We start from the raw sequence: 113403 nt of genomic DNA, 5'->3' as shown, positions 1-113403 counted from the left end.
ATCTATAACCGTCAGATTTGATCGGCCTTGTAGTGTAAGTCTATTAAAGATGCGCCTCGTACACTGAAACGGCAGGAGCGCCCAATGTGAAAATCTAGACAAATGTCTCGTAACCCAGCGTATTTACTAAATAAATGAAGGGACACCAACACTAATGAAGGTTAGAGTTGAACGAACTGTAATAAAGGCTTGGCATCACCAAAACCCTCCTCTCCGACTAAGGGGTCGGACAGCAGGATTTTGAGGGGCTATTGTGGGGCCCGAGAAATTGTGGCCCTGGCCTATTTTTACATTGGGGCCCAAGGCCCGAGCCGAGGAGGGGTATAGCCGAGGACGTGTAATAAAAGTCCAAGTAGTCTTGAGACATAGCCGAGGATAATTTTATCCTCGGCATATCCAAGGTCTCCCTGAAAGAAAGGGCAAGAGCGGTATAGGAACAGTTTTGGGAAAAACCTAAAATATCTATGTTGATAAAGAAAGGGACGCTGGATAGTATAACGACCAAGGACAAAGGGAAAACTGCCATTACTGCCATTGAATGCTCTGCACCTGACAAAGCCATGCTCTTCAACTTTTACAACCACTCCCAACCACTTTGGGTATGGGCTGATGGGACAAGTATCAGTCCTGGAAAGTTGAACCTACATGTGGACGTAAGATAAGAGATACAGGCTAATATAAAAGGGGAAGCAAGCAATTCGGGAAAGGGGGCTGGGAAAAAAGGCCAAGAACCAGAGTCTCCCAGACTGCCTCAAGGAGAAAGACTCCTTGAGCGAACACGGCTTAATTCTGTATGAACACCACGGCTAACCACCGTCCGGTAATCAAGACCTAGCCTTTCAAACCCACGCTCTACAAATGATATTGTTTGGGCCTTTTTTACGTGCGAACCTAGTATCATTTTGGGTTGTTACAAATTGAGTCCTTACAACTATCAATAGTATTCAAATTATATATAAGAATTATATTATGCATCTTATTATATATTTTTAAGTGTATCCATGTATATGCATAGGGTTACAAGTTAGTGGTCATAATAGTAGTCAATCCTAAAGCTATTATATAGTTTTAATAGACATTAGACAGTTTAATTCAAAAGAAGAAGAAGAAGACATTAGACAATTTACACTTAAATTATGCCATTAAAATAAATTTGTCATCTCTATTCTCTAATAATGTATCTTCATGGTTAATAAATAAATAAAAGATAAAAGATAAATGAGATAAGTAGCGGTGAGATTGTTAAAAGAGAGAAAACAAGTATTTTAGAAATGATAAAAAATAAGTTATAAAAATAATCTAATTAGGATACATATAAAAAGTATATAATTTTTACTCCACTTTATTACATGGCAACTTATGAAACTTTTCACATAAGTGAATTGTCTCTTTAACTACCATATATTGAGTTAAAGGAAGTTTCCTTTAACAATGTTCGGAGAATTTTTTTTTACATAGTTTAAATTTATTTTTATTAAAGAAAAACAAAAATAAAATAGAAGAAATAGTATTTTATGGAATTGGCCAATAGCAAAACGACGACGGTTCGCACAAATGCTACTTCAACTCCAACAACCCACCCTCTTCTTTACCAAGTTCCCCAAACCCCAAATCTGCTCCTTCACCACCATGGCCACCATGCCAAACTCAAGCGGCGAAGCTGACTCAACCACAAATCCCAATTCCCAAAACGACCTTCAAAACCTACAGAATTACCCAGTGCCACTCTCTCCTCGACCTCCTCTTATCTCCAAGGACATAGAGCTCAGCAGAGCAATGTCTGCCAAGTCCAACTCCTTCTTTGCGTTGCCAAGACCTGATGTGATATACCAGGACCAGTGGTTCGTTGTTGTGAACAAGCCTCAGGGTTGGTACTGTGAACGAGTCTTCGAATCGGTGCCTATGGCTCTGTGTGAGTGTGACTCGGCCGAGTCAGGTACGTCTTTTTAACTCAGTGAAGCTGTTTTTGAATTGTTCTCGGTTTTTTGTTTTGTGGGTATTCGGTGGAATGTGAGGACTCGGACGGCTGAGTTTGACTCGGTCACTGGGTCCGAGTTTGACTCGGTCTGAGTCAGGAGACTCGATGAAGGTCTCCATTGGCTTGTTCTCGGTTTTTTATTTTGTGGGTATTTGGTGAAATTTGAGAACTCGGACGGCTGGTTTTATATGAATTATGTTTAGCTCATATAAAGCTACAATGGAGAAGCTGAAATGCTTATATAAAAATGATAACTTTGCTGAGGACGTATAGGAAAAGAAAAGAAGATAATATATATTTTTGGATGCAATGCTGTTGATTAGCCTATAGAACTATTGAGTTCATTTGTGTTTTCTTTTAAACTAGAGCAAGATAGAGCATGAATTCAATATTTGTGAATGGTTTTATAATCCGTATGGTGGTTTCCTTGGCGAGCACTTGGAGGGAAGAGGTTGGGAAATGTTGAACTTAGATGAAGTTTGTTGGATTGAATGAAACAATATATTCTAGATAACTAAGAGTGAAGAATTACTAGGGTGATGAACTGCTAGAGTATATTCATGTAAAACTAAATGATTGCTTGATGGAGTTTTATAAAATGTGCATCCAAGTAAATTGAATTTGGTTTTCAAGGTATTGTACTCCACAAGAAGCTAACTGATTGCTGGACTTGAGTTGTAGTTTTGTTCATTCATCTTTGTCTGTTTGATAAAACGGCTGTTGTCAAATCAGCATCTTATTAAATACAAGTTGATAATAGGAAATATTGTGGTGCTTGATAGAGTTAAGTTGACTGTTATAGTGTTGCTGTAATTCCTGGACTGCAATTTGAAATTGCTTCTCAATAAAATGAGCTTCCATCACGTATACCGGCTTGTTCATTAGTGAATAAACTTGAAATGCATCTTATATGAGGTGCTTATGAATATAGATATTTCAAGTTATTCAGCAACAACTTATGTGAATTCTAACAGCATCCGATTCCCTTAACTAGATCCTGTAAGCTGCAAGCCATACAATTGATTGGATTTGTGAATGCTAAATATGTACTCTATAATGAACAGGAACTATTAGTGGTGCTTTCTGACATATTAAGCTTCTAGAGATAGTTGTGTAAAGTTTATTTGATTGCTAAATGGAGTTTTATAAAATGTGCATCCTCATAAATTCAATTTGTTTTTCAAAGGAATTGTATTCCACAAGAAGTTTACTGATTGCTAGATTTGAGTTGGAATTTTGTTCATACATCTTTGTCTGTTTAATATGAGGTCGTTATCAAATCAGTGCCATATAGCACTACAAGCTGACAATAAAAATTATTTCGGTGCTTGATAGAGTTAGTTGACTAAGAGTTTCTTAAATTGCCAGGATGTGCTTTGAATTTGCTTCTTAATATTGCTTCCTTTACATATACAGGGCTTGATGGTTAGTGAATAAATTTGAAATGCATCTTACACTAGATTATTATGAATATAGATATTTCAAGTCACTTTGCAACAAAGTATGTGAAATCTAACACCATCTGATGTCCATAACTAGATTCCGTAAGCAGCAAACCATACATTTGATTGGATTTGTGAATGCTAAATATGTGCTCTTAAATGAACAGGAACTATTAATGGTGCTTTCTGACAGATTAAGTCATAGCTCTTTCTTGAATATGGAACTGAGTTAAAACTGTTTCAATGTAGGGAGCCCTCCAGAGCTTCATCTAGCTAATAGACTTGATCGCGACACCAGTGGTGTTATGCTAATAACAAAGTCCCACAAAGTAGCCTCTAAGATGGTTAAGGAATTCACTGATCACAAGGTTACCAAAACATACATTGCCCTCTGCGTTGGTCCAGCTCCAAAATGGGAAAAAATAACCATTAAATCAGGTCATGGACGGTCAAAATTTGGGGCTTATCGTGTGTATGCTGCATCAGATGTGGGCCGGGTACTACCAGGTGGGTCAATGGTCAAAGACATGGAAACATCATTTGAAGTATTATCAATAAATGGACAAGGGTCCTTCAAAGAGAGATCTGAATTTAGGAAAGATGAAGAAAATACTGTAGTAGTTGAAGAGAAAGCTTTAATAGACAGTGATGTGAAGAAGGATGAGGTAGTGGTAAGAGCTTATCCTCGGAATGGAAGAACACATCAAATCCGCTTGCATTGCCAGTATCTTGGAATTCCTATTATAGGGGATGTGAAATATGAGGGTGTCAAAGATTGGAAAGGGAGAAGTTATGATGGGCATGAACTTCATGCAGAGAGCTTGTCTTTTGAGCACCCTGTTACTGGTCTTCCAGTAACATTTTGTGCACCTCTGCCTTCATGGGCCAGCCAGGCATTGCAACAATAATATCAAAAGGGCCTACTTTGCTTCCTGTTGGATGTATCGGGCTGAGGAAGATTCTCTTGGCATTATTAGACTTTTCGCTTTTGTGAGGTGCAAACTGGAATTTTGTGCGTGGACATGATGATGCTATAGATTTCTGGTGGGCATCAGTATAGCCAATTCATATTTCATGGGGCTGGTATCTCACCCTTTCAATTGCCAGGTGCTCTATACAAAGGTCTGTTGCTAAAAGCAAAACATGAGGGTTCCAAGTAAAAGAACAGTTTTCCTTTAAATTGGATTGAAGAAATGTCCTCCAACCAATTACATGGCATTTAGATGATTAAACACATGTACTTTAATCACATGACATGTTAAGCCATATTTAATCAAGTAACTTGACTATTAAATTGATCACGTGTGGATGATCAGTTGAATGCCATATAGTGAGTTGGAGGGAAAATTCTGTTCCAAGAAAAATCCCTTTTTGATGGAATCATTGTGTTTTCCTCACCATCACTATGCCTTTCTCAGCTGTCACAAAAAAAATGCTGAACATCTTCATCTAGGCATCAATTGTCCTAAAATGGCTTTATAGCGGTTGTGACAAGTGTTTTAGGACTCCATATGCATGAAGAGTACAAGATGAAGTTATCATCATGCAAGATGAAATTATCAACATGACAAACTCACTATTCTCACATGAAAATTAGTCTATAGGAAACCATTGGATCAATTTCCTGTAGAAATGTTATTTCTTTTTTCTGATTTTTGGTGGCATGAGCTCTCAGTTACCAAGTAGCTAGGAAATGCTGAGTTTAAATATGTACTTTTCCCAGTTTTGTCACATTATTTATTTATGTAATTGCTAACCTTATTTCCTTGTTAAATGACTGCCTAGTTGGACAATTGTATGAGGCAGCTTGATGTCATATGATTGCTTTATTGGTCAGATGAATTGTTGAAATTGCATAATCTGAGACAAAGGTTTCTTCATTCTATTATTTGGAAAGTGGAAGGCCACTGATCTATCTATAAAAGTAGCCAGGGATAAAAGCAATATTGTCCTGCACCACTAACTGTAACATATTCCTTGGAATTAACCACATATCAAATTTGATCATTGGTGCCTTGTTTGTGGTTAATTCAATGGTGGATGTTACTTGTTGCAGCCCCATGCATACTTTTAAAGATGAGGACCTGATTTCTAATTAAGTAGGGTAATGAGATAAACAGAAAGTCATTTAGATGAGATTGCTATATTTCTATTACAGAAGAAAGTAAGCAACCAGGTTCATCCAATATGTCAATGTTTTGTATTGAGTTACTATGTCTTTCCCCGCATATTTGTTAACTTACATCAGAGGTTCTTTAAGTTGTAAGCATAGTCCTCGGCCGCACATATGTATTAGTAGTACTAAAAATTTGAAGATTTGTTTTTTTGTTAAGTGAAAAATGAAATAGTAAGTGACTTACAAGTGTGAGTCCCTAACCCATCTACCAAGATTACCCTAAGTATGTGACATAACTGTCAATGATGGAGCTCCCAAAGCATTACCAAAGTGGACTGAGACTGGATGGACCAAAGTAAATCAAAATGAACTAGACCCCAATAGACCGAGTGGATCAAAATAGATTAAAGTGAACTAAAATGTTACGCTAATGTGGTTCAATAGAAACATAGCAACAATAAATGTTATACTTCAACTTTTGGGTGTTATATAGATTCTATGAGGAAAAAAATGTCGGTAATTTAACACTCAATTTGTTTTGATGGAAACGTTTTTTGGAAAACTAACTTGTTTTCTTGTGTTTGATTGTTATCCTGAAAATGGGTCTGAAAACATATTCTATTATTATGTGATTTGTACAGAAAATCATTAATATTTCTTTTAATTCCAAATAATCATATAAACAAAAACTTCTATTCATGGATACAAACTCCAAATAGAATTTTTTTTTTTTGACCATCTAAGAGCCTCAAATTGGAAAATAGATCTCACATTGAAATCTATTCAAAAAATTAAGTGGGAAAACAACTGATTTAAGAAAAAATAATAATTTACAAAAATAATTTTTTTTTTTTTTTTTTTTAATATCAATGCCAATCAACGTTTAGACTCAGAAGAGTGAGAGAAGCGAAGATAGAGACATTAATATTGGGAGAGATACTTGTTGTGTGGAGTTTATTCGAGATGGTTTGGCAAGTTTGTTGAGTATGTAACATTTCAGAAAATGTCCACCACTCTCTATTCTCTAAGGGCACGTTTATGAATTTCTTAAAAAAAAACAATGGAGAATGTAATGTTTCAAAAGTGGTAAGCATTTTCCATTTCTATTGGATTTATTTTCCATTAAACATAGAAAACCATCACACCAATTTACCAAAGATTAGAAAATACGAAAAACATTGTCCACCACCTAAGCAAGTGGAGTCTAGTTCAGCATGTGAAATTTTCAGAAGGTGTCTTGACGTGTAAATGAGAAAGAAGCTGTGGCAAGCTCATCTAGTGTGTGTATATATATATATATATATATATATATGTATGTATATATATTCTTTGAGAAAAAGATAAGAAAGGGGACGAGAACATTAATGTGGTTTGTTGAGTCAGATTTAAAATGCTGTAAACATGGTGGTTTTTAATATTCATTGAACATTTTATGTATCAAATACATAATCTTTAATGTTAGTTTGGGAATAGTTTATTTAGGTTTTTGTAGAAATTTTTTTGCTGAAAGTGTGTTAAAGTATACTTGTACTTTGAAAAAATTTAAAAGAGTGAGAAAATGCGGAAAAAATTAAGATTTTAAAAAGCTATACATAAAAACTAAAAACTAATGCCAAACTTACCATAGAGCTAGTGCACTATAACCCATAGGTACTCTTACCATAATCCTTGCAAAAACTTGATCTAAGACTATTTAAAATTGTGTATTGAAAAAAGGTATGGTCTTTGCATTATTAGATGCATGGAACTAGCTGGGCTTCATTTTAGACATATACTAATACTTGCAATATTTAATAGAGATTCCTTTTTCACTTCTTTGACTAATGTAGAAGTTAATAAAATCCTTTAATCGTGTCAAATCTTTTTTTTTTGAGAACAATCGTGTCAAATCTTCATTGCTACGAAAAGAAGAGTTAGCAAACAAAATCATGTTGACCATTATTATTATTATTTTTTTCTGGGAGGTGAGAGATTGGTAAGAATTATGGTTATTATCAATATTTTGAGAATAGGAAGATTGTAAATTAATCTTTCTTCAGCGCAAATCCATTTCATGTGAACTCAAGCTTGAATACCCATCATTAAATGATAAATGACACTTCCATGTCAAACCAAATTATGGTCTTCATTTATCAAGAGTTTCGTGACTTGGTGACATTGTCTGATTCTTCTATTAAGAAAACTAGTGTGTAATTTTGTGTATATGTACAAATACAATTAAAAACAATCACAATTATATAGTCCAAATTATATATGGTATTAGCTTACACTGTTTTTAAACCATATATTTTTAAAATATGTAATGGTTTCTCATTATATATATATGATTTAGAATTTAATTGGTTTTACATTCTTTGGTTTTTGCATCCAATAATTCACTTGCCACAAAAATTAAAAATTTAGATGGACACGTGGCAGAATATTAGAATCCAATTAAAATCTAATTTAGAATCTAATTGGATTTGGACTCTTCAGTTTTTACGCATAATAATTCACTTGGCACAAAATTAAAAATTAAATGGGACATGTGACACAAAATTGAGAATTCAATTAAAATCTCATTGGATTTTTTCTAAGTTTTGGCTATATAAATATACTAGTGTATAATCTATACATATGTACGGTACAATTAAAAACAACACAATTACACATGTATAGATTCAAATTATATTTTATTTAAGTCATAGATATATACATGAGTTTTACTCTTTCTTTCTTCTTTATTTTTTTTTTAAATTTTATTTTTGGATATGCACATGAGTTTACTCTTTTTATTGGATTTTTTATGGTTTATTTATATTAGACTCTTTGTCTTTTACACAACATTAATTCACCTAAATTAAAAATATATACAGATAGGACATGTGGCACAATATTAGACAGCAATTAAAATTCAATATACAATTTTATTGGATTTTCTCTCAGTTTTACCTATTAATATACACTTAAAAATATACAATAAGATGCATAATATAATTCCTATATATATAATTTAAATATTATTGATAGTCATTGTAGGGGCACGATTTCTAGACGGCCCAATAATGATGTTGGGCTCGTACATGAAAGATCCCTCGCAATACGATTTATAGAGAGTGGGTTTAAAAGGCTATCGTTTTGGTCACGGGGCGTTGGTCCAGGCCGGATCTTAGGGGAACTCAGGTAAGAAAGGGCTTCAGTATGGATATCCAAGCCCTACAACTTCATAACCTGAAGGATTGGACTCCTCGGATCCTGTCCGAGGAGCACTAATGCCTTTCCCCGGTTACCCGGCAGTGGGGTTTTTTGTGGTGGTGTACATATATTATCCGGGCATTCTCATCCCTGGAGTTTTTCCTCCCAGGCGAGATGGGATCCCCCCCCCCCCTCCTCTTCTCCAGATTACTTACTTTCTCTTTTATACTAGCCTACGTTTGCTATCCTTCGTCCATGTGTAGGGTCAACTTTTACGAGACTGATATTTGTCCCGTCAGTCTAATCCCAGAATTGTTGGGGATGGTTGATAAAGCCGAAGAATCCGGCTCTGCTGGATGTAGAGTCTTATCTGGGAAGGGTAATGAGGGCAGCTGTCCCAAGATATTTTAGATCTCCTTTCCAGTCTGGTCCTATACTGTTTTTGCCCCTCTTCTTCGGTGGAATTTTGGGTCTGCTGAGGACTGAACTGTCCTCAGCAACATCTCCGGGCCGTTTGGGCTTTATGTTATTGAGCTTGGGCCGTAGCTTTCTTTGGCTTGGGCCTTTGGACTTCCCACGAGCAAATGGACATGACCCATAAATTATTGGGCCCCACAATAGCCCCTCAAAACCCTGCTGTCCGACTTCCTGGTTGGAGAGGGGGGTTTTGGTAATACCGAGCCTTTATTATGGCCCATTTAATTCAGCCCTTGACTGACGCTGGCGACTCTTCACCTGCCCAGGGAATGTACCGGTCTACAAGATATTCCTCTTAAATTGCGCATGATGCGTTTATGCCGTTTGGTTATACGAAGCGCGTCTTTAATGTCCTCCCTTTACGAGACTTCCCAGATTCAACGGTTTTTGATGACGTGGGGGGACGAAACGGGCATATTCATGTTTGCAGATTTCCTAGGAGATCTGAACACATTAAGTACTCTCCTCTTCGTCCCCTATATAAAGGGAAGAAATAAGAGTTGTTCCCCCCACAAATGAATCCCTTTAATCCCACCAAAATTTGAAATCCTTAGATTCTTTCCGGAGTTTACTTTTACTCTCCGGCTATACCTTAGCCTGAAATACACTTACCGTAGTAATAAGCAATGAAAAAACCATTCCCCTCCCAGAAACACTATGTTCTAGCGAAGCTCGAAATGGCTTGGTCAGGGCAAGGATGGCAGAGACTCAAGATTTGTCTCGCCTTCCTTTTAGCCAAAATTCGAAGCAGGGACTCGTCACGTCACACTTTCGGCGTGACTGAGCCGAGGAAGCACATCATCAGTACCACCCGCTCTCTCACGAGCATATCTAACATGGCGCCAGCGTGTTAGGAGTCAGGACTGGGGCAGGGACTAAGTGCCCCTGCTTCTTCCTCTCTTCGTTCACTGGCGCCCCCCTTCGCCTCTCTTTCTTCTTCTTTCCACCACCAGATCCATCCTGGTGCTTTTCCTTCTCCCTCTTTTGCTCCTTTCTCTTTCTTTTCATCTCTTCTCTCTTCTTCTCCTCCTTCTTTTACTCATGTCCTCCATCTTCCTCATTCATCTCCTCCATCTTCCTCATTCATCTCCTCCATCCTCTTCTTCCTTGTCCTTCATCTTCTTCTTCCTTCTCCTTCAACTTTTTCTAAAGAAGGTTCTTCTCTCAATACGAGCAACACTGAGGCAGAGATTGGAGACTTTGAAGACGAATTCACAAGACATCTGACTGTGAATAACGATACTTATCTGTATTACTAATGTTATATGTATAGGCTTGTTTAAGCCCCTCTTTGTACGTTGTAATAATTTTTCATATTAATAAAAATTGTCGTTATTTTACTTTGCATGTTCTGTCTCTATGTTTTTATAAATTTGCAAGCGTTGCTCGGCACAATAACATAGCATTTGAATCAATGACAACTAAGGCCAAAATACTTGCTAATAAAAAGATGCCACCCTAACTTTAATAGAATTATTTGACATAGCAATGCCGACCAGTGAGGGACGACACTTACCTCAAAATTATCCGAGATGAGGACTGAGTGTTCGATACAATGTAAGACGTAACTATCAGAGGACATGTCGCCCGCAAAATGAACAGTTTCCTTAGGCTACTGAATAGGGGGTCATTTTGCCATCTTAACACACTGGCCTTAACATTTTACAGTATTTGAGCCGAGGACTTTCCCATCCGAGTAGTTGGCGTTCCAATAGGCTTGAGTCCGAGAACCATGCAGGGCTTGGGTTCTGTCCAAAACTTATGCTTTTTCTTTTGTGTACTTGGTTTCCCCATAAGCTTGAGTCCGAGGACCATGCAAGGTCTTGGTTCTGTCCAAAACTTATGTTTTTTCTTTTGTGTACTTGGTTTCCCCATAGGCTTGAGTCCGAGGACCATGCAAGGCCTTGGTTCTGTCCAAAACTTATGCTTTTTCTTTTGTGTTTCCCCATAGGCTTGAGTCCGAGGACCATGCAAGGCCTTGGTTCTGTCCAAAACTTATGCTTTTTCTTTTGTGTGCTTGGTTTCCCCATAGGCTTGAGTCCGAGGACCATGCAAGGCCTTGGTTCTGTCCAAAACTTATGCTTTTTCTTTTGTGTACTTGGTTTCCCCATAGGCTTGAGTCCGAGGACCATGCAAGGCCTTGGTTCTGTCCAAAACTTATGCTTTTTCTTTTGTGTACTTGGTTTCCCCATAGGCTTGAGTCCGAGGACCATGCAAGGCCTTAGTTCTGTCCAAAACTTATGCTTTTTCTTTTGTGTGCTTGGTTTTCCCATAGGCTTGAGTCCGAGGACCATGCAAGGCCTTGGTTCTGTCCAAAACTTATGTTTTTTTTTTTGTGTACTTGGTTTCCCCATAGGCTTGAGTCCGAGGACCATGCAAGGCCTTGGTTCTGTCCAAAACTTTTGCTTTTTCTTTTGTGTACTTGGTTTCCCCATAGGCTTGAGTCCGAGGACCATGCAAGGCCTTGGTTCTGTCCAAAACTTATGCTTTTTCTTTTGTGTTTCCCCATAGGCTTGAGTCCGAGGACCATGCAAGGCCTTGGTTCTGTCCAAAACTTATGCTTTTTCTTTTGTGTGCTTGGTTTCCCCATAGGCTTGAGTCCGAGGACCATGCAAGGCCTTGGTTCTGTCCAAAACTTATGCTTTTTCTTTTGTGTACTTGGTTTCCCCATAGGCTTGAGTCCGAGGACCATGCAAGGCCTTGGTTCTGTCCAAAACTTATGCTTTTTCTTTTGTGTACTTGGTTTTCCCATAGGCTTGAGTCCGAGGATCATGCAAGGCCTTGGTTCTGTCCAAAACTTATGCTTTTTCTTTTGTGTGCTTGGTTTCCCCATAGGCTTGAGTCCGAGGACCATGCAAGGCCTTGGTTCTGTCCAAAACTTAAACTTATGTTTTTTCTTTTGTGTACTTGGTTTCCCCACAGGCTTGAGTCCGAGGACCATGCAAGGCCTTGGTTCTGTCCAAAACTTTTGCTTTTTCTTTTGTGTGCTTGGTTTCCCCATAGGCTTGAGTCCGAGGACCATGCAAGGCCTTGGTTCTGTCCAAAACTTATGTTTTTTCTTTTGTGTACTTGGTTTCCCCATAGGCTTGAGTCCGAGGACCATGCAAGGCCTTGGTTCTGTCCAAAACTTTTGCTTTTTCTTTTGTGTACTTGGTTTCCCCATAGGCTTGAGTCCGAGGATCATGCAAGGTCTTGGTTCTGTCCAAAACTTTTTGAGTTCAGTTTCTCCCTTTTCCTAGGTATTTCACGAGGCGCCGAGCAGGACGTTATCCTCGGCAATGGTTATTCCTCGGCGTGGGCCATAATCCCGGGGCCCTCATGCAGAACGGGCCTGGGCCGCGAATTCACTAGGCCCACAAGTTAAGAGGTATTTCTGTTGTCTTTGGCCACACGGTACTCCTTTGCGTCCCAGTGTTCGAGGTGCGCCTTTACGAGGCTCCTTTAATCTTGTGGTTGCAGTTGGCGTCGGAAATTGAGCCAGAGCCATTTTGTCTGTAGCGTCCCTTGGGATGCTGCGTGAATTAAATGCCACCACCTTATTCTCTTAAATAAATGGGAGAGACAGTTGCTTTACCTACACATAACTCCTTCAGCTTCCTCCCAAATCACAGCTCCTATATTCAGTGCTGTCCTCCCTTAGCATAACATGTTTGAGGCGAGGGTTGGGAAGAAGGAACTCTCTCCGCCACAGAAGCGCCGTGTCCTCCTGAGACTCAAAATAGTGAGGTATGGGCACAGGAAGCATAAGTTCAAGAGAATACTCCATTTCGACCGAGGGGAAAGGGTGTCTCTCCCTCTTTTAGTCAAAATCCGAAGCAGGTTCTGTTCATGCCAGAATTTTGGTGTGTCAGAAGAAAGATTCTCCGCCATCAGCGCCTCTGCCTTGTCGCAGGCAAATATTTGGAGAAAGCTCCTCAACTTCCAGCTCCCTGCACCTTTCCTTCAGCGGTGTCAGGCTCAAGTTGGGTTCTCTTGCTGCCTGAGTTATGGGCATGTAAAAGCACTGAGGAAGAACGAGGTCTTGAAGTAGTAGCCAACCTCTCTTCTGTGCCACCTCCTCGGCTTTGTTTTATTCTCTTGTATCTTTTTTTTTGATTATGTGGTTAGCTTCAGAAGCCAACCTCTCGTCTGTACTGCTCCTCGGCTTTATCTTTTTTTTTTTTTGTATCTTCTTACTCAATTATGTAGTGAGCTCTGACATAAGCTGATTCCAGCTTTTCATTGTACGCTGTACTACTTCTTTGTTTTAGTAAAAATAGAAATTTATTTACATGTTTTAAGTACTGATCTTTTGGCAACACTACTTTGTGAATGGGTGTGCTCCATGTGTGTGTTTCTTCAAGGATATATAGAGCAGGATACCTTGAAACATAATCTAACTAATTCTAATTTACCAATACTACCAGGTATTATGACGATAATTCATAGTAAATCAAACTTAGGAAACTAACCGGGGTAACAGTTGAATATTCTGTGATAAGCGCGTGAATACCGTCCGAGACTGATAATCTCTAAATAATCAATCCGAGCAGTTGACTGGGAAGTAGGGAACTCCGATTGTGCTTTTGTGTACTTGGTTTCCCCATAGGCTTGAGTCCGAGGACCATGCAAGGCCTTGGTTCTGTCCAAAACTTATGTTTTTTCTTTTGTGTACTTGGTTTCCCCATAGGCTTGAGTCCGAGGACCATGCAAGGCCTTGGTTCTGTCCAAAACTTTTTTGAGTATTTATTTGCTTTTTTCGCAGGTCAGCCCCTTGACCATGACGGGGAGAGCTGACTTGAGGTCGGAAGCCCCTAGAGCTGCCCGTGCCGTTGGCACTACAGGATGTAAGCCCTGGCACAAGTTTATATCAGAGCGACAACTGCAGGTCACCGGAGATGAGGAAAAACTCGCGAATCTCTGCTTGCTAGAGAGTTGACTCATGCGCCACCTGTGCCAACGCGCAAGCCTTTCCCACAGACGGCGCCAATTGTAGGGGCACGATTTCTAGACGGCCCAATAATGATGTTGGGCTCGTACATGAAAGATCCCTCACAATACGATTTATAGAGAGTGGGTTTAAAAGGCTATCGTTTTGGTCACGGGGCGTTGGTCCAGGCCAGATCTTAGGGGAACTCAGGTAAGAAAGGGCTTCAGTATGGATATCCAAGCCCTACAACTTCATAACCTGAAGGATTGGACTCCTCGGATCCTGTCCGAGGAGCACTAATGCCTTTCCCCGGTTACCCGGCGGTGGGGTTTTTTGTGGTGGTGTACATATATTATCCGGGCATTCTCATCCCTGGAGTTTTTCCTCCCAGGCGAGATGGGATCCCCCCCCCCCTCCTCTTCTCCAGATTACTTACTTTCTCTTTTATACTAGCCTACGTTTGCTATCCTTCGTCCACGTGTAGGGTCAACTTTTACGAGACTGATATTTGTCCCGTCAGTCTAATCCCAGAATTGTTGGGGATGGTTGATAAAGCCGAAGAATCCGGCTCTGCTGGATGTAGAGTCTTATCTGGGAAGGGTAATAAGGGCAGCTGTCCCGAGATATTTTAGATCTCCTTTCCAGTCTGGTCCTAGACCGTTTTTGCCCCTCTTCTTCGGTGGAATTTTGGGTCTGCCGAGGACTGAACTGTCCTCGGCAACATCTCCGGACCGTTTGGGCTTTATGTTATTGAGCTTGGGCCGTAGCTTTCTTCGGCTTGGGCCTTTGGACTTCCCACGAGCAAATGGACCTGACCCATAAATTATTGGGCCCCACAGTCATTTTTATATTTTGTTAACTTTTTAAAAAATTTCGTAAGGATATTATTAGGTATAAAATGTAAATTATCCATGTTTATTTATTTATTTATTATTGTGAAGCACTTTTTATTATTATTTTTTTTACGATTCATTTATTCTAGACTCTTTGGTTTTTGTACTTAATAACTTATTTGAATGAATATTTATGATGTAGTACCACATTTGATTCTAAAATTAAGAAATAAAACTCTTTAAGAATAAATAATTTAGAACACATGGTGCAAAATTGAAATTCTAATTTTGAACTCTAATTTGAGTTTCTCTCACCCTCACCTATTATTATATATATAAACTAGCTTGTAACCCCATGCATATACATGAATACACCTAAAGATATACAATAAGATGCATAATATAATTCCTATATATATAATTTAAATACTATTGATAGTAATTTTTATATTTTGTTAACTCTTTAAAAAAAATTGTAAGGATATTATTACGTATAAAATGTAAATTGTTCATTTTTTTTTTTTTTTTAATTGTGGGGGCCAACTATCTAGAAGGTAATATTAAAGCTGTATGAATTGGGCCTGTGGCTCAATCCGAGGATGGTTTAATAAGGTTATAATGGGAATGGTATAAAAAGAAGAAGTAAAGATTGTATGTGATAGTCCAAAATACATCCAAGGAGAAAATTCATCTCGGAAACGGAGATCCGAGGTCAATAAGAATGTCTTATCATCCCAGGCATCTTTCAAGGTTGCATCACAACTAAGAGTCGAGCATTGGATAAGGGATGAGCAAAAGGTGGCAACAAATATCTTCAAAAGCTGCTACCTTCGCATTAAATACTTTTCAACCAACTCTCTGGCCGCATTAATGTGGAGGTGATACCTGAACAGTGATCAAGCAACCTTACAGTTACTAGTTGATGGTTCTGGGAGGTGTTGGATGGGATAAGAAAGAGTTCCTAGAATCCAGTCTACATGTGTATGGTAGGGATGATATCAAGATTGTAATATATAGCATGGGAAGGTGACCTAAAAAAGGAGGATCACGAGAAAAAAAAAAAAAAAAGAAATCTTTGTAATAACATTGTGAACTCTTGGGACTTTATTCATCAACAAAATATTATAACATAAGCTCCTCAGGCAGTGCCGAGAACAGATTTTCTCATTTTACTTATGTTCAACAACCTTAATTCACCAACTTTTATTGTCTTTCTTCTGGAGTAGATATAGTTCTTTCATCCATACTCTACAAATTCATTGTTTGGGCTTATTGGGCTGAAACTCAATCTTATACTAGGTCCAATCCAAATTCAGTCCCTATATAAATTATTGTGAAACACTTTTTTTTTTTAATGATTGATTTATTTTAGACTATTTGGTTTTTGTACTTAATAACTCATTTGGATGAATATTTATTATGTGGTCTCACATTTAATTCTAAAATTAAAAAATCAAACTCTTTAAGAATAAGTAATTTAAGACACATGGCGTAAAATTGAAACTCTAATTTGGAATTCTAATTTGAGTTTCTCTCAATTTCACCTATTATTATTACTAGTTTGTAACTCCATGTGTAGGGTCTTGATTTACAGTCTAAGCTCAATACGTATGGGATATTGGCCTAATAAGCTCAATATAATAAATTTGTAGAGAGTGGGTCGAAGAACTAGGCCCTAATGAATTGAACAATGGATAGTTTTGATTCGAATGACAGTCAAACACAAATAAGAGATTTTGATCTGAATATCCTTTCAGTCTGAGGAGATCCCTCTTGTATAAATTAACCACAGATGGATACAAAGATAATTTAGATTGCTACAGTGTTTTATCTCTATTTTTTCGATCCCTTCTCCATGAAGGGTTTTTCACATTATATATCCTCCTTTGGACCATCTTCATCCTACATTTGTTGATCATCTGAACCTTTACTTGAGTACCTGTCCCATCAGACACTCTCTCTGGGTTTCTGTGAGTTGTGGTAGCTAATGTAATACTGTTCAAAGGTCTTCTCCATATAAATATGACCAGAAAAGTAGCTGCAGTGCATTTAATGCGGTGATGACAGCTTTCCCTTAGATATTTTTAGGTTTCCTTCCTTCTCTTATGTTCATGAGGCATATCCCTATCATTGGAGTTTCTTGGAGGATCACTCTAATTGTTGGAGTACGTACCTTGAACTATATTCATCATATCCGAGGAGGAGTTCCTCCTCGGACCACCTTTCATTCGTTCCCTATATATGAGACTTTAACTAGGAACATCTAACAACTATTTGTTCCTCCTCAGACTTATCAATGTCCTTGGACAAAGCTCAAGGCCCAACACATGGTTTTGGGCCTTTTATCCCTACACCATGCATGTGCATTGATATACTTAAAGATATACAATAAGATGTATAATATAATTCTTATATATACTGTGCACGCTGGAAGTGAGATTGTTGGGCCTGACCTCACTTGGGCTCACAACTTACTTGTAAGGTGGGTTTAGGATTTCCTACTTTGGTCGTTCTCGACACAAAGACTCAACGTAGATACTCCTCTCTCTTTTTGAATCACTGTTTCTCTCTACTCTCAATTTTTTGTTAACCTTTCAACAACCTTTTCCCTTTCCATCTTCTCATATTTATAGCTTTGGATTAGTGGACCATGATTACAACTATAGTTAGTGCAATTGGGGGTCCAATATCATCAATTGTAAGTGGGTGGTTAGGTGGGTGTGGGATGTGGCGAATGTGGCCTTGGAACTTGGTTCCAACTCAAGTAGGAATGCTCGGTAGTGATGTTTCCTAGGAACTGCTAAGCATTCTCTGGTGTGTTCGGGCGTTAGTCTTTCTTTATTATTTGGGAACGTTTTGCCGAGCAATTGTCGGGTGATGAAACTTGGGCTTGTAGTTTGTGAGGGTTGAGTAGAAAAAGGTTAGAGATGTGGGCCGTGCTGCTGGGCCTGAATCCAAGGCCCAATTGGATCTGGGTACCTCGGTGCCGTACATATATACAATTTAAATACTATTGATAATCATTTATATTTAAAATTATTTGGAAGCATTTTTTTTTTTTTTTTTACAATTCATTTATTCTAGACTCTTTGGTTTTTGTACTTAATAACTCACTTGGATGAATATTTATTATGTGGTCTCACATTTGATTCTAAAATTAAGAAATAAATTTAAAAATAAATAATTTAAGACACATGGCGTAAAATTTGAACTCTAATTTGGAATTCTAATTTGAGTTTCTCTAAATTTCATCTATTATTGTATATATATAGATATAGACTAGTGTTTTAATCCCGTGCACATGCATGAATACATTTAAAAACAATCACAATTACCTACATATACATACATACATACATACATATATATATATATATATATATAAAATTTAGAATCTAATTAGATCTAGACTCTCTTTTTTTTTTTTTTTTGGCACCCTATAATTCACATGTCACAAAAATTAAAAAATTAGATGGGATACATGGCGTAAAATTGAACTTCAATTTAGAATCTAATTGAATTTAGACTCTTTGATTTTAATTTGTACCTAATAATTCACTTGACACACAAATTTAAAAATTAGATAAGACACGTGACGCAAAATTAAACTCCAATTTAGAATTTAATTGGAGATATATATATATATATATATATATATATATTGAATTGGAATTTCACTCTCTCTCAATGTGTTGTAAAACAAAAAGGAATTACATTTTTTTTTTAACAAAAATTTGAGTTTGGTTGTATACATTTTGAAAAATTAATGCATTTGAACCTTTTCTATATTCAGTCCACATTTTGTCAAAAATCTAAACAAAATGAGAAAGGGAAAGGGAGAGGAGAAAGGAGGGATTTCAAATTCTGGAGATAAATACTCCTAAACAGAAGACAGTATACATTAAAAATGGTACAATATATCGTTGTTTTTTCAGGGTCATTTTCAAGGAAAAAGAAAACACATTTACATTAAATACGAAGTTGCGAGTTATGACATATCAAAGTAATGGACTTTTGACCTAATTTTTATTTATTTATTTATTTTTTTGGGGGTGGGAGGAGGAAGATAGTTGCCCTTATAGCTACACCTGCCAAATAGATACCATGCAAAACATTATTATTATTATTATTAAATGATGGTACACCAATAGTGACCTAGACAACATTCAAAAATTTTGATGTTTATAATCTTCTATATAGGAGGCAATTTTATAAATTTTTATTTTAAAATACCTATATGCCTATTAGCATAAAATATTAAAATGATCATTGTTCATTAATTTTCCCATAAAATAAACCTCATTTCCTAAAGATAAATACCATTAAATTTTTTTTTTTTTTCTGAAATTACATTATGTGCTCGTTTGCTCTTAGTTATCTCTTATCTATATTACGTTTGGAAAAAAAAATGTAAAGAATTTCATTTTAATTCAGCAAAAAAAGAATTGTTTGTTTTTTTTAATGAAATACGAGTCTAATTCATTATTGTGGAATTATCTAATTGGTACATTCAGAAGTGCCTGCAAATGGGGCATGATTGCTGTGTCAAGCTAATCTATTACACATTAATTACTTTGACAGTTTTTGTTTTTTGGAAAGTTTGAAAGAAAGATATATATAAATATATTTTTTTTAAAAGGCAATGACTTTAATGTGGTTAGTTGAGTTGGATAACTTAGAATAAACTGCGATAAACGTGGTGGGTTTTTTGGATTTGCATTTCCTTGACTATGAAGAAGCTACAATAATAATCTTTACGCGTGTGAAATATTCATTGCTAAAATTAAAAAAGAAAGAGAAATAAAAAAGAAAAGTAAACAAAATCATGTGGACATATTAATTTAATGGTAGGTGGGGTTGGTGGGAGGGATTTCTTGATTGACCTTTCTTTAGTGCAATTTGATTTCATATTTGCTAAATAAATTTGTATGTGAATTGAAAACATATAATGACATATCATTTAGTCTAATGATACCTAAACTTGATGAACTTCTCAAAGTTTCATATAGTTTGGAATTCAACAGTGGATTTTGATGAAATATGAAACCAATTTAAAAAAAAAAAAAATTGAATGGTATTCACTATTTAGTTGACAAAATGTTTTGAAGTTTGAACACATGCATATATTATTAAAGAAACTTTGAACTTTGCAGTAATAATTTAAGAAGATGGGAAAGTTTATTCAAATTTGTGTACTTATTAATTTCAATTAAAAATTTCCACATCTCGCCTGGATTTGAACTAGGCAACATAATTAAGGGCTAAGCAAAGTGAGATAAACGTAATGAACACTCAAACCCTGACATTGCCACATTTAAAAAAAAAAAAAAATTATGAGTTGGAATAAAGAAGAGACTAGTAGCTTAATTTGTAATTCTCCTCAAGAGGCAGCGATAGTTTTAGCCAGCTCTCTGAATTTTAGAGAGGTCACCACATCAACCGGTAAGTTTTAATTTCTTAAATAACTATCGTCTTAATCTTGCATATTAAAAAGAATTTAAATGTTTCATTTTGATATGATATCAGAAAATGAAAAAGGAAATCGTGTTAGTTAGGACTATTGACTGACATGACATACTTTCCTAAAAAATAAATTGGCAAGACAATTTTTTTTTTAAAATTATTATAAAAAATTGAAAAAAAAAAATATATATACATATATATACACACACATACACGGGGCTGCTAAGAGCATGTTAACATGCCCAAAGGAGGTTATTTGGACATGCCCACGTGCACGTTGCATCGCCTCCCGCCTGCACACCAGCCAAATTGGCTTGCTCCTTTTTCCCAAATTGTGTTCCTAGATATACTACATTTACATCCAACACTTTTCAATAACAACAATTATAGTGACACAAAATTTATCTTTCTTCACACTATTGTTAAGGTAAAAATGTTGTTAGCAATGGGCTTATGTAAAAATGATTTTGCGCTATTCACACGAGTAAATTAAATAAGTCGTGAATTTAAAGAACAATGATGAATGTAAATATTAAAAGGCATGCCTTGATAATGAAAGATAATGAATTATCAAAAGAGAGAATAATGTAGTATGACAAAGTGCTTGATTTTTCCTCCAAACTTCGTTGATATAAAAAATAAAAAGTACTACTTGATTGTTTCAACAAATCGACAGCATTTCTGGTTGACATGTGAAGCCTTAATTGAGAAGTAATTATTAGCTTTGTCTTTATCACATATATCTAATGCTGACTTGTCTATCTATATGAGTAGCAAATTATTGGCCCAGTGGATAAAGATTGCAGTGACAGAACTCCTAACTGTTAATCAAAACAACCAGTTTACTAAATCCAAGTTTGTGTAGAATCTTTCCATGAGTCCCCAACTGCCATTCAAAGCCATATAGTGCCATACATAATACATTCCAAAGGCCAGGGAAGGGCCATAGAGATAAAATTTAGGATAATGCAGTTTCCAAGTTTGTAGGTTTCTGCTCAGAGACTGTACTTCAAAACCCAGCATTGGTTTTTGCCATTTTTGCTAAGACAACTCAAGAAATCATTTGAGCTTTGATTTTTGAAAATGGGTGTGCTGAGTGAGGGACTTACACAGATTCTGATACCTGTGGCTGCCTTCATTGGACTTGGGTTTGCTTTGTTTCAGTGGTTCTTGGTCTCCAAGGTCAAGGTCTCAGGTGGCTATGGTGATTATAGTGGGTATAAAGACAGGTTGATTAATGAAGGAGAGACTGAAGAAGGTGTTGACACTCTTGAGGTTTCCATCAAGTGTGCTGAAATTCAGAATGCCATATCTGTTGGTGAGCTTGCTCTCTCTTGCGTGTGAATTTGTTTTACTTTGTTATTTGCCCACTTATTAGTACATGTGTGATACTATGATGTTTTGGTGGAGCTTTTGATGATTGAGATTTCTAGTTTTTATTTGCTTTTCCATTCTGTGTTGTATCTTATGGGCCAAAGATATCCTTGTGTTATATTTTTTAGTGTGTAATTTTGTTATTTTATTCAGGATGATGAGTAGTTTCATACGTGAACATCTATTTTTTTAAAGTATTAATTTGTTTATTTTTTTCTCTTCTTGTCTGGTTTATCTGCTAGGAATGCTTACTGTGCTCATGAATTTGTTACTATTCACTTATTTGCAATTTTCTTTTGTTTTATTGTTGCTTTTAGTGACTGACATATTAAGTTTTAAATTTCTGACCTTCTGACCTTCTGTCTCTCTTATCCTCTCTTTTTTCTTTCTCTTTATTAGATGACTATTTGAATTGTCTATATATAAATAGATCTTGTGTTTTTTTTATCCACAAAAGGAGTTCTTGCTGTAAATAACCTCTGGGACTGAGTGATTCATTCAAGTTTTAAGAACTAACTAATAGTATCAACTAATTTTATCCCTTTCATCACATATATGTCACTTTTGTTGGACTGATGATTGAGACTAAGCAACATTTAACAACCACATGCAAAGATCAAAAGTCAAAACCCACAACAAACAATTTAAAAGAAAATTTGGAAACAAGAATTAAAAGGGGATCTATAATCATCAAGTTACTTCTATCAAAGAAAATCCCAATTATGAAAATATTGTTCAGTGGCAGCTTTTTCAAAATTCTTCTTCCCTGTTTTTGGTTGAATTCGAAAATTAATCAAAGTGTGTTGAACTCAATGCTTTTCAATATTTTAGATTGGTTTACCATTAGCAGGCAAATTTATTTGTCACTGTTGTATGCGATTAAATCCATCATTTTGAACCTGTAGATTTTGTGTGTAAGTTTTGCACTATCCAGTATTGCTGTGTGTATTCTACGTAGTAATTCATGCCCTTCCTCTTATGGGTGCTTTGCTAGGCTAGCTGAATGGTTGGCCTTTACACATGTTAGTTGTCTAACCACCTAATGTGACGATAATCATAGACCATTCATATCAATGGTCTGTTAAAACCTTATATTTTCTCCCTATGATATACTCCAGCTCCTATGGTCTTGAAAATGCTATTGCAACACTATGCTTAAATAATCTTTTTTGTCTTTGCTTGAAATGCATATTGCCAAGAATGACTAGATTTCAACAGGACACACTTTCATTAGGATGATATATCTGAGATGGCCCCAGAAACTTCTTAGAAATGGTAGACATTCCTTTTAAGAGGAAATTTCCTAATTTGTCTTCTTTTTTATGTCAGTGTTCAAAAGATGATGACGGTACAGTGTTGTCTTCTCCCAAGTTTTAAAATTTTTTGGGGTTCTCTCTCCTTCTCTAAAATTCAAGTTTCAAATGACATGATGTTCTTATATAGGCAGAAAAACACAACTAATGCATATAACAGAGGCACAAAGCCATGCACACAACTAGATGCAAGTGAGAGGCATTTGTGAATAAAACTAAAAAGAAAAAACGCACATGAAAGATCTGTAATTTTATGATATGAGATATGTTGATTCGCTATTGTAATTTTCTCTTTAGCATTATGCTTTACTCTGGAGTTTGGACCCTTCTTATGTTAATGCATTCAAGTAACATGCAGATGTAATTGATAGATGCAGAATAAAGTATGAAAAGTGAATTTCAAGTTATTGTAACTTGTAAGAGTATAAAATTGGTGTTCAGTTTTGCTTGGCATAGATAATGTCACTATATCCTGTGGTATTTAATCTAACTTTTATCTGTCTCTTGTTCCCAGGGGCAACCTCATTTCTGTTTACTGAGTATAGATACCTTGGTATCTTCACCGCTGTATTTGGCATTGTCATCTTCCTCTTCCTTGGTTCAGTTAAAGGCTTCAGCACCGAAAGTGAACCTTGCACTTACAACACCGGGAATATATGTAAACCAGCATTGGCAAATGCCTTGTTTACCACCATTGCATTCTTTCTTGGTGCTCTTACATCAGTCCTTTCTGGTTTTCTTGGCATGAAGATTGCCACCTATGCCAATGCTAGAACCACTCTAGAAGCGAGGAAGGGTGTTGGGAAGGCATTCATCACAGCTTTTCGCTCTGGTGCTGTGATGGGTTTCCTTCTTGCTGCCAATGGCCTTTTGGTGCTGTGGGTATCCATCAATTTATTTAAGCTGTATTATGGGGATGACTGGGAAGGGCTTTATGAATCTATTACTGGTTATGGACTTGGAGGTTCTTCAATGGCACTTTTTGGAAGAGTTGGGGGAGGTATTTACACAAAAGCAGCTGATGTTGGTGCTGACCTTGTTGGAAAAGTTGAGAGGAATATCCCTGAAGATGATCCACGTAACCCAGCTGTAATTTTCTATTTTTCTCCTCTCTTTATTACCGGGTTTGCATTATGTGATTTTAACATGCATAGTTTTTGGTTATAAACTTATTTTGAAACTCAGACAAATTCATCAAATATTAGTGTAAAAGTGAAGAGTAAACATGCTTTTTTTCTTGATTCCTAACACATTTGATTTCTCCTCTCATTTCCATTTTTGATACTTTCCTTAAGCAATAATTTCGAAAGTTCTAGAGGCATATGTTTTCCAGAATCCTTACCCGGTATAGTCGTTATTAGTCAGTTTGAATAAATGTTATGTTATTTCTTTTAGGTTATTGCAGACAATGTGGGTGACAATGTTGGAGACATTGCTGGGATGGGTTCTGACCTCTTTGGGTCTTATGCTGAATCATCCTGTGCAGCACTTTTTGTTGCCTCAATATCTTCCTTTGGTACCAGTCATGACTTCACAGCCATGTCCTATCCTCTGATTGTAAGCTCAATGGGGATTGTAGTTTGCTTAATAACAACACTTTTTGCAACTGATCTTTTTGAGATTAAGCGTGTGAGTGAGATTGAACCAACCTTGAAGAGGCAACTTGTAATCTCAACTGTCTTGATGACTGCCGGTATTGCCATGGTCACCTTCTTTGCTTTGCCATCTGAGTTTACTCTCTTTAATTTTGGGACTGAGATGTCTGTAAAGAACTGGTATGCCTCTCCCTCTAAAGACATCCTTTCTCCCATCTTTTGGCAGAGTTGGTTTATTCCTCAAGAGATTTTTGTCTCATTCATTAAATGATATATGACTGCAGGCACCTTTTCTTCTGTGTTGCAATCGGCTTGTGGGCTGGACTTGCTATTGGATACACTACAGAGTATTATACTAGCAGTGCTTACAGGTGAGCTATCTTCTTCAGGTTACTAATGCATAGACTTTCTTCTGGTCTTCTGTTCTGCTGCAAATGATCTTAGTACTGATACATTGCCATGTAGTACTAATTGGATCAGTCTTCCTGCCTTTGCTGCAGGCATGTGATACTTGCACTTGCCAGTCAAAACTATTCATACTGGGAACCTTTTATAATTGGTTCCAGAAAAGATACAATTTTGAAACTGAATCACTCCAAATTTAGTCCTTAGATTTGGACATGGCTAGAGGCCAACCCATAGTGGCTCAGAATCATGTTGAAATACCAAAATTGTTAGATTTTTAATGAAACTTTCTTCTTAAAAAATAAATAACATGTAGATTCCTTGTGGACTGTTATTACTTCATCACATTGTGACATGTTCCTTCAATTTATGACTCTCAAAGAGGCTTCAACAATCCTAATGAAATTTCAATTTGAGGAATTTTTCGTTGTGCATTGTGCAAGTGCAACAATGTCTCATAGAAGAAATGCTTTTGTGTATATTTGCATGTATTGTACCCATCAACTTATAATTGTGATGCTTATTACCATGTTCACATATTGCAGTCCAGTGAAGGATGTGGCAGATTCTTGTAGGACTGGTGCTGCAACAAATGTTATTTTTGGATTGGCTCTGGGATACAAATCTGTCATCATTCCCATATTTGCCATTGCCATTGCCATTTATGTGAGCTTTAGCTTAGCTGCTATGTATGGAATTTCTGTCTCTGCTTTGGGAATGCTCAGCACCATTGCCACTGGTCTTGCAATTGATGCTTATGGCCCCATAAGTGACAATGCTGGTGGAATTGCAGAAATGGCTGGTATGAGCCATGAGATTCGAGAAAGAACAGATGCCTTAGATGCTGCTGGAAACACTACTGCTGCCATTGGCAAGGTGATCTTTTTTCGGTTCTACACTTTTTGATTTAGACTTGGAGCAAATTTGTTTGAGGTCATCATGAGCTTGCAAACCCTTAAATAACAATGGCAGAGTTGTTGAGTAAAATAACCCTTGTATCTTTCCATCAGTCATATACTTTTCATAATCAGTGAGTTAATGAGATTGTATTGGCATTTAGTTCAACCTGTTCAAAATCTTTAAAAGAAAAACAAATTAGGGAAAAGTGAACGGTAAGTTGTATATCCAATGTAAACAATGATGGTCATTATGACATATGTCCTAATGCCATTGCTTAAATAAGTGTTGCCTTGTAACTTTGACTCTTTAGTTTACCTATTAGACCTGCCACCATTTTAAGATCCTAAATCAACTTGCATGAAATTTTGACATGTTCTGCCATCATTTTTCAGGGCTTTGCTATTGGATCAGCTGCTCTTGTTTCCCTTGCTTTGTTTGGTGCCTTTGTGAGCAGGGCAGGCATCTACACTGTTGATGTGTTGACTCCAAAGGTCTTCATCGGGTTGCTTGTGGGAGCCATGCTTCCATACTGGTTTTCAGCCATGACAATGAAGAGTGTGGGAAGTGCAGCTCTCAAAATGGTTGAAGAGGTTCGTCGACAGTTCAATACTATTCCCGGCCTTATGGAAGGAAGAGCAAAACCAGACTATGCAACCTGTGTCAAAATCTCTACTGATGCTTCACTAAGGGAAATGATCCCACCTGGTGCTTTGGTCATGCTTACACCACTTATTGCTGGAACCTTCTTTGGTGTGGAGACTCTTGCTGGGGTTCTTGCTGGTTCACTTGTTTCTGGTGTGCAGGTATGCGGCAATACTTGATCCTTTTGCTAGAGTGCATCTTTGTCTCAATCCACCTACCTTACCATTATTCTTATAAAATGAAACAAAAAAAAAAAAAAAAAAAAAAAAAAATTGCTTTCACTTGTTGATCAATATGTTTTCATATTTAGACATAGTTGTGCAACTGCTCCTGCTTTGATTACTTCACAAATTTTTCAGGATATTCATCCCTAATAATCTCTAATGAATCTTTAGTATATAACAAGTTTTCTATTTTATGTTTTTCTTCCTAGGTTGCCATCTCAGCTTCAAACACGGGTGGTGCGTGGGATAATGCAAAGAAATACATAGAGGCAAGTACTTTGCTCTTCCAACTTTTGATTTGATAATGTTTTCTATTATATTTCAGAGTAAGACCTCATTGTGTTCTCAAGTTTGAGAGGTGCTTTCTTTGTATCAATCTTTGAGTTCGCCGTTTGATTTTTACACTTTAATATGTCACTTTCAGGCCGGTGGTAATGAACATGCAAAATCACTAGGTCCTAAAGGGTCAGATGCTCACAAGGCCGCTGTCATAGGTGACACAATTGGAGATCCTCTCAAGGATACTTCTGGTCCTTCTCTCAATATTCTCATCAAGCTCATGGCAGTCGAGTCCTTGGTGTTTGCTCCATTCTTTGCTGCTCACGGGGGCTTACTCTTCAAACTATTTTAAAATGGAGGTTCTATGTAGCAGGTTTAATTCCGGTGTATCTTCACTTGTGAAGAAGTGAAGTTGATGCAGGGGCGGAGCCAGAAATTTTGGTTTGGGGGGGCCAAGTTGTAATGCTAATATATTAGTTAAGACAAACTTCTACACACACATGTATATAAATTAATTTACTAAGAAAATTTATCATTTTCTAAATTTTAATGAGTATATAAAAGTCATGTATTTTTTCTATTAGACAAGTACAAAAATTTATCATTTTCTACATAATTTAATTTGTTAAACCTCTTAAATTATTTGATTTTAATACAATTCCTTTTTCTTTTAAGAGCACCATTGAAATAACTCAAAATTTGGGGGGGCCAACTTCAATTTTTACATGCTACATTTTTAAAAATGTAAATAATATACATACTATAAAATAATTTTTTTAAATTTTGGGGGGGCCTTGGCCCCCCCACCTTTGTATGTGGCTCCGCCACTGAGTTGATGAAGATTTATGTAATTAGTAGCTTCAAGTTGTAAAGAAAAAGCTATGCGGCTTTACTTAATAGACAGTTTACCATTAATAACCATGAAATACATATGTATATCTCATTATCTTGTACTGAATTTTGTTTCAGTTTCAGACTTTCGGTCTTGTAGAAGAGGAAGACATCCTTACACACACACACATTCCAAGAAAATATGGACATCCTTACAAGGAATAGTGTTCTATCTATTTATTTATTTAAAATTTCTAAAACATGGTTTAAAATTTGAAAACCGTGGTTTAAGTAAAGGCCTTCTTTTCTATGTTTCTTGAGTGGTTTTCATAATAGTTCTTTTCCTAAAATTTTAATAATTATTTCATTTCTCAAAGAAAAAAATATTTAAACAAAAAAAAAAAAAAAAGAAAAGAAAGGAGAGAAGAACGCGGCTGAATGTGTCAACTGTCAAGAACCTTGCTAGATATGAATGAAGAATGAACTCCCTCACAAGTTAGAGGTTTTACTGTAACTTGAACGAAACCTATATGTATGAAATTGTAATCTTTTAATACTTTAAATTGGTTTAGACATTAATTTTAAGTTTTAACTGGTCTTTCTACTTCCTCTTTAAGATTTGATCCTTTCTAAGTATTTTTTTCTCTCTAAATTTGGATTAACTTATTGTTGGTTTGTGGACTTGTTGAAACTTGAAAGTGACTGAGACACTGATTTTAAATAAATAAAAATTTATATATAATTCTGTAATTACAACGGGAAAGATAGATTTAAAGTTAAATGTCTCCATGAAAAATACCAAGAGGTGATCCCTTAAAATCATGTTTTCAAAACAAAATTTTCAAGGAGGTGATTTTCCCAAATAATTTTACCACAATGTTATTTTTGATAATTAATATCCAAAAAAAATTATTTTCTCAAAAAACCCCTTGTTACTAAGAATTGCTTTCCTCTTCTCATTGTAGCTCATAGTTAGTACGTGAATTTGACCTAAGTTAAAGGACATAAATTTGACCATATGATTTTGATGGCTCACATTATTCAATGTTTCTTAGGTACCAAAAAAAAGTAATTCATTTTTTTTTTTTTTTTTTGAAGTCAATTGATTCATTATTTTTGTTAGTATAATCTATTACTTTTAGAAACACTATATTTGAAAATACCTATTTTATCCTTAGTTTTTATAATTTTAAGGATACAATAATAGAAGAGGGGGATTTGATTGTAGAATTAAGTTACAAGGCTTTTAACCAATTCATTTCTATTTGACTACATTCCAATCATTACATTTTTATTTATTTTCATTATATTCTTTCAATAAATCTTAAAATAGTTTTAAAATTGAAATCGTGATTAAAAAGCTTGGTTTTCATAATCATTTTTTTTTTCATAATCGTTTTTGATGGTGTCACAAAAAACATCCAACTCCATAACTCGTCCATATGTCTTGTCCAACGAAAGACAAGCTACGACAAATCAAACAGGCGGAGTGATTGTTCCAAGCGTTCTGGCTAACCTCGTCCGTCTTTGGACGGACGAGACCTCATGGGAATCTTACTCATTATCATTCAGGTAAGGGCAAGCCGTCCAAGATGGTTTCGTCCGTCTTTAATAAAAGATGGATGAGTTCACCTTGGAACGGCCCGCCCAACCTAGGTAACTTCCATAGCGGTTATGGAAGTTACCCCCAATTCTCCGGACTCCTCGACATTGGGAATGGTTACTAAACAGATAACCGTTCCACACATACTATATAAGGATTCTTCGATGAAGGGTAAGATATTCAAACAATTTTATTTAAGAAAATACTCCTTCCTTACAGAGAGTTCGAAGGTAACTAACTTCATCATCGGAGGACTTTTGGCCGGTCCCCACCGGTATCCTCTGATTCAGTGTTCTTTGTGTTACAGGATATAGCCCAAAGATCATCGTTCGAGTCTCGTCAACCTACTGATATCCAAGGAACTATCAGTTGGCGCCGTCTGTGGAGAGAGATTGTTTCACAGTTTACTTCTCTGTGACAAAGGGTTAATGGTTCGGACTAGATCGAGGGCTACTATCCTAGGCCATCAGGGAAGCAGCAACCCACATCGCGATCGCCAGTCTGCACCGGTCATGCAGGCATCATCTGTCCAACATGCGCAATCTATAGCGGACGCTATGGCAGAGTTGATTCGCCAAAACCAAGAGTTAAGAATGGAGATTAATATGAGGAGACAGACACGTGAAGAACGTGAAGAAGTATGACAAACACAGAGTCATGGCGGTAGAGAGAATACTGAAATTGGAAGTCAGTTCAGAGGCACCACTTCACGAACAGTACCACACTTGAAGGAAGAAATGGACCAAATGAAGAGAGTTATGGAGGAAATGAAAGAGAATATGAGAAGGGCGAATCCGATAGAAGATTTGGTTCACAGAACTGATTCCCCCTTTACGGCTTCCATCAACGGTCATCCTCTACCATTAAAGTTCAAGTTGCCTTCTCTAGATTCATATGATGGAACACGTGACCCGTTTGATCACATAGCCACTTTCAAGACCACCATGCATCTTCAAGGGGTGCCTGACGAGATAATGTGTAGAGCCTTTCCTACCACCCTTAAGGGTTCGGCGTGGGTTTGGTTCAGCAAAATACCCCCAAATTCGGTGAGTTCTTTTGAAGAGTTGAGCAAGTTGTTTGTTAACAATTTCATTGGGGGACAAAGGCATAAGCGTTCCTCGTCCAGTCTGTTGACAATAGAGCAGGGGGAGAACGAGAGCCTTCGGTCATTCATCACCCGTTTCAACAGAGAAGCCCTGAGTGTGGATGAAGCAGATGATAAGCTCCTATTGGCGGCCTTCCATAATGGGGTGAATTCGGATCTGTTTATACATAAACTCTATGAAAAAGAGCCCCAGTCCATGGCCGAACTCGTCCATTCGGCTTAAAATTTTATGAATGCAGAAGACACGATTATTGTTAAGAAAAGGAAGAGGTCTGAAAGAATGGACGCAAATCCCAGTCGCCATCACGAGCAAGGTACTCGTCTAAAGAAGGGACGGACGGAAGAAAGGAGAGACCGAGATAGTAAGAAACCAGGCCCTTCAGTACGGAACCAGCAATATACCCCTTTGAACGCCCCACTTGAGCAAGTCCTTATGCAAATTAAGGATGATCCTTCCCTGAAATGGCCGGAGAAAATGAAGTGGGATCCCAACAAGCGCAATAGGAACAAGTATTGTCGCTTCCATAGGGATCATGGTCATGATACAGACGAGTGTTTCAATTTAAAGCAACAAATTGAAAATCTTATAAGGCAAGGGAAGTTGAGGAGTTTCCTTGGACGAGACCACAGGGACGAGAAACAGAAAGGGAAGATGGAAGAATCATCATGACCACCACTAGGAGAAATAAGAGTCATTATAGGAGGAAGTTCAACTGGCCAGTCGTCCAAGTCCAAGAAAGCATACTTGAAGGTAGTACAGAACGTCCAACTTTCTGGACGATCACCGAGAGCAAGGTCCACGGACGAGCAGACAATCACTTTCACGGACGAAGACACTGAGAGAATTCATCACCCCCATGATGATGCTCTCGCCATCTCCTTATTAATTGCAGACTACACAACTAGAATAGTGCTTGTGGACAACGAAAGCTCGGCAGATATTTTATATTATCCAGCTTTTCAGCAAATGAGATTAGGACGAGACTAGCTCCGTCCAGTAAACTCTCCCCTAGTAGGCTTTGGTGGGATGAAGGTGCAACCAGTGGGTACTATTTCCTTATCCGTGGTAGTGGGGGCATACCTACAACAAATCACTAAGGATGTGAACTTCCTTGTGGTAGATTGTCCATCCTCCTACAACGCTATAATTGGAAGACCAACTTTGAATAGTTGGAAAGCTGTTACCTCTACTTACCACTTATCAGTCAAGTTTCCAACAGAACACGGAGTAGGGCAGGTACAAGGGGACCAACTGGCAGCAAGAGAATGTTACCTGGCCATGTTGGCCATGGATGAACAAGTTCAAGCCATGAATATTGAAGAAAAGAAGGTTGTAGCAGAGCCTATCGAAGCGTTGGAAGACATTTCCTTGGATGAAGATAACCTTGAGAGGTGTACCAGGGTTGGAGCAGATTTAGAAGAGAATATTAAAAAGGACCTCGTCCAGTTTTTGAAGAAAAACATTGATGTGTTTGCGTGGAGTCACGAGGATATGTCGGGTATAGACCCTAGTGTCATTACCCACCGTTTGAATGTATGTCCTTCCTCCAAGCCTGTGCGGCAAAAGAAGAGGGTGTTTGCCCCTGAGAGAGATGGTGCAATCAAAGACGAGGTTCAAAAGCTGATGGTAGTGAAGTTCATTCGGGAAGTGTACTACCCAGATTGGTTGGCCAATGTAGTAATGGTCAAAAAGGCAAATGGCAAGTGGAGAATGTGCGTAGATTTCACTGATCTGAACAAGGCTTGCCCCAAGGATAGTTATCCGCTGCCACGTATTGACTAGTTAGTAGACTCAACTGCAGGCCACAAATTGCTTAGCTTTATGGATGCCTTTTCGGGATACAATCAGATAAGGATGGACGAGGCTGACCAAGAGAAGACATCCTTTGTCACCAGTCAAGGCTTATTCTGTTATAAGGTAATGCCATTTGGTTTAAAGAACGCGGGGGCAACATATCAGAGGTTGGTCAACCACATGTTTCGTCCGTAGATTGGGCGGAATGTGGAAGTCTATGTAGATGACATGCTGGTGAAAAGTCAGGACGAGGGAAGGCATCTAGATGACCTGCAGGAGACATTTAACACACTAAGACAGTATCACATGAAGCTGAATCCTAGCAAATGTGCTTTTGGAGTATCGTCAGGGAAATTCCTTGGCTTTATGGTCTCCCACAGGGGAATTGAAGCAAATCAAGATAAAATTCAAGCAATATTGGACATGAAACCACTGCAAAATACCAAGGAAATCCAATCCCTTACTGGACGAGTTGCCGCACTTACCAAGTTTGTCTCTAAAGCTACTGATAAATGTTTGCCATTTTTTAAGGTTCTCAAAAAAGCATTCGAATGGACCGACGAGTGTCAGAGAGCCTTCGAAAATTTGAAGGCATACCTTACCATGGTACCGCTACTGAGTCCATCAGTGGTGGGAGAGGAGTTATACTTATACCTAGCGGTAACCCCGCATGCCGTGAGCTCAGCATTGATAAGAGAGGAAGATAAAGTGCAAAGATCTGTGTACTATACATGTAAGACATTGAAGGGAGCGGAAGGACGGTATCCACAAATGGAGAAATTAGCCTTCACACTGATCAACTCTTCTAGGAAGCTGAGGCATTATTTCCAAGCACATGTCATTAATGTCATGACAGATCATCCGCTCAAGAAGGCAATGAATAGACTGGAAGCGGCAGGACGATTAATCCAGTGGGCTGTAGAGCTCAGTGAGTTTGACATCAGGTATCAACCAAGGCATGCCATAAAAGCTCAAGCACTAGCAGATTTCATTGCGGAGTTTACCCCAAGTTATAATAAGGTAGAAGACGGTAAGAGATGGGTCGTTCACGTGGATGGTTCGTCTACACGGCATGCAAGAGGAATTGGTGTGGTCCTACAATCCCCAGAAGGAGATGAACTGAAACATAAAGTCCGTCTACAGTACCAAGCAACTAACAATGAAGTCGAATATGAAGCCCTTCTCAAAGGGCTAGAATTGGCTAAGTCTGTGGAAGCCAAGTCCATACGTGTCCTGGGAGATTCTCAACTGATCATGGGGCAAGAAAATGGGATGTATGAAGCGAAGGAAGAACGGATGAAGAAATACCTTAGTAGGGTGATGCGCCTTGTGAAAAGATTTAAAAAAGCTGACTTTGTTCAAATCCCAAGGGAGGAGAACGTGGAAGCTGATACTATAGCAAAAGAAGCCTCAGCAAATGAATCAATGGATGAATCAGATGAAGTTCAGTATATGCCAAGTATAGATGTCCCGGAAGTACAACAGGTGGATAGTAGAGAAAACTGGATGACCCCCATTATATCATACTTGAAAGACGGACGACTACCAAAAGAGAAAGATGAAGCTAGGAAGTTGAGGGTGAGATCAGCTAGATACGTCCTTATGAATGAAGTGCTATACAAGAGAGGCTTTTCTCAACCTTACCTTAGGTGCTTAGCTCCGGACGAAGCAAACTATGTACTGAGAGAAGTTCATGAAGGGGCATGTGGCAATCACTCAGGAGCCAGATCACTTGTCCACAAGGTCGTCTGTGCAGGGTATTAATGGCCAAACATGCAAGCTGATGCTAAAGCATACGTTAACATCTGCGACCAGTGCCAGCGGTTTAGTAACGTCCCCAGGCAACCATCGGAATACCTCATCCCGATGGTGGCACCGTGGCCCTTCGCACAATGGGGACTAGACAGTTTGGGTCCCTTCCCTCTGGGCACAAGGCAGATGAAGTTTCTAGTGGTGGGCATCGATTATTTCACCAAATGGGTGGAAGCTGAACCTGAAAAATTTCGTGTGGAAGAATATTGTATGCAGATTTGGAGTGCCAAAGGTATTAGTGTCTGACAACGGACGACAATTTGACAATGCACTCTTCAAGGACTTTTGCTTACACTTTGGAATTCAGAACCATTATTCCTCGCCTGCATATCCCCAAGCCAACGGCCAAGCTGAAGTTGCAAACTGATCCTTGTTGAAAATCATCAAGACTCGGCTTGAGGGGGCAAAGGGAGTATGGCCGGATGAATTACCAGGAGTTTTATGGGTGTACAGGACCACAGTGAGAACCCCTACAGGGGAGACTCCTTTCAAGCTAGCCTATGGAAGCGACGCAGTCATACCTGCAGAAGTACATATGGCTAATCACAGGGTGATGATGTATCAAGACAAGGATAATGAGGACCAACTCCGTCTGAACCTCGATCTAATAGACGAGGTAAGGGCAAACGCAGAACACAGGGCAGCAAAGTATAAGAACCTCATGGCTAGGCAGTATGATGCGATGGTGAAGCCAAGGCGTTTCAACATAGGAGATCTCGTCCTGAGAAAGGTTTCTTTGTCAACCAAAAACCCAGCACATGGGAAGTTGGGCCCAAACTGGGAAGGACCCTACAGAGTTATCAATTGTAAAAGGCAAGGATCCTACTACCTGGAGGCCTTGGACGGGGGAAAGTTGGAACATCCTTGGAATGTGGAGCACCTGAGGAGGTACTATCAGTAAAAGTGAACCCATGGACGAGCCTGGATCTTGTTTGTCTACTTACGTTCTACTTATGTTTGATGCTGTTTGTGTTTGATACTACTTATGTTTGATGCTATTTGTGTTTGAAGTTTGAAACTACTACCTTATTACTTATTATGGTTGTGTCATGGTTATGGCCAAAGTTATGAAGTATGTACTTATTAAATAAAAAGGCATCAGTGTGCATGTGCCTTATCTGTAAACAATATCTATGTTATGTACAAAATGTTGTGTGAATTTTACATCTCCATGATATTTTCGTCCAAGCCAATTCTCAAGAGGATTGAAAGATCCAAGACGAATAAAATCTCTGGACGCAGAGATGTGACGTCTAAATTTTCTTGAATAAAGCAAGGAAAAAACCGTAAATATACTCGTCCAACTCATGGATGAGGCAAAGTCAACATTTTCGTCCAACTTAAGGGTGAGAATCAAAAGCAAACTGAAACAATCCAAACTCTGGACGAGAAAAAAGTTAGGCAAAATAAGTAGGATGGTATGTAAAATCAGCTTGTAAGTCTTAAGACGAATCAAGCTGGATAAAAATACTACTTGCAAAGACGAGTTAGACTAACATAATATGAAGAATATGTATTTTCGCCATGGACGAGCTAAAGCTGGGGATGAATTAAAATAGCATAACAGCATTCGTCCATGCAAAGAAAATGAGATCACTCGCCCATGCAAAGAAAATAAAACTTCATTCATTCAAAGGGTGGATGTCCTACGTCCAAAAACCCTCGATTAGTTCAAAAAACTGAAATGGTTGTTTAAAAGCCCGTCCTAAAACCATGGACGAGGCTAGTGTATTCTTGTTACATAAAGAAGGTCCTAAAACAAAGGACCAAACAAAAACCAAACAAAAAAGAAAAACAAACAAAGACTGCTCTAGTGTAAAGGTCTGGTCCTTAAGTAGGGGGAGCATTGACATTGGGCTCGTCCTGGGGTGGCTGAGTGTTGGCATCGTCTTCCACATTGACGTCATCAGAGCCGGTTTGAAGAAGAGAGCTTGTGGCAGCAGTAAGGTTAAGTTTGATTGAGCTAAAGTAAACTTCAGGGAAGTTCTCAATAGCATCCATTCTGAAATCCTCAAAACCAGCTGCATAATTGCGATTTAGAGTGTCCGTATACACTTTGGACGACTTGAATTCAGCCACAGCGTCCTCTTTTGCCTTGGAGAGACGAGCATTCAGCTCGTCGTTCATCTTTTGCAAATGATTAATGCGGGTATCCTTCTCCAATGCATCAGTCCTTAGCTCCTCGATTAGCTTGTTATGCTCATTGACCTCCTCCTTAGCTTTTGCAGCAGCCCCAGCCCATTTCTTGCAGTCAGCATTCACCTGTTGAATCCTCGTCTCCAACAAGAGCCTCGTCTTGTCCAGTTTTGTTGCCTGTCTGGACGCTGCTATAAACTTTGACATGGCCTATGAATAGATAAAACAACATAGGATGGTTAAATGAAGAAAGGTTGTTAACTGAACAAGGACGAGAAATATTAACATACCTTAAAGAGGTCATGGACGCCAGAATGCTCAAACTCCTTCAAGCCCATATTATAACACATGTTTATGTCCTCGTCCAGGACCGCCAAATGAAAACGTTCCCAAGCTAGATCCTCATTTTCAATGATGTTCGTAGAAGGCTAGGACGAGCCAGGCGCAGTTGGCTTGGACAAAGGAGTTTTGGGCGGAGGAGTCTTGGACGGAGTGGACTCAACCGGAGTGGACGAGTCCACATCAACTACCTGAATGGAAGGCTGAGACTGTGAAGGTTTGGACTTAACCACCTTGGATGAGCCCTGCTTAACTCTTTTGTCTCGACGACTGGGGAGCCCTTCCGAATCAATGTTCTTTGGCAAGAACTTCCTTTTGTCCCCAGCCGTTGGACGTACCTGAACCTCAGGACGATCCTGGGCTTGAGCCTCAGGACGTTTCCCCTCACCTACAACTTCTTTCCCTTTGTTTTCTTTCATTGTTGACATTCCTAAAACGAGATAACAAACGAATCAGGAATGTATACTTAAAAAAAAAAAAAAAAAAAACTTAGCTGAAAACTTACTTTTGCGCACAGTAACCTCATGTGCAATAGCTTCGTTTGACGGCTCAGGACCTAAACCCCACTTGGCTAGACGTCTAAGAGTGACAAGAGAACGAAAGCTCCTGTCTGTATGAAGACGAGCCCTGTGGACGCGGTCACGATGGAATTTGCTCAAAGACGGACGTTTAGCAGCTACAACACAATGAGTAAATAAAGGTTAGAAATTGTAAACGGATCAAATAGAAGGATAAAAATAAACAAGGGGAAGGGACGTACCTTCTGGACGAAGGTTCCCTAAGTCCCCAGTGTAAGGAAGAAAGGGATCCCTGCCAATGTCCACAGGGTTCCCTGCCCAGAAGCCTGAGACAAAGATGAATTCCGTCTTCCACTTCCTATCAGACGAAGCTAGGGACTTGATTAACCTACAATCATTCCCCCTAGCAGTGAACAGGTAAAAACCCTCAGATTGACTTATTGCAGAAAGTTTATAACAATAAAGAAACTCGTCCACAATAAGAGGACAGTCCCCACCAAAAACTTCCCTCCACAAAATTTGCATGGAGATAACGAATCTCCATGCATTAGGATTAAATTGATAGACACCTAAACCTAACTTGACTAATAACTCTCTAGCGAAGGCATTTAAAGGAAACCTAAGGCCACCTAGGAAATAAGATTCATAGACGCCTATTCCAAAACGTGGGTCACAACACCACTCTCCACGGACGGGCAGCCTAGGGTTAAACTCGTCCGGAATTTGATACCAAGATTTAAGGCCATTTAATCTTTGTTCATCCGTCTTAGAATGGACGCCTACTGCGCAACTAAAGACGGTCTCTTCCTCGTCTGTTGGATTGGACGGAGGCACGCTGGACAGAGAGCCAGCTTGAGAGCCAGAAGCTCTCCTAAGTTGTTCTTGGACGACCTCAATAGGGAACCCAGGGGCCCTAGAAGAGTAATTCTCGTCTGTGCTTCCTCCACTATCATCACTAGCACTGCTAGAACTAGATCTATCACTACTGTCCTTATAATACTCGTCTATAGCCTTATTAAGGCTATCAGTGGACGAAGAAGCAACAGACATTTTTGACAAGAAACTTAGAACCTAAAGACGGAGAGAAGAAGAATACCTGGCTCTAGACGGAAGAAGACTCTAGATGCAGAGGAACTCCTAGACGAGGCTTTAGACGATGGATGTCAAGGAAGAAAATCTCTGAAATGAGAAGGGTTAAGGGAGGCATTCCACTATTTATAGGATGTTGACCTGAGCATTTGAAACAACTCTACCAATACGAAAATGACACGTGGCATCTACTTTGGAAAACTAAATCGACAGGATCAGTCGCCAGTAAAAAAATGACACGTGGTGCATTGATTTGTTAACTGATTATATTCGTCCAAGGACGTGTCGGCAGTTCACCCAACTCATTGGACGACCCACATGGACGAGGGGGCAACTGATGGTGTCACAAAAAACATCCAACTCCATAACTCGTCCATATGTCTCGTCCAACGAAAGACAAGCTACTACAAATCAAACAGGCAGAGTGATTGTTCCAAGCATTCTGGCTAACCTCGTCCGTCTTTGGACGGACGAGACCTCATGGGAATCTTACTCATCATCATTCAGGCAAGGGCAAGCCGTCCAAGATGGTCTCGTCCGTCATTAATAAAAGATGGACGAGTTCACCTTGGAACGGCCCGTCTAACCTAGGTAACTTCCATAGCAGTTATGGAAGTTACCCCCAATTCTCCGGACTCCTCGACATTGGGAACGGTTACTAAACAGATAACCGTTCCACACATACTATATAAGGATTCTTCGATGAAGGGTAAGATATTCAGACAATTTTATTTAAGAAAATACTCCTTCCTTACAGAGAGTTCGAAAGTAACTAACTTCATCATCGGAGGACTTTTGGCCGGTCCCCACCGGTCTCCTCTGATTCAGTGTTCTTTGTGTTATAGGATATAGCCCAAAGATCATCGTTCGAGTCTCGTCAACCTACTGATATCCAAGGAACTATCAGTTTTTATAATAGTTGTTTCAGAGGGGGAAAAAATATACAATAGTTAATAATTATAGTTTTCTTTAAGAAAAAAATTGAAAAAGAGAAAAGAGAAAAGGAAAAAAAAAAATCCACTTTGTATCAAATATAACCAATCTTACTTGGGAAATTTTGGCTGATTAGCCATTTTTAGCAAAATGGCACCCTTTTTGAAATATTTTAGGACTCACCCTAATAATAAAATCTAGTTCTAATTAAATCTTGCTGAGGTGACAGTAATGTGGCTTTTTTCTAATAAAAAATGTTAGGTGGAACTAAAATTTTTAAGTTCTTAGTATCACAAACAAATTCAGAACTTTTGTCACATTTTTCTCATGTAGTAAATGGTGGTTGGTGCCTGTGGATTCATTTTTTTTTTCACAACTCATAATCAACCACGTAAAAGAGTTGTAGTAAAAGTCGTGCATTTTGTTTCTAGTGTTATATTTTTTGGAAACTAAATTTTTTATAAATAAGTCTTTTTTTTGAAACATTTTAGGAAAAAAGGGGAAAAAATTGATTTTATTACAATTTTTATTAATTATATTTTTCATAAAAGTAGTATTAAAATTTTGGACAAAACTTACGTACAGTATCTTAGGTGCTGTTCCTTAGGTTCCTCTTTTAAGATTCAGTCATGTGGCTACTTAACTAAAAAATATAATTCTATCCTATAAGAAAAAATTCACATGACAAAATCTTAAAAAGTAAACTTAAAGAATAGTACTTAAATACTGTACTTAAGTCTTGCTCGTAAATTTTCATATAACCATAAACTAACAAATGTCCTAAAACCCTAAAGACACCGGTTGAATAGAACATTTTTTTTAACAAACAATTATAGCTTGGTGAAATTGACGAATTAACAAATACCCTAAATTAATTGACGAACTTTTCAATAACTTTTTAAAATTTACAGATTAAAAAACAAAACTCTTTAAAAAAAAAAAAAAAAAAAGTATTTTAACCCTTTCACCTTTCCTCAATCAATCTAACTCTAACTGTCATTTCTCACACTCTCGGTCTCTTGTCTGTGACTGTCTGTCTCTCTCTGGTCTTCGCTACTCCATTGTCTCACTCTCTCGTTCTCTCAAACTTAGCGTCTCTTCCATCTGCTGCTTCTTCTTCTTCTTTTGCAGGAAAATGGGTACGCGTGTTGCTAATAAATCAAGAAACCCACTTGCTTTTATTACTATTAGTATATTCAAAAATCATTATTGCTGCTTTCATGTTAGACTTAGAGTTAGTGTAGGGCAGCTAAAACCATTTCACGCTCTTTATTCTACTCACACTGATAGAGAAAACTTGGAAAGCCAATCTCAGAATCAGATTCAGTTCTTGAAATCTGTGAGAGATCAGTGCAAATCTCGAAGCTTAAGGAACGTTGATCATGCCTTAGACATGTTTGATAAAATGCTTCACATGCGCCCTTTGCCTTCCATTGACGATTATAATCACATGTTGGGTGCCATTGCAAGATTGAAGCATTACCCGGAGGTAATTTCGCTATATAAACAAATGAAATCATTAGGAATCTCTCCAAATGTTTGTACTTTGAATACTTTGATTAATTGTTTCTGTCATTTGAACCATCTAGATTTTGGATTCTCTGTCTTAGCAACAATTTTGAAACTTGGTTATCAACCAAACCATATAACTCTTAACACCCTTAAAAAAGGGCTGTGTCTTCGAGGTCACATTGCTGGAGCTGTGAGATTGGTAGATGAAATGGAGAGAAAAGGGTATCAACCTGATGCATTTACTTGTGGAACCATGGTGAACGGTTTGTGTAAGATTGGTGAAACTGATATGGCTATTAGGTTGCTTAGGAATATGGAAGAAAGGAATTTTGAGCTTGATATGACAACATTTAACACAATCATTGATAGTTTATGTAAGGACAGATTGGTAACTGAGGCTTTGAACCTTTTATCTAAAATGAAGAGTAAAGGCATTCAGCCAAACCTTGTCACTTACAATTCCTTATTTCAAAATCTCGACTAGTGGAGGGAGGCTACTACTCTGTTGAATGAGATGGTGCAAAGGAAGGTGATGCCAAATGTGCTAACCTTTAGCATATTGGTGGACGCACATTGTAAAGAGGGGATGCTGATGAAGGCAAAAGAAGTTTTTGGTGTGATGATTCGAAGAGGCATTGAACCTAACACCGTCACTTGTAGCTGTTTGATTGATGGTTACTGTTTGCAAAACAAAATGGATGATGCTGTGAAAACATTTAATATGATGATTGAGAGAGGTTGTTTGCCTAATCTGTTTAGTTATAACATATTGATCAATGGATATTGCAAAAATAAAAGAATTAATGAGGCAATGCGTCTCTTTCGTGAAATGTCCAACAAGGGAATGATTCCTGACGTTGTGACATACAACACTCTTATAAGGGGGTTTTGCCTAGTGGAGAGACTTGAGGTTGTGCTAGAGCTATTCCATAAGATGCAAGATTGTGGTGAATGTCCAAGTCCCCAAACCTATGCTATCTTGTTGGATGGCCTTTGTAAGAACAAAAAAATTGGTGAGGTGATGGCATTGTTTCAAGAGATGGAAGACGAAAAGTTGGACCACAATATTGTGATCTACAACATCTTGATTGACGGTTTGTGTAATATTAAGAAACTTACAGCTGCAAGAGAACTCTTTAATAGTTTGCCATTGAAGGGATTGCAACCTAATGTTTGGACATATACCATAATGATCAAAGGGCTTTGCAAAGAGGGACTAATAGATGAAGCATGTGAGCTCCTTGAGAAATGGATGGGAATGGTTATTCACCTAATGATCGTACATATAACACGCTCATCCAAGGTTTATTGCAAGGGAATGAGACATCAAAGGCTATAGAATTTGTTAAGATAATGGTTGGCAAGGGTTTTTCAGCAAATGCGGCTACTGCATCCATGTTGATTGACTTATTATCTGCAGATCCAGGAGATAAAGTACTTAAAGAATTACTTCAATAATTTGTATGAAGACTTTAGTTTTTCAATTTCATGAACAACTTTCATAATTTAACACTTCGCTAGTCAATCTATAAGAAGTATGTATATTTGTTGGAAGTTGTTATTTACTTTTTATGAAATGATTCTATACTCCAAACTTGTGATCATATAGCTTGCTGAATAATAATTCTCTTTGTTGGTGATATACTACTTTCGTGGACTTTTCAAAATCTAACAGAACCAAATATAACTTCTCAAATGTTGCTTCCAATCTTCATTCACTTGTTTTCTCCTTTTACTATTTATCTAACTGACAAAGTCCTGTAGAGTGGAGACTGAATATGCAAAATATCAGAGGCTTCTACTTGTATGTTTGCTTTTCATTATTGAGGTCAACATCCTCTGGTTGATTAGGATGTAATCTGTGGACACTTGACTTGCTGCATCATTGCCACGTTGGATTTGGCAAGCTGTGTAGTTAACTGACCTTTTTTTTTTCTTCACCGTTTAGACCACACATTTACTCACCCCCAAGTCCTCATTGGTGAAGAATAACCTTCAGATTTAAGTCACGTTTACTGTCCATGTTATTTGTTTATTGTCTACATTTAGAGGACCCTGTTTTAATGTAAATCTACAATTTTCACTCGCATAAATCTGTGTTGCTGCTGTGTTTAAAAATTTTTGGTGTTCAGTTTTCAAGATAGAATAGTAGGCTGATTTTGCAGCTTTGCAGTTAGTTATGGATTTTGTATTCTTTCTTTGTCAAGTAAGTCTGCCATTAGTTGTGTTTTAAATTTTGGATTTTGCTATTTGTTTTCTTATTTGACACAGTATGTTCATGTTTATGTAAGCTAGCTCTCTCATAGCCGTTTTGTTGTTTTGTCGCATTGCATATGTTTGTGAAAATGCCTATTAGAATTAATGTGGATTACTTTTGCTATAATGGTCCTTATTCTGATGCAACATAGTAATTGTGGCTGTCAATGGTTATTGATGTTTATTTATACATAAATTTGATTAACAAAGATGGAGCTTGGGTATTGGTTACTTAGAAGTAGGAGATCATGGCATGTTAGGCTTAAAATTGAAAAATTAGAGATTTCCTATTTTAGGAATGGTCATTAACTATGTCAATAGGTTAATTTGATGGGTTTTTCCTCAGCCACAAAGTTGTGAAATATTTAAGACGAAATGATGAGTCATGTATGACAAATGTTTTAAGACAAAATGAATGGAGCATTAGGCATGGACTCTTTCTTACTATTTTTGAGATTTGAGAGTGATTACTCTGGTGCCAGTATCATAGATATTAGAATCTGTGCTCCAAATGACCATCATTAGGGTCTCACTAGCTGAAAATCGAGGAATGAAAGAACATTCTCTTGACATGTAGAGTCCATTGATGGGCTGACGGAAAGTTAATGCTACAAACCAAGTGGTGCTCTGTCATGTCATAGATGCTAATTGCTCTAACCTGAATAGTTATCTTTGTGCTAAGAGAAATGGAACAGGAATTTACAAATTCATCAACATAGGGACGTGGACATTAGAACGTACAGATTTGAAGCCCAAGCAAAACAATAAAAAAAGACTTTCCTATGAAACTTGTGTCAAAATCTCTACTGATGCTTCAGTAAGGGAAATGTTCCCACCTGGTGCTTTGATTATGCTTGCCCCTACTTATTTCTGGAACCTTCTTTGGAGAAAAGACATTTGCTAGTTCACTTGCTCCTGGTGTGCAGGTATGTTGCAATACTTGAGCCTCCTGTTTGAATGTCGTATTGCCTCAATCCACCTACCATCAAATTACCCTTAAAAAATGAAATAGGACTTGCTTTCACTTGTAGATCAATGTGTTTTCATATTTAGCCTTAGTTTTTGCAATTGTTCCTACTTTGATTACTTAAATTTGTTAGGATAGCAATTTCATCACTAATAATCCCTTTTATATGTTGTTCTTTTCCGTTGAATGAATGTATATTATTTAACAAGCTTAATATTTTATGTATTTCTTCCTAGGTTGCCATCTCAGCTTCCAACACAGGTGGCGAATGGGATAATGAAAAGAAATACAGTACTTTGCTTTTACAACATTTAATTTATTAATGCTTTCTAGTTTCTACTCGCCTACTATATTTCAAAGTAAGACTTCCTTGTGTGCTCAAGTTTTAGAGGTGCTTTCTTTATGTAGTTTGAGTTTTACCTTTTGATTTATTTAGTTTAATATGTACTTCCAGGCTGTTGGTATTGAACATGCAAAAGCACTTCTCCTAAAGGGTCAGATGCTTACAAGGTGACTGTCATAGGTGACACAATTGGAGATCCTCTCAAGGACACTTTTGGTCCTTTACTCAATATTCTTATCAAGCTCATGGCAGTCGAGTCCTTGGTGATTGGTCCATTTTTTTGCAATGCACGGGGCCTTAATCTTCAAATTGTTATGTAGTAGGTTTGATTCCAGTATATATTTTCACTAGTGGAGCAGTAAAGTTGGAGTGTTAATGTAATTTGTAGCTTCAAGTTGTAAAGGAAAAACTAAGTAGCTTTACTTAGTCAACAATTTACGATTAATAATTCATAAAATACATATTTATATTTTGTACTGAAATTTATATTCATGAACCGAGCTGTTTACAAACAATTTGAGCTCGGCTTGGGAAAAGACATATTTTTATTCGTTTGTTTTAGCAAACAAGCTAAGCATAAGCCGGAGTTTAAGCTCGATTATTAAACAAGCAAAGCTCAATAAAATAACATGTTCATGAATAAGCTCGTGAACACAAGGACTTGATTTAACTATATATATAATATTATACTTTTATATTTAAACCAATGTAGTCGATACCGTATCGGTACCGACCAGTATGTACCGTACTGGTACATATACCGGTACCAAAACGCCAATGTTTTATATTGGTTTAAATACTGGCCGTACTGGCCATACCGGCCAATTTCGGGTAATACTGGTCAGTACAGAAAAAGTTTTTTATTTTTATTTTTAAAGTTTTGTAATTTTTGAATTTTTGTAAGGGCAGAATGGTAACTTATTTGCATTAACTTATTAGTATTATTTGTTTTCTTAGTATGCAATGAACAATTAAGCTTTCTATTTTATGTGTATATATATATATATATATATATTTTCTTTTAATTGATGCTAAAGTCTAAAATTATGAATAATTTGTTTTGAATTGAGGTAATATTTTATGGTAAACTTTTATATTCATTATAATACACACACACACACACACACACACACACACACACATATATATATATATATTTATAAATATAAAAAATAACAGTAAACCTGTAACGGTACATCGATATTGATCGGTACCGAAATATTTCGTTACACTGGTCAAACTGGTACAGCCTCCGGTACGAGATTAACTCCCTTGATTTAAATATGTTTAAAAATATATTTGTATAAGTTTGTAAATAAATTCATTGGATATTAAACTATTATTTGTAGTTTATTGATAATATTAACAGTCAATTTGTAGTACAAATTGATAAATTTGTGCAAGAATAAAATATTTTATTAATGATTTTACTATATATATAAGAAAAGAATAAATTAATCAAGTAACTTGTAAACAAGCTCGACAAAAAAATGAATTAAGCTTGAACATATATTCATATATGGTGATGAACTTAAACTTAACTAGTGTTCAAAACAAAATCAAATGAACTTTTAATATTCCACTCTACTCGACTCGGCCTAGCTAGTTTACCATCCCACAAACACACACCCAACAATGCAAACTATCCTGAAAGTCCTATAACAGCAAAGTTTAAGTAAATGAGTTTAAAATTTGGGGGTGGTGTATTTTAATTTTTAACCCAGACACAGACATAGTGGCTGCCTAGTTTCCTTCTCTCTCTCTCTCTGATTCTCAAAGACACTAAAACTCAGCGCTTCATTCTCTTTAGTCTTAACAATCTTCAGGAAAATGGGTACGCTGCTTCGTGCCTCTAAATTAACCAACTCTCTTCTTTTTATATCCAAATCCAATCCTTCTTTCAGTATTGCTATTACACTTAAAACCCTTCCATTTCTATTTCCATTTCATGCTTCTTCTTCTTCTTCTTCTTCTTCTTCTTCTTCTTCTTATTATTATTATTATTATTATTATTATTGTTATTCTACTCTTACTACTACTAGTAGAAAAAACCCAAATCAAAATCAGAATCAGTTCTTGAAATCTGTGAGAGATGAGTGCAAAGCTGGAAGCTTTAGGAATGTTGATCATGCCTAAGACTTGTTTGATACAATGCTTCACATGTGCCCTTTGCCTTCCATTCTGGATTTTACTCAATTGTTGAATGCCATTGCAAGAATGAAGCATTACTCTCTAGTCATTACTCTAATTAAACATATCGAATCATTTGGTATCTCTCCTGATCTTTATACTCTTTACTATTTTGATTGACTGCTTCTGCCATGTGAACCGCGTAGATTTCAAGTTCTCTGTCTTAGCAACAATTTTCAAACTTGGTTTTCAACCAAATCATATAACTCTAACCACTCTTGTCAAGGGCCTTTGTCTTCAAGGTGACACTGCTGGAGCTGTGAGTTTGGTAGAAGATATGGAGAAGAATGGGTATAAACCGGATGCAATTACTTGTGGAACGATACTAAATGCTCTGTGTAAGATTGGTAAGACTGATATGGCTATTGGGTTGCTCAGGAAGATAGAAAAAAAGTATTTTGAGCCTAATGTTAATAATGAAGTAACTCTTGAAGTGCTTTATCTCCTGGATTTGTAGATAGCAGGTCGACCAACATGGATGCAGTGGCTGCATTTACTGAAAAACCCTTGCCAACCATTCTCTTAATAAGTTCCATAGCCTTTGTTGTCTCATTCTGTTGCAGCAACCCTTGGATGATTGTGTTATATGTGTGATCATTAGGAGATAAATGGTTCCCATCCATTTTCTCTAGTAGCTCACTTGCTTCATCAATTAGCCCTTCTTCGCAAAACCCTTTTGTCATTATAGTGTAAGTCCGAACATCAGGTTGCAATCCTTTTGCAAGAAGACTATTAAAGATTTCTCTTGCAATTGTAAGTTCCCCGGCATTGCACATACTGTCAATCAAGATGTTGTAAAACACAATATTGTGGTCCAACTTTTTGTTTTCCATCTCTTGAAACAATGCCAATGCCTCCCCAATTTTTTTGTTCTTACATAGGCCATCCAACAAGATAGCATAGGTTTGGAGATCTGGAAGTTGGCCACATGCTTGCATCGTATGAAATAGGTCTAGTGCAGCCTGGGGTCTCTCCACTCAACAAAACCCACCTATAAGAGTGCTATAAGTCACAACGCTGGGAGCCACTCCCTTGTTGGACATTTCATCAAAGAGACTCCTTGCTTCATCAATTCTTTTATTTTTGCAATATCCATTGATTAATATGTTGTAGCTAAACACATCAAGTGGACAACCTCTCTCAACCATCATATTAAATGTTTTGATAGCATCATCCATTTTGTTTTGTAAACAATAACCATCAATCAAAGAGCTATATGTGACTCTTTGAATCATCACGGTAAAAACTTCATTTGCCTCGGTCAACATCCCTTCCTTGTAAAGTCTGTCCACCAATATGCTAAAGGTTTGCACATTTGGCATGATCTTCCTTTGTGTCATCTCATTCAACAAAGTAGTAGCCTCCCTCCACTGGCCAAAATTGCATAGACCTTGAATTAAGCACGTGTAAGTGACAAGATTTGGCTGAATGCCTTTACCCTGCATTTCAGATAAAAGGTCCAAACTTCAGTTACCAATCTATCCTTACATAAACTGTCAATGATTGTGTTGTAGAACACTATGGCTGCGTTTGTTTTGGCGTAAAAGCATTTTAGGAAATGATTTTACATCTCACTGTGTTTGGTTGCGCATGGAAAATAAAATTTTCCAGAAAAGCATTTCATTTGACCGTGTGTTTTATGGCTTTGACCTGGAAATTGGTTTACATTTTTATTTTCACTTCAAACCATTTCTGGACTCATCAGATGTGCAGAGAGAGAGAGAGAGAGAGAGAGAGAGAGAGAGAGAGAGAGAGAAGAGGTCACCGAGCTCACTCACAGTCACACCGATCCACCCGATCCACCCACACCGAGTCACTCACACCGATTCACCCACAGTCCGAGCTCCACCCACAGTCACTCCGAGCTCCACCCACATTGAGTCACTCACACCGATCCACCCACACCGAGTCACTCACACCAATCCACCCACAGTCTGAGCTCCACCCATAGTCACTCCAAGCTCCACCCACACCGAGTCACTCACACCGATCCACCCACAGTCACTCCGAGCTCCACCCACGATCCACCCACAGTTCGACGAGCGCTAAACACAGACCCATGGTGAGTTTCCTTTTCCAGTTGATTCATTTCTCAGTCCGACAAGCTAACCTCCGGTCCACACACTCCGAGCTCACCTCCATCCTTCGACCCACCTCTCGGATCTGATCTATATATAAATATATATTTATTTGTTTATTTGTTTATTTATTTACTTTTTTTAATTATCCATTTTTTTATTTAAACTGTGTATTATTCATGAATTCTTCATAGATTCTGTATTGAGCATATACTGAATTGGTGAACAACATATGGCTCTGGTCAGGACAGGGTTTCTAGCTTGCTTTTTTACAATAACCTAAGCTACTCTATATCCAATTTTTTAATAGCAAGCAAATATTGATTTGTTGGTGTTACAATTATACAAAAATAGAATGCAATGTGATTTGTTGGTGTAAATATTGATTGTGATGGTATTATATTGTGTACGTTGTTGATGTTACAGTTATACAGAAATAGAATGCAATGTGATTTGTTGGTGTAAATATTGATTGTGATGGTATTTGTTGTGTACGTTGTTGATGTTACAATTATATAGAAATATATGTGCATAAATATTTTGGTACTCATTATCAATGTGGTTTGGATGTTTTCTGTTTGTGGCTGTTTTTATATACTGTGTAATCAATAGCATGCTTGTTTACATATCTCTTAGACCACAGTGTTTGTGATTTTTTAGATGAAGAAAAAAACCAAAGCCGCAATTCTTGCCTTAGTAGCATCTGTCCTCCTTGTGGGGGTTGCATTGTTAAGGAAATTGCGGCGTAGATAATTGCCTAGGGCGCCTTATGTTAATCATGCAGTCGAGAGAGAGTATTACATAAATAGTGTTCTGCATGGAAGTGAGAGACATTGTGTGAATCAAATTAGGATGAAGCCTATAGCTTTCCACCACTTATGTCACATCCTCACTGAGGGGGAGCATGTATGCCCGACTATTCACATGTCTGTTACGGAGCAAGTGCTAATTTTCTGTCACATTATTGGTCATATTGTGAGATTTTGTGTAATTGGTAGTCGGTTCCATAGATCGACTAAGATTGTTCATAGATACTTCAAGGTCGTCCTGGGGGGGGGGGGTCTTAAAATTATATAGAGCTCTAATAAGACTGCCTAGCGAAGACACACCCCCAGAGATAAGGAATAGTAGAAGGTTCTACCCATATTTTAAGGTAAATATTGCGACTTGTGTATTTTTGTAAATTGTGAAGATTTGTGTAATTTTAAACCATTATGTCTGTCAAAAATTAGGATTGTGTTGGAGCAATTGATGGTACACATGTTCGCGCATCTGTGCCACCTGAAATACAAGGAAGGTTTCATGGTTGCAAAGATGGAACCACGCAAAATGTGTTAGTTGCCATTAGTTTTGACTTAAAGTTCACTTATGTATTGGCTAGATGGGAAGGCAGTGCACATGATTCACGTGTGTTAAATGATGCATTTGCTAGGCTAGGGGGATTTTCAATTCTCGAAGGTATTATAGGATTACTTTACCTTTTTGGTTTATTAGTTTAATAAATATTGAGCGTTTTCCTAAGCATAGTAGTGATTTGGTTTTATTTTTGAATATATGTAGGTAAATATTATATTGGTGATGCTGGGTATGGTAATAAAAATGGAATTTTGTCACCTTATCGGAGTGTGCGATATCACTTGAAAGAGTTTAGTGATCGTCCTCCTGAGAATGAGCAAGAATTGTATAACCTTCGACACTCTTCATTGAGAACTACCATTGAGCGAGGGTTTGGAGTGTTGAAGAAATGTTTTCGAGTGTTGGATGCAGAACCATTTTGGTCTTTTGAAACCCAAGTGAAAGTAGTGTTAGCATGTTGTGTGATTCATAATCACATTATGGGGGTTGAACCAAATGACCATATTATGGCGACTGCAATGAACCAAGTAGAGTCTAGTGGCCCCCAACAAGAAACACAGTCACGTCGGGATTCCATTGAAGACAGTAGAGTGTGGAATGCTAAGAGAGATCAGATATGCCAAGCTATGTGGTTTGATTATACTAGGAGTGGAGAGTAGTACTTTATTTAGATTTCTATGATTGTAATATGTGTCGTATTTTTTTTTTTTCTGTAAGGACAATGTATTTACTATAGACTTCTGGTGGTGTAAGGAAAAAGTATTTTCAACAATACATTGTTATTTCCAGCATTACATTTTTATTTCCAGTATTAGCATGTTTCGTTATGTTATGCACATCTATAAGCATGGTTGGTTGTGTGTTTGATTTGTTGTTCATATTCCGAGTGTAATTACTAAATGCTCCTCTCATTTTTAAATGCTACTCTCACTATACAATTTTCATATGTAGTAATGTCGAAGGGAATAGAGAAAGTGGGTGGCACTAAGCAGTTCAGGTGGCTACCCCCCATGCACACGACTCTACTTAGGCTACTTGCCGAGGAGGCTGCGAAGGGCAACAAACCTTCTAACACTTTCAAGGCCGGCTCCTTTGCTTTTGTAGCGAAGGAGATATCTGCTCAATTTGGGGTTGAGTGCCACCCTTCTTATGTAGAGAATCGGCTGCGGACTTTGAGGACCATGTGGACCACTATTCAAACTATTAGGAAGAAGAGTGGTTTCGGGTGGGATGATAACTTAAAAATGATAACGTGCAATGCGAAAACATATCAAGAAGAAGTCATGGTATGGCTTCCAACTATATTTTCTTAATATAAATGATAATATATGTTTTTGGCTTTTATAATCTATGAATTGAGAACAAGACAAGGCTGCTCAAGTATCCTCTTTATATGAAATTTATAGTGTCATTCTTTTTAGGATTCCATTGCTTTTACAAATTTTCAAATATAACTTTCATGTGTGGATCTATTGTAAAATTTGGTCTTAGAAATTGTGATGGTATTTTCTGTTGTATTTATCTTCAAAATCATGGGTTATGTCTCCTATTCCCTAAAAGATTTTTTTGTTTATCATTGACCTAAATCATCTAATGGCATCTATATTGAATATTGAATATTGAATTTATGTCTCTTGTTCCTTAACAGGCGCATCGTAAGTATGCAGAGTATCTAAACAAAAAGATTGAGATGTATGATGAATTGGCTATTGTAGTGGGGAAGGATACAGCCACGGGTAGCTTTTCTAAGTCGTATGTGGATATTGAGAATGAGCCAGACAATGGGGATAGTACTGAGTTTGTGGTGGACAATGGGGAGGAAGGTGTGGTGGACAAAGGGAAGAATGCGGTAGAGTCATCCACCACTGGGTCGAGAATTTCCAAGTCCTGCAAAAGAGGGCGTGCACCTCCCTTTGATGATAGTGTGCTGACTGATCTGTCTGATCAGCTGAAGGAAATTGCTGTGCCTTTGAAAGAAATCAATTGGGGGCCTGTTGATTACACAACTCTTTACTCTGAGGTCATGGCTATGGTGGCGGATGGGTATAGTGAAGACATGCTTGCAACTGCCTTTGACCATCTCTGTGAAAATAAGAAGGCAGCACGAGGATTTCTAGCCAAGAATGCTAAGCTGAGAAAGCTGTGGATGGATAGTTTTTTGTTCACACACCTTTGACTTGTCTGTTTCATGTTGATTGTGACAGTAGCTTTAGGGATTAACTTTTGTTGTAATACTAGTATTCACCTACCATTATATTATATATGTTGTATTTTCTATTATTGGGATGAAACAATTGCCCAAATTATGTATTTGTACTGTTCAAATACCACGTGTAGGTATCATTTTTGTATACCATGGAGGTGTAATGCCAATGGTGAAAGATTGATGTGGTTGTTTTGATATAAATATTATGGGTATATTTGAATGATTATTTTTGATGTTGAAGTGGATGATTATTTTTGTATTGTTACAAGTTTGTCTAGGCAATACAGGTGCTGAATTTGTAAGGCATTTCATATTTTTCATAAAATGATCTACAAACCAAACATGGGAATTGATTTTCCGTAAAACGAATTTCATTTTCCATAAAATGTTTGAACGAACCAAACACCGGAATTGATTTTCCATAAACGAATTCCGAGGCAGCCAAACAGCCTGAATACATTTTCCTTTACGAGAAAACAATTTCCCCTGAAATGATTTTACGCTTGGAAAAGCATTTTCGTTGAACCAAATGCAGCCTAAGACTTTGCCAGTCAATCTATAAGGTGTATGTATATTTTCTGGAAGTGGCTATTTACTTTTTATGAAGTGATGTTTATTTTCATATCATTGATGTTTTTCCCTCTCAAATTTTTTTATCTTTTTTATTTTTATTTTTATTTTTATTTTGTATTTAAATCTGTAATTATATAGGTTTTATTTGAAATGAAGATTTGGTTGAACCTCATAAGGAGTTATTGGATGGGAGAACTTTACTCTCTATGGAGTTGTTGTGATAGATGCAGAATAGGTCTTGGGAACCATATCACACATGACCAATGCAACCAACTCTCCTAAAATGAGAAATGATACGTCCACAACACTTTCATAACAAATCATAAGTGGTAAGTTGTTATTGATGTATTACCACTGCCTATTGTATATGGTGCAACAAATTATTTATGCATGTTTTCTTATAAGCTTTATGGAGCGATGTGTACAGTGGACTGCGAATGCAATTTTATTAGTGTAGCTTGGTTTGTTTATCAACTCAAGGAGGTATGTGCTTCTTAGTGTTGTCGAAGTGAGAAGGTGTAATGCCAATAGTGAAAGATTGATGTGGTTGTTTTGATATAAATATTATGGGTATATTTGGATGATTATTTTTGATGTTGAAGTGGATGATTATTTTTGTACTGTTACAGGTTTGTCTAGGCAATTCAGGTGCTGAATTTGTAAGGCATTTCATATTTTTCATAAAATGATCTACAAACCAAACATGGGAATTGATTTTCCGTAAAACGAATTTCATTTTCCGTAAAATGTTTGAACGAACCAAATACCGGAATTGATTTTCCATAAACGAATTCCGAGGCAGCCAAACAGCCTGAATACATTTCCCTTTACGGGAAAACAATTTCCCCTGAAATGATTTTATGCTCGGAAAAGCATTTCCGTTGAACCAAATGCAGCCTAAGACTTTGCCAGTCAATCTATAAGGTGTATGTATATTTTCTGGAAGTGGCGATTTACTTTTTATGAAGTGATGTTTATTTTCATATCATTGATGTTTTTCCCTCTCAAATTTTTTTATCTTTTTTATTTTTATTTTTATTTTGTATTTAAATCTGTAATTATATAGGTTTTATTTGAAACGAAGATTTGGTTGAACCTCATAAGGAGTTATTGGATGGGAGAACTTTACTCTCTATGGAGTTGTTGTGATAGATGCAGAATAGGTCTTGGGAACCATATCACACATGAACAATGCGACCAACTCTCCTAAAATGAGAAATGATACGTCCACAACACCTTCACAACAAATCATAAGTGGTAAGTTGTTATTGATGTATTACCACTGCCTATTGTATATGGTGCAGCAAATTATTTATGCATGTTTTCTTATTTTTCTTATAAGCTTTATGGAGCGATGTGTACAGTGGACTTCGAATGCAATTTTATTAGTGTAGCTTGGTTTGTTTATCAACTCAGGAAGGTATGTGCTTCTTAGTGTTGTCGAAGTGAGAAGCAACTTAGAACAGGTAATTTTATTGGCAAAACGCAGAAGTATGACCGCTCAGAGGTCACAAATGTCTAAGTGGGGTAGTGTTTCTAGCTGTGACCTCTTCCCCAGTTTAAAAATGGCAAAACATTGCAGAAATGGCTGATACAAGCCGTGAGATTTGTGAAATAACTGATGCCTTGGATGCTGCTAGAATCACTACTGTTGTCATTGGAAAGGTGTTCTTTTTTCAGTTCTACTTTTTGATTAAGTTGGAGCAGTTTGTCATATCTAGCACTTTGTCACAAATCGAAGATGCTAGTATACATAATTAGTTAACAAATCTGTATGAGATCAGCATGACATTGCTATGGATTAGTAAAATGGGCCTTAGCTGCAACCTTTTTTTTTTTTTTTTGAGAGGGAGTAACTTCAATCATATTATACCAGATACTTGCTAATTTTGACAAAAGTTTTGTCAACTTATAGAATACCAATTGAAATTGAGTAAACGAATTGCGAAAACTAAATGCAAAGTTCAATCTTGAGGAACATTTTGGCCTAGAACTGTCTAAAATCCTATATCGATAAAAAAATTGGGGAAAAGTAACAAGTAAGGTTTATTTTCAATGCAAAGAATAATGATCACGATGACAAGTGTCCGAATGCTCTAGTTTCCTTTGCTTTGTTTGGTGCCTACGTGAGCAGGGCAGGCATCAAGACTGTTGATGTGTTGCATTCCAAGGTCTTCATCGGGTTGATCCAGGGAGCCATATTTCCATACCGGTTTTAAGCCATGAAAATGATGAGTGTGTGAACTGTGAAGTGCATCTCTCAAAATGGTTAAGGAGGTTGGCAATAGTTCAATACTATATTCCCGGCCTTATCATTATTATTATTCACAATTGTGTATTTAATGGTACTTTAATTCATTTAGCAAGGACATGAGCTATCCTGTTGGCATATCTATTGGAAAAATTTAGACTAGATCTTAACTAGATGAATATTTGGGATTATAGTTTGTATATTTAATGGTCCCTTGACCACGTACTCCAATATTTGCATCTGGCAGGTGATGATGCATTAAATAATATTAGCTTTAATTAAAAAAAAAAAAACTATTAACTTTCCCTATATTTAGTTGTAGTTTCAACTTTCAAGTAATGGGAAATCCACTGTGAAAACATCATTGAGACATATAAAAGAAGAAACACACCATGACTAAGTACAGGAAGATCATCCAATTTTCACAGGAGAGAATGGGCTTTTGCCCTTATTTTTTTAAAAATCTAGCAATATGTCCCTGTTTTGAAACTCGATTGGTTTAAAATCGAGTTATGCCAAATGAAACTTAAAAAAAAAAAAAAATTGTGGAACTTGAGTTCCTTTAATGGAACTTGAGTTTCATGAACTTGAGTTCCACAAATTATTTATTTATTTTTTATTTTTTTAAAGTTTCATTTGGCATAACTCGATTTTAAACCAATCGAGTTTTACATTGAAACTCGATTTTAAGAAAATCGAGTTTCAAAACGGGGACACGGACCTAAATAGTTTCAAAACAGGGACATATTGCTAGAATTTTTTTTTTTTAAAAAAATAAAGGCAAAAGCCTAGAATTCCCCCATTTTTTATGATACCAAATACATTGAAACCCAGATTGACAACAAGGTGCCAAACATTGAATGCCCTATATTTATTTATGATGCAAATATATTTATGGTGCATGAATTGCATGTTTAAATAAGAATTTATAAATAAAACTTAATATTATATATATATATATATATTTATATATTTTATATCTATATTTGCTACCTCATTTTGAAGGCTTTACAATGTCATTATTTTATTTATTTGATTTTTAAACCAAATTTCACCACTACGAACGTGTTTCTCTTATATTCAGTCCTATTCGGTTCATATAGTGCTATTCGGTCCACATTGGTCCATTTTGTCTACTTCAGTCCCCTTTTGGCTCTATTCGGTCCAATTTGTCCACTTTGGTCCTATTCGATACATTTGGTCTTATTCAGTCCACTTTGGTCTTATTTGGTCCATTGTGTCCACTTCGGTCCTATTCAGTCTTATTTAGTCTACTTTGGTCTTATTTGGTTGATTCGGTCTTATTCAGTCCACTTTGGTCCTATTTGGTCCACTTCGGTCTACATTGGTCCTATTCGGTCCACTCGGGCCATTGTAACTGCTTTGGTCCTATTTGGTCCATTCGGTCTAATTTAGTCCTACTCTGTCCACTTTTGTTCTGTTCGGTCTATATTGGTCCTATTCGGTACATTTTATCTATTTCGGTCCTATTTGGTCGACTTTGGTTTATTTGCTCCATTTTGTCCGCTTTAGTCCTATTTAGTCCATTCAATCCATTTTGATTCTATTCGATCCAATTTAGTCCTTTCCAGTCCACATTGGTTCTATTCGGTCCACTGTATCTACTTCGGTCTTATTTGGTTCATTTTGTCTATTTCGGTCTTTTTCGGTCCACTTTGATCCTATTTAGTCAACTGCGGTCCATTTTGTCCACTTCAATCCTATTTGGTCTACTTTGGTCCTTTGGAACTAGAATTATTGATTTTCATTTTTTTTTTAACTCATTGTAGCATTGAACAAATTGAAGATATTTAACCCTTGCTATCTATCTGGAGCGTCGCACGAGTCAGTGATTAGTTCATATAGCATCTCGCCCTTTGTAACCCTTAAAATTCTTTTCTTAAACTTTTCAAATTAGTTATTAATTTAAAGTTTTAAATATAATTTTTTAATAGGTAGATAGCATTGGAGGTGAAGTTCAAATCATAGATATAAAATACTATCACAAAGAATATTATTGCCACTGGGATATCACTTCCCTATCACCATGAACCTAAGCTATTTTATTGGTAGATCTATTAAAAATTATTATGAATTTACTACAAATAATTGTGCCAAGTGGTTACACTAAATTTCATCAAGTTTTTAGGACCTAGAAACCATGGTTAAGCCAAGTGGCTGCTCCAAATTTCAGAAAGTTTTTAGATAAGAACAACTTATTTGTTCTCATCAAATAAGTTTTGTTCATATCAACATATTAGTCCAACTAACAATAATCAGAAAAAATTTAAGTATAACTCATCCAAGTTCAAACTTATCTAGAGTCCTTATCCTTTCACTTTGCTCTAAATATACTGTTCACGTAGCTTGCTCTCTCTAAGCAACATAGCTTCTAAAAATATGGTTGCTCTGCTGTTAACCTACTAATGTTTAATTGTTAGATCTAAAAATTCTAAAATAACGAAAATTTAAGTCATTAACTTAATCTCTTTTTGGATATGCTCTGGTGCATGTTGGAGTAAATGCAAATGCAATGCACATGTTTGAATTGGATATGCTCTTGAAAATAAGGTAAAGAATTGTAAGCCTTTGTTCTTTGTATGAGAAAATTTCATCATTATTGACCCTAAAAAGTTCTTACAGGTGCAAAGACTATTGGAATAAGAGCCTAACTGCAGAACACGCTAAAATATAGAAGCAAATTAAGGTGTATTGGTTTGCAAAGGCCAAGTATATGCAATTAAGTATTGACAGTGTGGATGTTTGATAAAACAATAAAATTCAATTAGTGCTAAACAACTGTGGTGGATTTGGTGCTGGCTTGGAGCCTAGCAGCATCTTCTATCAAAAAGCTTATACTTTAACATATACATCTACATTTTCAGAACACACACACATATATCTTATAGGAAGTTTGAGTAACATTAAAGATTCAAATTTGTTGAACCACAGGGTTTATTTTTTTCTTTTTACAACATGTTTGATTTTGGCCACCACAGAAAAATTATTGAATGAGATTAAAGACACCCATAATTCATATTTGCCATACGTGAAAAAGATAAACTGAGGGAGCCAGAGCTCATTTGTGCGTAGTTGCTCTATGTGAAAAAGATTGGGAAACAAGCCAAAGCATTATTCGTGAAGAAGCAAAAATGGTTTTCAACATAATTGGAGGAAGCAATATTCGTGAATCATAATTAACCACCCAAGAAAGTATTCTTTGCACACTGCAAATCATGGGAGTTTATACTTTATATTGCTTTAAAGTATAAGTTTCACTATTATGTATGATATATCTTACAGGAATTTATGAATTGTGCCTTTTGAATTAATTTTTAGACTTTCTAACTCTAAACATGATGAATTGTTTACAAATAGTATGCAATCACAACTTTTCTCTTTTATACAGTGGAAGTAATACTTCAATTTCTTCACTTTACTAGTCGCTAACCCGTGCAATGCACGGGAAAGTTCTTAGAAATGCTAAATATTTTTTTAAATCAAATTAAATGCATTTTTGTTGGGTTGAGAGAAATATAACTTAAATGGATGTTTTCACTTTGGATTTTAAGGAATAACTCACACAAAAAGGAATATACAAATTTCATTAGGATTTGAGCTGGTCAACCAAGGTAGGTGTGTGTGTATATATAAATGGACCTTTCGCTTTGGATTTTAAGGAATAATTCACACAAAAAGGAATATACAAATTTTATTAGGATTTGAGCTGGTCAACCATGGTAGGTGTGTGTGTGTGTGTGTGTGTGTGTGTGTGTGTGTGTGTATAGTGACCAAGATTACATATCACATTTAAAAGAAACACTAACAGAAAGTAAAATATATGACATGCACTAATAACAAATGATCATAATATTCAAAGAGTTTTGTAAATCAACAACAAAATCTTATTAAATTGCTAGGGGCAGCTTCACTAACTATATTTTATCAATAAAAATAACCTTCTTCATAAGACTTGTTTAAGTTGTCATATTAAATATGAGAAAATAGGTGAAGGCATATTGTTGTGGACTCTACACTGTATCACAAAGAGTCTCTCTTGGATTGCTTCATTCTTCTCTCTGCTCTACAACTAAAGCTCCCCCATCATAAGCAACCTGCCTTGCAAAACTATGCAGACAAAAGCAAAATTCTAGAATTTTCATTTCCTACTTTTGCAACCCTCAACAAAAGTTAAGATTCATGATTTTATCAAAATCTTACATGCCATTATTATTAAAATTCTCAATATATACACCATTAGCACAAATACAGATTGATTCAAAAGTAGCCTTGTATTAAAAACACCATAATGCAGAAATATCACCAGCAAATAATCATAATATTTGAAGAGAGAAGAATGAAGCAAAATAAAAATAATTAAAATTCACAAAATGAAGAACCAAATATCAAGAACATAGAGGGAGATTGTTGGAAGCAGAATTAACAAACCTATCATAAATTGTTAAGATTTTAGACTCGATTGGAAAGGAAGTAACTCTAAAAGTTTTAGCTCGCCAAGCTTTCTTGCGTTGTTTTATACCTCGTGGAGCAGGGATATCAAGGGAGTTACAGGATGAGCGGATAACAGACCAAACATAAATATTTGCATAGGTATGTATTTCCAATTAAAGCAATCCAACATATTTTTATTAAAGCACCCATCTACCAGCAGAGAATCAAACAATCAGGTAACAAAAATCCACACATCAGTAATCAAACCTAGTCTTCAAAAATACAATCAAGTCAGTTCACCCCATCATCACACCCCATTTTTCATATAGCAAAAATATACACCCATGAATATAAGTTATAAAACAGAAATACATGACTTAATGACACATTGAACAGCAAGATGCAGCTTAGTGACCATGGGTCATCATCAAATAGTTTATGCCAGTTCATTTATTATTCCAATACATGTACAACAGTTCTCTTGTAGGCCCTTTGTCAAATACCTAACAGATATAGCCAAGAAATAGAACTTGATTGATGTACAGGTGCTAAAATAGAGGAACTTTAAAAAAAAATTGAATAATGTAATCTAGAAATTAAAAACTTATTGACATATTAGGATAAAAGATATAAAAAAAATAAAAATAAAAAGAAAGAAAGAAAACAAAGAACGAAAAAAATTACATATATTTATTTTGATTGATGGTATAATGACTTAAAAAATGAATGAAAATATGTAATTTAATTCAAAGCAAAATTGAATCGATCATTCCCCTAATTATGTTGTGCAAACCTAATCCCTAAATCTAATATATGCTTAAGCCAAAAAATCCAATTTATATTCAATTTATATAAATATTCCTGATTCACAACACAACCCTAAATACATGTGAAGAAGAAAAAAAAAAAAAAACAAAAATAAGATAATACTTCAGAGTTATACTTTTGGTTAGAAAACTTTTTTAAGCTCATTTTCAAGGTCAATACCAAACACAGAAAAATGATATGGTTTTCTTGAAAATCACCAATTTTCTAAAAAAAACATTTATAATTAAACAAACAGGGCATTATATTCATATGTTGTTCGAGGTTGGACTCCCTCATAGTAGTCCATTATCAAATTTGAATAGATTGGTTCTGTTCCCTTAAAGCATTGATAAATTTTTTGTACTTAATATTATAACGTATGATATGTAGCTCACAATATATGAATTTGTGCGTAAAAGTTATCTACAAGTCAATTAGAAACTGATAAACAATAAAGGACACACACATGTATAGAACCAAAATGATTTTACCACCTGACAAACAGATGCGCTCAAGGACACATTGCTTTTGTAACTCAAACAATCAGAGAACCTTCATTAATATCTGCATAAAAAATTTGGCTGGAAAAGCTAGATCCGTTTGATGCAGTTTGAATTGTGTTAGTACTTTTTGTAACAATCTACCGTTTGAGATTTGTTATGAAAATATTATGGATATACCGATATAGCATTTCTTAGAGAGTATTTGCCACAGCATGATGGTATTATGGGTTCCTATATATAATTTGTATGGATATAGTCTTTTAGAAGAAAAGAATGTAAGCAAAATAATGCAACTGCGGCCCATGCGTGCATTCTTACAGTCATAACAAACAAATGATAGCTAGGTATATAACTGAGAAAGGCAACCTCTCTCAGCTATTGCTTCAACGCTTCCACAATATTCAGTGTCTAAGAGCGTTTGGATGTCAATGATTGGAAGAATATAGTAATACAGTTGATATTATGGTGATGGTTAAACACTTGTTTTTGGGAATGACACTATTTACTGTAATTATTAAAATTATATAGTAATATTTCTTAATGAAGAAAGAAAATTGTTAGATGCAAAATATGGAGTATAAATGGATTGTACCATTTACATTATTGGCATTTATATTAGCGCTAGTGAATTGTGACAAACCTTCGTTTGATGGAAAAAACCTTCCTTATGGTTTCCGACGTCCATATGTTCGGAATTCCTGTCCTAGCTGCAACACAAAGAAAAGTCGATGCTGTATATTGATGAAGGAAGGCGAACGAATATGCTGCAACGGGAATGTTAGTTAGAACATCCAGAATACCCAGTTTGGCCGTATGAGTCCGTATGACCGTGCTAGGAAAACTTATATATAAGCCGTCGTCTTGGTCAAAAGAGCTTGGGACAGAAACTGCAGATAAATTTTGATGAGAGAAATATGTGTTTTTATCACCAATTGAATAAAAAGACTGCTTTGTCATCCAAGAATGTTATTTGTTCAAGGATCACAGCTCTGAAAACTTTTTTTCACTCTTCAATGGTTGATTTATAAGTTTTCTGGGTCTCATTGGAGATAGAGATAGATAGAGATTGGAGTGAGAGAGAAGGACGGAGTAGTTGAAGGTTTCACTGTGTGTTTTTTTAGGTTTTTCAGAAACTTGGAGTCGACCGTGTGTTTTTTTAGGTTTTTTAGAAATTTGGAGTCGGCTTGAAGGTTTGTATTATTGGGTTTTATCACTTTATGTATTATCAGGTTTTAGAGAAAATTATAAATTAGAATTTTTTTTTTAAATGATGCTGATGTGGAAAATTGTGGTGCCAGCAGAGGTTTTGGTTTTATGTATATATATATATATATAGATTATGATAATATGCTATTTTTTTTTACTATATAGCCTAATTGTAGATTTAATAACATCATTATGATTACTGAAACTAATATATATTACAAAAAAGGTAACCCCCCATGGTGTGCGTAGAGCCTTGCAAAATTTTTTTTCCCAAATTTACATAATGTTCCTCTTACAATTCAAATGCAAACACTTTGTTACAAACAATTACAAATGTTATTATGAGAAAGTCGATATTTTAGATGAGAATTCGAAAATTATGCAATAATAACTATTCATTTATTTATTGTTTCTCAAATAAATTAATTATATATTATATAAGTTTATGATCAAAATTGTGCAAGGCATAGACTTCAACTGATTTCCATTAAAGTTAGACTATCAAGTACTAACACAAAAACACCCACACCAATTTTTACACTAATATCATCAATCCGACAAATTCATTCCAGCATCAACACCCTAACTATGCGGCTTAATTAAGATAGCAGGATTTATGGACCAAGGTTTAGGTCATGGTCAATGGAGTTGTAGGAGATTGAGAAGAAAGGGCTCGAGAACAATTGCACAAAAGCTCTCTCATTGACCATTTTTCATTTTAATTTTTTCCCCTTAAAGAAAGAATTAATATTTTTTTCCACTATAAAAATGAAGTGTGGCAACTGTAATCATGGATTTATAATTTTTTTTCCCGATGGAATCATGGAATCATGATTTTGTGGGGTGGTAGTTTTTTATTTGTGAATGTTTGAACAAATGCTACTAATTCGAATAGTCATCTCTTAGAAGTTGTGATTGAGATAATTGGGAATTGACTTGCCGATCAGAAAAAAAACTAAGGATATGTCATATGTGGAATGCCTAAATTTAAGGAATATGGATGAGAAGTTGTAGTAATGGTTTTATAGTAGGAGTGTTTTTTTTCTTCTTCTTCAATTTCAAAATAAAGAAAATTAGATTTGAGAAGGAAAATAATAATAATAATAATAAACGTGAGAATAGGGATCAAGGAAAATGAAAAAAAAAAGGAAAAAGAAAGAAATAAAAAACCGGTAAATCTTGTTGATAAAGTAAAAAAAGAAAAAAAAAAAAAAAAGAGGTGAAATATGTTGACATTTTTTTTTAGTAAAAAATAGAATTGTTTTAAAGACGTGGGTTAGCGGGAAAGTGGTCATCTTTTGTAGGCAAAGTTCTAAGTGGAGTTAGAAATGTATTTTTACCATGTTGTCTTCAAGTTTTGTCATGCTTAAACTTTGGATGTAGGAGTATTTTCGAAACACATAAAAGGAAAGAGGATTTTATGGAGAATTTTTTGATGTTATTAACCCTATTCCTAAAACATTTGTAAGAGAAATAATTGGTTATTGAAATGAATATTTTTGACCTTCATAAAAGTCCAATTCAAATAGGAGAATCTTGTTATATATATAGGTTAGGTTCAAGTTACACTTGGTGTAATTTTAAGCAATATTACACCACTTAATATTTTTTAATTAGATGCGAATTTTGAAAAATTCACCATTAGATTACATTATCTTCGTATATTCTTTGTGCTTGCCAAAATTCAAGGTGATCAAAGATTAATAGTCATATCATCAATCAATTGTTTAAATTCAAGTTTTTGTAGTTTAAAATAATACATAAAAGATGATTTTATGAATCAAATGGTAACATCCAATTGACATGAAAATTGGCATGAATGTTAAGAACATATAAAACATATGATTCAATGGTGAGATTTTCAAAATATGAATTTTATAACAAGTTATTGGATGGTGTAACATTGCTTAAAGTTATATGAAATCAATGAAGGATCAAAAACCAAAAACAATGTCTATACATATCTATACTATATATAATAATGGAAGTTTTGAAATAAACTTTCTTTCTTCTCTTAAAGTTCCTTAGAAATGTTTTTGGCCACTTAAGAAACCTTCATTGTCAAACTCTCATGTATCTAAGTCAGTGATCCTAAACCCCACAAGAACCAAATTCTACATTTAGCATTATCAAAATCAGATAAAAAGTAAACCCCCAATCATATTTTGAGATTTTCTATTTCCTCGTGACCAAACTTCTGAGGTAGATTTTTTATTGTCTATTGGACTGTAAGATCAAATTATTATGTGCTGCACATAATAAGAAAAAGTTTGCTAAACATAATATTTTTCAGAGTCAAACAGAAATTGAGAAAGGTCCCACAACAAAAAAGAACCATTGAGTCAAAAAATATGAAAGCATTAATTGGAGTATAATTACAACGTATATTCTAGCTATTATTGTTTCAAAACTATAAGAGGCAAATACATTAAACCTTGGTTTTCTTTTCTTCTTTTTATTTTACATAGAGTTAAACAAATGTCAAATGTAAGAAAACTAAAATGTCAAAGATAAACAAATTAAATGGGTAAAACAAAAATATAAAATAAAAATTGTACAACATGAATATGAAGTAAGAAGTTGCTGTAGAGATTTCTCATTTTTAAAAACCCTTCTCATAACCGACAAACCAATCCTAGCCACCCATAACCCCAAAGTGATCATATTGTCCACAACCCACAAAAAAAGCATATCATCCACAAACTTTAAAAATCCAATGGAAAAACCAAAGTTGGGGGAAAAGAAAAAATAAGATGGGAAAGAACACACCTTAAATGGACTTTCCAAATTTGATGCCACTTTTGCAACTTTTGCGGAGGTAAAAAGAGCAATTGAAAATTTATAGTGTTAAAAATAACATAGTTAATCACATGAGTGGCAATTGAAGGATTTGAACTTCAAAAGAGCAAAACGGTTTTGAAGGGGAAAATGAAGAGTTGAGAATTGGAAGAAGGCTAAATTAATGGTGAGTTGGATTTAATGAGTTAAAGAATGTGGAAGGTTGTTCATAGTGAGTTGGATTTAATAAGTTAGAAAATGTGTAAAGTGGCAATATTTATTTATATATTAATATTGTTTAAAAAATGAAGGAAAAAAAAGAAAGATGATATGACCGATGATGTGGTTCAGCTGAAGCGTAGCAACAATAAATGCTATGCATTAATTTTTAGATATATATAGATATATACATATAAAAAGACATTATATTTCTATAGTTTTACTACTAGATCCACAAATTAATATATATATATATATATATATATCTATATTATTCACACATATAAATAGGCATTATCCTTAAACAAGTATTATATATATATAGACCTCTCCTCTGGTTAAAAGGCTCGAGAGATAGTGGGTATGGGTGAGAGGGCACATTTACGAAGATGGAGAGATCTAGGGATGTTTGTGTGGTTGTAGCGGCGTTGATGTTATGCTCAATGATGGTGAGCACTGCTTCTCGCATGTCAATGCCTGAGGCTGAGAATAGCAACGAGGAACTCAGAGGAAGTCTGCTTGCCAATGGGCTTGGCTTGACTCCTCAAATGGGGTAATATATAACTACTACTGCATTGCTAATAAGCTCTATCATTCTTCTTCTTCTTTTTATTTTTATTTTTTTAAGTCTTTCTTATTTATTTATGGACGACCAGTTTGTGCTGTTTGGATCAGATCATCATAAGCACTGTTTGTTTGGTGTGGTGTATGTATATACAAACCCAATAGTGCTCATTAGATCAGGGTCCTCCTCATCTGGAATCTGGATTGCAGTGATTATTATCAAAGTAATAAGTAATTAATGATTGCATTTTGCAATATTGTGTCGTATACCCATGTTATACATGTGTCATGGCAGCCATTTCATGACATAATTTTTTCAAAACTTACTCGTATCACCTTGTTGTATTCATATATGTCCGTGTCCGTGCTTCCTAAGTGGTAGTCACTAGCACCCTCGTAATTTTTGAGGTGTTTTCTACTTATGTAGGTGGAATAGTTGGAATCACTTCAACTGCAAAGTGGATGAGAAAGTCATCAAAGAAACTGGTAGGTTTACTACTCAAATGCAATATTCTCTTTCAAACGTTAACCAAGTTCTATCTTTTTTCAAAATAAAATAAAAAAGAAAAAAATTATCCTTATATATATATATATATATATATATATCAAAAAGTGCTGTCAAAATTCACATAGAAAAATGGTAAACTGCATCTGTTGAGGTGGGAGAGAGATCGACTTAAAAGAGTTCTTTGTTTTCTTGGTTTGACAGCTGATGCTCTAGTCTCCACTGGTCTTGCCAAGCTTGGATATATCTACGTTAATATAGGTATGTGGCAATAGATTTACGTAGTTTCTCTTTTTATCATAAATCTTATTTTTCTTTTAGCAAAGTGGGCACAAGAAACTGAGCCAGAACTTCTATTTCTTACTTTCCCAGATGATTGCTGGGCTGAAATGCAACGTGATGCCAAGGTTTGGTTTCTCTTACAATTTTTGCTAAGTTGGTTTCTCTTACAATTTTAGTGTTTTTGAACTTGTAGTTGCACAAAACATTTTATTTTACTTTTTCAGGGTAATCTATTGCCTAAGAATTCAACATTTCCATCTGGCATTAAAGCCCTTGCAGATTACGTTCACAGCAAGGGCCTTAAGTTAGGAATCTACTCAGATGCAGGGTAACATGACTGTACTACACCCTAACACAACTTTATGCTACATTATTTATTGTTCAATATCGATATTCCCTTGTTACTGAAACAACTAGGAAAACAAATGCTTTCACCTCCACTTTGCAGGCAATTTACTTGTAGCAAAACCATGCCTGGTTCACTTGGTCACGAGGAGCAAGATGCCAAAACTTTTGCTTCATGGGTAGGAAATCTAGTTTTTATTTTCTTTATGGGTTTTACTTTGTCCATTTTTGCTATTGACACTACTTGCAAATACCAAATCATGCAATAATGAAATTTGTATGCAGGGTATTGATTATTTGAAGTATGATAACTGTTACAATGATGGAACAAAGCCAACCGTTAGGTAATATAGTCATCTTGGCATTAACCTCACAAGTAAATGGGGAAATATGGATCTTTTTATTTTGTTTAGCAATGTATGTTCAAACTTTGAGGTATGAGAGTATAATGATTCATTTTTTTTCTTCTGTTAGATACCCTGTAATGACTAGGGCACTAACAAAAGCAGGTCGTCGAATCTTTTTCTCACTTTGTGAATGGTAATCCTATATCTCTAACTTTAAAATCTATGTGGTGAAAGTCACTCCATTAATGATTATTTTGTTTGATTTGTATTTCTTTCCCTTAATAGGGGTGACTTGCACCCTGCTCTATGGGGTTTTAAGGTTGGAAATAGCTGGAGAACTACTAATGACATTTCTGATAATTGGAACAGGTAGATTAATTTCATGTTTCTGTTAATTTTATAATTGATTATACAAATTCTGAGCCCAAAATCATTTCTTTTGGTCTGTTCTCCCACAGTATGCTCTCTATAATAGACTTGAATGAAGTATATGCTGATCTTGCAAGGCCCGGTGGTTGGAATGGTTAGTATTCTCCTACAATAGTTTAAGTCACACTAACATAATTTAAAAAAAAAAAAAAGGCTTTTAGTCCACTTTTTTCTATGAAATCTATTTCATATTATCTGCTTGACTTTGTTCAGATCCTGACATGCTTGAGGTGGGAAATGGAGGGATGAAAAATAATGAATATATAGCCCACTTTAGTTTATGGGCTATTTCCAAGGTATTTCAGGCAGTACTATCTGGAACTAGATGCTCATGATTTGAATGAATCATATTTTTTGTGTTTTGGCTATCTGTTTGCTTAAACGGAAAATGGTATTGTAGGCTCCCCTTCTCCTTGGTTGCGATGTGAGGAACCTGTCAAAAGAGACATTTAATATCATTTCCAATCAAGAGGTTATTGCAGTTAATCAAGGTAAGTACATCAATTTTGTAACTGATGGTGTAATTTTCCTCCCATCATGTGAACTACTCTGTAGTAATGGTTATGAAAATTGACTTGATCATCATCTATAACAGATTCACTTGGCATACAAGCTAAAAAGGTTAGGATGGAGGGTAATAGTGAGGTAATAAAGTTTGCCTAAAATATCTTATGATGCGTAGTTTGTACTTTTGTCTCACTTCATATGAGCAAAACATGACTTTTTATATATTGCAATAGATTTGGGCAGGGCCTCTTTCAGGCAACAGGGTAGCTCTAGTTCTGCTCAACAGAGCCACTGTACCTCATTCAATTACAGGCATTTGGGACGATATTGGAATCCCTGAAAACAGTGTCATCGAAGCAAGAGATGTTTGGGAGGTAATTTTGATTAGGTTTTCATTTCTCATGCCTCTTATGGTCATGAGGCATTTCAGACTTTCAGTTTTGCATTTGTATTTGTGAGATACCTTCAAATATATATGTGCATATGTGTTTCTTGCAGCACAAGACATTGGAGACAAGATTTGTTGGAAACTTGACAGCCAACGTGGAGCCTCACAGTTGCAAAATGTTTGTGTTGAAGCCAATTGCTTGAGTTTTACTGAGAAATGCACACTTGGCATTGCTCTCTTCTGTATATTCTTCCTGTTAAGTCTTATTCATTCCTGATGTAGTGTGAGTGAGTATTGAGATTTACAACTCTCTTTTCCACGGTTTCACGTAATTAAAATTTATTGGAATAAAGAAGGAAAAATTGGAAGAAGCAAAAGTTTCCTCTTTGTTCAAATGAGCAATGATTAGTAGTGTAGTACTACTACTATATAATCTTTATCCCCCCACAAGGCTGTTCTTTCTTCTGTCTTGGCATTACCTTTTTGTAATAGAAGGAACAAAACATTATTAATAATTTATGTTAAGAACAATTATTATTTGGTTAAGTAAATACATTATTAATTAAATTGAAAAAAGGATTCACCTGCAATGCAATGTAAATGCTATAATACTGGTTTACAAACTAGATTGCCTTGTTTGAGTGGTGCACTTTGACAAGATGATATTGTTAATGTATCACCATAGTTGATGTATCACAATAGTTATTTTGTAATTATAAGTAGCTGCAAGTTTTAAAGAAAAATCATGTGGCTTTATTTAATCGACAATTTACTATTAATAATTCATGAATTGCATAAGAAAACCATGTAGCTTTATTTATTGGACAATTTACAATTTACAATTCATGAATTACCTATTTATATCTTGTACTGAGTTTTGTTTCACAATTTAAGATGTTATTATAAATTGTACACTTGTATTGACATCATGCTTGTGCTTTAAAACTCATCAAGATTTTTTGGTTTGCTAGTTAAGGCGAGTGGACCTTTATGCCATTTTGAAACATGGAGAAAATTTATGTACAATTCTTTAAGTGTCTGTTTGGTTGGGAAGATGGAAAAGTGGGATAATAGAAAATGGAGGGGATGAAAAAGTGGGAGGATAGAAAAGATTTTAGTTTCCCTCATTTGTGTTTGGTTGTAAGGGTGGAAAAGTGGAAAGATGAAATTTTTTTTTGTTTGGTTGAAAATAAAGTTTGTATAAATTTACCATCATGTCTCTATTAAATAAAACAAAAAGTAACACATTATATTTTTTAAAAATTATGTATAGATAGACACTTCAGTTAAAAAAAAAAAAAGCATAAGAAAAAGAAATTAACCCAAAACTGTTTTCTAAAAAAAAAAAAAAAAAAAGAGAACATAAACAAAAGCCAACCAAAATTAATGAGAAAATAAACATATGAGGATTAAAAAAAAAAAAAAAAAAAAGAGAAGAAGAAAGCTACACGACCAAAAAAAATCAAAGAAAAAAAGGAGAAGAAAAAAGCCAACATGTCCAGACAAAAGCAAGCAAGCAAGCAAAAAAAAAAAAAAAAAAACAAACACACACACACACATTGGAGAGAGGTGAATTCCAAGGGTATTTTTGGAAGCTCATTTAATGAGCTTTTCTCTTCATTTTAAAAAGAAAACTTTTTGGTGGACTTGGAGAGAAAACACATGGATTTTACCATTTATTTTCTTTCCTTCTCACCCAACCAAACATACTTTAAAAAGGTCTTCCTTCCTATTTTTCTTCCAAAGTTTTCAATCCACCATATTTCACCTCCAAACAAGCACACCCTAAGTGTGTTTTAGGCTACCCAATTAAATTCACCAATGTGACTACATTGATCAATGAGCTACGTAGTTGAATTTATTTATCCTTGGGACAGACATTTGATCAACGTTGATAAGGCCCAACTTAAACTAAAGTGGACAGCCGAACCTTGCCAAGCCCAATTCTAAAATTTTGAAGAACTGCATTTTGCATGTGCTAAGCTGAGAGGTGAGAAAAATCACACACACTGACTCGCAATTACAAAACCAAATACCAAATGGACAAAAGAGAAATTTGGTTGTTAAAAATAGTAAAAGTGGAGGGCGAATTCTAATAATTTAGGCCTTATTAGATGTTTAATTGTTAAGCACATTGCAAGTAATGAAGTCAGCAAGCTGGCCATTCTAGAGCAAATGATTCCATTTTACGACCATTTAAAAAAAAAAAAAAACCTTATAAAGATATCCCCCAAGAACAAAATGGGTAAGAGGAAGAACCAATTGTGACAAGTATAACCATAGTAATTTAACATATAAGGACCCATGAGGAACCCAAGTGGGGATTCATATATACTCCCTTATGTAAGATTTGTAAGTTAAACTATGGCCTAACTTCAATCCCACCCAAGAAGTTAGAGACAACAATAATAATATTAAACCAAACCAGTGATGCATAGTTGCTTACTAAATTTGAGCACAATGCTTATTTTACACCAAGACTCTAACCATTAAACTAAAAATTTGGATAGTGTTTTATTAAGCTTCATGTAATGGTGTTTAATCATCCCCAAAATTGAGATAATATTATGTGAAAATATATTCTCAGTGACAACAAAAAATTATTAGACAAAACCAATGTTTCATTATTGCTTTCGAGAATATGAGAACAATGCCTACTTCACACCAAGACCCTAACCACTGACTAAAAATTCGGATAGTGTTTTATTAAGCTTCACATAATCATATTTAATCATCTTCAAAATTGAGATTATATTATGTGAAGATATATTTTTAGTGATAAAAATAATATTAAAGGAAACTAATGTTTACAAATTAGTTCACACTCTGATTCTCGAAAATAAAAAAATTAAAAAAATTAAATAAAAAGGTTGACACTACTCTATGATCCATTGATCTCTTCTTTGGACCTATCATAACACAAAGAAAAGGCAAGGGTGTGAAAACATATATACCTTTCTCTCATCTTTTTTTACTTTATTGATCTTTGAATCTGCCTTCACCATGTTTATGAATATGATGTTGAGATTACCCACTTGCCGGATCTTTCCTTACTTGCTTTAAGAACTCCTTCACACGACCTCTATAATTCTTGGAGTGTCATTAGAGATGCTACTAGAGTCTCTTATGAGATTCTCATGCTTCGAAATTTAGGATATGTTTGATGATGTCCCTAGAGAAAGAAGACTTGCTTTGAAAAGCTCTCAGAAATTGTATGTTTGTTACGTATAGATTGAGTATTTTAATTTTAATTTTTTTTAAAAGTGCATTCACTTAGTGGGGGGGAAAAGATCAAGTAGGTTGATGACTTTGAGTATTGGTTGATGGAAGTTTTGTTTTTGGACTAAAATTGAAAGATACTTCTTTGGAAATTTTGTGCTCTTTTTTGGGTCTTATTGTGAGAAAAAGACTTTTTTTTTTTTTTTTTAATACATGATAGAAATTCTACTCTAGCCTAATCTAAGTGTATATGCATGTAAAACTCCCTCCTGGAAATTTGGTACAGTGGTCAATTTACAAATATAAATACTTGTGGGGTGTGGAGGGTAAGGGCCGAGATTCAAATCTCAAGGAGGGAGCTTCAACGTTAATATGGTTGATTAGGCTACAACCTTAATACGGTACATGTGGGCGCTTTCACATATGCATTTGATAATAATAATAATAATAATAATAATAATAATAATATATATATATATATCTTTTTACTTTTTAAATTTATTTTGACCAATTAGTTACACACTTACAATTAAAAATCTCTTTTTGTTTTAATAGTACTTGAAGCAAATGAGCACTTCAACAAGATTCATCCTAATGCACTCCGCATATATTCTCTTTCCAAATTACAGTAAAGGTTTAACATATATATATATATATATATATATATATATGAGAGAGAGAGAGAGAGAGAGCAAGCAATACTAAGATTAACATATACCTTTCGAAAAGGGAAAAAATGTATTATCTCATGATTCTTATCGATCTCATCTGTTTACAATTCATTAACAATTATCCAACTATCATTGACATCTGCAATCTCTTCTTTTTTTTCTTTTTTTCTTTTTAATTATATATATATATATATATATATATTTATATATATATAAAAAGAAGGTTAACATCATCTAGCTTAATTAGATTCTTTTTTCTTTTTCTTTTTCTGAGTAAATCAAAGGAATATGATATTAGCATCTAGCATATAATCACGACTCTTACAATTTGGTCAAATTAATATCATCAAAAATATATATTTATTTATTTATATTTGACATATCACTTCTTTTTCTCTTCTTCCATTAATGTCTATATTTTAGAACTCAAGCTTACATTAACAGGTAGACAAATACAGTGGATCTATAACATGACCCTTTTTACAATTATCTTTAGCTTTTCAATGTTTTCATCTATACCCATGACCTACCACTTGACTAACTCTTGAAAAATTTGTAATCCCACTGGTCCTCTAATCCAAAGTAAAGAAAGATTACACCGTCCAATTCAAGCTTTTGATTGTTCTCAAAAAAAAAAAAAAATAAATAAAAAAAAATAAATAAATAAAAAAAAATAAAAAATCAAGCTTAGCTACAATTTCAGAGGCATATGGACCTTTGTCTTTGAACAACTATTTAGAGGACCATATGTCATTATGTATTGGCCCTTTGGTGGACTACCAAAGGCATTGAATCTATCTACGAGTATTTATTTAGTCATATAAAAGTAGATACAGTTTTTAATGAGAATTTATATATAGAAAAAATTATTGTTTATTAGAAAAAAATAAAATAAACCAAACACTTTAATGTGACGTTAAGGTAACGTTCATCACACCACCGCAAATATTTAGCGTGATGGTCACTTCATAAGTATAAGTACTTGTGGAGTGTGGGGAGTGAGGGGCAAGGGCTGATGTTCAAGTTTCTATGAGAGAGCTTCATACATACATACACTTAAATTAGATTAGAGTAGAATTTCTATTTTGTATTAAAAAAAAAAAAAAAAAGGTAATATACATCACATAAAGGGCATATTACGGCAAACCAAACACTCTCTAAGAATTCAACAGTTTAAGAAATATAGTCAATTTTATTATTGGGTGTAATTTCTTAATTGATGTGACAAATAAAATATACATTAAAATGTTATTTTAAAAAGTGTATTATTAGTTTTGTTAAAATTTTAATAACAAAAATATTTAAGGATTAAATAGACTTGATTTTAAAATTTGGGTGACTAAATTGACATAATTATTAGTTAGGATACTAAATTAAATTTTACAAAATAATTTGAGGAACAAATTAGTACTTTAACCTATATTTTACATTTTTTTTTTTTTGATAAGATATTTTACAATGTTTTAATAATATGGCCAGTTGTGATAGAATGAATATGAATAGTAAGAATTGCACCTAGTGCAAGCAACCTCTTTTTCTCTCAATTTTTTTTTTCGCTGAATAAATACTTTATTTACTGCAAAACAAAGAGATACAATCCAAATTGGGCCTGTGGCCATCTCGATCCAAAGCTTGAATAATCAAAGGCGACAAATTAGAGATGGGTACTGGCCCATTCCAGTTCAAAAGGGCAACCCATCTAGCTAAAAGATGAGCTGCTTCATTACCTTCTTTAAAAACAAAAGAAAAATTTACATTATCAAAATCTTTAACAAAATACAAAATGTCCTCCACCACAGGCTTAATACTCTAATGAGGCGTTGACTCTTGATTTCTCAAGGGCTCAATAACATTCCATGCATCTCCTTTAATCACAACATTCTTAAAACCTACATCTGCTGCTCTTTGAATGGCCAACAAGGCTGCATTTGCCTCACCAAATAAAGGGCTACCTGGGCTCAGCTGCTCTACCCAAGCAGCTACAAGTTTACCTTCCTGGTCTCTTCCTACTACTGCCACAAATGTTTTTCCTTCTCTTATTGCAGCATCAAAATTCAATTTTATCCAACTTGGTGGAGGTAGGATCCATATCTTGTCCTTGGAGGAATTTTTACTTTGAATCTTCCAAGCTTGCTTGTGTTCCTCAAAGTATTTATTCACTTGCCTTGCAAGTTCAACCGGAGTTATTTTGATTCCTTCCACTTGAGCTTTGTTTCTACTCATCTAGACTTGGTCACACATGATTGTAGCAAATAATTGGAACTCTTTTGTAGCTTCATTGTCTAGGCCCAATCTACTATGGATATAGAATCCAAGGTGTTCATCCTCAAAGGCCATGGGGCTAGGAGCCAAACTTGAGCTGCCCAGTCACATTGCAAAAATAAATGCTCCAAAGTTTCTAGAGCCTTGCTGCATAAGTGGCACTCATTTGATGGGAGGGTAAACCTTCTATTTAGAATAAAAGTTGAAGGGAGATTTCCCAAGCCAATTTCCACAACAGGTTTTTGAGCCCAGCATGTATTTTCATCTTCCATAACTCCTTCCAATCCTTGCTTTGCATCACGGGGTGAGAGGTTGAAGTGGGAGTTCTAATAGCATTGTAAGCCGATTTCACTAAAAATTCACTTAAGGGATTCAAGTACCAAAAAACTTGATCATTGATAGATTGTTGAGAGAGGTGAATGCTAAGGATTTTATTGACTGTAGTTGGCTCAAAAAGATCTAAAAGTAAACCTCTATCCCATTGTCTTGAGTCCTGATCAATCAAGTTAGCCACTAAATGTTCTTCACAGGTAGCTCCACTTCTAACTTGAGGGATTAGATTAGGCTCATTTGGAATCCATGGGTCTTCCCATATCCAAGTGTTCAATCCATTGCCTATCCTGTGGCATAATCCTTTTTTTATCACTTCTCTACCACCAAATATACTTTGACAAGACCATGATGCTGCTTTTGGCACAGATATTCTCATAAACTTTTTGCTTCTCACATATTTCTTTTTGAACACTTTGACCCACATCTTATCAACATTGCTTGCAATCTCCCAAGCCATTTTAGCCACCAAGGCTTTGTTCATGTCTTCTGTTTTCTTAATACCTAGCCCACCAACACTTTTTGGGGTACATATCAAATCCCAGCTCTTGAGGCAGCAACCCCTTTTGTTTTTCTCTTTAGAACCCCACCAGAAATTTCTATTCATGGTGTCCAATTTATTACAAACTTGTTTTGGTAGGAGTAGAGATGAAGCTTGATAGGATGGAATAGAGGAAGCCATAGAAGAAATTAGAGTAGTTCTACTTGCTTGAGATAGAGTTTTCATCTTCCAACCCTGCAACCTTTGCCTCACTTTTTCAATAATCTCCTCAGTAGTAGCTTTCTTGTCTCTACTTGAAGCCATAGGAATGCCCAAATATTTTTCTTTTCTATTGGACCTTTGAATTCCAATAGAGTTTGCCAATTGAGATCTTACTCCTTGGTTCACATTTTTGTTGAAAATTATCACTGATTTCAAGAAATTCACCTTTTGGCCAGACCAATCAGAGAAAGTGTTTAAACATGCTTTGATACTCCCCATGTTCTCCTCATTGGATTGAGCAAAGATGAACAAATCATCTACAAATTGAAGGTGGGTGATTGGCATCAAGTCAGGGGCTAATTCTATGAGTCTAGCAAGAACTTCAGCTGCAAGGATAAATAGAAAGGGACAGAGAGGATCACCTTGTCTCAACCCTCTCTTGGGCTTGAAGAAGCTATAAGGGCTGCCATTAATTAAGATTGAAAATGAGGTTGTAGTTACACATTGCATCACCCACTAGATCCAAATATTTGGAAAACCAAAACCATGGAGGACTTTCTCTAGGAAGCACCACTCCAACCGATCGTAAGCTTACTCTATATCTATTTTTAAACCCATCTAACCTTTTTTCCCTCTTTTCTTCTTCATGTCATGGATAATTTCTTGAGCCAAAAAGGTGTTCTCTTGAATTTTCCTCCCTGGAATGAAAGCTGTTTACCATGGAGAAATTAGCTTAGAGAGAAATTGCTTTAATCTGTTGGCTAACAGCTTGGAAATGATCTTATATATAACATTACATAAACTTATTGGTCTAAATTGGGAAACCATTGCAGCATTATTCCCTTTAGGGATGAGGGCAATGAAGGAATGATTTATTTCTCTCAACATATACCCCTTTGAAAAAAGGTGGTAATAGCTTCAATGACTTCACCTCCTATTATATTCCAATAAAACTTGAAGAAATGGGCAGATATTCCATCAGGACCTGGAGCCTTATTTGATTCCATGTTGAATACAACACCTTTAATCTCCTCTGATGTAGGAATTTTTGATAGCATCTTTATATCCTCTTCAGACAAGCTTGGGCTTATCAAGTTTCCCATGTTATTTGGGATTGAGGGATTAGACATGTCAAAAAGATTGGTGAAAAAACTTTCAAATACATGAGCCTTGCTGGTCACATCATGCCAGCGTGACCACATATCGTTCTCGAAATTGGTAACATCAAATATGTTCCGCAACTTATTATATATGTTACTATTCATCATGCTGTCCTAATCCGAGAAAAGAAGGGGCCAAGGAAATTCATCACGCTGTCCTAACCGTCATTGTTATCCATGTTAAGTTTATATACAATCTTGTCAAATCATGACTAACTTTCCTTCTTTTCTTTGTCTAACAATTCCACATTAGTTAAAATGGAGGAGCTCCTAAGTACCTATAATAGTATTACTCTAAAAAAAGTACCTATAATAGTAATACTGTTTTACTATACTGTGAATTTTCTATCTATGATGATTCCTCCTCCTCTGAACTTTCTAATTTGCTAAGCTTTGAGAGAATGATGCTTCTGATATATATGCACTCTTATAGGCTTATGGCTAAATAATATCTTAGAGCATCTCCAGCAGTCTCTCCAAATTTTTGCCTGTTTGGAGAATGAACAGTGACATTTAGCTTTTAGCTACCCATTTTTTCAAATACACTTTCCAACAGACTCTCTATCACATTCTCTATCTTATTTAAATATTATATCTTCATTCATTCTTTATTCTTTTTTTATCATCATTTATTCTTTCTATATTCATTACCAATAATTATATTTTTCAATGAAAAGTATTATATTCACAATATTTTTTGCAATACTTTCACAAGAATCACATCAAAATTTTATGTGAAAAGTTGTTACTAGTTCTAATTTGAATTCACCACTGAAATTATATTTTTACTCACTAATATTAGCTAATTACTTAAAATTTATTATGAAAATATTGCGATAGAATTTCTAAGTGGTTATGTCTTATTCTTTTCCTTCCTTTCATCCACACGTTCCCTTTTATTTATTTATTTTTTTTTCTCTTGGTTTTTCCTCCACCACACACGTATCCCACTATCTCCACCTACCCTTCTTTTTCTTTTTCTTTTTCTAGATCATTCCGGATCACTTGTGTGGTAGCCTCCAGAAGAAGAGCATATCTCCACTTCTCCCTCTCTGTTTCTTTTTCTTTCTTTCTCTTTGTCTTACACAAACACACAAATTTCTCTCCCTTTATCTCACACAAACAAATTCTCTCTCATACACACATAGATCACCGGCAGAGAAGTGGAGATTGGCATTCTACACAGATCGGCGTTCTACATTTTTTTTATTTTTTTTGGTTTGATTAGTTTTATTTTATTGCTCAGATTTCATTAGGCTTATGAGAAATATTGTTTTTGTGTTTCAAATCTTTCGATTGGGTTTTGTGTTTTTGTTTTGATTGTGGTATGTTACCGTTGAGATAGAGAAGCACGAGAGAGTGAAGAACGAAAGAGAAAAGGAATGAGAGAAAAAGAATTATTTTTTAATTCAACCGGTATTAGTTTAATGAGAAATAATCTTTGCAAAAGCTACAGTGATTGCTACAGTACTCTCCAGTCTTGGAGAGCTACTGTAGCAAATCTAAAATTTTTTTTTGGAGATAGAGAGACTATTGGAGGGCTGTTTTTGTGTGAACAGTGGCTTTTCTCTCCAAAATTTGGAGATGGCCAGCCCTGTTGGAGATGCTCTTAATGCATTATCCTTTAAAAAAACAAGTGATACTGTTTTATTCTATTATCAATACGATATCTGTCGGCTATAATCTATTTTAATCATTACAAAAAAAAGTCATATTAATTTGTTAATATACACACCCCACACATTGAATTTGACGCCCTCTCTGTAAAAGAGCAATTGACAAGTACGGTATATTTTATAATTTATTTTTACTTTTTTTATCTGAATATATTTGATAATCTTTTTTCAATATGGTTGGTGGCAAGTGGCAGGTGGATTTGAAAGGAATATGAGTTCAGTTTCCATGACAAAGGGCGAATCTATGAACCCAGGTCCTAATGCATGGTATTCTCAGGGTAAAAGTTAGGTCGATCGGCTTTTGAATCCCAAAAAAAAAAAAATAATAATAATAATAAAACAAGAAATATACTAATATTCAAATGGAACAATAAATCTATATTTCAATCCAATCACCTATTAAAATGAAAATTAGTGCTAAATTGAATCCCAAAAATTATTTATGGCTGATTTTATTGCAATCTCCCTCTTAATATACAAAATCAAAGAGCTTGTTAAAAAATCATCTTATCCCATCAAAAAAAAAAAAAAAAAAAATCATCTTACATTTTACTGTGAAGCTTAGGGTCTATTTGGTCATCAATTTCAAACTCACATTTTCACATTTTAAATAACATTACACACATTTTCACACTTTTTCATCTACATGTATTTCAAAAAACTACAAACAACTTTTCTCAAACTACTCTACCAAATACCTCCTTAGTCTTGACAATATTCTTAGTTGCAAAAGTCAAATATTTGCTGATTCTCCCATCATCTATAAATCAAATAAAAACCATATTTATTATCTTGTTATATACATCCATTGTTCTTCTAGCTATAGACTAATTAACCAAGTTTTTCAAGTCAATTAGTCAAAGTGAAATATTTTGTTGCAATCTCCCTCCTGAAGCTAAACATTCCAAACTCTAGTTTCACTCTAATGATCATAGGATTTAGCTTGACTAAGAACTTTATTTTCATATCTCACTAATGGTTTTGAAAAAATCCCACAACAAAAATCGGCAAAATAAAAAATTTGGGAGCTGTCGGGCAGACAGCTGATCAATACTTTGACAAAAGATTTTCTATTTTTTACTTCTTTCTTTTTTCAAATTTTGTTCCAAACTTTTTGTATTTTTAAGAGATAAATCTATCTTATCAAAAAAAGAGAGAGAGATAAATCTATGGTTTTTTACTTTTTATTATGATAAACTCTTATTTTTGGTAGGTTGATTAGCCTTTCCAAACCCCAAAGTAATGAAAAAAAATTAATTTCTAAATTCTACATTTATCTTGTAAAGTTATCCTATACCTTGCACATAACCGCAATTGCCTTCCATTTTAATCCATAACTTCCTAATCTTTTTAAGGTCCAATTAAAATCATATACATTGATTCTTTTTTCTTTTTTTCTTTTTTATGATGAAGTCTTCAGAAATTTGTTTATACGTTATATACATTGATTCATTTTTTTGGTTTGAATAGAGAATATCCAAACTTTATTGACTTAATTCCCTGACACTAATCACTTTAATTAGGCTACAACCTTAATACAGTACATGTATGTGGGGGCTTTCACACATTTGCTGTGTTTATGCGTTTGATTTATAATAATTAAAAAAAAGGACATTTTTCTTTTTACTTTTTAAATTTATTTTGACCAATTAGTTACACACTTACAATTAAAAATAATTTTTTTTAAAAATCCCTTTTTGTTTTAATGGTACTTTAAGCATATAAGCACTTCAACAAGACTCATCCTAATGCACTCCACATATATGCTCTTCCCAAACTACAGTAAAGGTTTAAAATTATGTGTGACAATTGAGCACCAAGATTAACATGTACTTTTCAAAAAGGAAAAACATATATTATCTAATGATTCTCGTCTCATTTGTTGACTTCATTGGTTATTGAATCTGCCTTCCCCATTATGATGTTGATTAATTTCAATGTTATCCTATATTCAAATGGTAACAAACTAATAATCATCCAACTATCATTGAATTCTGCAATCTCTTTTGCTTTTTGAAAAATAAAAGGTTAACATCATTTAGCTAGCTTACAATCTTTTTTTTTTTTTTTTCGAAGGAACATGATATTAGCATCTAGCATACAATCATGACTTTCCCACGTATGGTTATTCATTACCATATAAGGAGGACGAAGGAAATTGTACATGATTGAGATATAAGTTCTTTTTCTCTTCCATTAATGCCAATATTTTAGAACTCAAACTTAACATTGACAGGTAGACAAATACTGTAGATCATAACATGACCCTTTTTACAATTAGCTGAAAGGATATATAAGCTATGATGGTAAAGGAATATAAATCCATAATTATCTTTAGCTTTTCAATGTTTTCATCTATCAACAACCATGACTTACCACTTACGTAACTCACGAAAATTTGTATGAACTAGCATCTCAAAATTAAATTGGTTCCAGTCTTCTTTCTTGGGCTGGCTCCGCGGACTTTCCATCCTTATCCCATATTTGGCCTACATTACTCCACCGAGACACAAATTAATTGGTCCCCATGGAAATTGGCATCATCTTAAAAGCTACTTTCTATAAAACAAAATCAAAGTCTAGGATCATGTGCAAGAGTTTGAGGGCGTAGAAGAATTGATCCATTAGCCCAACAAACCGTACGCTTTTTTAGTTCATTCATCTCTAGCATCTCCAGCAGAATTTCCAAATTTTTGTACTATTGGAGAATGAACAATGACTTTTACCTTTTAGCTACTCATTTTTTCAAATACACTTCCAACATATTCTCTATCCCATTCTCTATCTCATTTAAATATTATTTCTTCATTCATTATTTATTCTTTTTTTTCACAACTACACATCTTCCAACATTTTTTTATTCAACACCTAATTATTATAATAGGAAAAAAGTATTTGAAGAGTGAACAGTAGCTCATCAGACTGTTCATGAACGAAGTGCATCACTACTACTTCAACACCATATGCTTGTGTTAAACATTAACATTGATACACTATGTTGAATATACTAGTATAGATGCGGTAGCAAAAACATAAAGTATAGAACACAGTAACACATGAGAATTACATAGTTCAGCCTAGCGGCCTACATCTACGGAGGAAACCCTAAAGGGCTACATCAATAATATATTAGAGTGTAGTAAAAATCTTGTGTTACAATGAATTATAACATGTGTATATATAGTTGACTAAACCCTAGACTAATAGATTTCTAGTACAAGTAGGAGACTTGGCTTGCACATAAAGTAGAATTAGGCTTGGGCCTATGCTAATGGGCTAATATATCTTTAACACCCCCTCTCAAACTCAAGATGGAAGCTTGATGAAATCTTGAGATTTGATAAGGTTGAGAAGATCCCTTGAATGAAGTTTGGTTCTGTGACTGTAGTTTGAGGAAGGCAATGGTCTTGCAGTGTTGATGCAACTTCTAATGGTGGCTTGACTATACCGGAGAGTTTTGACGGCAGCAGTAGGAAGCCAAAGAAGATGAACGCAGGGAAAAAAAAAACACCGAGCAAGACAAAGATTGGTCTTAAATATATCGTAAGGACAAAAAACCATGACCACAGGAAGGTGGCTCTGATACCATGTTAAATATTAGTATTGATACACCATGTTGAATATGCTAGTATAGATGCGGAAGTAAAAACATAAAGTATAGAACATAGTAACGCATGAGAGTTACGTGGTTCAGCCTAACGGCCTATATCCACAGAGGAAACCCTAAATGGCTACATCAATAATATATTAAAGTGTAGTAAAAATCCTGTGTTACAATGAATTATAACATGTGTATATATAGTAGACTAAACCCTAGACTAATAGATTTCTAGTACAAGTAGGAGACTTGGCTTGCACACAAAGTAAAATTAGACTTGGGTCTATGCTAATGGACTAATATATCTTTAACAACTTGTAATCAAAATCAGATCATGATTGTTGATCATATTGGTCAAGAAGCAGCTTCTGTCCTGTCAATCAATGCCAATTATTGAGTATGTGCTGTAAAGGCCTTTCTAAGAAATCAATGGACGGATCACAAGATCTTCAGCATATGCTAATGATGAAATTGGTGCATGTGGTGCAACTGGGAATGATATAATTATGATGCGTTTTCTTCCATGGCAACGTAAATGACTCCAAGTTTTTAACTTTCAGTTTTGGAATCATTCATGTTACTGGGAAAAATCAACATAAACATCAATTTCTGTTCCTTTTTCTTTTACCTGACAAACTTGGCGGTAATCAACATTGTATTTCTTAATAGGTTTGCTTCAAGATATGTGTCTATAATCTTCATCATAATCAACACTTATGTATACCTATCAATTATGATGTTTTTGTTTTACTTTTGGAACCAAATATGATGTTCTTAGCCTTCCATAAAGTCATAAAATTGTCAAACCTATAAAAATCACCCACGACCCATGATTCATCAAACTTCAACCCAAAGAGAACGGAATGGGTCTTAGTTACTATCACAAACCTATTTATGCTCATTATATTTAGTAGCTTCATCATGTATTGTATTGGTTTGCGCCTAATTATCAACTTAAAAGCCAATTAATGTTTCTAAAAAAGATACTTTTTTTCTATAAAATTATATAAAAAAACTGTCTAGTTTATTTCATATAATTAGAATTGGGGCAGAACATATCAACAACAGCTACAAGTTACAGCACAATTGGAAAACACCACAAATGATATAATATATCCACGTAATATTAGTCGTTTACTTTCATTCAACAGGCTTGGAATTTCTTCTTTAAAAGCAATTAAATTAACATACCTGAAATTCATTATTAAATAAATAAATTAATAAAAAAGAAATAAACCATAATAAGGTGCAGAGGGTGACATTTCACAATGAATACCCGATATTCATTTTTTTTTAAAATCCTAAAATCAACTTGATCTATAGGAAATTTTAAAATAATCAACCTATGTCTTCACTTCATCCCTGATTATAAAAAACAGAGGAAGGTAGATTATTGGGTTGTAGTGAAGATTATGAATGCAAGATTAACATCAACAAATTGTTTTCCGTTGGAAAAAGAAAAACCACTAAAAGTCCAAAAGTTGAGAAGGAGAGGGAGGTGCCGTGACAAAGGGCGAATTTATGAACCCACATCCCAATCATGGTATTCTCAGGAAAAAGAGTTGTGTCGGCTTTGTCTAGTAGTTGAGCTTGACCCAAATCCCAGTGCCGCTTACTTTTGAATATTACAACTAGTGTCTAGAGCTATTACTAGCTAGCTGGGTATAAAGGAAATTAAAGAGTGGCGTTTCTTATTATAAGAGTTATGCTAGTGTCAACTCAATGGTTGGCCAAGTGGTCGGGTATTCGATCTCAAAATGGTTATTTTGGATTTGATTAGAAATTTTCTAATTCAAGTCTGGACACCAGTATTTTGAAAAAAATTTCATAGACCAGTGATTTACCCTGCTATAGGCTTATCCATCACGAACAAAAATTAATCTCTAGTTAAAAATTTGGAGGAAATACCGGTGAATTGTGAATTATAAAAGGGTAAATAACTCTTATAATAGGAAACGCCACTCTCTTTAATTTCCTTTATACCCAGCTATAGCTAGTACTAGCTCTAGACACTAGTTGTAATATTCAAAAGAAAGCGGCACTGGGATTTGGGTCAAGCTCAACTACTAGACAAAGCCGACATAACACTTTTTCCTGAGAAAACCATGATTGGGATATGGGATCATAAACTCGCCCTTTGTCACGGCACCTACCTCTCCTTCTCTATTATAAATCATTTCTTCTACTATCTTCTTCTCTCAACTCTCATTCATTTCTAGAAAAGGAAAAACATTATCGATCAAATACCAGTCACCAGATAGCCAAGGAAAAGAAGCCATTTCTTAATTTCCAACAAGTACTCCTAGCTAAGTCACTACTCACAAGCTGAGATAAAAATGAATAGGTCACAGCCACAACTTCAATGGTTATTTCTCATGTTCTTGGTTTCACTGTTCTTCCATTTCCATACCTCTTATAGTGATGTTGGCACTGCAGCCCTGTATTCTCCATCATATTCCCCCACAGCGTGTTATGGAAGCGATGCATCTCAGTTCCCATCCAGCAACTTGTTCGCGGCAGCTGGTGATGGAATATGGGACAATGGTGCAGCTTGTGGGAGGCTGTATTTGGTTAAGTGCATCACTACTACTTCAACACCATATGCTTGTAATCAAAACCAGACAATTCAGATCAAGATTGTTGGTTATATTGGTCGAGCACCTTTTGCCCACTCAACTTATAACGCCACCATCGTTTTGTCCAACACAGCTTTTGGGACTATTGCAAATTCATCAACTGGTTCTTCCTACATCAATATAGAGTTTGAACGGTAAGTCTTTCAATACCCTTTCCCATTTTCTTTTCCTATATCAAAATATATGCTCTAACACAAATATTAGTGCAGTCCTTTGCTTTGTTTCTAGTCCAATTTGGCTGATTCGTCAAAATCTCTTTAAGGCAATATATGGTCTTAGCTTGTTTCCTAGAAATGTTTTCTTTTTTCTTCACTTTTTATGTTTTATAGCTTGTTGCAAACTCTGGATATTCTATTCCCTTAAAGAATATTGCTAACCTAGTCGAAGTGAGTAGCATTTAAATGAATATTTCTAACAATACTTTTTTGGTTACAGATATTTTTTCCCCTTACTTTGTTTTCGAAAATGAAAATTGAAGTGTTTACAGTTTGTTAAAGTAGGTTCCCAAAAATTTTGACACTAGCAATGACATGTGATCGAGTTTTTCTTTTTCAATACTTGGTTTCAATTTGATTGTTTAACTGGGTTTAATTGCAATTAATTTGTTGGGTTTCACTGGGTTTCTCTTATTTTTTTGGATAACTCTAGGAATCAAAATTTTGAGATTAAAAAAAAGGGGTAATATTTGGATTTTGGGTACAATTCTATTTATCCAAAGGATTCTGATAACTCTTATTAGTTATGTGGTGATTGGAATACTGATGTTTTAGTTATAATTCATGGTGCAAAAACTAAAAAAACCCTAAACTGAGGAAAGAAAAAAGATGTTTACCATTTTAGGTTCATCCTTTTCGCATAATACAATTTGGTGTCATCCAATTTTTATTTATAAATGATTCATTGGTAGCAATACTTGGTCTCAATTTGATTGTTTCATTGGGTTTAATTGCAATTGATTTGTTGGGTTTCACCGGGTTTCTCTTATTTTTTGGATAACTCTAAGAATCAAAATTTTGAGATTAAAAAAAAGGGGTAATCTTTGGATTTTGGGTACAATTCTATTTATCCAAAGGATTCTGGTAACTCTTATTAGTTATGTGGTGATTGGAATACTGATGTTTTAGTTAGAATTCATGGTGCAAAAACCAAAAAACCCTAAACTGAGGAAAGAAAAAAAGATGTTTATCATTTTAGGTTCATCCTTTTCGCATAACACAATTTGGTGTCATCCAATTTTTATTTATAAATGATTCATTGGTAGCCTTACATTGCAAGAAGGCATATATAGACATAAGAAAATGTCAAATCTGTGGGAGCTAATGGGTGCTTAATCAAAGAGAAGATGACTTTAAGGTTGTTCGGTGGGCTCATTTGGGAAGTTGTAAAAGGTAGAAGAATAAACTTCATGGTTGTTAAAGATTGTATGGCTGGGGTTGTATGCCTATAAGTATGTATTCCTTTTCATATTTTGTTCAAATGAAGATGTGCACAGAATAACCTGAATAGTTTTGCATTTGCTTTATACTAATATTGATTTTAATTTGCTGATGATCGAAGGGTTCATGGTGAAGATGTTGTTCCACTCGCTAGAGGTCCGGTCTCATCCTCTGCCCCTAACCCCACCACCGAGGATGCCGTTGGCCACTACCCCTGATCATGACTTCATGAGATGTGTAGTCCAGTTGGTGCATAAAACATCTTGTTGTAATGCAGTTTCTCTAACTCTGCCCAATGCTTTTGATTTAAAACCTATAAACACATATCTATTCTAGTCTTTGTTTGTGCTTAATGAAATTTGTACTTATAAAAAGAGAATATTTAGCATTATGTTCTAGGGGTGGGTTCCAGTTAGCTCAACTGGTAAAGTTTCTGATGATTGTATAAAAGATCTGGGGTTCAATCTCCTCCTACATCAAAAACTGATTGGTGTCTTGACCCGATGATAAAAAGTTATCATCATAAGCGGACGTCATGGTTGAAACTCTCTCAAAAAAAATTATTATGTTTGGGGGGGGGTTGGGGGGGAAGATGTTAAAGATATATATATGTGTTATTTCTCTGGTCTCTTTACTACGGTATATGTTAATGTTATTTGTGGAAAATTATTGCATACTCTTGCAATAACAACCCTTTATTTCTCTGGTACAGTGGCTGACTGTCCATTCGCATGTAGGTGTAGGAAGAACATGATTAACCAGGCCGTCCATGGCTGCCACGTACGCAGTAAGCATTGGCTGCTTGACCATGGCAAGCCTTATTGCCAGATTATAGCTGTCTAATGAAACACACAAAGAAAAACACTTTTTCATCTCACAAAATAACTATCATGACATCTCGTACGTGCACCAAGCAAGTCACAAATACCTCATATTGATACATTGATCATCGCAAATACTAGGTGTGGGAACACAACAATCCGATGCAGCTTAAGAAACCTTGAAAAGATAATTTGGTGTTTAGGTTAGGACTATATCACTAACACTTACATGTGCCTATATATTAATATATTATCAACCTTGCCAACTAAAGTGTTGTTCCTTTCTTGCTCACTCAACTTCGATTTCATGGAACTTCCTATTGGCCAACCAATAAACTCTACAGTTTATAATAATAATAATAATAATAATATACTTATATACTTGTGGGCTTAATTATATTTGAGGTCTCGTTGTTTCTAGATTATAGTTGTACATTGTATGCAAGTGTTGCTAACCCTAGAACAAGGACATTTTCACAATAATTCAATAAAGCCTCTACTTTTTTCCTGCACCGTTTGTGCCTCAGCATTACGCCATCAAGCCAAAATGTTCAATTCGTTGAACAAGGACATCATCATCACATACGCCATAATGGACGGAAAAAACTTAGGTGTTCCGGGAGCAATGTTTCCTCCTCTCATATGAGAGGTGGGCCCCATGTGTGGGTCTCACCAGGGGACCCACCTCTCATGTGAGAGGAGAAAACATGGCTCCCGGAGCATGTAAGAATCACCCATAACAGACAAGCCTTCAAGTTCGACATTTCTAATAGAAGACAAAATGGACCGCTTTATAATAAAAAGAAATTCCACTCCTTGTTAATTAGTAGAGTGTAGGTTTCTTACTTTCTTTCATTAAAAAAAAAAAAAAAATCTTAAGCAAGAGATGTTTTCTTTATTATATTGTTTGTTTATACGGTCTTGAACTAGTAAACATATTAAGGCATGTCACAAAGCTTCAAGGTTGTAGCTAGGAATTTGTACTTGGGGGGCCAAATTGCAATATTGATAGAATAATCATAATTCACATAAATTTATAAATACAAAATTAACAACTTTGATATATAGTCATATTCTTAAATATTAATGGAAGTACAAAAAGCAGTCTATTTTACCATATACATATACAAAAATTTGCATACTATTATTTTAAGCACCATCAACCCATAATTATCCATAAATATTGAAATTTTTCATATTTTTTAATGAATTATTCAGTCCTAATTTCAAATTAAAAAAAAAATGATGATATGGAAAGACATAATATATTATTATATAGCAATACAAAAAATTGAACAACTTAATAAACAAAGCATATTCATAAAACTAAATGACCATTATCATATATATATATATATATATATATATAAAAGCATAAATCTAAATGGCCATATGATGTTGAAGAAACAAACAAACCTGAAATGCTGAGACACAAGTGCTTTCTTGAAGGCTGAAAAAAAATTAAACAAAATAAGAATAATGGTAAAAAAGATTGGTGATGATTGATGACAGAGGTAGAAAAAAAAACCCACTCTGCTATATTTAATTTAGCAAGAAGAAGCTGGAACTGAAAGCAAATATGGATAGATTTTGTTTAGATAAAAGAAGTTTATCTGATTTCTAGTTTCTACCCTTGTCGAGAAGAGAGTTAATGTGTTTAGAGCAATCAACAATGAGAGGAAAGAAACATGGGGCAGTATGGGCTTGTATTAGTTGGAGAAAAAGTAGCAGTGATAGCTTTTATTTTCTTTGAGAATCCCGTAGCTGGTTTTTTGAGATTGAGACTGATGGGAAAAAAAGTAAATTTTTGTTTGAAAATGCGTGGTAAAAGATGATATTTTGAGAGTGTGGGTTATTGTCTATTGGATATTTGGATTGACAACAAATCATTTGGACTATTGGGAGAGCTAGCTAGTATTTTATTTGATGACTTTGAGTTATCTATTGGACTAAGTACAGATCCTAGAAAGAATTGTGGGGCCGGTCATTATTTTCTAGGGGCCATAGCCTTTTACTTATTTTTTGCTACAAAACTCATAGACTAAGGTTGTGTTTGGATGGGTGGAATATAGGGAGGATGGAAAATATAAGAGGGAAAATGGGGTGGAAAACTCAGTTTTTCACTGTTTGGGAATGAGAAGAAAATAGGGGGAGTGGAAAACTAGGGAGAAAATTTTCTCCCTGGGCCCACAAATTTTTTCCTCCCAAATTGGGAGGAAAAGCAAGGGGGGGGGGGGGAAATTGCCATAGTGCAGTTTTACGGTAATGCCCTCCCTTCTTCCTTTTTTTTTTTCTTTTCACGTGACCTGGAAACGTTCTTCTTCTCTTTTTTTTTTTTTTTTTTTTTTTTTTTTTTTTTTGACCTGAAACGTTCTTCCTTCTTTTTTTTCTTTTTTTTTTTTTTTTTTTTTTTTTTGTGACCTGAAACGTTCTCTTTTTTTTTTTTTCACATGACCTGAACATTTTTTTTTTCAACGTGACTTGAATGTTTTTTTTTTTTCAAATATGACCTGATCTAATTTTTACATTATAATAATAAAAATAATAATATAAATTTATATATGTGATGTGATAAATTTAATATTATGCAATAAGTATAGATAAATTTATTTCTTACATATTATATAACAAGGGTATAATAGTCAATTTATATAAATTACATTTTTCATCCTTTCCTTTTTCTCTCCAACCAAACAAAAGAGTTTTCCACCCTCCCACTTTTCCACCCCTCCAACCAAACATACAAGAGGGAAAACTAAATATTTTCCATCCTCCCACTTTTCTATCCTCCCACAATTTTCCATCCTCCCACTTTTCCATTCCTCCATCCAAACGGACCCTAACAGTAGAAGAAATCAATTCCTCTAAAAAAAAAACAGTAGAAGAAATCAAAATTTGGGGGGGGGGGGGAATGGCCCCCCAAGGGACAACGTAGCTCCGCCCCTATTAAGCTTAGAATTGCTTTATGATTTTAATTAAGTTACCCACTATCAGTGCATTTGAGGCAAGGTTACTAGGCCTCATTGTTCGTGCCAAGTTCAAGTATTCCAACCTCCCACCCAAATCCATGGTTAAATATGTTCCATTTTTATTTTATATTTTGGAAATTTGGATTTGATTCTCTCTCTCTCTCTCTTTTTTTATTTTTATTTTTTAGTGTTAAGTTCTAAATATGAAATAACCATTAAAATACATCACTCATATAACGTGAAGCGTATGGACATGACCAATATAAAAACAAAATCAAGCATAAATGACCAAATTGCAAATTTTAAAACTTAAATAGTCAAAATGAAACAATCCCAAACTTTAAGTCAAAAAAAAAAAATCTTTGGTTTTTATTTTAAGGTAAATTTAGATTAATTTTCTTATTTAGTTTTTTAATTTAATTGTCTATGAGGTTTTTAAAATCTCCCCCTTTATTAATATAAATATACTTTTGTCAATCTTAATAATTAATTAATTAACTTTTCACACATACAATAAATAAATAAGCCAATTGCTTTAATGAAATTTAGAAATAGGAAATTGAGTTAATAATAAGCATTTTATAGACATTTTGTAGAATAGCAATTTTTTAAAAAAAAAAAAAAAAAAATGAACGATTATAATAATATAAAATACAATGGGAAAAAATATCTAACTTCTATGCTTTTTCGTGGTTTAGAAGTGCATGCTATCTAACATAGAACGTTATTAGGTTGCTAGGAGAGATTTTTATAAACTGTTAATACTAGACATAGGTGCTTATGTTGTCAACAACTCATTGCAGATGCATAGTTACAGAAACTTACAAAGTAATTAATTTACATTTTTTAAATTAATAAAGCAAAACTTCCAAAAGTTATATATATATACACACACACACACACACTTAGAACTAATACCATCTGAACACATACATATTGTACAACCAAGTCTTAATTTTTCCATCAACAGCCTCTGAAAATATAATATGCAAAGACATAAACAAAGACCATGACATGATGAGGACACACTAAACTTTAACTTTGAGCAGTAATATGACTTTTCCAGTCTTGCTTAGTTGTAGTAATAATAATACAGACAATTCAAGACATGGAAAAAGAGACAAAGCACTTCAAGAATTACTTCAATAACTTGTATGAAGGGTTTTGGTTTTCCAACATCAAGAACAACTCTCATAATTTAACATCTTGGTAGTCAATCTGTAAGAAGTATGTATATTTTGCTGAAAGGTGTTATATAATTTCTTTTTTTTGTACATGATTTAGGTCTTTTTTAATTAATAAAGTTATTTACTTAAAAAAAGTTATATAATTTTTAAAAGTTGTTGTTTCTTTCCATGTCATTAGATTTTTATTTTTTATTTTTTCATTTTAAACTTTGTCACATTCCTTTGCAATTACCTTGTACACTTTGTTTTTGGATCTATTTGGATAAGCTGTTTTAAAAAGTACGTTTTAAAAACACAAATTTTAAAATTACAAATAAGCGGTTGGATGATGTAAATATAAAATAGTTGTTTTAGATGTAAATTCCCAAAAAGGACTTAACTATATTAATGTTGAGGGTATCTTGCCATTTTATTTTTATGTAATCAACAATTTTTTTTTTTTAAAGAAAAATATGTTATGAAGTATGATCATTAACAATTGCATTAATAATAATAATAATAATAATAATAATAATAATAATAATAATAATAATAATAATAATAACTATTTTGCTTTTTTGGGTAAAAATAACTATTTTGTTATATTCTTTTACCATCCTTTAAGATATATAATAATAACTTTTTATTTAATAGTGTAATGGCAACAAGTACACTGTCACTTTTTTTAATTATATATAAAAAAAATAAAAAAGATAGACATTTATTAAAAAAAATGAAATTACAAGTTTAAATATATAAATGGCTATTTTGTAAACAACCTAGCTACAACAATTAGACATGGCAAAACGGGTCAGAATTTTCCGACCCGACTCGAAAAATACCCGACCCGAACTCGATTTTTTTGACCCGAAGCAAAAACGGGTTGACCCGTGACCCGACCCGTGTTTTGTGCAGGTCAACCCGACCCGACCCGAACTCGAACCATTTTTTTAAAACTTTTTTTTTTGGTAAAAAAAATAGTGAAATTAAGACAATATTGGTTTAATTGTTTATTGTGAGCTTTAAGGAAACAATTGATACATTTACATAACTGCATGCAAATTAATTGAAAAATAAATGGTTGAACATTCTGTAATGAGTAAAGATTTTTAGATATTAAATAGCAAAGTATATGCCAAGATAATTGATCTGGTTACAATAAAGTTAAAAACAGATTTAAAATTGTAGATATGTGTGAGACACATTCACGAGTGTGAAAATAGTAAAGCCAAAGTATCAAATTAGCATAAATTATGAATGCTTAGATCTATTTTTTAACAATTTATGTTCAAAATAAACCGCTTTTCAAAATAAATTATGATATTTCCTAGAGTGTGTGCTGCTTAACAATGATATGATCTTCATAAAAGAGACTAGGTATAAATAAGTAAGTAAGCAATCAAACTTTAATGTATATCTCAAATTGAAATAGAGTGTCAACCACAATTGATAATAGATTATAAAATTAATTTTTTAAATTGTAACTTTCTTATATGTTTTTATTCTTTATCAAATGAGTTATCTAATAAGTCATTTGTAATTTTTTTTTTTTTGGAATGTTGATATTGTGTAAAAATAAAACTTGTATATTTGTTTTACTTATCTTTGTGTTGTTTTGTTTTAGATAGCAATGTTAGGATTTGTATAATTTTAAAATTATTGAATAAATATTAATAAGTTTAACTGAGTTTATTCTTGATATAAGTAGTGAATGCAAAATAATGCATTTTACATCAAGTAATATGTTGCATAACTATCCAAATGACAAATACATATTGTTTTCTTTATAAAAAAAATAAAAAATAAAAAATAAAAAATTTCATGTGAAAAATATGGGTCAACCCGACCTGACCCGCAACCCAATTGACCCGAACCCGATTTTCAACCTGCTTAAAATGACCCGTTTTTGATCCGTGACCCATTTGACCCGTGACCCGATTGACCCGATCCAAACCCGCCCCGCCCCGCCCGTTTTGCCATGTCTAACAACAATACAGCCTTAAAGCCAATAACAAGACCCTACACGTTAAGAGGCCCACCATATAGACCAGTACACCACTTATTGTTTTATATTTAATAGTATTTTTCCCATGTTCATCTCCTATTATAGGATTCTTTTCTTGTTTATCTTCTTTTCAGTCTCTTCTTTTCAAGTCCACATGACCATGGGCGCTAGTCCATACTGAAGTTTTGCTCCAATTTTTGCCTGTGCCCACAACATTTAGATCATGAAAAATGGTGGAGGACAGTGGCAAGGAAATAACAAGCCAAAGAGGAGAGACAAAAACTACAGAAAAAATAGACAGCAGCAAGGCACGCTACGTGACAATGCAATGGGTTTTTGATAGGGTATTCTAGTCATTCTCCACTTTATTCAGAAACACAGTTTACTTTTATACCAATGTTTTATAAAAGGCTGCTTCTCACTGTGTTCCAAAACCGTGCCTTTTTGTGCCACTGGGCCTTGTAGCCCAGTGGCACCCGGTTCTGTTGTAACATTTAAATTCGGGAGTTCTATCCCCGCAATTACCCAGCCAAAAAAAAAAAAAAATCGTGCCTTTTTGTCGTTTTTAAAACCATGATTTTTAGTAAAACGCAAAGCAACACATGGCTTCAAGCGTTTTCTTCCAATAACATGTGTTTTAGTTCAGAAAATGCGGAGCCAAATGCAGGGACGAAGCCATGCTTTGGCTTCTAGAATTTGGAAAAAAAAAAATAGTGTATATATATAGGTACTAATTTAGCATTTTTTTTTTCAACAAAATTATACTTAGGCTCCCTTAAAAATAGCAAGCTCCAAAAAAAATAAGCCCAATAACAAAATCACCAATAGCAAGGTTACAAAAATAATTAAGCTCAATCTACCAATTTTACCAAAATAAAAAAAGGCCAACCCTTTAAAATATTTGAAACAAAACTAATCTACAAATTTAAAGTTTCGATCCTTCCATCAAATTCCCAAAGGAAAAAATAAAATAAAAATCCCTTACTAAGAGAGAGTGAGAGACACTAAACTAAAAAGAAAGGCAAAGAGGTAGAGTCGTTACAACACAACACAATAGCAGATTGAGCACACATATACGTGCATAATTGATGTTTTGAAGGACACTTGAGAGAGAGAGAGAGAGAGAGAGAGAGAGAGGGTTTACAATGGATGAAATAAAGAAAAATGAAGAAGATGAAACAAAGAAAGAGAAACAAGTTGAAGAAGGAGAGGGGAGAAATAAAAATGATTAATTGTGTGGATATGGAAAAGGTTGAGAAAAAGAAAAAGAAAAGAAAAAGAAATGTCTAGAAGATAAAGAATGGGTGGAGGAGAATAAATCAGATGAAAACAAAAACAAAAAGCCTGGCTTGTAGGTGGGTCAATGGGTGGGAAACAGAAAACTAAAGTAAAGATAATATAATTCTAGTTTAAAAATAATATATTTTTATATTACTATATATCATGTTAATATATTGATATTATATAATGTGCAATAAATATATATATTAAAGTAATAGTAATTCCAAAACGGCATACGGGTATAAACTAGTACAGAAATATTTTGTTTCCTTAGTCAAATTGACTGCCTTGATTTATTAATATTAATTGGAGTTTCATAATATTCAATAAAAAAAAAAAAAATTTGAGGTTTCATAATATATATATTTTTATACTTCAGCCCCCTTAACTCGGAGTCCTGGCCAAATGGATCCTTTGTTTTGATCTTAATTTTGTGAAATTTTCTTTTTGAAAAATTGACTGCTAAAAGGTTATTGCAATATATTTTTATTGTAAATTGTAGAGTTTAGGTTTATAAAAACATATATATATATATATATACACATATATTTATTTATTTATTGTAGAAATTTAGACACTTGTACGCCTATTGGCATGTCAAATTAAAGCTTTAATTTCTATCTGATTTTAAATTTATGAGATGTATATTCATTGTTATGGAATAGTAATATAGATGTAATGTTCAAACACACATGTACATTGTCTCATCATGTTATATAGTGCAGCAAGTTATTTATGCATGCATGTAAGCAAAATGATTTTTTTTTCTTTTTTTCTTTTTCTCCCCTTATAAGCTTTGTGGTATTGTGCAGTGGACTAAATTCAAATTTGATTAGTCTTGCTTGGTTGGTTTATCAACTCAAGGCGTTAGCTGATAATTTTGTATATGCTTCTCTTTGAATTGTCTAAGAGAGAGGCAACTTAGGTTGTAGTGCAATACAAAATTAACTTCATAGCTTCGTCATTTTAACATTTACGATTTAAATTAAGTAAATGAAATAAGTTGGGAAACTCCAAACGTATATACCTGAAGAATAGTTCTTTTTTTAGTGATTAATTACATTTCATGGACTTTTCAATCGAACACGGACACAAAGACCTAATTCTTTTGGATTAATTTTTGTAATTTCATTTTGTGGCACGTAGATTGTGAATTCCTAGGCTAACATTGGGTTAGGTTTCAAGTCAAGTTAGTGATGTTATGCTTAAAGAAAACGAAGCTTTTCGAAATACACAAGACTTATAAAAGTCATATAGGTTACTGCAAGAATCATTATAATGAGATGACTATATAGTATCTCCACCTACTGGTCCCATTCCAATAATCATGGTTTTGAATATTGTGTTTAATGTACTATTAGGAACAATGTCATGTGCATGTATATATGTATGAATGTTTTCTTTTTAGGTTGATTTGATTTGGTCTTTGACTTGGGATTTCAGGAATTTAGCTTGAGATAAAAGATGGGGTTGTCTTTCACCAAGCTTTTTAGCTGGCCTTTTGCCAAGGAGATGCGTATTAATTCTAATGGTGGGTCTTCATGCAGCGGGCAAGACTACCATTTTGTACAAGCTCAAGTTGGGAGAGATTGTGACTACCCATCATCCTATTAGCTAATTAATTCATGCGAGCTCATAATGCACACCTTAGCGGTGTGCTATTCATACACAAGGATAATAACTGCTTTCATGTGAGAGACCACCTTTATTCTATGTATCCAAATGAGAAGCTATTGAAGATTTAGCTATAAATAAACAAAATATTGTCAAATTAGTGAGCTTAAATGAGTTTCCCATTATATCTAAAAAAAAATAATGGCAAATTACTATTTTGGTACTTAAAATTTATCAAAAATTTAGATTTTTTGTCCCTAAATTTAAACCTTTTTTTTTTTTTTTTCATTCTTAAACTATTGAAAAGGTTTTCACTTTTGTCCTTAAACTCTTATTTTTTTTCATCCTAAATTATTGAAGAATGTTATTTTTTTTCAACTATATTTTTGTCTCTAAACTATTTAACAAAAATCTTTCACTAAGTTTAAGGACCAGAAAAAGTATTTTACATTTTTACCCAAAAAAAGAAAAAGAAAGCTATCCATGCTCATAAATAAATCTTCATTCAATTGCAATGTGTATTCTTGTAAGAATGAAATATTTATATAGAGAAGTGTTACATTGATAACACATTTACAACAAATCATAGGTACTATGTTTTTATTGATTCTAATTTGAATCCATAATTTAAATTACTTTTTTCCCCACTCATAACATCCAATAACAATCTGTCATTTAAAATTTGTTGTGAAAATGTTGTTGACATAACATTTCTCATTTATATAACTTAACAAGTGTGTTAGAGAGGAGAAAATTTAGTTTTTTGACTGATTTTAAAAATAATTATATTTCATTTTTCAGAGATTTTTTTTTTTTTTTTTGAGAAAAAAACAATCTTAGTATGGTATGTTTTTTCTAAAATAATGAATCAGTTGTGTCACAAAAAAAAAATGATGATGCTGTGGACAGGGTTTAAAATGTCTTTCAACAAGATAACCTATGCTATCTTGTTGGATGGCCATTGTAAGAACAACAAAATTGGTGAGGCGATGGCATTGTTTCAAGAGATGGAAGACAAAAAGTTGGACCACGATATTGTAGTCTACAACATCTTGATTGACGGTTTGTGTAATATCAAGAAACTTACAGCTGCAAGGGAACTCTTTAATAGTCTACCGTTAAAAGGATTGCAACCTAATGTTAGGACATACACCATGATCAAAGGGCTTTGCAAAGAGGGACTACTAGATGAAACAAGTGAGCTGCTTGAAAAAATGGATGGGAATGGTTGTTCGGACAAAATGGGCTTCTACCCTTTTTGGGTAAAGTAATTAGCCTTTTGCCCTTCTTCCCAAACTAAATAGGGAAATGCCCCTCTTTTGAAAATCGAGTTTCTCAAAATCGAGTTAAAAAAAAAAAAAAAAATTCTGGAGCCCTATAGTGACGTTTTTAAGGACCTATAGTGACATTTTAAAAACCTATAGTGACGTTTTATAACTTGATATCCATAAAATCGAGTTATAAGCAATTAAATTACCTATAACTCAATTTCATGGATATCAAGTTACAAAACGCCACTATAGGTCTTTATAAACGTCACTATAGGTCCTTGAAAACGTCACTATAGGGCTTAAATCGATTTTGAAAAACTCGATTTTCAAAAGAGGGGCATTTCCCTATTTAGTTTGGGAATAAGGGCAAAAGACTAATTACTTTGCCCAAAAAGGGCAGAAGCCCATTTTGTCCATGGTTGTTCACCTAACGATCGCACATATAACACAATTGTCCAAGGGTTATCGCAACACAATGAGACACCGAAGGCTATGAAACTTGTCAAAATAATGGTTGACAAGGGTTTTTCAGCAAATGTGTCCACTACATCCATGTTGATTGACTTGTTATCTACAAATTTAGGAGATAATGCACTTCAAGAATTACTCCAATAACTTGTATGAAGGCTTTTAAGTCAAGAACAACTTTCCCTTGGTAGTCCATCTATAAGAGTATGTATATTTGCTGAAAGTAGTTCTTTATTTTATTTTTCATTTTAAATTTTATTTCCTTCCTTTGAAAATTTGACTGCTGAGAAGTTATTGCAATTTGTTGTTATTGTAAATTGTAGAGTTTGAGACACTTGTATGCCTATTGGCATGTCAAATTAAGTTTTCTATCTGATGAAATAAGATTTATGAGATGTATGTTCAATGTTATGGAATGGTACTATATTGTTCAAACATGTTGTATCACAATCTATTACATTAATTGCGCAGAAAATTATTTATGCATTTATGACAACTGATTTTTTTTTTCTTTCCTTATAAGCTTTGTGGTGCTATTGTGGACTAGAAAGCAATTGTTATTTGTGTAGGTTGGTTTTTCAACTCAAGGAGGTTGCTGGTAATTATGTACGTGCTTCCCCTTGCCTTGTCTAAGAGAAAGGCAACTTAGCTTGTAGTGCAATATAAAATTAACTTTACAGCTTAATCATATTGACATTTACTATTTAAAGTAGCAAAAGAAATAAGTTTAAAACTCCAAAATTGTGACCATATAGCTTGCTAAAGAATAATTCATTTGTTAGTGATCGACTACATTTTATGGACTTCTCAAAATCTCACATGGACCCAAAATATAGAAGCTAGCCAGAAAGCTATCTTGGGAGTTGTCCTCAAGGCCAAAGAACTTGTTTTATATGGTATATGTAGAATATGGCTTGAATTAGGAGTTCGACTCCTTGATGGATTTGGATAAGTAAGGAATTTTATTCCTTTTGGGTTACTGTTGTTTGAAGTTATCAAACTTTATTAGAAGTTTTGTCTAGCACTTAATTTTGAGTTCTATTTGGAATAGGAGTGATTCTCCTTTTGTGTGTGGAAAAGAAGTCTAGTCCTTTTTGGTTTTGAATTACTAGCTGACTTAAGTCTCCTATATAAGCATAGTGCTGCTACAAAAAACTAGAGAGAGAGAGATGAGAGGGTGTGAGAAAAAGAGGTTCTCTCCTGGTTTGGTTATTTGATATTTGTGGGTTGCAATTTGGAATTGTGAGAGTGGTTTTGTTACCGCTTGGTTTTGGTTCTGTGGTTTAGTGATTTGCTCTCTCTTGGTGCATTGCAACTTTTAGATTTGATTTGTAGCTCTTTTTGGTTTGTGCGCAATTGGTATTTGATATTCGTATTTGGTATTTGTGAACCTTTGGTTCTTTGGTTTCGTTTTTGGTTCTTTGATTTTGTATTTGTGAGGGAGAGTTATTTGGGTATATTTGAGATTTGGGTTTGTGAGAGTGCCTCTACACCAATTTGTATTATCACAAATTTGTTATAGTGAAATTTGTTCATTCTCGCCCATGGATGTAAGCTATTGCTAAACCACGCAAATTCTTGGTGTTTTGTGTCTATTTTCTTTTGGATTAATTTTCTTCGTTCCTATTGTTTGTTTGGAGATCTTTCTTAAGCCTGAAATATTTTCAAAATCAGTCTTGATAATTTTTTGAGCTTCCGCTATTGTACAACAAACTAGTATTAGAGCTAAGGTCCACTACCTAGGTGTTTGGATTTGTTCTCTTTGGAGATTTTGGTGATTGGTTTGTGAATCTGATTATTGGGGAGAAAGATGTCAAGTGATTCCTCTACAAAATCTTCGGCGGATTCTTCTGAAAAAGCTTTGCTAGAGTCTTCTGCAAAACCTTTGGTGTGTTAGGATGATGGTTTCTAATGCTGAATTTGAAGTAGAGGAATTTGATGGAATGAATAACTTTGGTATGTGGCAATGTGAAGTTATGGATGTCTTGGTCCAACAAGAGTTGGATATTACTTTGGAAGACAAACCTAAAGGGATGTCAGACAAGGATTAGGAAAAGATTAATAGACAAGCTTGTGGCACTATTCGTTTGTGTTTGGCTAAGGATGTTATTTTTGGTGGTGACATGGTGATTAAGCCTTTGCACAAGTTCAAGTGTTGCTTGGACTTGTTCAATATTTATAATTTGAATTAGCCCATAGGGGCTTTGGTGGTGGCGACAGAGAAGTTTCGTTTGTGGTGATATGCACTTTGTTTTGGACTCTTATTTGGATTTGGCACCATCTTTGGGTGCATTTGGTGTCCATTGGCGCATTTAGAAGTGGTTTTGGATAATTTGCACTTTTTATGGTTAGGCTCTGATTTGATTGAGTGCTTTGAATTTGTGGTTTGAAAGATGTCTTGTCAAGGTAGAGACTTGTTAAGGATTTGTATTTGGTGGTCTGCAAATGTCGTTTGTGAGGCTTGATGGAATTCAAGCCAAGGTGGAGATTTGTAGAATATGGCTTGAATTAGGAGTTTGACTTCTTGTTGGATTTGGATAAGGAAGAAATTTTATTCCTTTTGGGTTAGGGTTACTGTTGTTTGAAGTTATCAAAATTTATTAGAAGTTTTGTTTACCACTTAATTTTGAGTTCCATTTGGAATAGGAGTGATTCTCCTTTTGTGTGTGGATAAGAAGTCTAGTCCTTGTTAGTTTTGGATTACTAGCCAACTCAAGTCTCCTATATAAGCATAGTGCTGCTATAGAAAATTAGAGAGAGAGAGATGAGAGGGTGTGAGAAAAAGAGGCTCTCTCTTGGTTTGGTTATTTGATATTTGTGGGTTGCAACTTGGAATTGTGAGAGAGGTTTTGTTACTGCTTGGTTTTGGTTCTATGGTTTGGTGATTTGCTCTCTCTTGGTGCATTGCAACTTTTGGATTTGATTTGTGGCTCTCTCTTTGGTTTGTGCGCAATTGGTATTTGGTATTTAGTATTCGTATTTGGTATTTGTGAACCTTTGGTTCGTATTTGGTTCTTTGGTTTTGTATTTGTGAGAGAGAGTTATTTGGGTGTATTCGAGATTTGGGTTTGTGAGAGTGACTCTACACCGATTTGTATTATCACAAATTTGTTATATTGAAATTTGTTCGTCATTGCCCATGAATGTAGGCTATTGCCGAACCACGTAAATTCTTGGTGTTTTGTGTCTATTTTCTTTTGGATTAATTTTCTTCGTTCCTATTGTTTTTTTGGAGATCTTTCTTAAGCTTGAAATATTTTCACAATCAATCCTGATAATTTTTTGAGCTTCCACTATTTTCCAACAGTATATAGTCTCATCCTCACCAACAATAAGCAAATATAGCAAAATTGGAAGAAGAACACCAAGACGCATTGGAGAACTCAGATGTGGATAGCAGACCTGCAGCAAATGACTCAGCAAGGGCTTACCTTAACCATCAAAACAGTTCCAACAATGATCTTAGGTGCTGGCCAAGGTAGAACAAGAAGTCAAGAACTACGGCCAAGACACCCTTCCAGCAATACAAGTTTTATTTAGTTGTATTGATTCTGTTTTGCTGGCTGTGTTTCTTAGCTTCTTGTCACTCTGCAATTTTGTTTTCCTGAACTCCTGCTTGTTGTATATAGGGCTTAATTCCAGTATATAGTTCACTAGTGGAGCAGCAAAGTTGGAGTTATTATGTAATTAGTCGCTTCAAGTTTTAAAGGAAAAACTATATGCGGCTATATTTAATCGACAATTTACGACTAATAATTCATGAATTGCATATTTATATTTTGTACTGAATTTTGTTTCATTTTTTAAGATGTTATCATAAATTGTATGTTTGTATAGTCTTTATTAGTTTCAGCGGGTCATCCCTAATCCTTCCTAGTATAACACAGATTTCAGTACTGAATTTTGTAGTGAGAGTTAGAATGTAATTGTTTTTTAATAGAGAGAGAGAGAGAGAGAGCTGAAGGTTTTGATTAAGTTTTGGTAATTATGACTACCACATAAATATCTTTCCATCAAAAGGAATCAGTTGAATCAACTTGTGCTTTAAAGTTTAAAACTCAACAGGATTTTTGCCCTTGGAAGTTTGGCAAATGCTCAGATTTTTGGTTTGCTAGCCTTAATAGGCATAGTTGTTAGTACATCACTAAGGCAAGTGGACTTTTATGCCATTTTGAAGCGTGGATAAAATTGATTTACAAGACCAATAAAATTGACTCACGTGTCTACATAGACCAATAAGACATGCACTTGAATTTATTTATCTTGAGAGAAGATAATATCATTTTGCATTTCATTTGTGAGAGTGAATCACATGATTGAATTTAATTAAAGAATCCTAATAAATGTGAGAAGTTGTGTTTAATTTTTTCTTTTAAGACAGGAGAAATGATATGTCCATAATATTTTCACAACAAATCATTTTTTTTAGAGAGAATCATACTCATATTTTTCATAACAAATCCTAAGCAGCAAGTTGTTATGGGTTGTTATTGTTGAGATAAAAAAAAGTAAATTCAGTGATAAGTTCAAATTAGAACCAATAACAACTAATGACCTATAATTTATTATAAAAGTGTTGTAGATGTAACACTTATCTTTTTTTTTTTTTTAATATATATACAAGATAGAATTTCTACTCTAGCCTAATCTAAGTGTATATATATGTGAAGCTCCCTCCTAACGACTTGAACCCCAGCCCTTGCCCTCCACACCCCACAAGTAGGGGTGGAGGCAGAGGGGGGGCACCTGTCCCCCCTGACTCCTAAAATTTTCATGTACATGTAACCTTAATTCTTAAGGAGTTCCACGCATAGAAAAAAAAAAAAAAAAAAAAAAAAAAAAAAAAAAAAAAAAAAAGGACTCCCACTTGGTTGAAACAAAGTAGCCTCTGACACAAAAAAAAAGTTTTCTCAAACATCAAATCTACCACCTTGTCACCTATTTTACTGTTCTTGTAGGTAGCTTTTGTCTTGGCCCAAGTTTGACACCTGTTTTACAATTTTTTTCCTTTCTATTATTTTTTTCACCATTTTCACTATTAATGATACTCTTTATAATATTTTATTGTCGATTGATGTTAGAGATACTACAAATTTTACTACTTATATCTTACGAATTGATATGTCACCAACTACAAAAAATAATTTCAAACATTTATTCATTATATATTGTTTAAGTAATACTAATAACATTTTTACCACATCAGTTTGTAAACATTTTGTTGTAAATCTTGTAGTATGAATTAATTATTTTTTTAAATTTATTTTAATAATATGAAATATATTTATTTTCTTACAATTGTTTATTTATTTTGTTATTATTATCGATTAATATTTTTTAGATCAATTTCACTTTAAATAATATCTTTTAATTTTGCCCCCTCTGAGCTAAAATTCTGGCTCCGCCACTGCCCACAAGCATTTATACTTGTGGAGTGACCAATGCACCAAGGTGTGCGGTGGTGATGTAACACTTATCTTAAAACATGCATATATATATATATATATATATATATATATATATTGGGGAAGCTTAAGCTTTGTTGTATCAACGGTTGATTTAAAGAAAATTTATTAAGAATTATTAGAACTTTGAAACAAATAGTTAGTTTAAAGCTGAGTATGATTTTTTGCAAAGTGGATGTGGATACAAGATTTTATTAAAAAATTTCCTAGAGTACTTATATTTTAGGGAAATAACTTCTATTTTATATATTTAATTTGATTATATTATTTAAAAAATTCTTAAACATCGATCTTTTTTTCTTGATTGGTATTTTATAATAGTTATATTTCATTTTTCAAAGAAAAAATAATAATAAATAAAAAGAGAAAAGAAGACAGCTGGAGGCTCTCTCTATCTTCTTCTTCTTCTTTTCTCTTTTTTTTTTTTTTTTTGCCAAATAATATAATTTTTGGGCCAAACTTATTTAGTTATTTAGCACTTTTTTGGAACTTGAGTTCCATAATCAATGGTGGATCCAAAATTTTTTTTGAGGGTGGTTATTAAAAAACTTAAATTATACAAAATCTAATAAAAAGAGAACTTCACATATTGACCAAAAACACACACACACACACACACAGATGCAAATACATAAAATCTTACAATTTCCTTCTACAAATTTTTTTATTTTGAAATTGTTACATGGTAGTCTTATTATCAATGTTGCAAGTTACATCTCTTCAAAAGTTTAGTTAAATAAAAAATTTCTTGGACTTTTTCTTTTTATTTGTAAGGACCTAATATATTGTTAAGGGAACCAAAGTTTAAGAACAAAATTTGGCTACAAACTTAGTTGTAGTCACTCTCACTAAATGAATTAACAATGTTACATATTTTGAAAATTTAATCGATGAATTGCATACTCTCTATGTTCTTAAAACACGTCAAAATTTCATGCCAATTGGATGTTTTTACCATTTGATTCATAAAATTATTTTTTAGTATAATTTTAGACTACAAAACTCAAAATTTAAATATTTAATTGATGATATAGCTATTGATATTTTATCTTCTTGAAATTTTGCAAGTATGGAGAATTTAAGAAGAAAATGTAATTAAATTGTGGATTTATTAAAATTCTCATTCAATTAAAAAATATTGAATAGAGTTGTAGCCTTAGTCTACGATCAAGCTTGTTGCCAAATTTTGTTTAAAACTTAATAATGTTGGACCTAAAAAAAATTTAGGGTGGTCATAAAGTCTTTTTAAAGATTAAAAAAAAAATCATAAATTTTTAAAATTTATACATAATAATTTTTTTCCCAGGTTAGGGTGGTCCTGTGACCACCCTGAACTCTATGTCGGTTTAAACAAAGCAAGTTTAATCATTAGCAAAGTGGAAGTCGTGAAGGGGTACTACTGTGAAAAAATTAAAACCTCGAGCTCGAGTGTGTAGTTATCTGATAAAAAGACCTGTTTTTCATATAACTATTAGATTAAAAGATATATATGTAAAGAAAGTAATACGTAGAGCCACCCTTGTCCATACTGCTTGATACTCTAGTTTAGTGAAATTAAGTTTCACTTGGACTAAAGTTCCAAAAAAGTGCTACATAATTAAATAAGTTTAGTGAATGCATTTCTACTCATTTTTTCCTAACTAGGTAGGGTGGCACATGCAAGGCACGTGCTAACTCTTGAGTGAGAAAATTGAAATAAAATTTCTATTTGAAGAATGAAATTATATACATAAAAAATGTATGTCATACAAAGTTAATCTTATTTGTATAATAATTTTAATATTTAGTCACACACAAAGTTATGGTAGCTAATCTATTTAACATATGAATATCTATTTTACTATAATAGTTTCTTAGTATTTATTTTCTAAATGCAATATCCACTCACTAAAAATTTCTAAGAATAATAATGAATATCATCATCTTCCAATTGCTTATTTTGACAATTTAAATATTGGGAGAATTTAAATATTGTGACAGTGCCTTAGCTAAGACATTGTCACAATATTTAAATTTTCGTAATGAATGATGTCATATGTTATAATTGAAGTTTTTTTTATCAAATACTTTCAACAATACACAATGAAAATTTTTTCATTCATACTTTCTTCTTTATCAGTTTACGTGAGTCTAGGTGCAATATTTAGCTTACTTGGTTTTTAATGAACACCCATTTTAGGCAAGAAAAAAAAAATAATAACAAAAGGCATATATCATCAAATTTCCCATTAGATAAATTATAACTTTCGAAGATTTAAACCTAGAAAATCAATGTTCTTTAGGTAATAAATAAAACACCTTATATCACCATTCCAACTTTCTAAGCATTACTACCATCTAAAACTCAAAATACATGAAGAAATTTTTGGAATGTTAAATTTTAGTGGGAGTATTTTAGACATTACACAATGTAATATTTTAATAATCATAAGTTTTGATTAGGATTTAACTAAGAGAATAATAATATGACATATTTGCTTTTTTCCAAAATATTAAGGGGAAAATTGCTTGATTTTAAAGTTTAAAGAGGAATTGTGAACTACCTCAAACATAAAGAATGAAAAGTGTTTTTATCCTAAGTTATTATTATTATTTTTTTTTTTGGTGTATAATGCTATGTATTTTTACTTAAAATGGTGCGTAAATATAAAAATACAAATATATAGATATATATATATATATATATATATGTGGGGCACAATAGTTTGTGGGCTCGGCCCGCTCGCTTATAGGGAATCCCCAGGCCCCAAACTGAAGGAGGCCAGGGCCCAGGCTCAAAAATAGTAAGCCCAAAGTGGCCCGAAGATACAGCCGAGGACAGCTTAGTCCTCGGCAGGCCCAAGATCCCTTTGACGAAAGTGGAATACAAGCTAACTTGAGAGATCAGAAAATATCTTGGGGCAGTTGTCCTTAATACCCTTCACTGATATGACACTGCACCTAACAGAGCCGGATTCTTAGGCTTTATTGATCATCTCCAACAATTTCGGGATTAGACTGATGGGACAGATATCTGTCCCGGAAAGGTCGACCCTACACGTGGACGAGGGACAACGAACGCAGGCTAGTATAAAAGAAAACGTTAGGCAACGAAGTAAGGGGCTCCCTCCCATCTCACTTCCGGAGAAAAACTTCAGGAAGGAGAATGCCCAGTTAATATAGGTGCATCACCACGAAAAACCCGCCGTCGAGTAACCGGAGAAAACATTAGTGCTCCTCGGACAGGATCCGAGGAGCCAAATCCCTCAAAGTTACAAGGATGTAAGGCCTGAATATCCAGACCAAAGCCTTTTCTTGTCTTGGTTCACCTAACGTCCGGCCTGAACCAACGCGCTGTGACCCAACGCTAGCCTTTCAAGCCCACTCTCTACAAATTTTATTGTAAGGGATCCATCACGCGCGAGCCCAACATCATTGTTGGGCCGTTTGAGAATCGTGTCCCTACAATTGGCGCCGTCTGTGGGAAGGCTTACGTGTTGGCACGGGTGGCGCATGAGTCAGCTCTCTAGCAAGCAGAGATTCACGAGTTTTTCCCATCTCCGGCGACGCGCAGTTGTCGCTCCGCCATAAACTTCTGCTAGGGGCTACGCCTTGCACCGCTAACGGCGCGGGCAGCTCTAGGGGCTTCCAGCCTCAAGCCAACTCTCCCCTCCCTGGCCCAGGGGCTAACCTCCGAAAAATAAATGACTATAGAGAAAAGACTACTTAAAAAGAGATGACTATGGGGAAACCAAGTACACAAGCACCATCGGAGTTCTCTACTTCCCAGTCGATTGCTCGGATGGATTATTTAGAGATTATCAGCCTTGGACGGTATTCACGCGCTTATCACAGAATATTCAACTATTGCCCCGGTTAGTTTCCTAAGTTTGATTTACTATGAATTATCGATATAATGCCTAATAATATTTGGTAAATTAGAGTTAGTTGGATTATGTTCCAAGCTATTTTGCTCTAAATTTTCTTGAAGAAACACACGCATAGAGCACATCCATTCACAAAATAATGTTGCCAAAAGATCAGTACTCAAAACATGTGCATAAATTTCTATTTTTACTAGAACAAAGAAATAGTACAGCGTACAACGAAAAGCTGGAATCAGCTTATATCAAAGCTCACTACATGATTGAGTAGGAAGTTACAAAAAATAAAATAAAGCCGAGGAGCAGTACAGACGATAGGTTGGCTACTGGAGTTTACTACATAGCCAAAGAGAAAGGAAGATACAAGAGAATAAAATAAAGCTGAGGAAGTAGATCAGAGGAGAGGTTGGCTACAGCTCCAAGACCTTGTTCTTCCTCAATGCTTTCGCATGCCCACAACTCAAACAGCAAAAGAGACCCAACTTGAGCCTGACACCGCTGAAGGAAAGGTGCAGGGAGTTGGAAGTTGAGGGGCTTTCTCTAAATATACGCCGGCCGCAAAGCAGAGGCGCTGATGGCGGAAATTCTTTCTTCTGCCACACCAAAATTCTGGCATGGACAGAATCTGCTTCGGATTTTGACTAAAAGAGGGAGAGATCCCCTTCCCTCTCGGTCGAAATGGAGTGTTCTCCTGAACTTATGTTTCCTGTGCCCGTACCTTACTACTTTGAGTCTCATGAGGACACGGTGCTTCTGCGGCGGGGAGAGTTCTTTCTTCCCAATCCTTGCCTTAGACATGTTATGCTAAGGGAGGAGAGCTCCGGATGTGGGAGTTATGATATGGAAGAAAACTGAAGGACTGGTGCGTATATAAAGCAACTCTCTCTCCCTCCTATTTATTTGAAAAGACAAGGTGATGGCGGTCCACTCACGCGGCGTCCCAAGGAACGCTACGGACAAAAGGGTTCTGGCTCAGCTTCCAACGTCAACTGCAACCCCAAGATCAAAGAAGCCTCGTAAAGGCGCACCTCGATCATTGTGACGTCAGAGAGTACCGCGTGGCCAGAGGTTGCAGAAATATCTCTTAATTCCTGGGCTAAATGAATTCGTGGCCCAGACCCGTTCTGCATAAGGGCCCAGGGACTATGGCCCGCGCCGAGGAATAGCCGCTGCCGAGGGCAACCTCCTGCTCGGCGCCTCGTGATATATCTGAAGAAAGGGAGAATCAGAACTCAAAGAGTCTTGGACAGAACCTAGGACTTGTATCGTCCTCGGACCAAAGCCTATGGGGAAACCAAGTACAAAAAAGATATCTTATAGGTCTTGGACAGAACCTAGGACTTGCATGGTCCTCGAACTCAAGCCTATGGGGAAACCAAGTACAAAAAAGATATCTTATAAGTCTTGGACAGAACCTAGGACTTGCATGGTCCTCGGACTCAAGCCTAGAAGGAAACCAGGAACATAAAAAAAAAAAAAAAAAAAAAAAAAAAAAAAAAAAAAAAAAAAAAGGATATCTTATAAGTCTTGGACAGAACCTAGGACTTGCATGGTCCTCGGACTCAAGCCTATGGGGAAACCCAGCACCTAAAAGAAAAAGTATAAGCCCTAAACATAACCTAGGCTTTGCGAAGTCCTCGGACTCAGGTCTTTTGGGAAATCAACTGTTTGGATGGAGAAGTTTCTCGACTCAAATACAGGAAAAAGTTAAGGCCAGTGTGTTAAGAAGACGGCAAAACAAACTGATGATCGTTAGCCTAAGGAAATTATTCATTGGGAAGGTGACATGTCCTCGGATAACTACTTCTTACACCTTATCGAACGTTTAGTCCCCATCTCGACTAATTTTAAGGTAAGTCTCATTCCTCACTGGTCGGATTGTTATGTCGAATAATAATTTTGTTAAAGTTATTATGGCGTCTTTTTTATTAACGAGTATTTTGGCCTTAGTTGTCATTGGTTCAAATGCTATACTACTGTGCCGAGCAGAACTTGCAAATTTATTAAAACAAATAAACAGAACATACGAAATAGAATAACAATAACTTTTATTAATATGAAAAATTATTACAACGTACAAGGAAGGGCTTAGGCAAGCCTATACAAAAAGAGAACTGCCGAAGCAGTAATAACATCCGTAATACAGATAAGTAAACCTTCAGATGTCCTTTAAACTCGTCTTCAAAGTCTCTCTAAAATCTCTGCCTCAGTACTGCTCATATCAGGAGAAGAACCTTATATAGAAAAGATGAAGGAGAAGGAAGAAGAATTGGAACACATGGAAGCACTTCAGCAAGCTCTTGTCGCTGAGGAGTGCAAAGGAAAAAGAAGATGGAGGACATGAGCAAGAAGGAGGAGAAGAAGAGGGAAGAGATGAAGAAAATAGAAAGGAGCAAAAGAGGGAAAAAGAAAAACACCAGGATGGAACTGGTGGTGGAAAGAAGAAGAAAGAAAAGTAAAGGATGGCGCCAGTGAACGAAGAGAGAAAGAAGCCGGGGCATTTAGTCCCTGCCTCAATCCTAACTCTTAGCACACTGGAGCCATATTAGGTATGCTCATGAGAGAGCGGATGGAGATGACAAGGGAGGTTTTCGACTCTGTCACACCGGAAATGGGGTGTGACGAGTCCCTGCTTCGGATTTTGGCTAAAAGAATGGGGAGGCAAATCTTGAGTCTCCGCCATCCTTGCCCCGACCGAGCCATCTCAAGTTTTGTTAGGACATGGCGTTTCTGGGAAAGGAAGGGTTTGTTCATGGCTGATTACTATGGGGGATATATTATCGAATAGGGAATAACCAGACTGAAGAAGTAAACTCTGAGAAGGGCCTGAGAGATTCAGATATGGGAAAATCACCTTCTGTCTTCTTTCTTTATATAGGGGACGAAGAAAAGGATATATACCGCGTTCAGATCCCCAGGGAAATCTGCAGAGAAGAATGCACCGTTTCGTTCCCCCATGCCATCAGTAACCGTTAGATCCGGGAGGTCTCGTAAATGGGAAAATATTAAAGACACGCTGCGGATAACCAGACGGCATAATGGCAACGTACGCAAATTGAGGAAAACGTCTTGTAGACCGACGCATTCCTCGGGGAAGTGAAGAGTCGCAAACGTTGATCAAGGGCTGAATTGAATGAACCGCAATAAAGGCTTGACATTACCAAAACCCACCTTCCCAACCAAGACGTTGGACAGCCGGGTTTTGAGGGGCTAATGTGGGGCACAATAGTTTGTGGGCTCGGCCCGCTCGCTTATAGGGAATCCGCAGGCCCCAAACTGAAGGAGGCCAGGGCCCAGGCTCAAAAATAGTAAGCCCAAAGTGGCACGAAGATACAGCCGAGGACAGCTTAGTCCTCGGCAGGCCCAAGATCCCTTTGACGAAAGTGGAATACAAGCTAACTTGAGAGATCAGAAAATATCTTGGGGCAGTTGTCCTTAATACCCTTCACTGATATGACACTGCACCTAACAGAGCCGGATTCTTAGGCTTTATTGATCATCTCCAACAATTTCGGGATTAGACTGATGGGACAGATATCTATCCCGGAAAGGTCGACCCTACACGTGGACGAGGGACAACGAACGCAGGCTAGTATAAAAGAAAACGTTAGGCAACGAAGTAAGGGGCTCCCTCCCATCTCACTTCCGGAGAAAAACTTCAGGAAGGAGAATGCCCGGTTAATATAGGTGCATCACCACGAAAAACCCGCCGTCGAGTAACCGGAGAAAACATTAGTGCTCCTCGGACAGGATCCGAGGAGCCAAATCCCTCAAAGTTACAAGGATGTAAGGCCTGAATATCCAGACCAAAGCCTTTTCTTGTCTTGGTTCACCTAACGTCCGGCCTGAACCAACGCGCTGTGACCCAACGCTAGCCTTTCAAGCCCACTCTCTACAAATTTTATTGTAAGGGATCCATCACGCGCGAGCCCAACATCATTGTTGGGCCGTTTGAGAATCGTGTCCCTACAATATATATATATATAAAGTCAACTCAAGAAAATTGTATGTGAAATAGTAAATTTTGGTTCAACAAAGTTGACTAAATCCAAAATTTTTTTTTCTAGAAACACAACATAATGGTACAACATTTTCGTATTACCTTTATAATTTTGTTATACTGACATTTTAGTAATTGTGAAAATATTATGATGATAACAAAATATCTTCATATTTTCACAAGAGAAATGCTATATTCAAAATATTTTATAACAAATCCTAAAATAGTAGGTTGTTACAAGTTGTTGTTGGTAGGCAAAAAAGTAATTTCATTGATAAATTTAAATTAGAACCAATAGCAATTTACTACCTATGATTTGTTATGAAAGTGTGGTGAAAAATGTTGTGGATGTTGCACTTTTTCTTTCACAATACATTTATTTTTAATTGTGGTTGGTTATAATATTATATATATATATATACACTATAAAGAATTAACACCTCAACAATTGTAAAAATATTGTGGCAATTTATTATGATAATATTTTATTCTTTTAGGGTAACAGCTCATATGCAGATAAAAATAAAAAAAATAAAAAGTGTGTTCAATAGGCAATATTTCCCAAAAAAAAGAAAAAAGAAAAGAAGAAGTTAGTTTTCACAAGAGAAATGTTACGTTCACAACATTTTCACAACAAATTATAATGTAATAAGTTGTTACGAATTGTTATTGGTAGACAAAAAAGTATTTTCATTGTTAAGTTTAAATTATAACTAATAACAATTTACCACCTATAATTTGTTATGAAAGTACTGTGAAAAATGTTGTGGATTTTTTTTTTTTTTTTTCACAATACCTTTATTTTTAGTTGTGGTTGGTTCTAGTATGCTATTTTTTTTTTTAATTTTATTTTAGTCTATAAAGAATTAATCCCTTAACAATTGTGAAAATATTGTGGCAATTTGTTGTGATAATATTTTATTCTTTTAGGGTAATAGCTCATATGCAGATAAAAAAATAAAGGCGAAACTACACTGTTAGTTCCTAAAGTTTATCTACTAAGTACTATTGGTTCCTAAAATTTAAAATGAGCACTATTAGTCCCTAAAGTTTAAAAAATGAGTTTTATTGATCTCTCTATTAACTTTCGTTAGTTTTTTTTCCTACATGTGTGTAACGGAAAAATAAGGTGGCACTTTTTGAATGATGTGGCTTAATATTTTATATTAAAAAATTACATATGATAAATTTTGATTAGAATCCATTTTATGCGATGGGTCAACCCGGCACACCCAGATCAAAAACATATAAAACATCAAACCCGAAGATATTTTGGGTGCTTGAAGGCTTAATTTGGGTGAGTATGGGGACTTTGGCCCCGTGGCTATAGGGATCTCTTCGTTTTGTATGTGTTTCACACTCAATTGCTTGTGCAATTGTTTCATGTTTGCAATTCTTTTATCAATTTTCAGCTATGCTACCTGGTTTGTGAATTGTGAGTTTCAAATTTTTGAGAAATGGATTGGAAATGTAAAATATAAACAAACAAAACAATGAATGATAGATTTGTGAAATAGAGTTGGGAGATTTTCTTTTTCTTTTTGATCTATAAAGATTTATGACCCGCTATAATATTGCTAATTGTTAACTATTTCTTAAAAAGCAATTACATGGCTATGGAAATGGGGATGGAGTAATTAGAAAGGGAAAGAGAGGGGTTTGGAATTTTGGAGCCGCTGTGCTATAGAATTTGCTACCATGGATTGACGGGGGAAGAATATTGTTATGATTCTTGTTGTTAGTAATTTATATGCATTTCTCCTTGTGATTTTAGCATTTCTTGACATATGTGGGACCTGTATAGTGTTTTGTCGGAGCTCTCTCTTTCAGGTCGAGCTATGTTGCAGTGCCAGATGGAGGTGGAACCTGGAGAAGTGAAAAATATGAAGATTAAAGCTTAGATCGTGTTCTATCTCTCCAGTATCAGGTTTGGTGTGTTTTGATTTGGATGTGTTGGGTTAACCCCTATGAAGCACGGGTGCGTTTTCGGATTCGGGTGCGGGTGCGGGACTTGGCAATTTTTGAAAAAGTAGAGTGCGGGTGCGGAGGGTTGCAGCGATTAAAAAATTATTAAAAATATTTTTATTTATATTTTCTATATATTTTACTATTAAAATATTCTTAAAAAAACACATTAGATTCACAAAACAAAGAAAGAAGAAGGTAAGAAACACAAAACAAAAAAGAAAATACAAAAAAAAAAAAAAAATACAAAACAAAAAAGAAATGTCCTACAATCTCACCTAATCATGCCACGTATCAACAATATCAGATCATGCACTGTACCCATCTCAACCACAACGTGTCACATCAAGGTAAAATGACCAAAACAGCCACATGATTTTGGGTGCAACTAAGGGGTCCAATAGAATACAAAGAAAAGGGTATTTTGGGGTAATCAAAGTCTTTTTATATTGCAACTCACTTTGTCATGGGCCAA

The 113403-nt window shown here is 35.0% G+C and overlaps 11 protein-coding genes across 11 annotated transcripts; 9 read left to right on the top strand and 2 right to left on the bottom strand.

The window, feature by feature from the left end:
* The first annotated feature begins 1531 nt into the window (after window positions 1-1531).
* LOC126716726 (RNA pseudouridine synthase 1) lies at window positions 1532-5256 on the top strand. Its single transcript, XM_050417674.1, has 2 exons — window positions 1532-1936; window positions 3670-5256. Exons 1-2 carry the CDS (start codon window positions 1555-1557, stop codon window positions 4326-4328), a joined length of 1041 nt encoding a protein of 346 aa, XP_050273631.1. The 5' UTR covers window positions 1532-1554; the 3' UTR covers window positions 4329-5256.
* Window positions 5257-21253: 15997 nt separating this feature from the next.
* Window positions 21254-27704, top strand: LOC126716725 (pyrophosphate-energized vacuolar membrane proton pump 1-like). Its single transcript, XM_050417673.1, has 8 exons — window positions 21254-21710; window positions 23594-24168; window positions 24475-24854; window positions 24959-25045; window positions 25625-25955; window positions 26372-26782; window positions 27055-27114; window positions 27270-27704. Exons 1-8 carry the CDS (start codon window positions 21476-21478, stop codon window positions 27474-27476), a joined length of 2286 nt encoding a protein of 761 aa, XP_050273630.1. The 5' UTR covers window positions 21254-21475; the 3' UTR covers window positions 27477-27704.
* Window positions 27705-31951: 4247 nt separating this feature from the next.
* On the top strand, window positions 31952-34222 carry LOC126716547 (uncharacterized). Its single transcript, XM_050417357.1, has 4 exons — window positions 31952-32065; window positions 32513-32581; window positions 32990-33402; window positions 33469-34222. Exons 1-4 carry the CDS (start codon window positions 31952-31954, stop codon window positions 34220-34222), a joined length of 1350 nt encoding a protein of 449 aa, XP_050273314.1.
* Window positions 34223-40276: 6054 nt separating this feature from the next.
* Window positions 40277-96921, top strand: LOC126716719 (putative pentatricopeptide repeat-containing protein At1g12700, mitochondrial). The gene is made up of 2 exons (XM_050417665.1): window positions 40277-41815; window positions 96883-96921. The coding sequence occupies exon 1, from the start codon at window positions 40421-40423 to the stop codon at window positions 41279-41281; it is 861 nt and encodes a 286-aa protein (XP_050273622.1). The 5' UTR covers window positions 40277-40420; the 3' UTR covers window positions 41282-41815; window positions 96883-96921.
* On the top strand, window positions 41312-42136 carry LOC126716546 (pentatricopeptide repeat-containing protein At3g22470, mitochondrial-like). The gene has a single exon (XM_050417356.1). It carries the CDS (start codon window positions 41312-41314, stop codon window positions 42134-42136), a length of 825 nt encoding a protein of 274 aa, XP_050273313.1.
* On the bottom strand, window positions 47531-48642 carry LOC126716545 (pentatricopeptide repeat-containing protein At1g62680, mitochondrial-like). Its single transcript, XM_050417355.1, has 2 exons — window positions 48541-48642; window positions 47531-47992 (listed from the first exon to the last, which is right to left on the bottom strand). Exons 1-2 carry the CDS (start codon window positions 48640-48642, stop codon window positions 47531-47533), a joined length of 564 nt encoding a protein of 187 aa, XP_050273312.1.
* Window positions 48864-50646, top strand: LOC126716544 (protein ALP1-like). The gene is made up of 3 exons (XM_050417354.1): window positions 48864-48872; window positions 49864-50089; window positions 50192-50646. Exons 1-3 carry the CDS (start codon window positions 48864-48866, stop codon window positions 50644-50646), a joined length of 690 nt encoding a protein of 229 aa, XP_050273311.1.
* Window positions 50941-52163, top strand: LOC126716543 (uncharacterized). The gene is made up of 2 exons (XM_050417353.1): window positions 50941-51273; window positions 51636-52163. Exons 1-2 carry the CDS (start codon window positions 50941-50943, stop codon window positions 52161-52163), a joined length of 861 nt encoding a protein of 286 aa, XP_050273310.1.
* LOC126716723 (alpha-galactosidase 1-like) lies at window positions 65372-68552 on the top strand. Its single transcript, XM_050417672.1, has 15 exons — window positions 65372-65535; window positions 65974-66032; window positions 66256-66312; window positions 66424-66458; window positions 66558-66661; window positions 66782-66857; window positions 66964-67022; window positions 67153-67218; window positions 67311-67394; window positions 67484-67548; window positions 67668-67750; window positions 67855-67945; window positions 68050-68099; window positions 68195-68335; window positions 68460-68552. Exons 1-15 carry the CDS (start codon window positions 65372-65374, stop codon window positions 68550-68552), a joined length of 1227 nt encoding a protein of 408 aa, XP_050273629.1.
* On the bottom strand, window positions 74049-76736 carry LOC126716542 (uncharacterized). Its single transcript, XM_050417352.1, has 5 exons — window positions 76427-76736; window positions 76158-76244; window positions 74941-75920; window positions 74594-74827; window positions 74049-74462 (listed from the first exon to the last, which is right to left on the bottom strand). The coding sequence occupies exons 1-5, from the start codon at window positions 76734-76736 to the stop codon at window positions 74049-74051; spliced, it is 2025 nt and encodes a 674-aa protein (XP_050273309.1).
* On the top strand, window positions 84248-86436 carry LOC126716722 (EG45-like domain containing protein). Its single transcript, XM_050417670.1, has 2 exons — window positions 84248-84738; window positions 86162-86436. The coding sequence occupies exons 1-2, from the start codon at window positions 84305-84307 to the stop codon at window positions 86256-86258; spliced, it is 531 nt and encodes a 176-aa protein (XP_050273627.1). The 5' UTR covers window positions 84248-84304; the 3' UTR covers window positions 86259-86436.
* Window positions 96922-113403: the final 16482 nt, after the last annotated feature.

The sequence above is a fragment of the Quercus robur genome, chromosome 3 (assembly GCF_932294415.1).
Source record: "Quercus robur chromosome 3, dhQueRobu3.1, whole genome shotgun sequence".
NCBI lineage: Eukaryota > Viridiplantae > Streptophyta > Magnoliopsida > Fagales > Fagaceae > Quercus > Quercus robur.
The sequence above is the reverse complement of the archived record's forward strand: the minus strand, read 5'-3'. Positions and strand labels throughout refer to the sequence as shown.

Bases quoted from the DNA above. Each gene is read 5' to 3' on its own strand.
- LOC126716543 (XM_050417353.1), top strand. From the start codon at position 50,941: ATGTCGAAGGGAATAGAGAAAGTGGGTGGCACTAAGCAGTTCAGGTGG. The intron at 51,274-51,635 runs GTATGGCTTCCA...GTTCCTTAACAG, and splicing joins CATATCAAGAAGAAGTCATG to GCGCATCGTAAGTATGCAGA.
- LOC126716719 (XM_050417665.1), top strand. From the start codon at position 40,421: ATGGGTACGCGTGTTGCTAATAAATCAAGAAACCCACTTGCTTTTATT.
- LOC126716542 (XM_050417352.1), bottom strand. From the start codon at position 76,736: ATGTGGTCACGCTGGCATGATGTGACCAGCAAGGCTCATGTATTTGAA. The intron at 75,921-76,157 runs GTTAGATGGGTT...TTATCCTTGCAG, and splicing joins GAAGAAAAGAGGGAAAAAAG to CTGAAGTTCTTGCTAGACTC. The intron at 74,463-74,593 runs GTTTGGCTCCTA...GACCAAGTCTAG, and splicing joins AATGTGACTGGGCAGCTCAA to ATGAGTAGAAACAAAGCTCA.
- LOC126716546 (XM_050417356.1), top strand. From the start codon at position 41,312: ATGGTGCAAAGGAAGGTGATGCCAAATGTGCTAACCTTTAGCATATTG.
- LOC126716725 (XM_050417673.1), top strand. From the start codon at position 21,476: ATGGGTGTGCTGAGTGAGGGACTTACACAGATTCTGATACCTGTGGCT. The intron at 21,711-23,593 runs GTGAGCTTGCTC...TCTTGTTCCCAG, and splicing joins TCAGAATGCCATATCTGTTG to GGGCAACCTCATTTCTGTTT. The intron at 27,115-27,269 runs GCAAGTACTTTG...TGTCACTTTCAG, and splicing joins ATGCAAAGAAATACATAGAG to GCCGGTGGTAATGAACATGC.
- LOC126716722 (XM_050417670.1), top strand. From the start codon at position 84,305: ATGAATAGGTCACAGCCACAACTTCAATGGTTATTTCTCATGTTCTTG. The intron at 84,739-86,161 runs GTAAGTCTTTCA...TGATGATCGAAG, and splicing joins ATCAATATAGAGTTTGAACG to GGTTCATGGTGAAGATGTTG.
- LOC126716547 (XM_050417357.1), top strand. From the start codon at position 31,952: ATGGATGAACAAGTTCAAGCCATGAATATTGAAGAAAAGAAGGTTGTA. The intron at 32,066-32,512 runs GTTGGAGCAGAT...GGATACAATCAG, and splicing joins ACCTTGAGAGGTGTACCAGG to ATAAGGATGGACGAGGCTGA. The intron at 32,582-32,989 runs GTAATGCCATTT...CCATTTTTTAAG, and splicing joins AAGGCTTATTCTGTTATAAG to GTTCTCAAAAAAGCATTCGA.
- LOC126716723 (XM_050417672.1), top strand. From the start codon at position 65,372: ATGGAGAGATCTAGGGATGTTTGTGTGGTTGTAGCGGCGTTGATGTTA. The intron at 65,536-65,973 runs GTAATATATAAC...CTACTTATGTAG, and splicing joins GGCTTGACTCCTCAAATGGG to GTGGAATAGTTGGAATCACT. The intron at 68,336-68,459 runs GTAATTTTGATT...TGTTTCTTGCAG, and splicing joins AAGCAAGAGATGTTTGGGAG to CACAAGACATTGGAGACAAG.
- LOC126716545 (XM_050417355.1), bottom strand. From the start codon at position 48,642: ATGAATCAACTGGAAAAGGAAACTCACCATGGGTCTGTGTTTAGCGCT. The intron at 47,993-48,540 runs GTGTGAGTGACT...TCTGAAATGCAG, and splicing joins GAGTGACTGTGGGTGGATCG to GGTAAAGGCATTCAGCCAAA.
- LOC126716726 (XM_050417674.1), top strand. From the start codon at position 1,555: ATGCTACTTCAACTCCAACAACCCACCCTCTTCTTTACCAAGTTCCCC. The intron at 1,937-3,669 runs GTACGTCTTTTT...GTTTCAATGTAG, and splicing joins GTGTGACTCGGCCGAGTCAG to GGAGCCCTCCAGAGCTTCAT.
- LOC126716544 (XM_050417354.1), top strand. The intron at 50,090-50,191 runs GTATTATAGGAT...GAATATATGTAG, and splicing joins GGGATTTTCAATTCTCGAAG to GTAAATATTATATTGGTGAT.